We start from the raw sequence: 139,620 nt of genomic DNA, 5'->3' as shown, positions 1-139,620 counted from the left end.
GGGACCACTTTGCGGCGTTCCTTTCAGCCCAGCAGATTGATATGGAGCAGATGGAGTGTTATGTGGAAGGAACCCCGGGGATAGGTCACAGGGGACCCAGCTTCAGGCCCTCTTGAACCCGTGGACAGAACAGGAGGTGGAGGAAGCCATCGGGGCGCTCCACAGGAAGACCTCGCCGGGGCGATGGGCTAAAACTGAGTTTACCAGGCCTTTAAGGAGCAGCTGGTGCCGATCCTGGTGAGGGTATGGGGGGCAGCCCAGTTGGAGGGTTCCTTGCCTAGTTCCTTGACAGAGGCGGCTCTATATCCTATAAGTAAGGGGAAGGACCCGGCGATGCTGGCCAACTGGCGGCCTATAGCACTGCTTAATACGGATCGAAAATCTTTGCGCGAATGCTATTCCAGAGAATGAGGCAGGTGTCTGGGGATTTGCTAGCAGCCTCGCAAGCATGTGGGGTTAAAGGGAGAGGGGTCTTGGAAGCTGCAGCGTGGGTGCGGGAGGGGTAGAACGCAGTAGAGTGGGAGGGCATGGTAGGCTGTGTAACACTCGACCAGGAAAAAGCGTTGATAGAGTGCAGTGGGGTGTCCTATGGAGCATTCTGGAGCGCTATGGGTTTCCGAAGGGTTGGATAGAGCAATTACAGCTACTCTATCGGCATGCGGGGTGTTTTCCCCTGGTTAACGGGGGAGAGGGCAGGGGTTTGAGGTAGGGGCAGGGGTCCGACAGGGGTGCCCACTCACCCGCTGTTGTATGCATACGCCATCGACCCTTTTATAAGACGGCTGGAGAAGGGGGGGGCGGAGGGGCTGGAAGGGTGGAGGTGGGGGACAATAACCAGTTAAGGGTCGTGGCGTATGCAGATGACGTACAGTGTGGGTAGCGGACCAGAGGAGGGGGTAGATTGCAGACCTGATCCAGGAATACTCGCAGGCAACAGCGTCGCAGGTCAATTTTCAAAAGTCCAATAGCCTGGGTGGGGATCGGGGCTGCAATTTGAGTTGGGAGGTAGGTTTCCTACAGCTGTGGAACGTATACGGGTTTGGGAATATACTTCGAGAAGGGGGATTATAGGCTCTACAACTGGGATAGGTTGTCTCCAAGAAGTGAAGGGGAGGGTGGATAGATGGAAGGGGTGGAAAAGACCATGGGGGAGCGGGTACAGCTCATCAAGGCACACTTAGTTCCTTTGTTTCTGTTCGTCAGTTACATCTGCCTGCTGCCGGAGAGCCGGTACACGGCCTTGTATGGGGTGTTCCCGGCTGCTCTGGGGCAACAGGACGAATCCGGTAAAACGGAATGTTACCTATCTGCCTAGGAGGGGGGGGGGGTGGGCATGATAAACCCAGTCCTGTTTTTCAGCGCTTTGTTCCTGCAGTTCAATCTGGGGAGGGCGGTAGGGCGGGAGCCACCGGGGTGGGCTAGGAGTGTCCTGCAGTTTGGCCGAGATATTGGGACCTATGGCGGGAGGGGGGGAGGGTAGTGGCACTGCGAAGGGGGGCTCCGGGGGGGGTGAGTTATTGCAAGACCCTAGTGAAATTGGTGAGGGTGTGGGGGCTGACGGTGGGGGAGGTATAACTTGTCTGGAATGTTGTTACGTTTGGGGAGCGTGCCAGGTGCCCTTGACCTGGATTGGCCACTGTCGGTGACAGGATGCTGGGCTAGATGGACCTTTGGTCTTTCCCAGTATGGCACTACTTATGTACTTATGTACTTATGTACTTATAACGGGGGGTCTGGATGGACAGAGTACGGGCGCAGGTGTTCTCAGCTCTTCTGGCGCTGAGGGACGCGCCGGCCCCACGGATGCAGCAGGGGTTACGGTTTGATTGCTTCGAACCGCATCCCGGTGAAGTATAAAGACCTGGCGTGGCTGTCCTTTCACGGTAGACTGTACGTCCGAGGAAATTTGAAATATCGCAATGTGCGGGATAGAGGGTGCCCACGGGAGGAATGCTGGAACTGAAGAGACGATGGAGCATTTCCTGGTGAGGTGCCCATTTACAGTCCAGGTCTCTGAACGGGTTTCCTCGTTGCTGCAGATCCCCAGTTTCCGCAACTACAGCTATGCGGACTGGGTGTATGGCCCAGAGGGTGGAGAGGGACGCGGGGATCCGGTAAACGCTTTCTGATTTCGGTGATATTGCGGTACTGCTCTGGATGGCGCGCTGCAGGGTGTCCCTGTACCAGGAGGTCCGGCCGGCGGAGGTAGTCAGCTGGGATGTGGTAAGGGCGGTGCAGGAAGCGGCGAAGTGGGAAAGGTGGAAAAAGGGGTGGGGGTGGCTTCGAGGTGGTGGAGACACGTGAGGCTTAAGCCGCCATGAGGGGACATGCTTCCCAGGGGATTGTGTGCCAGTCTGAAGGGGTTGTGGGGGGTCGGGGGGGGGGGGGGGTTGATCCATTGTATTATTGAGGAGGGGGTGTACTAGATAAGCAGACCATGTCTAGCTAGGAGCCTGGGGTTTGATTTGCATGTCCGGTTTTTTTCTTTGGTCTTTCTAATAAACAGTTTCACTGTACTATTGAGGAGGGGAGGGGGTGTACATAGATAGGAGGACCGTGTATAGCTAGGGGCTTGGTTTTGATTGTATGTTATTTGTTTTAGTTTTTTCCAATAAAAAGAGTTTTCCAGTCTGCCAATAGCCTCTAACCTCCATGTTTGCTCTGAACATCGGCGCCTCAGGGTGATGGAGGAGTGGCCTAGTGGTTAGGGTGGTGGACTTTGGTCCTGGGGAACTGAGTTCGATTCCCACTTCAGGCACAGGCAGCTCCTTGTGACTCTGGGCAAGTCACTTAACCCTCCATTGCCCCATGTAAGCCGCATTGAACCTGCCATGAGTGGGAAAGCGCGGGGTACAAATGTAACAAAAAAAAAATAGATACTATTGGAGATTCTACATGGAATGTTGCTACTATTGGAGATTCTACATGGAATGTTGCTATTCCACTAGCAACATTCCATGTAGAAGGCTGCGCAGGCTTCTGTTTCTGTGAGTCTGACGTCCTGCGCGGCCACATTGGTGATCTGCAAGGGCCGACTTCTAGTGGAATAGCAACATTCCATGTAGAATCTCAAATAGTAGCAACAGTGGAGGAGTGGCCTAGTGGTTAGAGTGGTGGACTTTGGTCCTGAGGAACTGAGTTCGATTCCCGGCACAGGCAGCTCCTTGTGACTCTGGGCAAGTCACTTAACCCTCCATTGCCCCATGTAAGCCGCATTGAGCCTGCCATGAGTGGGAAAGCGCAGGGTACAAATGTAACAAAAATATATAGCAAATAAGTGTTACATTTAAATCTAGATGGGACATAACGAAGGTTTACATCCAAGTCAGTGAGATGTTTCACTCATGCACAGAAGGGATAGTTGTTATTAGCTAGAGCTAAGAAAATTAAATTGCCTTTGTAAACTTACCCATAGTAAAACACTAAGTGGCCCTTTTACTAAGCTGCGTCTATGCACGACCAATGCGCTCCAAAATAAAGTTACCACCCGGCTACCATGTGGCTCTTGCGATAATTTCATTTTTGGTGCACGTCAAAAAATCATTTTTATTTTCGGATGCACGCCGTGGCATTTGACGTGGGTAGGTCATTACCGCCCGGTTACCGCGTGAGTCTTTACCATTAGGTCAATGGCTGGCAGTAAGGTCTCAGAACCAAAACGGACACGTGGCAATTTTCATTTTGCTACATGTCCATTTTCGGCAAAAATGTTAAAAAGGCCTTTATTACAGGCGCGCTGAAGGTAAAATTATGTATAATCATACCTGATAATTTTCTTTCCATTAATCATAGCTGATCAATCCATAGACTGGTGGGTTGTGTCCATCTACCAGCAGGTGGAGATAGAGAGCAAACTTTTGCCTCCCTATATGTGGTCATGTGCTGCCGGAAACTCCTCAGTATGTCGATATCAAAGCTCCATCCGCAGGACTCAGCACTTAGAGAATTACACCCACGAAGGGACACTCTGCCCAGCTCACCACCGCCGAAACGGGGGAGGGGAATTAACCCAGCTCATCCCCACACAAGTGGGGGAGGGGAATCCGTCCAGCTCATCCCCGCGGAGCGGGGGAGGGACACCACACCCGCCGAGCGGGGGGATCTGGCTTATCCTGCAACCGCAACCGCGGGAGGAGCTGACTGACCCTAACACCGCCAAAGCGGGAAGGGTACAAAGCTTCCCTACAGCCGCACGAAGCGGGAGGGAGTGCCGGCAGAATTTATGTCTCAATCCAGCCCCGTAAAACGGAGGGGAGAGGAATGCAGCAGCTCACTGTAACACAAACTCGTCTTAACTCTTGAAGAATCCAAGTGAAAAAACTGAACACGAAGTCTTTCTGAAGTAACTGAAGACTAAACTTGAACCTGAAATGCAACCAGAACAAAAACAGTACAGATATCTGGGAGGGGCTATGGATTGATCAGCTATGATTAATGGAAAGAAAATTATCAGGTATGATTATACTAATTTTACCTTCCATATCATCAAGCTGATCAATCCATAGACTGGTGGGATGTACCGAAGCAGTACTCACCCAGGGCGGGACATTGAAATCCCTGACCTCAACACTGAAGCTCCAAACCGGGCCTCCGCCCGTGCAGCCACAGTCAAACGGTAATGCTTGGAGAATGTATGAGCCGAAGCCCAAGTTGCCGCCTTGCATATCTCTTCCAAGGAGACGGATCCGGCCTCTGCCATCGAGGCCGCCTGAGCTCTTGTGGAGTGAGCCTTCAGCTGGATAGGCGGCACCTTCCCCGCGGCCACATAAGCCGCTGCAATGGCTTCCTTGACCCATCTTGCCACTGTAGGCTTAGCAGCCTGCAGACCCTTACGAGGACCTGCACACAGGACAAACAGATGATCCGACTTCCGGAAATCATTGGTCACTTCCAAGTATCTGATGATGACTCGTCTCACATCCAGATATTTAAGAGCAGAGTACTCCTCTGGGTAGTCCTCCCTACGAAAGGAAGGGAGACAGAGCTGCTGATTCACATGGAATCGAGAAACAATCTTGGGCAGGAAGGAAGGCACTGTGCGAATAGTCACTCCTGCCTCAGTGAACTGCAGAAAAGGCTCTCGACAAGAGAGCGCCTGGAGCTCGGAAACTCTTCTGGCTGAAGTGATAGCCACCAAAAAGACTGCTTTCAACGTCAGGTCTTTCAGAGATGCCCTCGACAAGGGTTCAAAAGGCGGCTTCTGCAATGCTCTTAGCACCAGGTTGAGATTCCACGCAGGTACCACTGAGTGCAGAGGAGGGCGCAGGTGATTAACTCCCTTGAGAAAGCGCACCACATCTGGCTGCGAAGCCAGGGAAACACCCTTCAGGCGGCCCCTGAAGCAAGCCAGAGCCGCTACCTGGACTTTAAGGGAACTGAGCGACAGGCCTTTCTCTAGACCTTCTTGCAGGAACGCCAACACTGAAGAAATTGGAGCAGTGAAGGGAGAAAGTGAGCCTGCTTCACACCACCTGCAAAGATACGCCAAACCCTGGCGTAAGAGTAGAAGTAGAGCGCTTCCTCGCTCTCAGCATAGTGGCGATGACCTTGTCTGAGAAGCCCTTCTTCCTCAGACGCTGCCGCTCAATAGCCAGGCCGTAAGACCAAAGGGGGAGGGATCCTCCATCACCACGGGACCCTGATGCAACAGGCCCTGCTCCACTGGCAGTCGCAGAGGATCGTCGACTGAGAGCCTGATCAAGTCCGCATACCAGGGGCGTCTGGGCCAATCCGGACCCACCAGGATTACCCTGCCGGGATGCTTTGCCATCCGGTCTAGCACCCTGCCCAACATGGGCCAGGGCGGGAACACATAGAGAAGCTCTTGTGTCGGCCACTGTTGGAGAAGAGCATCTACTCCCAGGGATCGAGGGTCCCGTCCTCTGCTGAAGAAGCGCGGCACTTGGCAATTGGCCGATGACGCCATCAGATCTAGGCTCGGCTGGCCCCAGCGCTTCGTGATGTCCAAGAACGCCTGAGCAGATAGCTGCCACTCTCCGGGCTCCAAGGTATGGCGACTGAGAAAGTCCGCCTTGACATTCATGACTCCGGCAATGTGGGCCGCTGAAAGCTGCTCCAGGTTCGCTTCCGCCCACTGGCATAGATTCATAGCCTCCTTGGCTAGAGGGGCGCTCTTGGTACCTCCCTGGCGGTTGACATAGGCCACAGCCGTGGCATTGTCCGACAGAACCCGTACCGGTTTCAACGCCAGTACCGGGATGAACTCCAAAAGCGCCAACCGAATGGCTCTGAGTTCCAGGAGGTTGATAGACCACTTTGCCTCTGCAGGAGACCAGAGTCCCTGCGCTGTCCTTCCCAAACAGTGGGCCCCAGCCCGACAAGGAAGCGTCCGTCGTGACGACAATCCACTCTGGGGTCACCAGAGGCATTCCTGCAGACAACTTGTCCATCTGCGTCCACCAGCTCAGCGCCTTGCGCACTGGGGCCCAAGGGAAGGCGCACAGCATAATCCTCCGACACCGGAGTCCAGCGCTGCAGCAGAGAGTGTTGAAGTGGTCTCATATGAGCCCTGGCCCAGGGCACTACTTCCATCGTGGCCGTCATAGAGCCCAACAGCTGCACATAGTCCCAAGCCCGAAGAAGAGAGGCTACTAGGAACTGGTTCACCTGAGCCTGAAGCTTGACAATCCGATTGTCTGGCAGGAACACTCTGCCCACTTGGGTGTCGAATCGAACTCCCAGATACTCCAGGGACTGAGTGGGGCGCAGCTGGCTTTTCTCCCAGTTGATGATCCATCCCAGGGAGCTCAAAAGAGCAACCACCCGGTTCACAGCTTTGCCGCACTCTGCATAAGAGGGGGCTCGGATCAACCAGTCGTCCAGATAAGGATGGACTTGTACTCCTTCCTTCCTCAGGAAGGCCGCGATGACCACCATTACTTTGGAGAAGGTCCGCGGAGCAGTAGCCAACCCGAACGGGAGGGCTCTGAACTGGAAGTGTCGGCCCAGTACTGCAAAACACAGGAAGCGTTGATGAGGAGGCCAGATGGGAATATGCAGTACGCTTCCTTGATGTCCAAGGATGCCAGGTACCCCTGCCTTCACTTGCCGCTATAACAGAGCGGAGAGTCTCCATGCGAAAGTGCCGAACTTTCAAGGCTCCGATTGACCCCCTTGAGGTCGAGGATAGGCCGGACAGAACCTCCTTTCTTTGGTACCACAAGTAAATGGAGTAACGTCCCTTGCCCAAGCTGATTTTCTGGCACCGGAAAGACCGCCCCCAGGCGGATGAGATTGTCCAAGGTCTGCTGCACTGCCACAGCTTTGACCCGGAGACTTGCAGGGAGAGAGTACAAACCCGTCTCTTAAGGGTCGGCAGAACTCTAGCTTGTAGCCGTCTCTGATGACTTCCAGCACCCAAGCGTCTGAAGTTATTGTGGTCCACTCGCCAGAAACGAGGACAGCCGTCCTCCAATCTGCACTGGGTGCGTGGACCAATACCCCCGTCATTGGGTACGAGACCCTGGGGGAGGACCGGAGGGAGCACCTCCGGGACGGCGGTCTCTGCGAAAGGAACGCTGCTTGGGGGAGAAGGTCCTCTTAAAGGAAGAGGAGGCAGAAGAGCCCGACCTGCCCGGGCGGTACCGACGGGCTTCCTGAAACCGTCCTCTGGAGGTACCGGGGCGAGCACTAGCTCGAGCCCTGACCTCTGGTAACTTCTTGCCCTTAGAGACGTGCCGAGATCGGTCACGATTTTGTCCAGCTCGACCCCAAAGAGCAGCTTGCCTTTAAAAGGCAATCTAGCCAGGCGGGATTTAGAGGCGTGGTCAGCAGACCAATGCTTCAGCCAAAGCCACCGCCGCGCAGAGATTGTCTGAGCCATGCCTTTAGCTGAGGCTCTCAAGACATCATACAGCAAGTCTGCCAAATAGGCCAAGCCCGATTCCAGGGCCGGCCAATCATCCCTCAAGGAAGAATCCGAGGGGGAAGCCCGCCGCACCATAGTCAGGCACGCCCTGGCCACATAGGAACCGCAAACTGAGGCCTGCAAACTTTAAGCAGTCCGCCTCGTAAGGACGACCTTAAGGCCGCCTCCATCTTCTGTCTTGGGCGTCCTTTAGGGCCAGTGCCACCTTCCCGGCAACTGCCGTTTTCTTAGTCACCGCAGTGATTAAAAGAATCCACGGTAGGCCACAGATAGGCCTCACGTTCACTCACAGCCAAAGGATAGAGGCGGGACATAGCCCTAGCCACTTTAAGGCTCGCTTCTGGGACATCCCATTGAGCCGAAATTAAGGTGTGCATGGCATCATGCACGTGGAAGGTTCTAGGCGGGCGCTTCGTCCCCAGCATAATGGCAGAGCCAACAGGGCTGAGGGAGAGACGTCCTCCGGAGAGGATATCTTCAAAGTGTCCAATGGCCTGTAAGCAACAGGTTTGGGCAAATCCTCTGGGCTAAAAAGCCGCGCTGCAGAGGGGTCAATCCGCTCCAATCCGAGCGGGGATCCGTCTCCTCCAAGGAATCCGCAAAGGACCGTTGGGAGACCTCAGACACGCTGCCCTCATCTACATCGGAGGAGACAAATTCCTCCAAGGCCTGGGAATCAACCCGAGGGCGTTTACCTCTGGGAACCTCAACCTCTTTACCAGACGAGGGAGCAGGGGCAGCGTTGTGCATGAGGAAGGCCTGATGCAGTAGCAAAACAAACTCGGGGGAGAAACCCCCCCGACTGTGCACTTCCGCAGCCTGGGCAACAGCCCTAGACGCACCCTCAACCGGCGCTCGCAAGAGCGGGGAGAGACATGCTGCGCATCCAAGATGGCGTCCGGCGCGACACTCCGCGAAGGAGCCGCGCGGGAAGAACGGCTCTTAACTTTAGCCGCTTTTGTGCCGTCGCCCAAATTAAGGGCGTTCATGGCATTAATGTCTCCAACCTCAAGGGGGCCCAAGAAGAAGCCGTCCGAGCCGCGTGGCCGGCCAAGATGGCGGAGGCGAGGAGCGGGGGATGGGCGTTTATGGCGGGAAAAACCGCCACGCCGGAGGAAGGACCGGGACATACATCGGTCACGAAACTGGTCACCCAACAAGGGCGAATCAGGCTTGAAGACCCCCGCATCCCCTCTAGAAGCGCTCCAGCGATCCGGGGAGCGACCCTTTGCGCCCTCGCCCTCCGACGCCATATGCCACGAGGAGAAGAATCGGGGAACCCCTCTGCCCGCTATAAAAAAGGTAAAATTACCTGCTGTCCGCTCCGAGCTTGTAACGACCTGGGTCCCAGTGAGTACTGAATGCATAGACGCTTAAATAAACGTCGAAATAAACGCCTTAAGGACGTTCAAAATTTTTTTTTTTTTTTTTTTTTTTAACGGAGCCAGCGGGAGGGGGGAGAAAAGGAGGGACCTGGCACCACCAGGTTTGCACTTGCTCAAAAGAGCCCTCAACCCCAGGCACTCAACAAAACCTAAAAATTAGGCTTGGGGCCTAGCCAGAGCTGCTGCTGTGTGTGACCACCACCTGCTGAGATAGAGAACATACTGAGGAGTTTCCGGCAGCACATGACCACATATAGGGAGGCAAAAGTTTGCTCTCTATCTCCACCTGCTGGTAGATGGACACAACCCACCAGTCTATGGATTGATCAGCTTGATGATATGGAAACATGGATTGCCGCGCGCCCAAAACCCGCGCCTACACTGCCGCAAGACATTTTTCAACGCAACCTTAATAAAAGGACCCCTAAACATCTTAATCCCAGAAATTTATATACATAATGGGTCGACGGACAATGCGTTCCCACATGGACCTGTCAATATGTGATGATGATACCCCTCGGGAAACCCAGGCGCTCAGTTCGGGAACAATACATAAATAAGCGAAACAAAACTGTCTCTCTGATCTTTCCTTTATAACTTGTTCTTAATTATGAGGATCCATTTCCTCAATAGTTTTGAGCTTTAACCCTCAAGCTCACAGGTTTCCAATCTAGGACCCCAGTGGGGTATACAGAGAACCAATCCTTTTCCCTTTTTAAGACTGGGGGAGTCCGCTCAGAAGGCAACAACAGGTAATAGTTACTCTCAGGGCCGTGCCTAGGGTCTCCGGCCCCCCCCGAAAACGATCGCTACACTACCCGCCCTCTTCTCCCCAGATCCTTTTCCTTTTTTTTTTTGTTTAAATTTACCTCTGTCCGGTGGCAGCATAGCGTTAGTGAGAAGGAGGCGGCGCTCCCCCGCCCCGACGTGTCAGTCTTCCCTTCGCTCAGTGTCCCGCCTTCTTCTGACATCAGAAATGACGTCAGAAGAAGGCGGGACACTGAGCGAAGGGAAGACTGACATGTCGGGGCGGGGGAGTGCCGCCTCCTTCTCACTAACGCTACGCTGCCGCCAGACAGAGGTAAATTTAAACAAAAAAAAGGAAAAGGATCTGGGGAGAAGAGGGCGAGTTAAGCATGGTGCGGCAGGGCGCCCCCCCAGAGGATGGCGCCCTCCTGCCATGCTTACCTCGCTTACCGTGTTGGCATGGCCCTGGTTACTCTCGTTTAACCCCATAATAAATATTCCCTCGACTTCCAGGAGCAGGAGTCATCTCACAACAGAAGGAAAGAAAGAATGAATGTACTTACATTAGTTGTGCATGCGTCCTGCCTCTGGCCTTTGTTACCAGGTTTATTCTGCGGGTCCTGTTCTTCTTTCGTTATAGGCGTTATTCCTGCAGGTGTTAGAAGGTTTATCTTGATGCTGTGTGGGGGTGTGCAGAGGCTCCCGTTTATTCCATTATTCTGGTTTCTCAGTGGCCCAGTGTCTCTACCTTTCGGCTGATGGCTCTGCCTATTCAGACTGAAGTCTCCTTTGATTCTCCATATATTTACTTATTTATTAGGATGTATTTACCGCCTTTTTGAAGGAATTTACTCAAAGGCGGTGTACAGTAAGAATAGATCAAACATGAGCAATAGGCAATTACAGAAGTAAACTATTCAAAAACAATACAAAGTATGGCATGGTATACTACTTACAATGTCAACACAATATGTAATAGAACATTTTAATTGATAGTGAAGGGTAAAGCCAAGATGGAACATATAGATAGGTAAACGTAAGACAAGTTAGAAAGTAAGGTGACTAATTTAAAGAAAGTGGCACATGAGGTCAGAGAGATGGTTAAATATTATCTCAGCTAGGATAGGAGTGGATAAACATGTCCCGCTGCAGTATTTGCAGCCCGAGTTTTTCTCTTGAACGTTTCATTTTCCAAAAAAGATCCAAAAGAAAAACACACTGACCACAACATGTGTAGGAAAAGGCGATTTTTGAACAAAAAAAAAAGATAAGACTTTTTCAGGTCGGAAAATAGCTGTTCACAACTCAGTTTTTGGAGGTTTTAGCAAAATGTCCAAAATCAGACAGTTTATTAAAAATGTCCTTTATCATGTCCCGCAAGACTACCACAGGAAGTCTCGGCCACCATTTTGAAAACATGGCGGCGCCGGCAGGTGGGGGAATAACGGCACTGCAGCGGGCAGGAAAGAACATGCCCCCCCCCCCCCCCCGCAGAGGCCACCAGACTACCAGGAACCCTCAGGTAGGACCAGGGCAACGAGGGTAGCGGCCGGACACGGGGCCCAGACCACCAATGACATGCAAAATTCTCAATCATTCCATCGTAATAACCACCATAAGACAAGGTATGTTGAGTCTGATGTTGGTCTGTCAGAATTTGCTGCGACTGCTCTTCCCTACTACTTGCAAAGGGCCAAAGAGAAATATCTTGAAACCCTGATCGTAGAAGTGAGCATCAACTCTTTCTCACAGGTCCTCTGAATGTGGTAAGATATGTTCCTACAAACATCTAGGGTGAAGACCATTCTGTAAACCTTTTGGACTTTTACATGGCATAGAACGCCCAAAATGTCTTGCAAATTTACTCAAAGCAAAGGAAACAGTGGATCCAAAAAAGTCCTCTCACAAGTGGTGTCTCCTTAAACAAGTTCTTTATTTCAAATCAATAAAACAACGACCCGAAATCGTGTTTCGGCCGTAAAGGCCTGCGTCAGGGGTCTATTCACTTCCAATATAGAAATACTCATGTGGATTAATTAACAACCAGTTACTTTCTATGCAAGCTAAAAGGATCTGTCTCAAACCAGTATCCACGTTGTCGGGTCAGTGTTTTATTGATTTGAAATAAGAACTTGTTTAAGGAGACACCACTTGTGAGAGGACTTTTTGGATCCCCGTTTCCTTTGCTTCGTTGTTTTTCTGTGGAGGAGAACACCTTCTGTGTGTGGTTGGCTTGCAAATTTACTCTGCAGGTGGTTTACTTCTTAACATATTTAAGCTCTTGCGTATAATTAGCCTATATGGCCCTTATTTTAGAAGTTCTATTTGGTGGTTCGGATGTTTGAAACCTGGCATTTAGACTTTCATATTGCATTGAAGTCCAAAATCCCGTTTTTATAATAAAGTCAATGCGTTCACATGGGTAAGGGGGCACGGTCTGGGTGTGTTTTGGGCAGGACTAGGCAGGGGCCAAACTATGGGACACCCAACTCTGATTTCAGAAGGGGGAAAGGACATCTATGGCCAAAAAGATGAACTTGGTATTTAGACCTGGTATCTGGCATGCCCAGGTTACAGAAAGGAGCTCCGATTGAGCAGTTCTCCATTGGAGGGAGTAAGGGAAATCAAAGTAGCTATTTTTCTGGCCTGGGAGGGCCCACAATTTTAAAAAGAAAAATTAAAAAGAGCTACAGTGGGATGTGAACCAGCATTGTCTGGTTCTTTGTAGGCTGCTCTAATTATAGGCTACTCCTCTGCATACAGCAGAGGCGGACTGACCATTCGGGCAAACCGGGCAGTGGTCGAGGGCCCAGAGGCTCTGCCCGGTGCGCCGCTGGTGATCTAGTGGCCCAGCAGGAGGGGAGGGAACATGTTCTTTCCTGCCTGGCCCGCTGGGGCTACTGCTATTCCCCCTGCCCGGCACCACTGTATTTAAAAAATGGTCCCCTCCGAAGGGACACCACCTTGTAAGTGGTGGAGGGGCTCCGTTGTTTCAATGACTCGAGGGCTATGCTGAAGGGTTACCCATATCAGAAGGCCTCTGAGGAGAAACCAGACAAAGAGTGTCCCAAATTAGGGAGAGAGGAAAAGATGGTGACCTGAAGCTCGTACACTCAACGGCCCAGCTGTCCTCTGAAGTTCAGTTTTTGTTCACTTTGAAATTTCCTCTCTGCATTGCAGTTGCCTTAACAGAGGAAGGGGACAATGGGGGTCAGCCGCCGATGACCAGCGTTTTGTCCCCTGTGCAGCAAGTGTGGGACCGCTGTGTGACGAGCTGCCCATAGATGACTGGGTTGATGAGTCCTTTGATTAGCGCCGACGAAGGAGCGTCGATGCTCTTGGCCTAGAAACAACTACTCATCGCTCAAAAATCATTTAAACCACCATGCCAAAGGAGTGGAGGAGTTGAGTCAGGAGTGTATGCTGAAACGGAAGTCGTTTGCAGCTGAACCCGTGGCGGCGGTGCTACTCCTAAACCTTAGAGTTATCAGCTTGGAGTTTTTGGGCTCCCGTGGAGGTTGCATTGAATGTCATCTGGAGGGTGCTCCAGGACCTGACGGTGGTAGAGAATGACTTTGCTTCAGATATAGTCTTGTAATGAGCCACATGGATAATCTAATCGAATCCTTTGAGAATATACAGCAAATGAAGTTCTACTGAAGTAGGAACGGTTAGATTTGAAAATGATAAAAGACCAGAAAAATTTGAACAAAATGAATATTGTTATAGATGATTAATATCGAGATTGTTGTTTTCCCAGAGTTCCGGGTATGACTCCTAATGTTTTTTTTCCTCTGAAATGATTCCTCTTAATATATTAATTCAAAGGAGTGAAGCCTGTGAAACTGGGATTACTTTAATCAGCGGGAATTGGATTGGAGATTCAAGGGTTTGTATTGTTAAACAATTTCTGGTTTTTAAAAGGGAAAAAAAAATGAAATCAGGTGTATACTTTCACTAATATTGGACAATAAGTATGTTTCCAATGAAATTGATGGACTATGCACCGTTATGGTCTTGAAGAAACCAACCAGATGATCAATGTGGAATAATGATTTAGATAATAATAACGGGGGCTAATCGGGTTAATACCACGTTTTCTTTGTTTGCTGTTGCTTAAATTGATCTCCTTGTCTTTGTTTCACTCTCCCTATTTATTTGTGGTCTAAGAAAGAGAAAGATTGTATAAAATCCATTTATCTTGTTGAGATTGTTTTTTTTCTTCTAATATTGTTTTAATGTACAATCATCTCTGTTTTACTGTTTTGCAAGTGATCCTTGTAAAATGAAAAAATTATAAATAAATGATTAAAAAAAAAAAAAAAAAAAAAAAATGGTGGCCCTTTTGAACTGTTAATAACCCATGCTAGAATATAGGGGAATAAGTACTTTTTGGAATTAGAATGTTTTTGTTGCACGCTTTGATGTACACTAGAGTTCGCTATCTCGAAGATCAAAATGGTAACTTACCATAGAGGAGGGGGGTGGGGGGGAAAAACAAAAAAAGGACAAAGCAATAGCAAAAGGTTGATGGTGTGAACAATTAGTGTGGCTTCTGTATTATTGTCTAATGTTGCCATCATGACTGTATGTTTGAAATGTTTTGTTAATAAAAAAGATTTAAAAAAAAAATGGTGGCCAAGACTCCCTGCGGAAGTCTTGCGAGACTGTCGCGACCCACAAGACTTACCGCCGGAAGTCTCGGCCACTATTTTGAAATCATGGCGCCGGTGCCGGCAAGCGGGGGAAGTGCGGTAGTGCTGTGGCAGGAAAGAACACGCCCCCCCCCAGAGGCCACCCGACTACCAGAACAGGACCCCTCAGGTAGGACCAGGGCAGCCGCGGGTAGCGGCAGCGGGGTGTCAGGCAGCAGCAGCGGACAGAGGGCTCAGACCACCCTCAGTCCACCCCTGTATACAGGTCTATATGGCCATTTTATAATATGGATGTCCCTATGCTGACCCAAAGACGTCTGTGTTCCTTGTTTTGCCCCATTCATAGTTTGGTCATTTCAGTTTGTAAAACGGACAATAGCCAGCACTTGGACATCCATTTCTCATGTATTCTAGAATTCGTTTGTACCTTGCCGGATAGGACGGCGTCCTTTCTAGAACAGCATTCCACAAGGGGTTCCTTTAACTACATCTCACACACCGATTCATTGTTCCTACTTTGCACAAGAAAAAAGACTTGATATCAATGAACAAGATTATTTTTTTAATTTTTATTTCATCTATTGCATTTATATTCTGTTCTAATGTCCCAGAAAGAGTACAGTGCAAACCTTATAAATAAATGACAGCTCATCAACCAACAGTAACCAAAAAAAGAATCAGGATAAAACGTGTAATTCTTATGTTATACTTCTGTAAATCTACCCTCGAGTTCTATATATAGTGCCCAAAATTGTGTGCAAATGTGGCCACCCCACCCAATTTGCACGACAATTTGAGTAACGAACCAATTAGTGCTGATCGGTGCTAATTGGCAGTCATTTGAATTTACGCACGTGGCGACGTAAATTCTCGTGCGTGGATCTGAAATGGGGGAGTGGCCTGGAAGGACATTCCATGAATTTGCATGCAGTGTTACAGAATATGGCAGATCTGCACTGGGGGACGACGACACACGACGATCTTACATCAGATTCCAGTAGGTATAAAACTTCACGCTTCAAAGTTTTACATGGATCCCGATGCAAGGTGTTATTCTATAAACAGCACCCAACTCAGAGCATCGTTTATAGAACAGTGCTTAGCCCTCATGTTTTTCGGCACCATATATAGACTTTAGGCCCCAACATCCCAGAAAGAGTACAGTCCATTCCTTTATAAATAAATGACAGATCATCAACCAACAAGAACAAATAAATTCTTTTTAAGAGATCAGTGGTGCACAATGAGTGGGAATATTTTTCGGTATCATTCTGCCACATTTGTTGTTCTCCGATTTGCATTTTTGGGAGACCCGAGAGTGTTCTTTCTCCATAGCTTGTACAGAATTATTTGCTCGATACTGACACATCTATTCATATTGCTGCTCTGCTTTTTATTTTACTATAATTGTGCAGTTTTCTTACTTCAAATTCTTAATGGGTGAGAATGAGAAAGTCCCAGGTGATCAAAACTTCTTTATTCGCCACACTTGTGTCAAGTTTGTGGTCCTGGTGTTCCGGTGAAGGAGATAAGCTACCTTCGAGGGGAATTTTGAAAAGTCATCTAAGTCCGATTTAGCACGTTCTGCTCATTACAAAAAACAAGAAAAAGTCCATCGTAGAGCATTTTCGAACAGGAAAAACGTCTGGGTTTCCTTTCTCAACTAAAAAGAAGAGCCATTCTTGACGCTGAAACGTCCAACTTTTGGATGCCACAAAAGAAAGCACAAAAACTGCAGGGTAGACGGGCAGTGGTCAGTACAAAGGCACCCAGGTACACTTCCCACCATAACTCCTGTGAGCCCTCCAGGAACACAACGAAACCTACTGTCTCCCACGTTTAGGTACAGTAGATATCTGGTTGTTTCTTGAGGGCTCATAATCTCCACCATAATGAACCAGGTAGAATGAGATATGGACCTGGGTCCCCCCCGTGCACATTCTACTGAACTGACCCCTAGGCTACTCCAGGAACCTGCTTGCTACGCTGTTGAGTATGACCATAACACCTGCAGCTGTCAAGACATCCTGGTATCCACAGTCTGTTTCACTTCTTAGGGGGTCAAGGGGAGGTTAGTGACCAATGGGAGATTAAAAAAGGGTTATGCCTTAATCCCTCCAGTGGTCAGCTGGTCAATCTGAGCATCTTTTTGTAACTTGGACATGATTGAAACAGGTCTAGTAGCGCTTTAGTAATGATAAGTAGTAGTAGTAGTAGTCTAGACAAAAACGTCCCTTTTTTTTTTGCCTCTTGGACATTTCTTGCTTTCCATGATAGCTGAAAGACGTCCAACTTCTTGGGCCCGCCCTAGTCCTATCCTTGTCACACCTCCACCACGCCCCTTTACTATTTGGACAAACTGAAGTGAAAAAAACGTTTTAATTCTGCAGTTCGAAAATGGCGATTTAGATGTTTTCGGTAGGTGGACTTTTGTTTTGGCCATTTTGAAACATCTATGTGCTTTGAAAATGAGCACCTTATTGTGCCTTTCTGTAGATGAGTCTTCTACACCGTGTCACAATTAGCAGTGAGATGAGAACAGTTTTTAGTCCTGTGCTACACAAACTGAATTTGTCTGTTTTACCATTTTTCTATACTAGTTGTGAACCATCTTGTCCATAGTCCACTAGTCGGTGTTACAATTATAATATTTAAAAAAACGGACAAAAGTGAGGAGATGAAGACACTTTATGGAACCAGCAGACTTTATTCCATTCCATCCAGCAAAATACAACCCGACACGGCCGTGTTTCAGCAACACAGTTGCACTGTGTCAGAGGTCTGAGCACAAATGGCTGGCAATAACAGACCGTATACACTTATGCACAGTGATCCGATAAACAGTCCTTTCCAATATGCAAAAGACAAATCAAAATGAAACCATGGTGAGTTTCTTGTTGTCGCACAAATGACAGCATAATGATCGGATCACTGTGCATAAGTGTATATTGTCTGTTATTGCCAGCCATTTGTGCTCAGACCCCTGATGCAGGCAACTGCGTTGTTGAAACACGGCCGTGTCGGGTCATATTTTGCTGGAGGGAATAAAGTCTGCTGATTCCATAAAGTGTCATCATCTCCTCACTTTGTCCATTTTTCCTGTCCTCTTCGTGGGGATTTCTGGTCCTTCTCTTTTGTTTCTGCAATTATAAGTATCTCACCTTTAGATTTAAGTTCATCTTTCATGAATCATTCCTGCCATCTATTTGAGGTTTATGAAGTAGTTTCTACTGCATCCAGATAGATCTTCACTCGTTCCTTCTCAACGGAAAGCTTGTTCAGGTTTATGCATGGAGACCGACTGTAGGCAGTCTCTAGTACTTTGAGGATTTGCATTGATTGAGGCTGTGAAGTTTGACTGGAGGCCTGCGATAGTCGCTCCTCTGTGTAATCTTTTCTTGGGATGTACAACTTCACACACACTTATTCATTTAGATTACCTAGTAGGAATGGAGTTGTTTGTTTCTTCTAACCTGAATTTTTTAAGGTTCTTATGGGCCCAATCTAGCTTTATGAAAGTAGGGGGATTGCAAGCTAGTTGATAACCTGTATCTTTTTCTGTGCTGTTAAAGCACTTTTCAATATTAGTTCTAGTATTCTGTAATATTCTTTGCTGATTTTTTTTCTCTCGGTAATTTGTACTCAATTGTTGGACCTTGTTCTCCCAGGGGTGTACCAAGACCTGCCATTTCGGGTGGGCCCTGCCCACCCCCACACAAATACACATTTGTTTTTACCTTTCCCTCCATCCCTGCCCCACGTATCATCATTTTTCTCTCCCTCCCCTCCCCACCCCCCCCCCCTTCCTGGCATCTGCTCGTCTCTCTCTGAAAACTCTCCTTCCCCGGCCTACTTCCAAGCAGTCGCCGGCAGCGATTACTGTAGTCAACCTGCTCCAGCCCTATAGGCCTCCCTCTACTGTGTCCCCGCCGTGCCAGTGAAAAACCAGGAAGTGACATCATCAAGGGCGGGATGCGGTTGTCTACAGGAACTGCTGTAGGCAACTGCTTGAAGGTAGATGGGGGGGGGGGGGGGGGGTTGAGACAGAGAGAGGCAGATGTTGTGCCACCAGCAGTGGACAGAAAGAAAGCGCGAGAGAGAGAGACAGAGAGGAGTGAGACACTGCCAATGAGGTGTTTTGGGGGACCACTAGACTGGGTGGGCCTAGGCAAGAGGCCCACCCAAGCTCACCCACAGCTATGCCACTATGTTCTACACCCTGATAATTATATTTGTCTGCCTGTTCAAGTTCTTTCACATTGAAGCCATCTGCCCCTACCACTTGTCTCCGTCAGAGAGGTTTTCGGTTTTCCTTACTTACCATTAGAGCATTAAGGAGTGTTGCCTTTGAACATTTGATCAGGCCAAAAGTCATTCTGATGTCATCTAATAAACTGGCCATTACTCACAGATAGTGTGGTCTCTGTCTTCTCTTTTTACATCAACCCTCAAATGTTTTAATATATGTTATCACTTACATACTTATTTGCTTTGATTTTTGTAATTAGACATCGTAAACAGGCATCAGTTTAATAGCATGCCCCTTTCTCCTACTTTTTTTTAGCATGCTCCATTTGTGGCATGTTGTCGATTGAAACGAAGGGTTTGTAGCAGAGCAACAGCAGTACATCTCTTTTTGATTTTCAGGAGTTCACTTAACTATAATTCATTCTTTTAGGGGCCTAGTGGTTAGTGCAGTGGACTTTGATCCTGGGGAACCGATTCCCACTGCAGCTCCTTGTGACCCTGGGGAAGTCACTTAACCCTCCATTGCCCCTGGTACAAAATAAGTACCTGAATATATGTAAACCGCTTTGAATGTAGTTGCAAAAACCTCAGAAAGGCAGTAGATCAAGTGCGACGTCAGACTCCATCCAACTGGATCTAAAGATGCATGCAGCTTTCACAGCGCGCTGCACGATGAGGATGAAAAAGTTAAAGATCGCGGCTGGGCTGGTGGGGGGTTGGGGTCCCCCGCCAGCTGAAGCAATATTTTAAAAAGCCGGACCTCGGGGCAGGGGGAGGGAGGGAGTGTTAACAGCGGTAGGGGGGGGTTGACGGCGGTTGGGGGGGGGGGTTGACGGCGGTAGGGGGGGCTATAATGTGCCCCCTCACTCTAGCCCCTGCCCCCCCTACCGCCGAACCTCAGATACGCCCCTGCTCCGCTCTCAAGACAAATCCCTCCTTTCAGTACCCTTCTCCATCACCGCCAACTCTAGGCTTCGCCCTTTCTGCCTCGCCTCACCCCATGCTTGGAACAAACTCCCTGAGCCCATACGCCAGGCCCCCTCCCTACCCATCTTCAAATCATTGCTCAAAGCCCACCTCTTCAATGTCACCTTCGGCACCTAATCACAACACCTCTAACTCAGGAAATCTAGACTACCCCAACTTGACATTTCGTCCTTTAGATTGTAAGCTCTTCTGAGCAGGGACCGTCCTTATTCGTTAATTTGTACAGCGCTGCGTAACCCTAGTAGCGCTCTAGAAATGTTAAGTAGTAGTAGTAGTAGTATGTTAACAAGCAATTATCAGCACTAGAGAATGACATAAGGATGTGGTCCCGCGGTAACCGCAGGAGTGGGGACAGATCCAACAGGGACGGGGCAGGGATGGGGACAAATTTTGTCACCGTGTCATTTTCTACTTTGAAGCCTTTTAATGAACTGGACTGTTATTTAGGTTTGGGTGACGCAGACAACAATATTTTGATTTTTTTGGAAAAACAAGCATACATGCTGGCCACAATTAGCAAAATTTGCATGGGGGAACCTACGCAAAATCATAACAGTGTTTCATAGGACGTATTTCTTCCCCACTAGGGCATACAGAACAGGTTTTAGCTTGTACCCCTGGACATTTTAACAGGGTGGATTAGGATTCCTTGAGGTTGTAGTAATTAGCTATGATGGGGTTATTATAGTTGTCCACTTTTATTATTGTTTTCTATTTGTGATTTATAAACAACAGCTTCACAGCATATTGCTCCTTTTTATACTTTAATAAAAAGATTTAAATATAAAATTGTAAGTGTTAGAGGCATCTGCAGCTGAAGACAGAGCCCACGGGGATGTGGCGGGGACGGACAGAACCTGGGGCGACAGGATGGGGATGGAAACAGGGCCCGCAGGGACAGGACGGGGACGGAGACAGAACCTGCGGGGACGGGGTGGGGGAAACTTTGTCCCCGTGTAATTCTCTAATCAGCACTAATTGGCATTAATTACAATTTATGCATACTCGTTAAGCGTAGTCTGTAACGTGGTGCAAATTCCAAGTCACAGAGTTGAAAAGGGGGTGTGGGTATGGGCATTTCTAAAATCTATGCGTATTATTATAGAATACGCCCGCTCTGAACCTAATATAGGCGTCGGGATTTACGCCAAGTAAAACATGGCCTAAATGGATGAGACCAAATTTGGTCGAGTGCAGAGGCGCTGGGCATTATTCTATATCCCGTGCGGAAATTTAAGCCTATTCTATAAAATTTAGGTATACTTTAGAGAATACACCTAGGCGTATTTTTTTACCGCGCAGAATTTTCAGGTGCCATATATAGAATTTATCCCATAACCCTCCACTGCCCCAGGTACAAAAAAAAACAAGCAAAAACAAAATTGTGAGTCCACTAGGAACACAGAAAGTACCTGCAAATAATATACGTAAACCACTTTGCAGTACCACAGAAAGGCAGTATATCAAATCCATGACCCTTTACCCTAACATTTTAAAGCTGTTTCTTATAGAATCTATAGATGTTTGTTGTGTCAGTTTTATCTATACTTACTGTAAACCTTCTCATCCTTTATCCACTGTCCTGGGCTGCAACTATCAAGTTGCTCATCCCATTCACGTGTCTGGGTTTGATTAACAAATGGTTCCTGGAGCAATGCTTTGTATTTCCTACTGTATTTACACATTTGTCACTTGGTTTTCATCATTTGTTGATCTAAATTCTTGGAAGAGTTTCTTTCCCATTTGGATTAATGAATTTTCAAATCAGATAAAATAATTGGAAGCCTTAATACACTCAATGCATGTAAACTTTTCCATGTGGATCACTCAATGCCTTCTTAGGTACAAATAAATGTACGTGAAAGGTTCCTCTCAGGGGCAATATCTCCAAATGGGTGTTTGTGCATTACCATAACAATAAGGAACCTCACACTGCCAAACCAAGGTTCGTGGAACATGATTTTAGTCTCTCACTCGCTATATAGTACTTGTATTATGTCAAACACAACTTCCTTATAGAGTTCATAAGATGTAATATGGATAATAATCTACATAGGTGTCCTTGAAAATTCGTCATCAAGGTTATGGCCCCCAAAATGTTGGGAAAAATTTCTCTTCTATATGGATGCTTTGATGAAGTCTTAAATCTGATAGATCAGTGAATGCTTTATTACACTCAATGCATGTAAAATTATTCTTTTCTGTGTGGATCATTTGATGTCTTGTTAAGTATGATAAAAAAAGGAACCGTTTACCGCACTCAGTACACACATACGGTTTCTCCCCCGTATGTATCCGCTGGTGACTTTTTAGATATGATAGATAACTAAAACATTTTTTACATTCAATGCAAGTAAAAGGTTTCTTTCCTGTGTGGATCCATTGGTGCTTTCTTAAAGACGATAAAGAAATGAAACTTTTATCGCACTCGGTGCATGTGAAAGGTTTCTCTCCTGTGTGGATCCTTTGATGAATTTTCAGATTTTCTAGATGAGCAAAACATTTATTGCACTCAATGCACGGAAAGGATTTGATTCCTGTGTGGCTGATTTGATGCTTTTTTAGAGAGCCTAATGACAAGAAACCCTTATCACAGTCAGTACATGTGAAAGGTTTATTCCCTGTATGCATTATTCTGTGTCTTTGTAGAGATGCTAAGGAAATGAACTTTTTATCACACTCATCACATGTAAAAGATTTTTCTGTGAAGTGACTTTTTTGATGAATTTTCAGATATGATAGTTGAGTGAAACATTTATTACACAGAGTACATGTGAAAGGTTTCTCTCCTGTATGGATCCTTTCATGAATTTTCAAATTTGACAGACGATTGAACCCCTTGTTACACTCGATGCATGTAAAAGGCTTTTTTCCTGTATGAATCATTTGATGCCTTCTTAAATGTGACAAATAAGGAAAGCTTTTATCACACTCAGTACATGGGAAGGGTTTCACTCCTGTGTGGATCATTTGATGAATTTTCAGTGTTGACAGACAAGTGAAACCTTTCTTGCATTCAGTGCATGCAAATGGTTTCTCTTCCATGTGACCCATTTGATGCCTTCTTAGAGATCGTAAAGAAGTTAAGCATTTATCACACTCAGTACACATAAATCCTTTTTTTCCTGATCCTTTTAATTTGCGCTTAATTTGATTTTTCTTCTCACGAGTTCTTTTCTCAAGTTCAGAACGTAACGATTTTCTCTTTTCTGTGTTTGTTCTTTGGGTGTTTCTTAAGAAATGCTTACAGTTACGAGATCTGACACAGTCAACACTATCTAAAGGTCTTTTTTCAGCGTCTGTTCTTTGGCGTGTAATTAATGCTTCCTTATGACAGAAACAGTTGCTACATTCAGTGCACAGAAATGGTTTCACTTCAGAATGCATTTTCTGGTGTAATTTCAGATTTAACTTCGGTCTGAAACACTTCCTACACTGAGAGCATGAAAAGGATTTCTCTCTAGTGTTGGCTCTCTGGTCAAATGATAAATTATATTTCTTACCAAAGCTTTTTTGGCAATTGTCCCACAGACAGGGTTTCTTCCCTTTCCGCTCTTCCTGATGGAGTTCAGAAGTCACTTGATCACCGTTATTATTTTGGAAGGGTCTCTCGGCTCTCAGGATTCTCTGGTGCTCAGGGATGTTTATGAGTTCCCCATCACTTATCTCACACTCAATGACTCCATCCAGAGAGTCTCCCGAAAGGTCTCTCTGCTTCTTCTCCAATTCCTCCTCATGATTCCTTGCGTTTTTCCTCTCGGTCCCTTGGGAAATATTCTCACAGACATTCATCGATTGTCTTGGGATTTCTTCAATTTCTACAAGATATTCTTTCATATTCTCCTTATTTTCCTCTCTCTTTATGACTTCCTTATCTGTTAAATATACAGAAGAGACATTAACTATGTATTAGTTACTAAGGACCTTATTAATAATTAAGGAAAGAAATTTTCTGATGCTAGGCAAAGACAGCATGGATTTCCTTTTTTTCCCCCCAATATTTTTATTGAGAAATTTTTAACAAACATCAATAAAGCATTTTGCATAGCTATGTTACAACATCACAACCCTCAACTCTCCCTTCCCCCCTCTATTCCCACCCCCTCCCTTATTACGCAGGATAAGATGCGCATGGCCACCGATAGCCCAAGTCCATTATTCACTTAAATGGGATCCAACAAGCATAGACACCACTTATAGCATCGGGACCAGCAGCCGTGAGGCGTCCAAGTCAATCCCCGATCGGGCTCTCCACTCTCTATATTTGTCCCAGAGTTTATAAAACTGAATCACCTGTCCATTTCGAATAGCTGCAAGTTTTGACATCTGGTATAAATAGTCCATTTATGAACCACCTTTAACACTGGCGGCGCATGTGGACCTTTTCATGATGAGGCCAGTGTTATCTTGCCCACTCAGGGCCGGTCTTAGGCAGAGGCGACCGAGGCGGCCGCATAGGGCCACGCACCTAAGGGGGCCCCGCGCGGCGCGCCTCGCCTCTGCCTCTCCGACCACGCTCGCCTGCCCTCCACCCATGTCCCGCGACGCGAGTCTCCTCATTCCCCTGCAGCTCCCCCTCCCTCCAGCCACCTGAGACCCCTCCCATCTGAGCCCCCCCTCCCCAACAAACGACCCTCTTCTGCCGCCCGCACCTCACCTCACCTGACCCAGCATTTTAAAAAACCTCCAAGCGGCGGTGCCGGTGCCTCGCGTCTGAGAGAAGAAAACTCGCTTCGTCGTTGGCCGGCCTTCCCTCAAGTCCTGCCCTCTGATGTAACTTCCGCAAGGGCGGGACTTGAGGGAAAGCCGGCCAACGACGAAGCGAGTTTTCTTCTCTCAGACGCGAGGCACCGGCACCACCGCTTGGAGGTTTTTTTTAAATGCTGAGTCGGGTCAGGTGAGGTGCGGGCGGCAGAAGAGGGTCGTTTGTCGGGTCGGGGAGGGGGGGGCTCAGACGGGAGGGGTCTCAGGTGGCTGGAGGAAGGGGGAGCAGCAGGGGAACGAGGAGACTCGCGTCGCGGGACATGGGTGGAGGGCAGGGGGGACGGGGGGGGGTTACTGGACATAGGTGGAAGGCAGTTGGCAAGGGGGACAGGAGGGTCACTGGACATGGGGTGGATGGAGGGGAGGGGGCTTCTGGACATAGGTGGAGGGCAGGGGCACAGGAGGGTTGCTGGACATGGGTGGATGGCAGGGGAGGGCATGGGGACAGGGGGGGTTGCTGGACATGGATGGCAAGGGGGACAGGAGGGTCACTGGACATGGGTGGATGGCAGGGGAGGGGGGTTCTGGACATAGGTGGATGGCAGGGGAGGGCAGGGGGCACAGGAGGGTCGCTGGACATGGGTGGATGGCAGGGGAGGGCATAGGGGACAGGGGGGTTGCTGGACATGGATGGCAGGGGGGACAGGAGGGTCGCTGGACATGGATGGATGGCAGGGGAGGGGGTTTCTGGACAAAGGTGGATGGCAGGGGCGGGCAGGGAGGACAGGACGGGCGCTGGACATGGGTGGATGGCAGGGGAGGGGGGGTTCTGGACATAGGTGGATGGCAGGGGAGGGCAGGGGGGACAGGAGGGTCACTGGACATGGGTGGATGGCAGGGGAGGGGGGTTCTGGACATAGGTGGAGGGCAGGGGGCACAGGAGGGTCGCTGGACATGGGTGGTTGGAGGGGAGGGGGTCTCTGGACATAGGTGGATGGCAGGGGAGGGCAGAGGGGACGGGGGGGTTGCTGGACATAGATGGATGGCAGGGGGGACAGGAAGGTCGCTGGACATGGGTGGATGGAGGAGAGAGAAGAAATGCTGGACGTGGATGGAGGCGAGGGAAGAGTGAGGAAGGAGATGAGGTGAGGGAAAAAGGAAGAGAGGAGAAAAAGTGCACATGGATATAGAAAATAGGCAGAAGCTGGATCCACTGGACAGTCAAGTCTGCGGAGGACCCAGCTTTTACTTACGGACGTAGGGCAAGAAATGAAGAAGAAAGGCGGAAAGTAAAGAAATAAATGGAAAGGAAGCCCTGGAAACGGAGTTAAGAGGACAGAAAGCGGCACAATCGGATACTGAGCCAGCATGATCAGAAAAGCAAAGTCACCAGACAACAAAGGTAGAAAAAACTATTTTATTCAGGATTTATTAATTGGAATGTGTCAGTTTTTGGAAATGTGCATCTGTGATATTTTTCATGTAAGTTTCAATTTTTGTAGTATTGCTGCATGCTGAGTCTGACTTCTTGAGGTAACTTTCCAGTTCAGTATTTTGCATTCATGTGTTTTTCAGGTGTGATCAAGGAAGGTGCAGTATCCTGCTAGCGTATAGTTTGAATCCCTTTTTGTTTGTTTTTTTTCACTAGGTTGTGCACTGGTGTTTTTATGGAAAACATTTTTTATTGATGATAAACATATATTGTCACAACAATAGCCCAGGATACACACAGTGTCACCCCAAGACTTCCATTCGCATAATAACATAACAGCATTCATCATCAACTTTTTGTTTAACATTTCCTCCCTTGTCCCCTCCCCGCCTTCCCTTATATCTCCCAACCGAATCTTGTGTTCTTATAGATTCGTTGGAATCTTTCCTGTTTTTTCCACAGGTAAAGCTAGTGTTGTAGAGTCCCCCCATCCCTACTTCTTCACCCATCCCACCCTTTCCCTTCCCTTTACTTTACACAGAGTCTGACACCTTTCTTATTCATCTAACTTATATCAAAAAGGAGCAAGTTTAAGCGACACCACCTAGGCCGTTATCTCTCTCAAGCTAATGTGTGTGCATCCAATTATGTCCCCTTATCACTTCAAGAATGTGATGGTTTCTCAGTCATACGTGTTTATCGAAATCCCTCATTATCAATCTGGTGACTTGTTTAAAAGGTGGAATATTTATCTTCAGCCTCATTGAGTAGGGTGTCATATTAATCCCTTAGTCAAACCACTCTTCCCCAAGATCATGTGTATAGCCTAAGATACTAGCGATTTCAGAAGTTTAATAAATAACTTCTCCCTCGGGGTGTTAGGGTCTCCCACAATGGTTCCCATTGCGCCCTGAACCTCTGGCCCGGTAGACTATCTATCTCTCGTATTCCGCATCGGTCAACTCGCATTTGTTTAAGCATTTGACCCCGCCACACTTGCAGGGGGGGCTCCTCCATCCCCCTCCAAAATTGCAAAATTGTGTTAATGCAATAGTACATTCCAATGCATAAGAACGCCTTGAGCCCCTCCGGAGGTATTGTTGTGTACCTAAAGTTGTTGAATAATATTTGTGGATCTTGAATGAATGTGCAACTCCAAATCCGATCTATCTCTTGCCCTACCCGTTGCCAAAATTTTTGTACATACTTACAACCCCAAAACATATGTCCTAATGTAGCCATTTCAGAATTACATTTCGGACAGTTCCCATTTTCTGCAAATCCAGCTTTAAATGCTCTACTCGGAGATATATGAGTTCTAAGGAGCCACTTGTATAACCTCTCTCTCTGCGGAATTGACAGCCTTTGTCTGTATAAGGAGTTTAGGTACGTTTTACAGGTCTCAGGGGAAATTGTACAGTCTAAATCCTGTGACCACCCTCGCGCCAACCTCTTGTAATCTAGCTCTGTGCACTGGTGTTTTAGAGCCAGGTGTAATTACAGTTGCCTTTCCACGCCACGCATAAGGTTGTAGCTCGTTCTGTCCTTGGAATTAGTGCTGTTTATGGTTTGTTAAGGTTATGAGTGTGTTTTTGCACACGTTTGTGTATAGTGTTTTGCAGTGGAGAGATTGTGTGTTGGCCTTACTAAGGTGGCACCAAACATCAGAAAGGGTGTAGAGCCTAAATCATGACACACTACCTCTAAAAGGGTGTTTTGTGGCGCTGCATGAGAATTGTGGTATTATGATCCCTTGCTAGCTTCATATTGTTGACGGTCTGCATTTTCCGTATGGCTGGTATATTGGTGTATAAGGTATTAATTGTGACTTTTTTTTTTTTTACTTATTTTTTTCTGTGTGTTGTCAGACAATTATGGATGACAGAGTCGGAGTCTTCTTGAGTCAGAGAGCTGTGGTATATATTTTAAAACAATTTTAATACCTTGGTGGTCTATATGTTTTTATATTGTACATTATATTTTACATATCACTTAATTTTATTGTATATCTTTTCATTTCATTTTTATTTTATTGCATATATGGGTTACAGAGTAATAGGGGAATTTGAAAGTACTGAATCTTTTCTTAATATTTTTCCTTTATTCTCCTTTGTTATGAGAATTGGAACTACTAATTGTAGTGGACCTGAACTGAATAATTTCTGGGGAGGGGAGGTTTCATGATACTACTACTACTACTATTTAGCATTTCTATAGCGCTACAAGGCATACGCAGCGCTGCACAAACATAGAAGAAAGACAGTCCCTGCTCAAAGAGCTTACAATCTAATAGACAAAAAATAAATAAAGTAAGCAAATCAAATCAATTAATGTGAACGGGAAGGAAGAGAGGAGGGTAGGTGGAGGCGAGTGGTTACGAGTCAAAAGCAATGATAGCATTGTGCTTATTATTTCAATCAGTTTTTTGTACAAGTTTAGCTTCATTTGTCTTTATTTGAAATTTCATAAAAAATGTTCTAAAAATGGAATAATCTTATCAATGGGGTGGAGCTAGGGTGGGGGCGGGGCTACGGTGAGGCAGGGCTATGGTGGGGTGGGGCTAGGATGGGGCCCCTCCAAATTGGTCTGCATAGGGCCCCGCACTTGCTAAGACCGGCCCTGTGCCCGCTACTAGGAAAGTCGAGGCTAGACGATGGACAGCTTGGATTTCTGATGTTTAGAAAAATCCAGCACAAGGGTCCATATCCCGCCCCCCCCCCCTCCCCCAAACTTTTCACATGAAGAGTCACATTTCTAAATCACTGAGAGGGATGTTAGCTGAAATCTAATGAGAAAAATTCACAGCTCAGAAACCCTGTGTAACTGTACATACTGTTTTTAAAACCCATTTAAAGGAAGTCTCTGCACTTAATTGCCCACTGCATTATTATATGCAGGGATAAGCGTCACTTTACCTATGTCTCCAGTACCTGGAGTTGGGTGGATTGAATTTACCGAGAATTGAATTCCCTCACTACAGTCACTACACTGCTTCGCTTATGTCCAACCTAAAGGCTTTACACCTTAAAAACACATGGCTCTTATATTTACAAATACCAAGATATTTAAGGAGTCTTTATACCTTAATAAATATCTATATTATTATACATCTTCTCAGCCTTTGGAATCCTTGGTCGTCCTCTCACTTTTATCTCATTGCATACATATGGCTCACATCCACAAAAAAAAAAATTATACAAACTTCTAGAGCTCTCTAAAAAATCTTTTTACCATGCTGGGCTTTATCTGATATTGCCCACGTGTGAGGGCTTATATAATGCTGACCACAGAGAGCACCCGTTACAGGAAAATAACGTCACTTTATTTAACTGTAGTCTTTAATACATTCTCTTACTTTGTACAACGTCATTCCATGTCAAGTGGTCTGGTGGTCCCTGCGCGAAGGCTGCAGTATGGGGTCAAAGAAATGACTATATCTCAGCAAGTATTGCCTCAGCGAACGTAAAACTTTACCAATGTTCATTGGGGACATGTATGAATGTTCACAGAAAATGTCATCGAAATCCATGATAGTCGCGCAGGGACCACCAGCTCTTATTACGCTGAATAGTATTTAATCTCACTTGTGTTCTATAATTCCTTTTATCTGTAAAACATTATCGCTCAACTGTGCTCTTTTCCTCTTCTTACTCTGTATAGCATTTTAACTCATCTGTATCCTGTACCTACTACCTCTTACACTACATGATATGTATCGATCATCTTTACCCTATAATACTTATTGTTCACCTGTACTCTGTAACATATTCCCTTAATCTGAACAGCTTTACTCTGTCATTTCTCCTTTTACCGATTTATGGGGCCTTTTTACAAAGACGTGCTGAAAAATGGCCTGCAGTAGTGCAGATGTGCGTTTTGGGCACACGCAGAATCATTTTTCGATGCTCCTGTAAAAAAAAAATGCCTTTTTTTTTTTGCCGAAAATGGACGTGTGGCAAAATGAAAATTGCCGCGCATCCATTTTGGGTCCGAGATCTTACCGCCAGCCATTGATCTAGCGGTAAATTCTCACGCAAACGATAATGACCTATGCGCTTTAAATGCATCCAATACGCACGTCCGAAAAGAAAAATTATTTTTCCGACGTGCGCCAGAAATGAAATTACCGCGAGAGCTATGCGATAGCCGGGCGGTAACTCCATTTTGGCGCGCGTAGACACTTACTCAGCTTAGTTATTTGTTATTCACCTGTACTCCACTACCTCTTATTATTTTGTTCAACAACTATTTACTTATCTACCCTCTATTGCCTTCTCCTACTCTGTAAATTATTACTGCTCAACTTTATTCTGTAATTCCTCCTAACACTTTTCTTCTATGCTTATATATAGCTCCTCTTACTCTCCGTGGAGGGGCATAATCGAACGAAAACGTCTATCTCCATGGGCGTTTATCTCCGAGAACGGGTCCGTGAAGGGGCGGACCGAACCATAGTTTCGCAAAAAATAGACGTCCATGTTTTATTCGACAATTTGTGAGCTGGGCGTTTTTGTTTTTCAGCGATAATGGAAAATGAAAGCGCCCAGCTCAAAAACGAATAACTCCAAGTCATTTATTTGTGGGAGGGGCCAGGATTCGTAGTGCACTGGTCCCCCTCACATGCCAGGACACCAACCGGGCACCCTAGGGGGCACTTTCACAAAAACAAAAAAAAAGGTAAAACAGCTCCCAGGTGCATAGCACCCTTCCCTTGTGTGTTGAGCCCCCCAAATCCCCCTCAAAACCCACTGCCCACAAGTCTACACCATTACTATAGCCCTAAGGGGTGAAGGGGGGCACCTACATGTGGGTACAGTGGGTTTGGGGGGTGGTTTGGAGGGCTCCCATTTACCAGCACAAGTGTAACATGTGGGGGGGGGGGGGGATGGGCCTGGGTCCACCTGCCTGAAGTCCACTGCACCCCCTAATAACTGCTCCAGTGACCTGCATACTGCTGCCAGGGAGGTGGGTATGACATTTGAGGGTGAAAATAAAAAGTTGTGAAACGGCATATTTTGTGGTGGGAGGGGGTTTGTGACCACTGGAGGAGTCAGGGGAGGTCATCCCCGACTCCCTCCAGTGGTCATCTGGTCATTTAGGGCACTTTTTGGGGCCTTATTCGTGGAAAAACAAGGTCCAGGAAAAGTGCCCTGAATTCTCGCTAAACACGCATATTTTTTTTTCCATTATCGGCGAAAGGCGCCTATCTCTGATCGGCCGATAACCATGCCCCAGTTCCGCCTTTGACACGCCCCCATCAACTTTGTCCGCATCCGCGACGGAGTGCAGTTGAAAACGTCCAAATTCGGCTTTCGATTATACCGCTTTATTCGTTTTTGTGAGATAAACGTCTATCTCCCGATTTGGGTCACAATATAGGCGTTTTACTATTTCGATTATAAGCTGGATAGTATGATTACTCACCGGAGTATGACTGAGTAACTTCCGACTCCTGTGGATCCAAGACATACAGATCTTCCTCTTGTTTAATTCTCGAGATTATATCAGGATTGACCTTTTCATAGCCTGTGTCCAGGAATAAAATTGGGTTATATTTCTAATTATATTCACAGATAAATGCACAGCAGTAGTTATCAGGGAACAGTATACGACGGTGGCAGGGATGGAGGATCCACTACTGCCATCCATTATAAAAGCAGATGGATCTATGGGTTATTATACTTCAACGAGCAAACAAATCCTCACTGAAGAAAATAACGTGGAGAAATCAGAAGGAGGAAAAGGCCTCAACCATTCAAAATGTGGTCACTTCAAGGCTTAGCTGCAGTCAGAGGCATAAAAATCCTCCTGTGCCCATCAAATGAATAGCATTTTTAAAAATTTGATATATTTCATTTAGAAACATTTAGGGGCCCTTATACTAAGCCACCTAGGTGCGCCCAACACGGGCCAATTTGGAACTACCACCCGGCTACCATGTGGCCTGGGCGGTGAGTTCATTTTGTATGTGCGCCCAGTAGGCGCATGCTAACCGGGCGGCAATCAGCATTGTACGCGCGCAGACAATTACCGACTGGTTAACATGCGAGACCTTACCGCTAAGCCAATGGGTGGTGGTATGGCCTCAGGCACAAAATGGACACACGCCAATTTTCATTTTACCACGTGTCCATTTTCAGCCCAAACATTTTGTTAAAAAAAAAAAGGCCTTTTTTGCAGGTGCGCTGAAAAATGAACCTGCGTGCATCCAATACACGCGTTGACACCAGTGCAGGCCACTTTTCAGCGCACCTTAGTAAAAGGACCCTTTAACTTCTATGGCGATGCCCAGCTTCCAAGCAGTACTTAAGCCAACCATCTGGTAGAATAATGGAAAAGTGACATCCCAGGAAAGCGATATGGCACCCTAGGGGGAACTGCAGTGGACTTCGTAAAATGCTCCCAGGTACACATCTGATCACTGCTCCCTTACCTTGTCTGCTAAGCCCCCCTAGTGGTTAGGGTGGTGGACTCTGGTCCTGGGGAACTGAGTTCGATTCCCACTTCAGGCACAGGCAGCTCCTTGCGACTCTGGGCAAGTCACTTAACCCTCCATTGCCCCATGGAAGCCGCATTGAGCCTGCCATGAGCGGGAAAGCGCGGGGTACAAATGTAACAAAAGTAAAATAGATACTATTGGAGATTCTGCATGGAATGTTGCTACTATTGGAGATTCTGCATGGAATGTTGCTATTCCATTAGGCCGCGCAGGCTTCTGTTTCTGTGAGTCTGACGTCCTGCACGTATGTGCAGGACGTCAGACTCACAGAAGCAGAAGCCTGCGCGGCCACATTGGTGATCTGCAAGGGCCGACTTCTACATGGAATGTTGCTACTATTGGAGATTCTACATGGAATGTTGCTACTATTGGAGATTCTACATGGAATGTTGCTACTATTGGAGATTCTGCATGGAATGTTGCTATTATTGGAGATTCTACATGGAATGTTGCTATTCCATTAGGCCGTGCAGGCTTCTGTTTCTGTGAGTCTGACGTCCTGCACGTATGTGCAGGACGTCAGACTCACAGAAGCAGAAGCCTGCGCGGCCACATTGGTGATCTGCAAGGGCCGACTTCTACATGGAATGTTGCTACTATTGGAGATTCTACATGGAATGTTGCTACTATTGGAGATTCTACATGGAATGTTGCTATTCCATTAGGCCGCGCAGGCTTCTGCTTCTGTGAGTCTGACGTCCTGCACGTACGTGCAGGACGTCAGACTCACAGAAGCAGAAGCCTGTGCGGCCACATTGGTGATCTGCAAGGGCCGACTTCTACATGGAATGTTGCTACTATTGGAGATTCTGCATGGAATGTTGCTACTATTGGAGATTCTGCATGGAATGTTGCTACTATTGGAGATTCTACATGGAATGTTGCTATTCCATTAGGCCGCGCAGGCTTCTGTTTCTGTGAGTCTGACGTCCTGCACGTACGTGCAGGACGTCAGACTCACAGAAGCAGAAGCCTGCGCGGCCACATTGGTGATCTGCAAGGGCCGACTTCTACATGGAATGTTGCTACTATTGGAGATTCTACATGGAATGTTGCTACTATTGGAGATTCTACATGGAATGTTGCTATTCCACTAGCAACATTCCATGTAGAAGGCTGCGCAGGCTTCTGTTTCTGTGAGTCTGACGTCCTGCACGTACATGCAGGACATCAGACTCACAGAAGCAGAAGCCTGTGCGGCCACATTGGTGATCTGCAAGGGCCGACTTCTAGTGGAATAGCAACATTCCATGTAGGATCTGAAATAGTAGCAACAGTGGAGGAGTGGCCTAGTGGTTAGGGTGGTGGACTTTGGTCCTGAGGAACTGAGTTCGATTCCCACCAGGCACAGGCAGCTCCTTGTGACTCTGGGCAAATCACTTAACCCTCCATTGCCCCATGTAAGCCGCATTGAGCCTGCCATGAGTGGGAAAGCGCGGGGTACAAATGTAACAAAAAACTACTCTCAACTGTACACCACTACCATAGCCTTTACGGGTGAAAGGGATACCAATATGTTGGGAGCAGTGGGTTTCTGGTGAGGTTTGGAGGGCTCACAGTTTCCTCCACAAGTGTAACAGGTAGGGGGAGGTAGGAGCCTGGGTCCACCTGTCTGCAATGCTTTTAACTTTTGCCACACGTTCATTTTTTTTTTCCAGGCGTGCTGAAAAATGAACCTGCGTGCATCCAATACACGCGTTGACACCAGTGCAGGCCACTTTTCAGCGCACCTTAGTAAAAGCACCCTTTAACTTCTATGGCGATGCCCAGCTTCCAAGCAGTACTTGTTAAGCCAACCATCCGGTAGAATAATGGAAAAGTGACATCCCAGGAAAGCGATATGGCACCCTAGGAGGAACTGCAGTGGACTTCGTAAAATGCTCCCAGGTACACATCTGATCACTGCTCCCTTACCTTGTCTGCTAAGCCCCCCTAGTGGTTAGGGTGGTGGACTCTGGTCCTGGGGAACTGAGTTCGATTCCCACTTCAGGCACAGGCAGCTCCTTGTGACTCTGGGCAAGTCACTTAACCCTCCATTGCCCCATGGAAGCCGCATTGAGCCTGCCATGAGCGGGAAAGCGCGGGGTACAAATGTAACAAAAGTAAAATAGATACTATTGGAGATTCTACATGGAATGTTGCTACTATTGGAGATTCTACATGGAATGTTGCTATTCCATTAGGCCGCGCAGGCTTCTGTTTCTGTGAGTCTGACGTCCTGCACGTACGTGCAGGACGTCAGACTCACAGAAGCAGAAGCCTGCGCGGCCACATTGGTGATCTGCAAGGGCCGACTTCTACATGGAATGTTGCTACTATTGGAGATTCTACATGGAATGTTGCTACTATTGGAGATTCTGCATGGAATGTTGCTACTATTGGAGATTCTGCATGGAATGTTGCTACTATTGGAGATTCTACATGGAATGTTGCTATTCCATTAGGCCGCGCAGGCTTCTGTTTCTGTGAGTCTGACGTCCTGCACGTACGTGCAGGACGTCAGACTCACAGAAGCAGAAGCCTGCGCGGCCACATTGGTGATCTGCAAGGGCCGACTTCTACATGGAATGTTGCTACTATTGGAGATTCTACATGGAATGTTGCTACTATTGGAGATTCTGCATGGAATGTTGCTACTATTGGAGATTCTGCATGGAATGTTGCTACTATTGGAGATTCTACATGGAATGTTGCTATTCCACTAGCAACATTCCATGTAGAATCTGAAATAGTAGCAACAGTGGAGGAGTGGCCTAGTGGTTAGGGTGGTGGACTCTGGTCCTGGGGAACTGAGTTCGATTCCCACTTCAGGCACAGGCAGCTCCTTGTGTCTCTGGGCAAGTCACTTAACCCTCCATTGCCCCATGTAAGCCACATTGAGCCTGCCATGAGTGGGAAAGCGCGGGGTACAAATGTAACAAAAGTAAAATAGATACTATTGGAGATTCTACATGGAACGTTGCTACTATTGAAGATTCTACATGGAATGTTGCTACTATTGGAGATTCTACATGGAATGTTGCTACTATTGGAGATTCTACATGGAATGTTGCTATTCCACTAGCAACATTCCATGTAGAATCTGAAATAGTAGCAACAGTGGAGGAGTGGCCTAGTGGTTAGGGTGGTGGACTTTGGTCCTGGGGAACTGAGTTTGATTCCCACTTCAGGCACAGGCAGCTCCTTGTGACTCTGGGCAAGTCACTTAACCCTCCATTGCCCCATGTAAGCCGCATTGAGCCTGCCATGAGTGGGAAAGCGCGGGGTACAAATGTAACAAAAGTAAAATAGATACTATTGGAGATTCTACATGGAACGTTGCTACTATTGAAGATTCTACATGGAATGTTGCTATTCCACTAGCAACATTCCATGTAGAAGGCTGCGCAGGCTTCTGTTTCTGTGAGTCTGACGTCCTGCGCGGCCACATTGGTGATCTGCAAGGGCCGACTTCTAGTGGAATAGCAACATTCCATGTAGAATCTCAAATAGTAGCAACAGTGGAGGAGTGGCCTAGTGGTTAGGGTGGTGGACTTTGGTCCTGAGGAACTGAGTTCGATTCCCACTTCAGGCACAGGCAGCTCCTTGTGTCTCTGGGCAAGTCACTTAACCCTCCATTGCCCCATGTAAGCCGCATTGAGCCTGCCATGAGTGGGAAAGCGCGGGGTACAAATGTAACAAAAAACTACTCTCAACTGTACATCACTACCATAGCCTTTACGGGTGAAAGGGATACCAATATGTTGGGAACAGTGGGTTTCTGGTGAGGTTTGGAGGGCTCACAGTTTCCTCCACAAGTGTAACAGGTAGGGGGAGGTAGGAGCCTGGGTCCACCTGTCTGCAATGCTTTTAACTTTTGCCACACGTTCATTTTTTTTTTCCAGGCGTGCTGCAAAATGGACCTGTGCGCGTCCAAAACACACACCTATACCAGCGTAGGCCATTTTTCAGTCCCCCTTAGTGCCTCCTATATAAGAGGCAGTAAGGGCTCTGCATTTATTTTGTTCAGTGGTTGTGTGCTAATGCTATCATCAGTGCACAGCCAGAAAATGAAATAATTGAAAAAGGCCAAATTTGCAGCCGTGCTACAAATGGGCTTAGTGTGCAATAAACCCATTTAGTAGCGTGGTTCAGTAAAAGGGTTTCTAAGTTAATATCTGAAGCAATGGAGGGTTAAGCAACTGGTCCAAGATCTCAAGCAGCTGCAGCTGGATTTTAGCCTTGGCCTCCCTGGTTCTCAGTTTACTACTTTAACTGCTAGGTTAAACTAATGCAGATAAACTTGTACGGACTATGTATTATTAACTCAACAATAAATTAAAATCCAGCAGATCTGAAGTCTGGTGGCCATTTGTCAACGTACCAAAAAACAAACAAAAAAAATACCTTCTAATGCAGACTAGGTGGGTTTAGGGATTGGGAGGGGTTATGAGGAGGGTTGGTTGTTCCTTCAGTGGGATGGAGGGGAGGGGGTTGGGAAGGGAGAGAGGATGTTCTTATTGGGTGTTTTGTCAAGCTATGGGGGGGGGAGGGGTACTTTGTATGTTTTGTATTTCTCTAAGCCACATTGAGCCTGCAAATAGGTGGGAAAATGTGGGATATAAATGCAACAAATAAATAAAATAAACAATAAAAATGTATTGATACAAAAAAAAAAAAAACAAAGAAAAACAAAAAACAGGCAAATCATTTCATAGTTGCCAGTAACCACAGGATTTCTGTTACAGTGCTGCTGAACAAAGCAGTACACAAAAGTAGAAGAAGCCAATCACAAGCTCCAAGCTGATCAATAAAACGCGTTTATTATCCAAACTCAACATACACTGACAATTGAAACCCAACGCAGGCCGTGTTTCAGCACTCAAGGCCTTCTTCAGGGGTTCTTTACAATTAAAAGATATAAAAATTAAAAATTAAGTATATGCATTCAATAATAAAATGACAATAAATGGTACAAAAGGACAGAAACAATCAACACTGATCAATACCTAAAGTTTTAAATACTGAACCACTATGTTATCCAAGGCTGTCTCTTCCTATAATACTATTCTCTCCTCTGCTCTGGACACTCTCGCTCCTCCCATTCCCAATTCTGTAAAACGTACCAAACCCCAGCCTTGGCTGACCTCTAGAATCCACTACCTACGTTCCTGTGCCCGCTCTGCCGAACGCCTTTGGCTGAAATCCCGTGCCCATGCTAACTTCATACATTTCAAATTCTTGCTGACCTCCTTCCAGTCTGCTCTTTTACTTGCCAAACAGGACTATTACATCCAGTTGACAAATTCTCTTGGCTCAAACCCTCGATGTCTCTTTGCCACACTGAACTCTCGCCTCAAAGTGCCTTCACCTCCAACCCCCCCCCCCCCCTTCACTTTCCCCCCAGACTCTGGCTGAGTACTTTCATGATAAGGTTCACAAGATTAAACTTGAATTCTCAATCAGGTCACCTCCACCTCTCCTTCCCTTAGTCCATTCTCTCAACCCTCCAACCCCTGCCTCCTTTTCTTCCATTTCTGAAATCACTGAAGAGGAAACTACACATCTTCTTTCCTCCTCGAAACTAACTACCTGTTCCTCTGATCCTATTCCCACCCATCTACTTAACACTATCTCTCCTACTGTCATCCCGTTTATCTGTCATATCCTCAATCTTTCATTGTCCACTGCAACTGTTCCTGATGCCTTCAAATATGCCGTAGTCACACCACTCCAAAACCTTCATTGGACCCTACCTGTCCTTCCAACTATCGCCCTATCTCCCTCCTCCCTTTCCTATCCAAGATACTTGAACGTACCCGTTCACCGCCATTGCCTTGAATTTCTTTCATCTCAAGCTATTCTTGATCCACTTCAATCTGGCTTTCGCTCCCTTCATTCAACTGAAACAGCGCTTGCTAAAGTCTCCAATGATCTGTTCCTAGCTAGATCCAAAGGTCTCTATTCTATCCTCATCCTTCTCGATCTATCTGCTGCTTTTGACACTGTTGATCACAGCCTACTCCTTGATACGCTGTCCTCACTTGGATTTCAGGGCTCTGTTCTTTCCTGGTTTTCTTCTTATCTCTCCCAGCGTACCTTTAGTGATACTCTAGTGGATCCTCTTCTACTTCTATCCCACTGTCAGTTGGTGTACCTCAGGGATCTGTCCTGGGACCTCTTCTCTTCTCCATCTATACTTCTTCCCTTGGTACTCTGATCTCATCCCATGGTTTTCAGTATCATCTTTAGGCTGATGACTCCCAGATCTACCTCGCCACACCAGAAATCTCAGCCGAAATCCAGGCCAAAGTATCAGCCTGCCTGTTTGACATTGCTGCCTGGATGTCTCAGCGCCATCTGAAACTAAACATGACCAAGACTCAGCTTCTTATCTTTCCCCCTAAACCAACCTCTCCTCCTCCCCCATTCTCTATTTCTGTGCATAACACTCTCATCCTTCCTGTCTCATCAGTTCGTAACCTTGGGGTCATCTTCGACTCCTCCCTCTCCTCTGCACATATTCAACAGACTGCTAAAACCTGTCGTTTCTTTCTCTATAATATCAGCAAAATTCGCCCTTTCCTTTCTGAGCACACTACCAGAACCCTCATCCATGCTCTTATCACCTCTCGCTTAGCCATCTCTCTCCTCTTCAATCTGTTCAAAATTCTGCTGCACGACTAATATTCCGCCAGGGTCGTTATGCTCATATTAGCCCTCTCCTCAAGTCACTTCACTGGCTTCCTATCCATTTCCGCATACAGTTCAAACTCCTCTTATTGACCTATAAGTGCATTCACTCTGCAGCTCCTCAGTACCTCTCCACTCTCATCTCTCTCTACATTCCTCCCCGGGAACTCCGTTCACTGGGTAAATCTCTCTTATCTGCACCCTTCTCCTCCACTGCTAACTCCAGACTCCGTTCCTTTTATCTTGCTGCACCATATGCCTGGAATAGACTTCCTGAGCCGGTACGTCAAGCTCCATCTCTGACTGTCTTCAAATCTAAGCTAAAAGCCCACCTTTTTGATGCTGCTTTTAACTCCTAACCGTTGTTCACTTGTTCAGAACCCTTATTTTATCATCCTCACTTTACTATTCCCTTATCACTTGTTTGTCTGTCCTAATTAGATTGTAAGCTCTGTCGAGCAGGGACTGTCTCTTCATGTTCAAATGTACAGCGCTGTGTACATCTAGTAGCGCTATAGAAATGATAAGTAGTAGTAGTCTTTGGGATTCCAGAATCTTGCTACTCTTTGTCCTTATCCCTTATTTGTCCCTCTTCTCCAACATGGCTGATCTGCAAGGGCAGGCTTCTGTTTCTGTGAGTCTGACGTCCTGCACATATGTGCAGGACGTCAGACTCACAGAAACAGAAGCCTGCCCTTGCAAGCCCACCTTTTTGATGCTGCTTTTAACTCCTAACCCTTATTCACTTGTTCAGAACCCTTATTTTATCATCTTCACTTTAATATTCCCTTATCTCGTTTGTTCTGTCTGTCTGTCCTAATTAGATTGTAAGCTCTGTCGAGCAGGGACTGTCTCTTCATGTTCAAGTGTACAGCGCTGCAGAAATGATAAGTAGTAGTAGTAGTAAGTAGTACATAAAGAATAGCAATATACATTTAATTATTAGTTAATGTTTAAAAATATTCATAACATGCATAAACATCTTTCATTGATCAAGTTAGAGCTTCTGGAGTGGAGGAGGTACAGAAAAACGTCTCATATTACTTCAAATTCATTAGATGCTTTGTCTCCTAAAAATTCAGTTCATGCAATCCTTACCTAGGGAGATCAGAGTCTCATAATTCTCCTTCATCACCTCCCTGTAAAGCTCCTTCTGTCCTTCATCTAAATACTCCCACTCCTCCTGGGAGAAAGAGATAGTGATGTCTTCGAATGTCACCTGCATCTGAAACACAAACCAGAAAACACTCTCAGGGAGACGCAGAATGCTCAGAATGTCTAAGGGTCGTACATGTACCGTAAGATAGCACAGTGTGTGGTCAACCCCCCCCCCCCCCAAACAAACTCTATTTTAGCATAGGGTCTCATTGCATAAAATGGGACCTGTACTAAAGTAGCATGAGCTGTGGTAAAGTAACCTGTTTTAATGGTAGCCCACGTTGATTAACTTCCCTGAGTTTGTTCACCTAAGGTTCAAAAGGATAGACAAATCTAGTATTACACACAATACCTTGACGATCTTTTAAGTGGGAGAGATACACTCGAGTTTGGTGGTACGGCAGCTGTTGAATTCTGAACCACAAAGCTAGTTTTGTTAAGTTAAAAGATGTCCCCTGAGTCTAACGCTCCACTAGATCAATGCAATTTTGAGTTTATCAAAAGACTGGGAAAGTACGTCCAGTACAAGTATCATCATTAAAATATCGACTACGTAAGAAAAAAGTTGCATTCCTTGCTACTACTACTACTACTATTTAGCATTTCTATAGCGCTACAAGGCATACGCAGCGCTGTACAAACATAGAAGAAAGACAGTCCCTGCTCAAAGAGCTTACAATCTAATAGACAAAAAATAAATAAAGTAAGCAAATCAAATCAATTAATGTGAACGGGAAGGAAGAGAGGAGGGTAGGTGGAGGCGAGTGGTTACAAGTGGTTACGAGTCAAAAGCAATGTTAAAGAGGTGGGTTTTCAGTCTAGATTTAAAGGTGGCCAAGGATGGGGCAAGACGTAGGGGCTCAGGAAGTTTATTCCAGGCGTAGGGTGCAGCGAGATAGAAGGCGCGAAGTCTGGAGTTGGCAGTAGTGGAGAAGGGAACAGATAAGAAGGATTTATCCATGGAGCGGAGTGCACGGGAAGGGGTGTAGGGAAGGACGAGTGTGGAGAGATACTGGGGAGCAGCAGAGTGAATACATTTATAGGTTAGTAGAAGAAGTTTGAACAGGATGCGAAAACGGATAGGGAGCCAGTGAAGGGTCTTGAGGAGAGGGGTAGTATGAGTAAAGCGACCCTGGCGGAAGATGAGACGGGCAGCAGAGTTTTGAACCGACTGGAGAGGGGAGAGGTGACTAAGTGGGAGGCCAGGAAGAAGCAGATTGCAGTAGTCTAAACGAGAGGTGACAAGGGTGTGGATGAGGGTTTTGGTAGAGTGCTCGGAAAGAAAGGGGCGGATTTTACGGATGTTGTAAAGAAAGAAACGACAGGTCTTGGCGGTCTGCTGGATATGAGCAGAGAAGGAGAGAGAAGAGTCAAAGATGACCCCAAGGTTTCGAGCTGAGGAGACAGGGAGAATGAGAGAGCCATCAACAGAAATAGAAAACGGGGGGAGCGGGGAGGTGGGTTTGGGGGGGAAAATGAGAAGCTCGGTTTTGGTCATATTTAATTTCAGGTGGCGTTGAGACATCCAGGCAGCAATGTCAGACAAGCACGCTGAAACTTTGGTTTGGATGCAAGGTGAGATATCAGGGGTAGAAAGGTAGATTTGGGAGTCATCAGCATAGAGGTGGTAGGAAAAGCCATGGGATGAGATTAATGAACCAAGGGAAGAAGTGTAGATAGAAAAGAGGAGGGGACCAAGAACAGAACCCTGAGGTACACCGACAGGCAGAGGGATAGAAGTAGAAGAGGATCCACCAGAGTGAACACTAAAGGTGCGGAGGGAGAGGTAGGAAGAGAACCAGGAAAGGACAGAGCCCTGGAATCCAAGTGAGGACAGGGTATCGAGAAGTATGCTGTGATCGACAGTGTCAAAAGCAGCGGAAAGATCAAGAAGAATGAGGATGGAATATTGACCTCTGGATTTAGCCAGTAATAGGTCATTGGAGACTTTAGTAAGCGCAGTTTCAGTTGAGTGGAGAGGGCGAAAACCAGATTGTAATGGGTCAAGAATAGCATGTGAGGAGAGAAAATCAAGGCAGCGGCGGTGAACAGCACGCTCAAGTAATTTGGAGAGAAAAGGAAGGAGGGAGATGGGTCGGTAATTAGAGGGACAAGTAGGGTCAAGTGAAGGCTTCTTAAGGAGAGGTGTGACCACAGCATGTTTAAAGGAAGCAGGGACAGTCGCAGTGGAAAGTGAGAGGTTGAGAATGTGACAGATAAAAGGAATAAGAGTAGGAGAGATGGCATTAAGAAGGTGGGTGGGAATGGGATCAGAGGAACAGGTGGTACATTTTGAGGAAGAAAGGAGAAGTGTAGTTTCCTCAATAGTAACGTCAGGAAAGGAGGAAAGGGAATGAGGGGAAGGAGAGAGAGGGGAACGGACTAGTGGAGGGAGAGCTGGTGAGGTAGAGAAAGCAAGGTTTATCTTTTGAACCTTGTTGTGAAAGTAACAGGATAGATCATAAGGAATGCCAAGCCAAATGCAAAGCGGAGATAAGGAGGGCAAAAAAGGACTTTGAGAAGAAATTAGCGTTGGAAGCAAAAATACATAGTAAAAACTTTTTTAGATACATTAAAAGCAGGAAACCGGCCAAAGAGTCGGTTGGGCCGCTGGACGAAAATGGTGTTAAAGGGGCGATCAAGGAGGACAAAGCCGTAGCGGAGAAATTAAATGAATTCTTTGCTTCGGTCTTCACCGAGGAGGATTTGGGGGGGACACCGGTGCCGGAAAGAATATTTGAAGCGGGGGAGTCAGAGAAACTAAACAAATTCTCTGTAACCTTGGAGGATGTAATGGGTCAGTTCAGCAAGCTGAAGAGTAGTAAATCACCGGGACCTGATGGTATTCATCCCAGAGTATTAATAGAACTAAAAAATGAACTTGCGGAGCTACTGTTAGAAATATGCAATCTGTCCCTAAAATCGAGTGTAATACCGGAAGACTGGAGGGTAGCCAATGTTACTCCGATTTTTAAGAAAGGTTCCAGAGGAGATCCGGGAAATTATAGACCGGTGAGTCTGACGTCGGTGCCGGGCAAGATGGTGGAGGCTATTATTAAGAATAAAATTGCAGAGCATATACAAAAACATGGACTGATGAGACAAAGTCAGCACGGATTTAGTGAAGGGAAGTCTTGCCTCACCAATCTAATGCATTTTTTTGAGGGGGGTAAGCAAACATGTGGACAATGGGGAGCCGGTTGATATTGTATATCTGGATTTTCAGAAGGCGTTTGACAAAGTGCCGCACGAAAGACTCCTGAAGAAATTGCAGAGTCATGGAATCGGAGGTAGGGTATTATTATGGATTAAGAACTGGTTGAAAGATAGGAAGCAGAGAGTAGGATTGCGTGGCCAGTATTCTCTGTGGAGGAGGGTAGTTAGTGGGGTCCCGCAGGGGTCTGTGCTGGGTCCGTTGCTTTTTAATGTATTTATAAATGACCTAGAGATGGGAATAACTAGTGAGGTAATTAAATTCGCCGATGACACAAAATTATTCAGGGTCGTCAAGTCGCAGGAGGAATGTGAACGATTACAGGAGGACCTTGCGAGACTGGGAGAATGGGCGTGCAAGTGGCAGATGAAGTTCAATGTTGACAAGTGCAAAGTGATGCATGTGGGTAAGAGGAACCCGAATTATAGCTACGTCTTGCAAGGTTCCGCGTTAGGAGTTACGGATCAAGAAAGGGATCTGGGTGTCGTCGTCGATGATACGCTGAAACCTTCTGCTCAGTGTGCTGCTGCGGCTAGGAAAGCGAATAGAATGTTGGGTGTTATTAGGAAGGGTATGGAGTCCAGGTGTGCGGATGTTATAATGCCGTTGTATCGCTCCATGGTGCGACCGCAGCTGGAGTATTGTGTTCAGTACTGGTCTCCGTATCTCAAAAAAGATATAGTAGAATTGGAAAAGGTACAGCGAAGGGCGACGAAAATGATAGTGGGGATGGGACGACTTTCCTATGAAGAGAGGCTGAGAAGGCTAGGGCTTTTCAGCTTGGAGAAGAGACGGCTGAGGGGAGATATGATAGAAGTGTATAAAATAATGAGTGGAATGGATCGGGTGGATGTGAAGCGACTGTTCACGCTATCCAAAAATACTAGGACTAGAGGGCATGAGTTGAAGCTACAGTGTGGTAAATTTAAAACGAATCGGAGAAAATTTTTCTTCACCCAACGTGTAATTAGACTCTGGAATTCATTGCCGGAGAACGTGGTACGGGCGGTTAGCTTGACGGAGTTTAAAAAGGGGTTAGATAGATTCCTAAAGGACAAGTCCATAGACCGCTATTAAATGGACTGGAAAAATTCCTCATTTTTAGGTATAACTTGTCTGGAATGTTTTTACGTTTGGGGAGCGTGCCAGGTGCCCTTGACCTGGATTGGCCACTGTCGGTGACAGGATGCTGGGCTAGATGGACCTTTGGTCTTTCCCAGTATGGCACTACTTATGTACTTATGTACTTATGAATTCAGCAAGGGTCTGAGGAGATAATGAAGGGGGAGTTGGGGGAGGGGGCACCTTGAGGAGAGAGTTCAATGTGGTGAAGAGAAGTCGAGGATTAGAGCCAAGAGAGTTGGTCAGTTGGATATAATAATCCTGTTTGGCACGTAAAAGAGCAGATTGGAAGGAGGTCAGCATGAACTTAAAGTGTAAGAAATCAGCAAGGGCCCGAGATTTCCGCCAGAGGCGTTCGGCGGAGCGGGTACAGGAACGTAGGTAGCGGATATTAGAAGTCAGCCAAGGTTGGGGTTTTGTACGCCTTACAGGGCGGGTCATCAAAGGTGCAAGAGTGTCTAAGGCAGAGGATAGAGTATTGTTGTAAGAAGAAACAGCCTCGTTGACAGACGTGGATGGTGCCACAGTAGAGAGGAGGTTTGAAACATGGGAGGATAGAGATGAAGGGTCAATGTCGTGAAGATTCCTAGATAAATTAGATAGGATAGGACAGGACTGGGAGGGAGGAGATTTAAGTGTGAAAGTTATAAGATGGTGATCAGAGAGGGGAAGATCGGAGGCAAGGAAACTAGAGGGTGAACAGTTGGAGGAGAAGATGAGATCAAGACAGTGACCATTTTGATGAGTGGGGGAGGTGGAGCATAGTTGGAGATTAAAGGACGACGTTAAAGCGAGTAACTTGGAAATATAAGAGTTGGAAGGATCATTAGCAGGAATATTAAAGTCACCAAGGATGAGAGAGGGGGAGGAAGGATCATGGAAGAAGGCAAGCCAGGCATCAAAGTCACTGAGAAAGGATGAAAGGGACTTATCAGGGGGACGATAAATGACCGCTATTCGAAGAGGCAGAGGAGAGAAAAGGCGGATAGAGTGGACTTCAAAGGAGGAAAAACAGTGAGATTGAGGTGGAAGAAGGGGTTGAAATCTGGAGGAGGGAGAGAGAAGTAGTCCAACACCGCCCCCACGGCCAGCAGAGCGAGGAGTATGTGAAAATAGATAACCGCCATGGCACAGGGCTGCGACTGAAGCAGAGTCATCAGGGCAGAGCCAGGTTTCTGTTATGGCGAGCAGATGCTCAGACATGATAAAGCCCAGTGAGCGCAAAGAAATGTTAAACAGCAATGGGGAAAGTGGCGACACTTGAGACCAAAAAAACCCAAAAAAGCCGAAGTACCCCCTTTGCAAAAACCAACCAAGGAGATACAGGGAAATACCAGAGAAGTACCAACCAAGAAATATTAATTAAAAGTCATAAAAAGTCAGTCCATAGAGATCTATAAAATCTATTAAAAAAAGTAATATCAAGACTCTATGCAGTCCTGCGTTTCGGCATGCAGTGCGCCTGCCTCAGGAGTCTCAACTTCAACTGGACTTGTAAATCTCTTGCATTGTTTAGAAACAGATATAAACGCAACACCATCAAACAACCAACCACAATATGGGCTGTGACGATGCCACTGTGTAAGACTCTGGTGAGACCTCATTTAGAATACTGGAGACCTCACCTTCAAAAAGATAAACACAGGATGGAGTCAATCCAGAAGGTGCCTATTAAAATGGTAAGTGCTCTTCATCATAAAGTGTACGGAGGCAGGCTTAAAGATCTCAGTATGTCTAGTTTGGAAGAAAGGAGACATTTAAACACCTACAGGATGTGAGTCTCAATTGAAAGGAAGCTTTGGAGTGAGGGGCCATAGGATGAAGGGGAAAGGGGAACTGCCTCCTGGTGGAAGTAGTTGAAACAAAAACTGTATATGAATTAAAGAAAGCTTGGGACAAGTATATAGGATGTGAAAAAACAGTGGGTTTTAAGCCTGTAAATACATGAATTATTTCTCAAAGTGTATTTCCCCAAGTCCATTTAGTAGTGGTTTATGGACTTGTCCTTTAGGAAACCGTCTAGCCCCTTTTTAAACTCTGGTAAGCTAACCGCCTCCACCACATTCTCCGGCAACGAATTCCAGAGTTTAATTATGCGTTGGGTGAAGAAATATTTTCTCCAATTTGTTTTAAATTTACTACACTGTAGTTTCATCGCATGCCCCCTAGTCCTAGTATTTTTGGAAAGCGTGAACAGACGCTTCACATCCACCTGTTCCACTCCACTCATTATTTTATATATCTCTATCATGTCTCCCCTCAGCCGTCTCTTCTCCAAACTGAAAAGCCCTAGCTTCCTTAGTCTTTCTTCATAGGGAAGTCGTCCCATTCCCGCTATCATTTTAGTCACCCTTCGCTGCACCTTTTCCAATTCTACTATATCTTTCTTGAGATGCAGCGACCAGAATTGAACACAATACTCAAGGTGCGGTCGCACCATGGAGCGATACAACGGCATTATAACATCCTCACACCTGTTTTCCATACCTTTCCTAATAATACCCAACATTCTATTCGCTTTCTTAGCCGCAGCAGCACACTGAGCAGAAGGTTTCAGTGTGTTATCGACGACGACACCCAGATCCCTTTCTTGGTCCGTAACTCCTAACGTGGAACCTTGCATGACGTAGCTATAATTCGGGTTCTTTTTTCCCACATGCATCACCTTGCACTCGCTCACATTAAACGTCATCTGCCAGTTAGCCGCCCAGTCTCCCAGTCTCGTAAGGTCCTTCTGTAATTTTTCACAATCCTGTCACGAGGATAACTTTGGGTCATCAGCAAATTTAATTACCTCGCTAGTTACTCCCATCTCTAAATCATTTATAAATATATTGATCTGACCCAGTATGGCTATTCTTATGATTACTATGATTTTATTGTGTTTTTAAGTGATTATTTATGTTTTGACCTCTTCCCCCCCCCCCCCCCCCCCCCCGCATTCTTCGGAGCAGTTTACTGTGATTCCTTTTAACTACCAGGTTTAATGTGTGTCCCGACTTGACTCAGTCCACAATGCTGAAATACACAGATATTCAAAACAGATAATTGGACTCCTGAGGGAGACATCTTTGTTGCTGAAACATGGTCTGTGTCGAGTCCACGGTATCTGGCTTTTTAATAAATTTCCTACAGTCAAACTCCAGAGACTCTTTGTGTTTGGTTGGCCTACATCCCTTCCCTACTCGACCTTGACCCCTTTTATGTGATATCTGATTATGTTCTATTTTATAGTATTTTAGGCCCCTGATGCGGCCCAGAAGGGCGAAGCTTAGCAGTTTTCACCCCTCCACTGCTGCTGTAAAATAAAATTGTTTTCTTTGGACTAGGTTTTTCTTTTTGTTCTTTACCTCGCCATACACACTCCCATATTGATTTCTTTTTAACCTCAAATTTATTAGATGCAAAAATATTACCTATTACTGGGTCTGATCACGCTCCCATTGAACTGAAATTAGAACTTTCCTCCACAGGCAAAAGTCGATCACAATGGCGGACTCAACCCTATCCTCTTAAATAAGGATGGTTTCCAAGGTTTAATTAAAAATGCTATACAAGATTATTTCATAATAAAATTGGAGATACCTGCCTCTCTGTCTGGTGGGATGCTTTCAAAGGTTTCAATTTGTGGATCCATTATTAGCTTCTGTATAGGATGGCAAAGAAAACAACTTGCTGCCTTATCCAATTTAGATTTGGAAATGAAAGCCCTGGAATCTCAATATCCTCATAAAAGTAGTTATGCCACTTTCAGCAGATCATATGCGATTGGCAAAGAATATAATTCAATATGTGCAAAACAAGCTGGACAACCTAATGCTTCCTCGTTATTATACTGAGTAAAATAAAACAAGGCACTTTTAGGCCTCATCTTAAAGGTACCAAACGTAGAGCAACTTCGCTGAAAGACCCTTTACAAGGTGTAGTCACCAATGATGATGATACTGTCAATCTCTTCAAAAAATGTTATCAGTTTTTATATTCATCAGAGACTAATGCTTCCGATAAAGACGTTGATCCCCTTCTTTTCACAGTTTTCCCATTCAACTTTAATGGAGTCTTAAATTAAATCACCTGACTCTACAAGAAAATCAAGACAGCCATTAAGGGGGAGATTCTATATATGGTGCCTAAAAAAAATCCTATCTAATAATTTGCAGCTCTGCACATCCGTCTGGATGCCTGGGTTCGTAACACAGTTCCCACTGGTCCGCTCTGGGGATGCATACCATGATAGAAATGAACCTCACTTCGAATCCAGGGTATGTGGCATATTTATTTAGGTCATTTATACCCCGCCTTTTGCCGCAGTTTAGCAGCCCCAAAGTGGATCTCAACCTCTCAAATTTAATGCTAAGGTTTGCCATAGAACCTGCATCATTCCCTTTGGAGTTTGTAAGATACAACACGTACAGGCACCTATCCAAGTGGGCTTTGAAATTCTTTTTGATCAAGCCTTTAGCGGCCAAAACGATGGGAAATATTTCTGTATCTCCGTGTAGTGTGCTATCCATCACTATAAATAAAAGGTTTTAATAAAAAAAAAATAAAAAACCTTGCTCTCACCCCTCTACTCCCAAACTGCTGATATTCTCTCTTTCAAATCCCCCTGGCTGATCCTCCTCTGAAGTCAGACTCCTCTTGGAAACTTCCCCACCCAACTGCTCACCTCCACCATTTCCCTGATGGTAAGGGGGGGGGGGGAGATTAGAGGAGAGCAGAGCTGTGGAGTTGGTACACAGTAAGTGACAGCAGATAAAGACTTGACTTGTCCATCTAGTCTGCCTGTCACACTCATTATCAATCCATGATTAAATAAACAATGAATGTGATGCAAAATACTTAGTCACAGTGGGGGGTTTTGGCATTTCTGGGACAGACAGTAAAAGTTCACCCTGCCCTGTCCTTACTAAAGTTGCTGTTGAAGCCCTTTCCAATCTGTCCTAAACCAGTTTGCCATATACGGGACACAGACTGTACAAGTCTGCTCCGGCACTGGCTCTAGTTCATCACAGCCGGAGTTGCCATCTAAGTGCCACCGCACACATGCAGCCATTTAAGTTTTGGGTTTTTTTTTTTTAATACCATCTATTTCTAATTAGAGATCACTAAACCTTCAACTCCCACTACTCTATTTTTCTACTGTCCGACTCCAACTGATATTAGGCTTTACATTTTTCCGGATCTAAAGTACTGGTAAATATAACTTACTAGTAAAAAAGGCCCGTTTCTGTAGGCAAGGAAACGGGCCTTAGGCAGGCAATTCCCCCCCCCCCCCCCGTGCTACGGCCCCCTCGAACCCCCCCTTCCGTGAACCTGTCGTTCCCCCCCCCCCCCCCGTGCGAGCGAAAACTGCCGCCACCGTGTTCTTCCCTTCCCGTAGGTTCTTCAATCATCTTTGTCTGGAAGTTCCTCTGTGTGCGTCTGACGTCAGACGCACGGAGTTAAACTTTCTGAGAAGATGATTGAGGGACCCACCCGAAGGTAGTGCACAACAGCGGCGGGAGGGGGGGGGTGCGGTTTTCGGCGTTCCGGGGGGGGATCGACAGGTTCACGGGAGGGGGTGGGTTTCGAGGGGGCCGTAGCGTGGGGGGGGGGGGGTGACAGCTGATTCCAAGGCAGTAGGAGGAGTAGGGAAACACGCGCACTCCTCCCCTTGCCTTGGAATCAGCTGTGTTGACGTCAGTGATGTCCGTGCGTGTCTGCCTTGCAGACCACTTGCAGCCAGGGAGCCACGGTCCCAAGCATAGAACGTTGGAGGTGAGAATTATTACATAGGATATCTGTCAGTACTTTAGATCCAGGACATAGAGAGAGCTCTGACTTAAGAGAAAGATAAATGGATAATTTTACCATATATTATAAATGTTGTAAGTTGCTATTTTGAAGCTGGAGTCGGAGTTGGTACATTTTTAACCGACTCTGACTCCACAGCCCTGGAGGAGAGCAGACTGTCCTCTGTTTTCTGGCACAGCACAAAAGCAACAGTAATACCCTTAACAACTGTACTCCACTGGTTGTTTGCAAAATATCTTATTATCTATTTTAATCTGTTTAATTATCAAAACATCTCCATGCTATAGACTAAAACCCACTTCAGGTTTTGCAAAAAAATCACATTTACCACGAAAGCAGCCAGAGAGAGAGAGAAGAGGGAACACGGAAGTGAGAACAGGAAGTAACTTCAATTCTACAGCAGAACAGGCAAAATTGGCCTTTGTCTCGCTGCTAAATGTGTCTCACAGGCAACATCTTAAACAAAGACAAGGGAGAGGCTGTTAGGGGAGGGGAACAAACAAAAAAAGAAGCAGAACTTTCTTTTCTGGAGCCCCAGGACTGGATTGAGCAAGTGCCAGGCTCATTTCTTCTGCTGCTTGTGGATCAGAGGCTGCCTGGCATTGCATCCCACCTCCTGCCACTCTCCTACCTGCTGAGTTCAAAGCCCTGCAGCCATTCTGCCCTGGCTCCCTCTTTGCTGGCTCAGGAGCAGCAGCCCTGTGAAGGGAGGGGAACCAGGAAGAAGAACTTTCTTTTCTGGAGCCCCAGGACTGCATTGAGCAAGTGCCAGGCTCATTTCTTCTGCTGCTTGTGGATCAGAGATTGCCTGGCATTGCATCCCACCTCCTGCCACTCTCCTACCTGCTGAGTTCAAAGCCCTGCAGCCATTCTGCCCTGGCTCCCTCTTTGCTGGCTCAGGAGCAGCAGCCCTGTGAAGGGAGGGGAACCAGGAAGAAGAACTTTCTTTTCTGGAGCCCCAGGACTGCATTGAGCAAATGCCAGGCTCATTTCTTCTGCTGCTTGTGGATCAGAGGCTGCCTGGCATTGCATCCCACCTCCTGCCACTCTCCTACCTGCTGAGCACAAAGCCCTGCAGCCATTCTCCTGCCCTTCTCCACTGCACCAGCTCTGCTTCTGACTGATGATTTCCTCCTTCCCTTGCGTCAGGAGACACTTGGAGAGGAAGAAGATGGAGCTCAAACTCCTCCTCTTCCCGCACCTAGAAGCATTCTGACCAATCAGTGACAAGGGAGTTAAAACTCCTCCTCCCCCGGGAAAATGCTGACCAATCGGGATGCTTCTGTTCCCCTTCCGCCCCCAAGGCATCTTAACCTCCTTGACTCTGCCCAGTCAGCGCTGAAGGAGTACAAGCCAAGGAGGTTGAATAGACAGGAGACCGAGTGACGTCAAAACGCTGACACCAATTAGGACACTCTCGGTTTCCCCTTCCCCCCGCGCAGCCGTCATCGCCGTACTCTCAAAACAAAGCAAGCAAACCTATGAGCTACTGCATCCCCGTTGTCGCTCTTTATTGTTGGTTTGTATTTTATTTGTATTTTAATCTCACTTATATTTTCAAACATGCCGGCTTGTGCAGCATACACGGCCCATCTCTTCTCCCTTGCTTTTGGTGCCTAACTACCTTCCCATTCCTGATACCTACACTGACTACATAGTTTTTACCTTTAGATTAGAGGAGTGTGGTAGGCCACTCTTAAAGTTATCAATAGAAATCAAACAAAATAAAACATGGAAAAGAAAATAAGATGATACCTTTTTTATTGGACATAACTTAATACATTTCTTGATTAGCTTTCGAAGGTTGCCCTTCTTCCTCAGATCGGAAATAAGCAAATGTGCTAGCTGACAGTGTATATAAGTGAAAACATTCAAGCATTACTATGACAGTAAAATAGATACCATTGGAGATTCTACATGGAATGTTGCTACTATTGGAGATTCTACATGGAATGTTGCTATTCCACTAGCAACATTCCATGTAGAAGGCTGCGCAGGCTTCTGTTTCTGTGAGTCTGACGTCCTGCACGTATGTGCAGGACGTCAGACTCACAGAAGCAGACGCCTGCGCGGCCACATTGGTGATCTGCAAGGGCCGACTTCTACATGGAATGCTGCTAGTGGAATAGCAACATTCCATGTAGAATCTATAGAAATCAAACAAAATAAAACATGGAAAAGAAAATAAGATGATACCTTTTTTATTGGACATAACAGCTTTCGAAGGTTGCCCTTCTTCGTCAGATCGGAAATAAGCAAATGTGCTAGCTGACAGTGTATATAAGTGAAAACATTCAAGCATTACTATGACAGTCTGACAGGGTGGGAGGATGGGGGTGGGTAGGAAGTATGCATGGGGACATCAAAGCATATCATTGATATTCTAACAGGATTCTAACTTTAAAACCATACAAGATCTTTGAAGTCAGAATGATTGAATATTTTAACACCCAACAGAAAGGACTTAACAAGGACCTGGGGTTCCTAGCCCATTATAAACCATAAAGCTGTATGTCTCTGTTGATCACCCTCCCCTCACCTATCCACACCCATCCTGTTAGAATATCAATGATATGCTTTGATGTCCCCATGCATACCTCCTACCCACCCCCATCCTCCCACCCTGTCAGACTGTCATAGTAATGCTTGAATGTTTTCACTTATATACACTGTCAGCTAGCACATTTGCTTATTTCCGATCTGAGGAAGAAGGGCAACCTTCGAAAGCTAATCAAGAAATGTATTAAGTTATGTCCAATAAAAAAGGTATCATCTTATTTTCTTTTCCATGTTTTATTTTGTTTGATTTCTATAGATTCTACATGGAATGTTGCTATTCCACTAGCAACATTCCATGTAGAAGTCGGCCCTTGTAGATCACCAATTTGGCCGCGCAGGCTTCTGCTTCTGTGAGTCTGACGTCCTGCACATACGTGCAGGACGTCAGACTCACAGAAACAGAAGCCTGCGCAGCCTTCTACATGGAATGTTGCTAGTGGAATAGCAACATTCCATGTAGAATCTCCAATAGTAGCAACATTCCATGTAGAATCTCCAATAGTATCTATTTTACTGTCATAGTAATGCTTGAATGTTTTCACTTATATACACTGTCAGCTAGCACATTTGCTTATTTCCGATCTGAGGAAGAAGGGCAACCTTCGAAAGCTAATCAAGAAATGTATTAAGTTATGTCCAATAAAAAAGGTATCATCTTATTTTCTTTTCCATGTTTTATTTTGTTTGATTTCTATAGATTCTACATGGAATGTTGCTATTCCACTAGCAACATTCCATGTAGAAGTCGGCCCTTGTAGATCACCAATTTGGCCGCGCAGGCTTCTGCTTCTGTGAGTCTGACGTCCTGCACGTACTCATAGAAACAGAAGCCTGCGCAGCCTTCTACATGGAATGTTGCTACTGGAATAGCAACATTCCATGTAGAATGTCCAATAGTAGCAACATTCCACGTAGAATCTCCAATGGTATCTATTTTACTGTCATAGTAATGCTTGAATGTTTTCACTTATATACACTGTCAGCTAGCACATTTGCTTATTTCCGATCTGAGGAAGAAGGGCAACCTTCAAAAGCTAATCAAGAAATGTATTAAGTTATGTCCAATAAAAAAGGTATCATCTTATTTTCTTTTCCATGTTTTATTTTGTTTGATTTCTATTGATTACCTTTAGATTGTAAGCTCTCTTGAGCAGGGACTGTCCTTCTCCATGTTTAAACTTGTACAGCGCTGCGTAACCCTGGCAGCGCTATAGAAATGCTAAGTAGTAGTAGTAGTATAATAACGGAATAACTTTTCATAGTAATTTGTTATAAATCGTAATCATTGTGTCTTTGGAGGGGCTAGTTATAGGGACACCCTAGCACGTGTTATATTCGTGCAGAGATTTTTTTTTCTCCTGATAAAACATCATCATGTTATGAGAATCAGGTGCTCAACATTCAGAGTTTCTATCTATTTATTTATGACATTTATTATACCCCACATTAAACATGAATTACTATTGAAACCTGGGAGCATTTTAAATCTTTTTTTTTTTTTTTTTCTGTGCCTAGATCAGAAGAAAAAGATGGTATGTGGGAACTGGCTCCTCTTGTAGATTGGAGGAGTAGCCTAGTGGTTAATGCAGCGGACTCTGATCCTGGGGAACTGGGTTTGATTCCCACTACAGCTCCTTGTGACTCTGGCAAGTCACTTAACCCTCCATTGTTCCATTCCCTATCTCTATTAATACTTTATTAAGTGTATTTTTATAATATAGAGACAGGGAATGGAACAATGGAGGGTTAAGTGACTTGCCCCCCAGAGTCACACAGCGCTACAGTGGGAACAGTGGCATAGCCACAGGTGGGCCTGGGTGGGCTCAGGCCCACCTAACAGTAGCACATGTTTAGGTAGCTGGTGGGGATCCCAAGCTCCACCAGCTGAAAACTTCCCCCTGATGCTAACAAAAATGCTGCTCTCCATGATACTGGCAACTGCATATGCTCAGTTTTCAGCACATGCCTACTGCAGACTGCCAAGGTGGAGAGAAGCATTTTCCCACCAGCTGAGATATTTTTTGGGTGGGAGGGGGAGAACACTTGGTGCCCACCCACGTCTTGCCTAGGTCCACCCAAAATCTACTGTCTGGCTACGCCCCTGATGTGGGAATCAAATAAATAAATAAATCTTTATAACACCAGTTTTCCCAAGGCAGATTACAACAGTTAAGATGAACCCATCTGGAAACAGGATATCCTCGCTGAAATCTGGCCATCTGTATTGTATAGAAGAACGGTGAAGAAAAATGAGCACAAACTACAAAGTTTATAATTGCTGTTTCTACCAGTTACAATAACTTTTGAAGCTGTTTTAGTGATATTCAATTGCTATTTCTTTCCTCCTCCACCTTTTAAGGCACAGCCTATCCAACTGAAACAGTTTTAGCCTTGTTACAGATAGACTAGCGCTATAGAAATGATTTATAGTAGTAGTAACGGGGATGCAGCAGCTCATAGGTTTGCTTGCTTTGTTTTGAGTGAATGGCAATGACGGCTGCGCGGGGGAGTGGAAACAGAGATTAACCAAATTGGCTTCCTTGTTTACAGTGGACTAGATAGGCTCATTTCCACTCCTGTCTACTACAAGCAAGTTCCTGTGTCTCTCAGCAAGCTCAGGTGACCCAAACAGGTCGGCTCCTCTATGACGTCATCAGTCTGTGCCCAACAGGAGGTGGAGTCTTTTTTTTCTTTTTCTTTCATCCATCCTTTTATTTGCATATCAACCAGAAATCTCCAGCCACAGATCTCAGCTTTTATTCTTCTTTCACCTCCCCCCAGCACTGTACAGGACAGAATCTCAGATACTTCCCTGCAGCCAGAATAAGAGTCTCTAATTCATTTCTAACCCTGTAAACAACAAAAGCCAAGAAGAAAATGCCTGCTGGAGCTTCTGCTCAGGTAGGGGATTGCCCCCAACTTCCTGCTCTCTGCAAACACTGTTGTAGCTTTATAATCTGGGATTCTGTAGAGTTAGGATTTTTCCCAGGCGGACATGCAGTTCAGGAATAGAACTTTGGGATCCTCCTGAGGGGAAAGAGAGAGAGTATGTGTGAGGTGTCATGTGGGGATACAGAATATAGAAAGCAGAAGGTTGTTTAGAGCAGTGGTTCCCGAACTTTCATCCTGGAGGCACCCCGGCCAGTCAGGTTTTCAGGATATCCGCAATTAATATTCATGAGAGAGATCTGCATGCACTGCCTCCACTGCATGCAAATCTATCTCATGAATATTCGTTATGGATATCCTGAAAACCTGACTGGCCGGGGTGCCTCCAGGATGAAAGTTCGGGAACCACTCTTCACCTGTATCTTCATTTCTTTCTACGTTGTAGGTTCTCTTTAAACTCACTCCCTCTCCCCTATCCAGGTGTGTCCTCACGTTCTTCAGCCAGGAACTGACTTAAACTGTGGCCGCTGCTCTTCTGTGCTGGGGGTAGGCCATTTCTTTCCTTGCCACAGGGCTTGGGATCCCTGCAGCACACTGAGCACATAGCAGTAATCGCCATCATAAAAGGGCCATTTCTTCCTACCATCCTACATGCATGCAGTGCTTTCCACTGTGGATATGCAAAGCATTTGAGGGGAGAGGGCTATCCTATAAAGCAGTGCTTCTGAACCCAGGTTTTCAGGATATATTCATAATGAATATGGATGAAATAGATTTGCATGCACTGTCTCCTTGATATTGTATTGTTATTATTTATTATTAGGATGTATTTACCACCTTTTCGAAGGAATTAACTCAAGGCGGTGTACAGTAAGAATGGATCACACATGAGCAATAGACAATTACAGCAGTAAAAAATATTCAAAAAACAATACAAAGTATGACGTGGAGGGGCATAATCGAACGAAAACGTCTATCTCCATGGGCGTTTATCTCCGAGAACGGGTCCGTGAAGGGGCGGACCGAACCGTATTTTCGAAAAAAATAGACATCCATGTTTTATTCGACAATTTGTGAGCTGGGCGTTTTTGTTTTTCAGCGATAATGGAAAATGAAAGCGCCCAGCTCAAAAACGAATAAATCCAAGGCATTTGTTCGTGGGAGGGGCCAGGAGTCGTAGTGCACTGGTCCCCCTCACATGCCAGGACACCAACCGGGCACCCTAGGGGGCACTTTTACAAAAACAAAAAAAAAGGTAAAAGAGCTCCCAGGTGCATAGCACCCTTCCCTTGTGTGTTGAGCCCCCCAAATTCCCCTCAAAACCCACTGCCCACAAGTCTACACCATTACTATAGCCCTAAGGGGTGAAGGGGGGCACCTACATGTGGGTACAGTGGGTTTGGGACGACTAATAAGCATTAAGCAGCACAATTGTAACAGGTAGGGGGGGATGGGCCTGGGTCCACCTGCCTGAAGTCCACTGCACCCCCTAACAACTGCTCCAGGGACCTGCATACTGCTGCCAGGGAGGTGGGTATGACATTTGATGGTGAAAATAAAAAGTTGTGAAACATCATTTTTTTTGTGGTGGGAGGGGGTTAGTGACCACTGGGGGAGTCAGGGGAGGTCATCCCCGATTCCCTCTGGTGGTAATCTGGTCATTTAGGGCACTTTTTGGGGCCTTATTCGTGAAAAAACAGGGTCCAGGAAAAGTGCCCTAAATTCTAGCTACAAACGCATACTTTTTTTCCATTATCGGCGAAAGGCGCCCATCTCTGTTCGGGTGATAACCATGCCCCAGTCCCGCCTTCACCACGCCTCCGACACGCCCCCGTCAACTTTGTACGCTTCCGCGACGGAGTGCAGTTGAAAACGTCCAAGTTCGGCTTTCGATTATACCGCGTTATTCGTTTTTGTGAGATAAACGTCCATCTCCCGATTTAGGTCGGAACTTGGGCGTTTTTTCTCGTTCGATTATAAGCAGGATAGTATACTACTTGCAATGTCAACACAATACGTAATAGAACATTTGAATTGAAAGTGAAGAGTAAAGCAAAGATGGAACATATAGATGGGTAAGAGAGTAAGAAGAGTTCGAAAGTAAGGAGACTGATTTAAAGAAAGTTGCACATGAGGTAAGAGAGATGGTTAAATATGATCTCAGCTAGGGTAGGAGTGGATAAACATTGAATAAGTTAACATTCAGATCCAAGGACAGCAATCTTCTTCTTTACTACTACCACTTATCATTTCTATAGCGCTACTAGACGTACGCAGCGCTGTCCGCCTCAGCGTTCAGTATCAAAGAAACACTCGGGGGTCTTTTACTAAGCCACAATTATTTAGGATTTGATATATAACTCTATCTCGTGCATATTCATTGTGGATATCCTGAAAACCTGATAGGACAAGGTGTACTTCGAGGACTGGGTTGAGAAGCACTGCTTTGAAGGACCATAGGTGATAGTGTTCCTTTTACAGTGCTAGGCAATGTGCCTAAGATTTAGGGACAATCACTTATGTCAGTTATAGAACTGATGTAAATGTTAGTGTAGCAGGAATACGCATAACTTACAGAATTTACCCTAAAGTTATGCGCTAGGATGCTGCACCTTAAGCACGAATTCTGTGCATAATTGCTGTTACAGAATGCTAGTGTAAATCGGCATTTATATGCTAACATTTAAGCATGGCCCCTTAATCCACGTCAATGGTCGGTGTAAATTTTCACGACTAAATTTGTGCGTGTAACCGACACGATTGCTAGAAGCTTAGCTTGTAAATGTTTGGTCACCACATCTCAAAAAAGATATAACAGAATTAGAAAAGGTACAGTGAAGGGCGACCAAAATGATAGGAGGGGATGGGACAACTTCCCTATGAGGAAAGGCTAAAGCAGCTGGGGCTCTTCAGCTTGGAGGAGAGACGGCTGAGGGGAGATATAAAATACTGTGTGGAGTGGAACGGGTAGACATGAATCGATTGTTTACTCTTTCCAAAAGTACTAGGACTAGGGGGCATGCAATGAAGTTACTAAGTAGTAAATTTAAAACAAATCAGAGAGAATGTTTCTTCACTCATAAGTACATAAGTATTGCCATACCGGGAAAGACCAAAGGTCCATCGAGCCCAGCATCCTGTTTCCAACAGTGGCCAATCCAGGTCACAAATACCCGGCAAGATCCCCAAAAAGTACAAAACATTTTATACTGCTTATCCCAGAAATAGTGGATTTTCCCCAAGTCCATTTAATAACGGTCTATGGACTTTTCCTTTAGGAAGCTGTCCAAACCTTTTTTAAACTCTGCTAAGCTAACCGCCTTTACCACATTCTCTGGCATTTATATTATGTATGTAGTGCCTGTATTCCTTTTTTTTTTTTTTTTTTTAAATGAAGGTCTTTATTTTTAAGTTAAACAGTCAAATGTTGCAGAACAACTCAGAGCTGCAAAAGTACAATCAACAAGCAATGATTTACACCTTAGAAAGATATCATATGAAGCAGTGCTCTACAATTAAACAATAAATACTCTATATTTACCTTAGCAATATGAACCTTCAGTTTTAATGTTTTACAATACAAGTTTTAAAGTGTTCCCCTCCACCTTAACAAATGCTAACCTCTTCCCCCCCCCCCTAAGTATAATTCCAATGTTCTATATCTGAAGCACAATGCACTGTTAAAATGAACAGGAGGAAATATTTTTGTACTCAGCGAATAATTAAGCTCTGGAACTTGTTGCCGGAGGATGTGGTAACAGTGGTTAGTGTATCCGGGTTTAAAAGAAGTTTGGACAAGTTCCTGGAGGAAAAGTCCATGGTCTGTTATTGAAATGAACATAGGGAAAGCCACTGCTTGCCCTGGGATTGGTAACGTGGAATGGTGCTATTAATTGTGCTTCTTCAACTGGGCAACCAAGACTAAATATCTCATACAAATTAACTAGTTACAGGTAATCAATGTATTAATTATTAATTTCACACAAAAAAAACATTTTTATTTTTGTATATATTTAATATTTGTCTATAGAATACCAAGGTTAGAACAGAGGCATCAGGAAGTATTTTTTCACGGAGAGGGTGGTGGATGCTTGGAATGCCCTCCCGCGGGAGGTGGTGGAGATGAAAACGGTAACGGAATTCAAACATGCGTGGGATGTGCATAAAGGAATCCTGTGCAGCAGGAATGGATCCTCAGAAGCTTAGCCGAAATTGGGTGGCGGAGCAGGTGGGGGGAAGAGGGGTTGGTGGTTGGGAGACTAGGATAGGGGAGGGCAGACTTATACGATCTGTACCAGAGCCGGTGATGGGAGACGGGACTGGTGGTTGGGAGGCGGGAAATACTGCTGGGCAGACTTATACGGTCTGTGCCCTGAAAAGGACAGGTACAAATTCAAGATATGAGTTTATCTTGGGCAGACTAGATGGACCATGCAGGTCTTTTTCTGCCGTCATCTACTATGTTACTATGTAACTGTTGCATAGGCTGTGAGATCTCTTATGACGCACAGCCATTCCAGATCTGCAGCTCTCTTAAACTTCTTAATCATTTGTCTCTGATACTAACACCTGTCATTACATTAAAAAAAACAACAACCTTTAATATACTTAGAGGCATATTTTCAAAGCACTTTGGGAGGCTAAGTTCCATAGGTTTCTATGGAACTTTGGGAGGCTAAGTGCTTTGAAAATATGCCTCTTAATATACCAACAGGACCCCAGTACTTAACTGACATAGAAAGTCACAGCACTGAAAACACTTGAGCCTCTATTAAAGGGGTTTTTTGTTTGTTTGTTTTTATTTTTTTTTATGTGTTTTTTGGTTTGTGTTTCAGGTGCGGGTAACATTTGAGGACATCACTGTCTCTTTCTCCCAGGAGGAGTGGGAGTATTTAGATGAAGGGCAGAAGGAGCTTTACAGGGAGGTGATGAAGGAGAATTATCAGACTCTGATCTCGCTAGGTAAGGATTGCATTATGTGTATATTTAGCAGACAAAGCATCTGATTTATTAAAAGTAACCGGGAATATTTTTTTCTGGACCACCACTACCACACCAGAAACTTCCAGCTATGAACAGGAAACTCTCTCAGCCCCGATCTCTATCTTAAGATGACAGTGAGAAGGTCAGGGATGAAGAAACGTAAGACCACCCTGTGTGTCCTACGTGTTGCTGCCCCTTTAAATCAGAGGCAAATCCTTTTCTAGTTCTGGCAACAGGGCTGCAAACCAGTGAGAGAGCAGCGGAAATGCTCAGGATCTGGTTGCACGGAGCGCCCTGTTTGCTTTTCGTTTTCTTTTCGCTGACTACAAACATTATTTCAAGTGGACATTCAGTGCAATTTAAGAGCCTCCTGAGGCAGGCCTCATTGGCCAAAACACAGCTGTGTCGAGTCTCCTTTGCTTTACAGTAAACATTTTGAGCACCTGGAGCATCGTCTGCTGATTTTGGAGTCATCTTCGCTGTTGTGTCCGCCATTTGAAGCTGTATTAGGTGCGCTTAGTCTGTAATGCGGCTTAGTAAAAAGACCTCAATGTGCACTAGGCATTATTCTACAAGGTACTGCCTAACTACAAAGGGGGCCGTGGATGGGTCTCCCAGTTCCACAAGCACTTCATAGACTATTATAAATTAGGCCTCGCCACTTGGCTGACATGGCATAGGAACACACACCTAAACATGGGCGAACCAATGGCAACTTACACTAGTATTCTATGTCAGAATCTGTCTGGCGAGTAGGGTGTTATACAGTGGGGGAAATAAGTATTTGATCCCTTGCTGATTTTGTAAGTTTGCCCACTGACAAAGACATGAGCAGCCCATAATTGAAGGGTAGGTTATTGGTAACAGTGAGAGATAGCACATCACAAATTAAATCCGGAAAATCACATTGTGGAAAGTATATGAATTTATTTGCATTCTGCAGAGGGAAATAAGTATTTGATCCCCCACCAACCAGTAAGAGATCTGGCCCCTACAGACCAGGTAGATGCTCCAAATCAACTCGTTACCTGCATGACAGACAGCTGTCGGCAATGGTCACCTGTATGAAAGACACCTGTCCACAGACTCAGTGAATCAGTCAGACTCTAACCTCTACAAAATGGCCAAGAGCAAGGAGCTGTCTAAGGATGTCAGGGACAAGATCATACACCTGCACAAGGCTGGAATGGGCTACAAACCATCAGTAAGACGCTGGGCGAGAAGGAGACAACTGTTGGTGCCATAGTAAGAAAATGGAAGAAGTACAAAATGACTGTCAATCGACAAAGATCTGGGGCTCCACGCAAAATCTCACCTCGTGGGGTATCCTTGATCATGAGGAAGGTTAGAAACCCAGCCTACAACTACAAGGGGGGAACTTGTCAATGATCTCAAGGCAGCTGGGACCACTGTCACCACGAAAACCATTGGTAACACATTACGACATAATGGATTGCAATCCTGCAGTGCCCGCAAGGTCCCCCTGCTCCGGAAGGCACATGTGACGGCCCGTCTGAAGTTTGCCAGTGAACACCTGGATGATGCCGAGAGTGATTGGGAGAAGGTGCTGTGGTCAGATGAGACAAAAATTGAGCTCTTTGGCATGAACTCAACTCGCCGTGTTTGGAGGAAGAGAAATGCTGCCTATGACCCAAAGAACACCGTCCCCACTGTCAAGCATGAAGGTGGAAATGTTATGTTTTGGGGGTGTTTCTCTGCTAAGGGCACAGGACTACTTCACCGCATCAATGGGAGAATGGATGGGGCCATGTACCGTACAATTCTGAGTGACAACCTCCTTCCCTCCGCCAGGGCCTTAAAAATGGGTCGTGGCTGGGTCTTCCAGCACGACAATGACCCAAAACATACAGCCAAGGCAACAAAGGAGTGGCTCAGGAAGAAGCACATTAGGGTCATGGAGTGGCCTAGCCAGTCACCAGACCTTAATCCCATTGAAAACTTATGGAGGGAGCTGAAGCTGCGAGTTGCCAAGCGACAGCCCAGAACTCTTAATGATTTAGAGATGATCTGCAAAGAGGAGTGGACCAAAATTCCTCCTGACATGTGTGCAAACCTCATCATCAACTACAGAAGACGTCTGACCGCTGTGCTTGCCAACAAGGGTTTTGCCACCAAGTATTAGGTCTTGTTTGCCAGAGGGATTAAATACTTATTTCCCTCTGCAGAATGCAAATAAATTCATATACTTTCCACAATGTGATTTTCCGGATTTAATTTGTGATGTGCTATCTCTCACTGTTACCAATAACCTACCCTTCAATTATGGGCTGCTCATGTCTTTGTCAGTGGGCAAACTTACAAAATCAGCAAGGGATCAAATACTTATTTCCCCCACTGTATATATACTAATGGAACCATGGCCGTTTCCTCAACAATGACACGGGCCATAGGAAAGCTGTCATGTAAGCTTTTTTTCTCTCTCTCCCCTGCCCTCCCCTCCATGTCCAGCGGTTTTCCTCTTCCCTGCCCTTCCATCCGTGTCCCGCGATTCTCTCCTCTACTGTCCTCCCATCCCATCCATGTCCATCAATTCTCCTCTGCCCTGCCCTCCTCTTCCTCCCTCCCTCTCCTCGATGTCCTGCGATTCTCTCTACTGCCCCCTCCCTCCCTCTCTCCCTCCCCTCGTAATTCTCTCCTGAATGCTCTCTGGCTGGCTGGTGCTGGCTTCTCTTCCCTCTCACTGTTCCGCCCTCTGACATCATTACGTTTTGACGCGAGGGCGGGGCAATCAGTGGTTATGGATGTTACAAACCCAGGCATCCAGACATAGAACGTTGGGAGTGCAAATTATTATATAGGATATATATATATATATATATATATATATATATATATATATGGAATGTTGCTATTCCACTAGCAACATTCCATGTAGAAGGCTGCACAGGCTTCTGTTTCTGTGAGTCTGACGTCCTGCACATATGTGCAGGACGTCAGACTCACAGAAGCAGAAGCCTGCGCGGCCACATTGGTGATCTGCAAGGGCCGACTTCTAGTGGAATAGCAACATTCCATGTAGAATCTCAAATAGTAGCCACAGTGGAGGAGTGGCCTAGTGGTTAGGGTGGTGGACTTTGGTCCTGAGGAACTGAGTTCGATTCCCACTTCAGGCACAGGCAGCTCCTTGTGACTCTGGGCAAGTCACTTAACCCTCCATTGCCCCATGTAAGCCGCATTGAGCCTGCCATGAGTGGGAAAGCGCGGGGTACAAATGTAACAATCAGTGTTATATGCTGCTCCCCTAAAAGTGGATGTGCTTTCTGTGAATGTAAGAGAAGGTTAGCTGAATTTGCATTTCTTCATGGAAACAGGTTATGAAAAGATCAATCCTGAAATATTATCAAATATTAAACAAGAGGAAGAGTCATATGTCCAGGATCCCCAGGAGTCAGGAGAGAGAGAAGTTACTCACTTATACCCAAGTAAGTAATATTACGTACTGTACAGAGAAATAGGAGATGTTAGACAGTACCTGTGGGTAATAAATATTGCACGCACACACACAGTGGATCCAAAAAAGTCCTCTCACAGATGGTGTTTTCCTAAACAAGGTCTTTATTTCAAATTAATAGGACTGACCCGACACGAGTCGTGTTTCGGCCGTAAAGGCCTGCGTCAGGGGTCTACAAATCTCCAATAAAGAAATAATCTTGCAGAATGAATAAAACCCAGTTAGCCTTCTGCTAACTGAGAAATCGCATCAAAGTGCTGCTAGGCAACCTATTCCGTAAACATCGGGTCTCCTGTGGAGAGATCACCGTCTGTTGGTGTTGGCTTCGTGGGTAATAAATATTGAACAGAGTAAGGGGAATATTTAGAATGTTGAAAAGAAAGAATGCTGTACAGTATAAGAAGAGATGGTACATAATACAGCTGAGTAAAGTCAAGTTTACTTACCTGTAACAGTTGTTCTCTGTGGATAGCAGAATATAAATCCTTACAAGTGGGTCATGCCATTCAGTGGAGCTCAGTACATTAAAAGGTTTGTAGAGCGGGAACGAGAGATATTGGAAAACATATGGGAAACCTTGGAGGGAGGGAGGAAGGGTATATCCAGACTCTATAGGTATATTAGGGGAGATAATATGAAGAAATTACCCTATATGTCTGTGTGGGAGCGAGATCTAAATATTGAAATGAGTGTGAAGGAATGGGAAAGGGTGTGTATGGAGGTGAAAAAAGCATCTATCTGTGTATTAATTAAAGAAAATGCCTACAAAGTTTTAAGTAGATGGTATTACACGCCGGACAGGTTAAAACGAATATACCCCATGGTATCCAATCAATGCTGGCGGTGTAATGCTGGGACAGGTAGTTTTTTGCATGTATGGTGGGAATGTCCTTCTATCCAGACCTTCTGGGTGGATGTTACCATGCATTTAACACGCATTCTGGACACACAATTCCCAGCAGAGCCAAAATGGTGCTTATTAGGATGGGGAAATAAACGGGGCCAGAAATGGCAAAGGCGGCTTAAAAGACTCTGGGGTTAGCAGCCGCAAAGTTGGAAATTGCGGCACACTGGAAACAGAGAATTGGCCCCACTATTGCAACCTGGAAGATGAGAATCGGGAGCATTGTGGGCCTGGAGCAACTGACTGATAGGAGAATGGGCAGATACAAACCTGATGCTAAAGAGTGGACACATTTGGAGAGACTATGGATTAATGCATTGCCAGAACAGGGGATCTAACCATGCAGTGGAATGTAATGAGTAGGGGGGGGGGGTAGGAGTGGGAGGGGGGAGGGTCGGGAGAAAACCATTAAAACTTATGGTTGTAGATTGAGATGTAACTCAACTGTTTGATGTATTTCAGAAGTCTGAAGGCTGCATTGCCTTCTACTGTATTCTTTAAGTTGTGTTTAATAAAAATTTTCAAATAAAAAAAAAAAAAAAAAGGTTTGTAGAGCGTTTGGGGAGATGCAGACTGTATGCATGCAGCATTTCTTCATGCCACCTGGTAACGTCGAATCAGTTTATTTCCTCGTATTGTAGAAGCCAACAAGAGATAGAAGTAAAACCCCTGACGCAGCATTAGCGAAACGGGGGCTCCCTGTCGGGTTGAGGAGCGGAGAGCACCGAAATGAGCAGAACACTACAGCGTTTTGATGAAGCTAAGTGATTTCTAGCGGTGTCCCCCATTTTATCTCATACAATAGAACTTTATAATTGTATCGGGAGTATATAAGTAACTGACCTACAGAATTGTGGAGACACACACAATTGTTAGTTAATAAGAAGAGTTGAAATAAATCATCTGAGTGGATTGAATTAATAGTAATTGATGGAGTTTTTTTTTGAAGCTATATGATGGCACGCCGAGCCTACGCCTTATAGCCTGCTGTGTTGGGCTGGCTGGGTGGCGACACTGAAGCTTTTTTCTCCATCTAATAAAACTCATTAGACTAATTAGATTTCCTATAGGTGGGTGTGTCCTACATGATATTTACACAGCCGGTGTGAGGTTGTGTTGTGATTTTCAATTAAATTTTAACTGCCAGACCCTCGACCATTCTTCTAACGTTCGGAGATCCCTTCTCACCATTTCTACTCCCTCCAGGGTATCCACTCTATTAGCTATTTTCTTGTCATCCGCAAAAAGGCACACCTTTCCTTCCAACCCTTCAGCAATATCTCCCACAAATGTATTAAACAGAATAGGCCCCAGCACCGACCCATGAGGAACTCCAGTGCTCACCTTCCTTTCCTCTGAGCGGATTCCATTTACCACCACCCTCTGCCACCTGTCGGTCAACCAGCTTCTTATCCAGTTCACCACTTTCGGTCCTAAGTTCAACCCTTTCAACATTGTATGGCTTCTGGCTTATTCCAAACCTCCGTGGCCGCAGTTGGTGGAATGAGGCCTGCCACTGTGTCCTGATGTCTCCGCCAGGTAAGGAATTACATATGATTTCCTAACACATGTGGCACTGAGTGAACGCTTTCAAAAGAGCTGGCCTACCACATGTGATGGGAGCAATTGATTACACACGTGCAGTGCTTATCTCTCACCAAGTGACAGAGAAGACCTCTGTCAGAACCCTAAGCACTTCCGTTCCATTCCCAGAATGCACTGGTGATCTGTGATGCAGATATGCAAATTCTGAGCGTGGTAGCCAGGTTCCCAAGCATCACTCAGCCATCTTCTAGCACTTTGAAGAGGCAGGTATGACCCTGGCTGGCTTCTAGGTAGGTACATGTCCCCTCAATATCACACACACGTGTATACTTCTCCATTGTATTTGGGATGTGTGATGGAGCTCTCGCTGTCAGTGAACAGACGTGTGTTTTTATATATGCAAGAATGGCAACAATCTGTTTTGAACCGCGGTGTGTCACTCATGGCAGACACACACTGGAGCTGTTATTGCTGTCTCATTTTGCACCCAGTGCAGCCGTGCAAATGTTTAACTCTCAAACACCTTTGCACTGCTAAGAAATTCCCCCCCCCCCACCTCACATCACAATAACTTTAGTCTGCCATCATTCCTAGATGGCTCAGGATATGGCTGTCACAGATGGCTGCTCACTCCTGTGCATCACCTGATGACACCTGTAGAGAGGTGGTACAATAAGGGAACTGGGACTTGATTTACCACCTTTCTGCGATTTTTGCAACTACATTCAAAGTGGTTTACATAGTTTATACAGGTACTTATTTGTGCCTGGGGCAATAAAGTTCATGCATCTACTCGCTATGACATCAAACGCATCATTGATATTCTAAAACATCATTTCAGGTGTCTGGATAAGACAAATGGTGCCTTACAACGTAACCCCGAGACTATTGCTGAGATAGTGCCTGCCAGGGGCGTAGCCAGACTTTGGCGGGAGGGGGGGTCCAGAGCCCGAGGTGAGGAGCACATTTTGGCCCCCAGCCCGGCGCCGCTACCACCACCAACTTTGACCCCCCCCCCCCCCCCAATGCCGACAACCCTCTCGACTCCCGCCGTCACCGTCGCCTACCTTTGATGATGGGAGACCCCAACCCCCGCCAGCCGAGGTCCTCTGGCTTCGTTCTGTTCCTGTGAGTCTGATGTCCTGCACGTACAACATGCGGGACATCAGACTCACAGAAACAGAACGAAGCCTTGCAGATCAGCCAGCAGCCGAGTTGCCCAACCCCCGCCAGCCGAGGTCCTCTTCTTCCGACGCAAGGTTTCGTTCTGTTTCTGTGAGTCTGACGTCCTGTATGTTGTACGTGCAGGACGTCAGACTCACAGGAACAGAACGAAGCCAGAGGACCTCGGCTGGCGGGGGTTGGGGTCCCCCACCAGCAAAGTTAGGCGGTGGCAGGTTGGCGGCAGGAGGGGGGGGTCAAGAGGGTCCAGGGCCAAATCTACCCCACTGGTGCTTGCCTATTGCATACACCATAATATTGCTGTCGGGCATCATATCCCAATGGATATTAATCCAGATCGAGAAGAAGATCCTCCCTGTGCCCCTGCGGGTGTCTGGGAAAACACTACGAGTGGGATCCAGGTGTGCCGACAGGTGACAGATCATTTCACACGTAAGTTTTGCAGCGTTGGTTCCACTGGTCAATGGGGCCATGAGCCACTTGTGCACAAATGATGGTCCTTCAGTAAGCATTTCTTTTCTGACAGAATACTGGAACTCCTGCCACCCCCTGCACACCTGTGACCCCTGTATATCTGGAACATCCACCTTCCAGGTGAGAAAGCCTAAGGAAGAATTTGTAGTCACGCAAGCACTTGGTCTGTGGTTAATGCATCTAAGACATGGGTGTGTCGATCGATGGGGAATTGAATATGCATACCCGTTTTCAAGCAGCATCCACTGTTAGGTGTAGCATCAGGCTAAGAACATACGAACATAAGAGTAGCCATACTGGGTCAGACCAGTAGTCCATCTAGCCCAGTATCCTGTTTTCCCAACAGTGGCCAAGCCAGGTCACAAGTACCTGGCAGAAACCCAGAAGCCTGCAAATAGGTGGGATAATGTGGGATACAAATGAAATAAATATTGGTGGCAACATTCCAGAACCCCAAAGGGAAACAAGATTCCGGAATCATAACGAATAGCAAGATTCCATGAAGAATCTCAGAGTAGCAAGATTCTGGAACCCTAAAGAGTAGCAACATTCCATGCTACCAATCCCAGGACAAGCAGTTGCTTCCTATGTATGTCTCAACAGCAGACTACGGACTTTTCCTCCAGGAATTTGTCCAAACCTTTTTTAAACCCAGATACGCTAACCACTGTTCCCACATCCTCCTGCGATGAGTTCCAGAGCTTAACTATTCGTTGAGTGAAAAAGTATTTCCTCCTATTTGTTTTAAAAGTATTTCCTGTTAGCCAGCAGTGTTCCTCTTGCTTTGTGTGTCAGGACTGTGTCAGTTGGGAGAGTAAGTCTCTTGCTGCCAGATTCTCTATATGGTGCCCAGATGTGCATGCAGTTTTAACAAGCAATAATTGTCCACTAGTAACCATTTATTGAAGTTAATTGGCACCAATTAGGATCTGTGCATTCGCATCTGGCTGTGCACTGTTCTATGATGCATGGCGCCCAAATCCAACAGCATGCAACTCAAAAGGGGGTGTGGCCATGGGAGGGGCTTGGGCATATCAGGGGCATTCCAAAAGGTTGGGCGCGTTGTTTCAGAATAACGGGTCAGTGCATCCAAGTTGGGCACCAGCGTTTACACCAGGTTTCAGCAGGCATAATAATAATAATAAAGATAATAATAATAAAATTGTATTTCCATATCATCATGCTGATCAATCCATAGACTGGTGGGTTGTGTCCATCTACCAGCAGGTGGAGATAGAGAGCAATCCTTTTGCCTCCCTATATGTGGTCATGTGCTGCCGGAAACTCCTCAGTATGTTCTCTATCTCAGCAGGTGGTGGTCACACACAGCAGCAGCTCTGGCTAGGTCTCCAAGCCTAATTCTTAGGTTTTGTTGAGTACCTGGGGTTGAGGGCTCTTCTTGAGCAAGTGCAAACCTGGTGGTGCCAGGTCCCTCCTTTTCTCCCCCCTCCCGCTGGCTCCGTTTAAAAAAAAAAAAAAATTTGGACGTCCTTAAGGGCGTTTATTTCAACGTTTATATCAGCGTTTATTGCAGCTGCTCACTGGGACACCAGTTCGTTACAGCTCGGAGCGAGAAGCAGGTAATTTTTACCTTTTTATAGCGGGCAGGGGGTTCCCCGATCGATCTCCACGTGGACTATGGCGTCGGAGGGCGGGGGCGCGAAGAATCGCTCCCCTGACCGCTTGTGCGCTCCTAGCGGGGATGCGGGGGTATTAAAGTCTGATTCGCCCTTGTTGGGTGTCAGTTCGGAGGCCGGTCAGTGTCCCGGGTCTTCCTCCGGTGCGGCGGTTTTTCCTGCCATAAACGCCCATCCCCCGCTGCTCGCCTCCGCCATCTTGGCCGGCCACTCTGCTCGAACGGCTTCTTCTTGGGCCGCCCTTGAGCTGGGAGACGTTCATGCCATGGCCGCCCTTGATTTGGGCGACGGCATAAAAGCGGCTAAAGTTAAGCGCCGTTCTTCCCGCGTGGCTCCTTCGCGGAGTGTCGCGCCGGACGCCATCTTGGATGCGCAGCATGTTTCTCCCCCGCTCTTACGAGCGCCGGTTGAGGGTGCGTCTAGGGCTGTGGCCCAGGCTGCTGAAGTGCACAGTCTGGGGGGTTTCTCCCCCGAGTTTGTTTTGCTGCTGCATCAGGCCTTCCTTATGCAGAACGCTGCCCCTTCTCCCTTGTCCGATAAAGGGGTTGAGGCCCCCGGAAGTAAACGCCCTCGGGTGGATTCCAAGGCCTTAGAGGACGCTGTTTCCTCTGATGTAGATGAGGGCAGCGTATCTGAGTTCTCCCAGCGGTCCTTTGGGGATTCCTTGGAGGAGACGGATCCCCGCTCGGATGGAGCGGATGACCACTCTGCAGCACGGATCTTTCGCTCAGAGGATTTGCCCAACCTGTTAATGCAGGCCATGAGCATTTTAAAGATTTCCTCTCCGGAGGACGTCTCTCCCTCAGCCCCTGTTGGCTCCGCCATTATGCTGGGGACGAAGCGCCCGCCTAGAACCTTCCACGTGCATGATGCCATGCACACCTTAATTTCGGCTCAATGGGATGTCCCGGAAGCGAGCCTCAAAGTGGCTAGGGCTATGTCCCGCCTCTATCCTTTGCCTGAAAGTGAACGTGAGGCCTTTCTTTGGCCTACCGTGGATTCTTTAATCACTGCGGTGACTAAGAAAACGGCATTGCCGGTGGAAGGTGGCACGGCCCTAAAGGACGCCCAAGACAGAAGATTGGAGGCGGCCTTAAGGTCGTCCTTCGAGGCGGCTGCCTTAAGTGTGCAGGCCTCAGTTTGTGGCTCCTACGTGGCCAGGGCGTGCCTGACGATTGTGCAGCGGGCTTCCCCCTCGGATCCTTCATTGAGGGCTGATTGGCCGGCCCTGGAGTCGGGCTTGGCTTATTTGGCAGACTTGCTGTATGATGTCTTGAGAGCCTCGGCTAAAGGTATGGCTCAGACAGTCTCTGCGCGGCGGTGGCTTTGACTGAAACATTGGTCTGCGGACCACGCCTCTAAGTCCCGCCTGGCTAAGTTGCCTTTTAAAGGCAAGCTGCTCTTTGGGGTCGAGCTGGACAAAATTGTGACCAATCTCGGCACGTCTAGGGGCAAGAGGTTACCAGAGGACAGGGCTCGGGCCAGTGCTCGCCCCGGTATCTCCAGAGGACGGTTTCAGGAAGCCCGTCGGTACCGCCCGGGCAAGTCGGGCTCCTCTGCCCCCTCTTCCTTCAAGAGGAACTTCTCCCCTAAGCAGCATTCCTTTCGCGGAGACCGCCGTCCCGGAGGTGCGCCCTCCGGTCCTCCCCCAGGGTCTCGTACCCAATGACGGGGTCATGGTCCATGGCCCAGTGCAAATTGGAGGACGCCTGTCCTCGTTTCTGGGCGAGTGGACCAGGGTAACTTCAGACGCTTGGGTGCTGGAAGTCATCAGAGACGGCTACAAGCTAGAGTTCTGCCGACCCTTAAGAGACGGGTTTGTACTCTCTCCCTGCAAGTCTCCGGTCAAAGCTGTGGCAGTGCAGCAGACCTTGGACAACCTGATACGCCTGGGTGCGGTCGTTCCGGTGCCAGAAAATCAGATTGGCAAGGGACGTTACTCCATTTACTTTGTGGTACCAAAGAAAGGAGGTTCTGTCCGGCCTATCCTCGACCTCAAAGGGGTCAATCGGGCCTTGAAAGTGCGGCACTTTCGCATGGAGACTCTCCGCTCTGTTATAGCGGCAGTGAAGGCAGGAGAGTTCTTGGCTTCCTTGGACATCAAGGAAGCGTACCTGCATATTCCCATCTGGCCTCCTCATCAACGCTTTCTGCGTTTTGCAGTCCTGGGCCGACACTTCCAGTTCAGAGCCCTCCCTTTCGGGTTGGCTACTGCTCCGCGGACCTTCTCCAAAGTAATGGTGGTCATCGCGGCCTTCCTGCGAAAGGAAGGAGTACAAGTCCATCCTTATCTGGACGACTGGTTGATCCGAGCCCCCTCTTATGCAGAGTGCGGCAAAGCTGTGAACCGGGTGGTTGCTCTTTTGAGCTCCCTGGGGTGGATCATCAACTGGGAGAAGAGCCAGCTGCGCCTGACTCAGTCCCTGGAGTATCTGGGAGTTCGATTCGACACCCAAGTGGGCAGAGTGTTCCTGCCAGACAATCGGATTGTCAAACTTCAGGCTCAGGTGGACCAGTTCCGAGTAGCCTCTCCTCTTCGGGCTTGGGACTATGTGCAGCTGTTGGGCTCTATGACGGCCACGATGGAAGTAGTGCCCTGGGCCAGGGCTCATATGAGACCACTACAACTCTCTCTGCTGCAGCGCTGGACTCCGATGTCGGAGGATTATGCTGTGCGCCTTCCCTTGGACCCAGCAGTGCGCAAGGCGCTGAGCTGGTGGCTGCAGACAGACAAGTTGTCTGCAGGAATGCCTCTGGTGACCCCGGAGTGGATTGTCGTCACGATGGACGCCTCTTTGTTGGGCTGGGGAGCCCACTGCTTGGGAAGGACAGCGCAGGGGCTCTGGTCTCCTGCAGAGGCAAAGTGGTCTATCAACCTCCTGGAACTCAGAGCCATTCGGTTGGCGCTTTTGGAGTTCATCCCGGTACTGGCGTTGAAGCCAGTACGGGTCCTGTCGGACAATGCCACGGCTGTGGCCTATGTCAACCGCCAGGGAGGTACCAAGAGCGCCCCTCTAGCCAAGGAGGCCATGAATCTATGCCAGTGGGCGGAAGCGAACCTGGAACAGCTGTCAGCGGCCCACATTGCTGGAGTCATGAATGTCAAGGCGGACTTTCTCAGTCGCCATACCTTGGATCCCGGAGAGTGGCAGCTATCTGCTCAGGCGTTCTTGGACATCACGAAGCGCTGGGGCCAGCCGAGCCTAGATCTGATGGCGTCATCGGCCAATTGCCAAGTGCCGCGCTTTTTCAGCAGAGGACGGGACCCTCGATCCCTGGGAGTAGATGCTCTTCTCCAACAGTGGCCGACACAGGAGCTTCTCTATGTGTTCCTGCCCTGGCCCATGTTGGGCAGGGTGCTAGACCGGGTGGCAAAGCATCCGGGCCGGATAATCCTGGTGGGTCCGGACTGGCCCAGACGTCCCTGGTATGCGGACTTGATCAGGCTCTCAGTGGACGATCCTCTGCGGCTGCCAGTGGAGCAGGGCCTGTTGCATCAGGGTCCCGTGGTGATGGAGGATCCCTCCCCCTTTGGTCTTATGGCCTGGCTATTGAGCGGCAGCGTCTGAGAAAGAAGGGTTTCTCAGACAAGGTCATCACCACTATGCTAAGAGCGAGGAAGCGCTCTACTTCTACTGCTTACGCCAGGGTTTGGCGTACCTTTGCAGCATGGTATGAAGCAGGCTCACTTTCTCCCTTCACTGCTCCAATTTCTTCAGTGTTGGCGTTCCTGCAAGAAGGTCTGGAGAAAGGCCTGTCGCTCAGTTCCCTTAAAGTCCAGGTAGCGGCTCTGGCTTGCTTCAGGGGCCGCCTGAAGGGTGCTTCCCTGGCTTCGCAGCCAGATGTGGTGCGCTTTGTCAAGGGAGTTAATCACCTGCGCCCTCCTCTGCACTCAGTGGTGCCTGCGTGGAATCTCAACCTGGTGCTAAGAGCCTTGCAGAAGCCGCCTTTTGAACCCTTGTCAAGGGCATCTCTGAAAGACCTGACGTTGAAAGCAGTCTTTTTGGTGGCTATCACTTCAGCCAGAAGAGTTTCCGAGCTCCAGGCACTCTCATGTCGAGAGCCTTTTCTGCAGTTCACTGAGGCAGGAGTGACTATTCGCACAGTGCCTTCCTTCCTGCCCAAGATTGTTTCTCGCTTCCATGTGAATCAGCAGCTCTGTCTCCCTTCCTTTCGTAGGGAGGACTACCCAGAGGAATACTCTGCTCTCAAATATCTGGATGTGAGACGAGTCATCATCAGATACTTGGAAGTGACCAATGATTTCCGGAAATCGGATCATCTGTTTGTCCTGTTTGCAGGTCCTCGTAAGGGTCTGCAGGCTTCTAAGCCTACAGTGGCAAGATGGGTCAAGGAAGCCATTGCAGCGGCTTATGTGGCCGCGGGGAAGGTGCCGCCTATCCAGCTGAAGGCTCACTCCACTAGAGCTCAGGCGGCCTCGATGGCAGAGGCCGGGTCCGTCTCCTTGGAAGAGATTTGCAAGGCGGCAACTTGGGCATCGGCCCATACCTTCTCCAGGCATTACCGCTTGGCTGTGGCTGCTCGGGCGGAGGCCCGGTTTGGAGCTTCAGTGTTGCGGTCAGGGATTTCAATGTCCCGCCCTGGGTGAGTACTGCTTCGGTACATCCCACCAGTCTATGGATTGATCAGCATGATGATATGGAAGGTAAAATTATGTATCATACCTGATAATTTTCTTTCCATTAATCATAGCTGATCAATCCATAGCCCCTCCCAGATATCTGTACTGTTTTTATTCTGGTTGCATTTCAGGTTCAAGTTTAGTCTTCAGTTACTTCAGAAAGACTTCGTGTTCAAGTTTTTTCACTTGGATTCTTCAAGAGTTGAGACGAGTTTGTGTTACAGTGAGCTGCTGCATTCCTCTCCCCTCCGTTTTACGGGGCTGGATTGAGACTTAAAATTCTGCCGGCACTCCCTCCCGCTTCGTGCGGTTGTAGGGCAGCTTTGTACCCCTCCCGCTTCGGCGGTGTTAGGGTCAGTCAGCTCCTCCCGCGGTTGCGGTTGCAGGATAAGCCAGATCCCCCCGCATCGGCGGGTGTGGTGTCCCTCCCCCGCTCCGTGGGGATGAGCTGGACGGATTCCCCTCCCCCACTTGTGTGGGGATGAGCTGGGTTAATTCCCCTCCCCCGTTTCGGCGGTGGTGAGCTGGGCAGAGTGTCCCTTCGTGGGTGTAATTCTCTAAGTGCTGAGTCCTGCGGATGGAGCTTTGATATCGACATACTGAGGAGTTTCCGGCAGCACATGACCACATATAGGGAGGCAAAAGTTTGCTCTCTATCTCCACCTGCTGGTAGATGGACACAACCCACCAGTCTATGGATTGATCAGCTATGATTAATGGAAAGAAAATGATCAGGTATGATACATAATTTTACCTTCTAGCCCACTGTATGTGAATTATTCTAAGCAGGGAACAAAAATGACAATGCAAGACAAAAAATACATAATATAAAACTAATACAAACCATATCTAATTACAGCTTTAAAATACACAATACAGTATTAGACTAATGATCCATATGCTTGGATGAACATGTGGGTTTGTATGTTTCAACGATTTTATTGAAGACAAAATAACATAAAGTCTGTACATAGGAAGCACAGGATACAACTAAAACACATAACTAGCAGTCAACCCCTCAGCGCTGAAGTGTACTTGACATCATCTTCAAACGTTTAATTTTTACCCCCCCCCCCCCCCCCCCCCCCCCCCCCCCGGTTAAGCTTAAATCCTCTAATCGTGCCCTTCCCCTTCCCTTATCTACCCTCTTCCCCCCCTCCCCTTGCGGGTAACACTGTGTAAACTACAAGACTCAAACACTCATTACTACTTTGACCAATCATAGCTTATTAAGTACAAGGCTTCTACCATGGTGTGTGAGGTTATCTATAAATGATAACATGTAGGTTTTTAATTCTCTCGTAAACTGAACAATACTCTGCAATGACCGAATTTCAACAGGCAAGCAGTTCCATAATATAGGGCCTTTGATATAAAGTATAGAAGATCTGTACTGTTCTGAATGAAACCTCGTGCCCAAAATTAGGGTGTGGGAATTGGTCCTAAGCAAGATTCTATAAGTGGCATGTGCGCTTAGCGACAATCTTTTCTGGAGCCATCTATAGAATCCGGCCCTTGGCGCAGTTAAGTATGTGCTACCAAAGATATCTTGCTAGCTGGTAATGGCCTTGTACCTATGGATGTGGAAGAGTAGCTAAATGGTTAGAGCACCAGGCTTGACATCCTCATAGCATCTCCCCCTCTTTCCCACTCTCCTCTTCTCCCCCATTAGTCAGCATCTCCCCACTCTTTCCCACTTCATATCTAGAATCCTGCTGCCTGTTCCCTCCGTTTGTCTCCATTATGCCCGCTCCTTGTCTGGAATGTTTTTACGTTTGGGGAGCGTGCCAGGTGCCCTTGACCTGGATTGGCCACTGTCGGTGACAGGATGCTGGGCTAGATGGACCTTTGGTCTTTCCCAGTATGGCACTACTTATGTACTTATGTACTTATGTACTCCTTTTCTAACATTTCTCCCCCTCCCCCAGTGGTCCAATCTTTCTCCTTCCACTCATTCTCTTCATGAATATACATCTTTCCAGATCTGTCTTACCTTTGGCCCTTGAGGATCCCCCACTGTGGTGATCTTGGACGAGTTACTTAACCCTCCATTGCTTCAGGTACAAGTTTAGATTGTAAGCCTCCCAGGACAGAAAAGTACCTACTGTAGCTGAATGCAACTTACCTTGAGCTACTACTGCAAAATCATTAATCATCAGATTTACTCTTTTTCCCCCTTTGTGAGAGTTTTAAGGGTGTCTTTAGATTCTACAGGTTCTCTGGAGCTTCAAGTTAGTAAGGTTCTTCAGAAAACATTGGAGTTTTTTTCTCATGCGCAAATTACGTTGTATTCGTAAATATCTTCAGAACCATCGATTTCGGTTGCTGGTCCAGGCTCTGTTGCTGAGTTCTGTAGATTATTGTAATGTCATCTATTTAAGTTGTTCTCAAGCATTACTGCGAAGGTTGCGGACAATTCAGAATGCCGTGCTGAGATTGATTTTTTTTTTTTTTTAACGTTCTGATCAGTCATTCTATTATTCCAAAGTTCATTGGTTGCCAGTAGCTTCAAGGGTCCAATTTAAACTATCGCATTTAATGTACCAGGTTTGTTATTTATTTATTTTTGTTACATTTGTACCCCGCGCTTTCCTACTCATGGCAGGCTCAATGCGGCTTACATGGGGCAATGGAGGGTTAAGTGACTTGCCCAGAACCACAAGGAGCTGCCTGTGCCGGGAATCAAACTCAGTTCCTCAGTTCCCCAGGACCAAAGTCCACCACCCTAACCACTAGGCCACTCCTCCACTGTTGCTACTATTTGAGATTCTACATGGAATGTTGCTATTCCACTAGAAGTTGGCCCTTGCAGATCACCAATGTGGCCGCGCAGGCTTCTGCTTCTGTGAGTCTGACGTCCTGCACAGGACGTCAGACTCACAGAAACAGAAGCCTGCGCAGCCTTCTACATGGAATGTTGCTAGTGGAATAGCAACATTCCATGTAGAATCTCCAATAGTATCAATGCAGCTTACATGGGGCAATGGAGGGTTAAGTGACTTGCCCAGAGTCACAAGGAGCTGCCTGTGCCTGAAGTGGGAATCGAACTCAGTTCCTCAGTTCCCCAGGACCAAAGTCCACCACCCTAACCACTAGGCCACTCCTCCACTGTTGCTACTATTTGAGATTCTACATGGAATGTTGCTATTCCGCTAGAAGTCGGCCCTTGCAGGTCACCAATGTGGCCGCGCAGGCTTCTGTTTCTGTGAGTCTGACGTCCTGCACATACGAACCACTAGGCCACTCCTCCATTTGTTTTTACTTGTTGAGATGTTTTACTCTGTCAAAAATAGTATGAGCTTCTCAATCATTACATTTGTTTCCCTTTCCATCGATGAAGGACAGAGTAAGAAAGAAACATATAGATTCTTTGCTTTTCCTATCAAGCTGCCAAATTAGGCAAAGAAGTTTCCTCTTTGATAGTCCAGGCATTGAGTTATGTAAATTTCAGACGTCCGCTTGAGACATATTTGTTTCAGAATTATGGAAGGAAACGACTGTATTGGTTCTAACCAATTATTATGGTTATTATTGTATTTCCTGATTTGTCCAGCTTCTTTGTATGTAACTTGCATTGAACTGTGAGGTATTGCAGGCTATAAAAACAAAAGATGTTATGTTAAAAATACATAACGACCCCCCCCCCCCCCCCCCCCGTAACTGTCAGTATGGAACAGAATACAGCACACATAACAGTCAATGACTTTTTCCTACATCATTGGGGGATATAGTAACACCTTTATTGAAAATCCCATCTGGTAGTGAGGAGGGATCATAGTAATTATAGACCTGCAGCTAATAATTCCAATTTTTGTAAAGTTCTTGGACTCTATAGTAGCAACGCAATTGACTGATCATATGAAACATAGAAACATGATGGCAGATAAAGACCAAATGGGTCATCCAGTGTTCCCATCCTCCGTAATCACTTCATTTTCCAAAGGGATCCCACGTGCTTGTCCCACGCTTTCTTAAATTCTGACACAGCCCTCGTCTCCATGGCCTTCACCAGGAGGCCATTCCATGCTTCCACCACCCTTTCCATGATCGAATACTTTCTTAGATTCCTCCTAAGCCTTTTTCCTCTTAACTTCATCGTTTACCCCCTCATTCCAGAGTTCCTTCAGTTGAAAAAGGTTCACTTTCTGTATATTAATGCCCTTGAGATATTTGAGATATATCTCCCACCTTACCTTCCTCTCTATCACCTGTCTCTACCTACCCATCCATCCTATTATTATGTTATACTTAATTTCCTACTTTACATAACAAAATTCTGTGTTACCTATTACTATGTAAGCCGCATTGAGCCTGCTTTTAGTGGGAAAGTGCGGGATACAAATATAATAAATAAATTAATTAATTAAATGTCTCAATCCCGCCTCCTTTCCAGCATATACATGTTGAGGTTCATAAGGCTGTCCCTATATGTTTTATGTCGAAGACCGCTTACCAATTTTGTAGCCGCCCTCTGGACTGACTCCATTCTGTTTATATCTTTCCATAGGTACAGTCTCCAGAATTACATGCAGTACTCCAAATAGAGCCTCACCAGAGACTTATATAAGGGCATGATCACCTCTTTGTTCCAGCTGGATATCCCTCTCCTTACGCACCCGAGCATCCTTCTGGCTATGACCGTCACGGTTTCTACCTGTTTGGAAACTTTAAGGTCATCATTCACAATAACCCCCAAGTCCCTCTCTTCCTTTGTACACAGAAGCACCTCACCCCTTATATTGCACTGTTCCCTCGGATTCTTGTGACCCAAGTGCACGGCCCTGAACTATTTAGCATTAAATCTTAGCAGCAGCGTCTAACTGGGATGCGAGTTTGTATCTGTCGCATACACAGCAATCGCAAAATTGGTTGCCTGTTTATTGGAAGTCCCCGATGGAGCCATTTTGGGCACATTAGCGTTTAATGCGTGTCAACCATTAACGCACGTTAAAAACGCTAACGTGCCTGTAGCATGCCTTAGTAACATACTCTTTATTTTTGAGCAAAATATTGAAGTGATATTGAAGAGAGAAAAATTAAAATGGACCAGAGGTTTTTGGCCTTGTGCCATGGATGTCAGGACATTGGAAGGTTGATTACTATCTAAAAGTGGTAGAACAATGGGGCGCTCTCTCTCTCTGCATATTATTTTCCACTTAAGTTGTCGCTTACAACAGCAGACAGTCTTGTAGTAGATGTCAAGGATAATCCGTTTGCATTGTTTGTAACTGTATTGATAATGGACATTGTTTGAGCACGTTTGAAAATAAATACTAAAAAAAAAAAAAAGAACCTTAGGAAGCCCTTCTCAATGCTGAACTTACTTATTCATCTGAACTCGAGAGGCTGCAAACATGAATAGTTTGACTCCACACACCGAAAGAGGCGTAATGAGACTCTGCATATGACAGTGCACTGGCTCTTTAAAAATCCATTTAAAGGAAATGCACACTCCGGTAATGGAATTCAAACGTGCGTGGGGTAAACACAAAGGAATCCTGTTTAGAAGGAATGGATCCACGGAATCTTAGCGGAGATTGGGTGGCGACACTGGTAATTGGGAACCAAAACCAGTGCTGGGCAGACTTCTATGGTCTACGCCCTGATCGTGACTGAATAGATAGGAATGGGCTGGAGTGTAAATTTTAAGGGGCTTCGACATTAGCTTCAGAACTTAGTAGAAGAACAGTGCTGGGTAGATTTCTAAGGTCTGTGCCCTGAGAAGGGCAAGGACAAATCGAACTCGGGTATAAAGTATCACATACCATGTAAAATGAGTTTATCTTGTTGGGCAGACTGGATGGACCGTGTGCTGGAGCCGGCTCTCACCGGCTCGCGAGAGTCGGTTGTTATTTTTTTCAGAATTTTGGGAGCCGGTTGTTAAAGTAGCCTCTTTAACAACCGGCTCTCAAAATTTGGGCTCTGGTCGCCACCTGGCAGTGTCGACGGGCGCGTCTCCTGTGGTTTTCTTGAGCATCTTGTCACACGCGGCACTTCTTCTCGTTTCTCCTCCTCCCCCACCCGGCCCCAACCTCTCTTCTTAGCGTTGCGCGAACCCGAGCTTAACACTGCTTTAAAAAAAAAAAAAAACAGGTCAGCAGGAACAGGCTGCTTCAGCCAATCCCAGGGGCCTTCCTTCAGCATGTTCCGCCTCCGAGGGCTGAAGGAAGGCCCCTGGGATTGGCTGAAGCAGCCTGTTCCTGCTGACGTGTTAACTGCTTAAAAAAAATTAAATGGAGAAGGCATTGCAATGGGGCGGGCAAGAGGCAAGGTACTGGGATGCGAGTTTGTATCTGTCGCATAGACAGCAATCGCAAAATTGGTTGCCTGTTTATTGGAAGTCCCCGATGGAGCCATTTTGGGCACATTAGCGTTTAATGCGTGTCAACCATTAACGCACGTTAAAAACGCTAACTCTGTTTCGTCTCTTCCCTTCATTCCTTCATGGTCTGACATCTATTTCCCTTTTCTCCCCGTGCCCCGACGCTGCAGTCCTCTGAGCTTCCTTCTGCCCCAAGCCAAACTATCACAAAAATCCTCAAGTTTTCCTGTCTGTCTGGGATGTATCTGGGTTCAAACCTTCACAGATCAGGCTGGACATCCAAGGTACTTTAATAGAATGCATGCATGCCTACGAAAATAGATGCTTTCGAGACTTATAGCTATAAATACACTTGCTTTGCCAACTGGAACAGAAAAAAAAAAACCTCTAGATCTTCCCTGGTGTGCATTTCAAAGACACTTATTTCCCTCAGTTAAGCTGGGCTGAAGGGGCAACAACTCTCCAAGTTTACGGCATAGCTGGCCATGAAGTATGGCATCTCCCTTCTTCTTTTCAGTAGCACCTGAGCCCATTAGAGCTCAGCAGCACTCTTAACCAGGCACTGGTACAAAGTCCCAATTCTCATTAGGGAGGGATCTTAATAATTTTCATAGAAAAAAAATAAGTACAGGGAACATTCAGTCTGTGTGACAGACATTTTAGCTCATCTGTAATGGAGTGTAAAGGAAATTGCTGGTCCACCTTAACACACTCCCTCACAGAGTCATCTTAAGAACCTAGCCCTAGAGTGCTTAGGGGGAGGGTGTGGGTTCAGTCAGGACAGATAAAGCCAGTGTTGCATATCAAGGTAACCTGGCCTCCTGCCAGCACCTGAAGTCTTCGCTCTGCACAACTTTCTGTCCCCATATAGGTGGGATGATGCAGAGGGAAAACTTCCGGGGCTGGCAGGAGGCGAGGCTGCCTGGATCTGCGATGCCAGATCAGGTCAGAGGACTGTAGCACTGGGGGTAGGGCACTGCTGTGCTGCTGAATATTAAGCCACAGAGAATAGTTTTTAGCCCATTTAAAGGGAATATTGAGGTGATTCTACTCTTCCTTTTTTACTTATGGATAATAGATTGCTCCACTTTTTCTGCCTAGTGAAAGAAGAAAGATGTATTAGAATCAGATAAATGCTTCATTCCTTCATGTTCTTCTTGAGATCTAAGAGGATTTTTATTATTATTATTATTATTATAATTATTATTTTATATATACATTTACTCACACAATCCATTCACTTAGAAGGGGGAAAGGAGAGAGATCTATTTGTTAGAGTAGTGGGGAGTAAGAACTACAAATACAACACAATAATTCTTGGATATCAGAAACTCACCTAAGCTAATATTTCATTATAATGACCAAAACATTATAGTTTGCAACACCTTAGACATAGACTTGCACCACAGAAAGATTGAAGAGGGTCGCTGGACATAGGTGGATGGAGGAGAGGGAAGGGAGAGAAGAAATGCTGGACATGGATGGAGGGGAGGGAAGAGTGAGGAAGGAGATGAGATGAGGGAAAAGGAAGAGAAGAGAAACACTGCACATGGATGCAGAAAATAGGCAGAAGCTGGATCCACTGGACAGTCAAGTCTGCGGAGGACCCAGCTTTTACTTACGGATGTAGGACAAGAAACGAAGAAGAAAGGAGGAAAGTAAAGAAATAAATGGAAAGGAAGCCCTGGAAACGGAGTTAAGAGGACAGATAGCAGCAGAATAAGATACTGGGCCAGCATTATCAGAAAAACAAAGTCACCAGACAACAAAGGTAGAAAAGATCATTTTATTTTCATTATAGTGTTTGGAATATGTCCACTTTGAGAATCAGGTGCTCAATATTAAAAGTTTATATTTATTTACTTATTTATGGCATTTTATCCCACAGTAAACATGAATTGGATTGGAACCTGGGATCATTAATTTTTTTTTTCCTGGAGTAATGCATTGTCCCGTCCCCCCCCCCCCCCCCCCCCCCCGGCTCTCTCCCTGGCTATAGCCAGCTCTGCAATTTGGGGGGGCGCAGAGGTGGACGGGGGGGGGGGGGGGGGCGCAGAGGTGGACCGGGGAGAGAGCCTGTTGTTAAACATTTACCAGCACACCACTGACCGTACAGGTCTTTATCTGACATCATTTACTATGTCACTGTGTCAGCCTCTGAGTTCTGCTTTTTCTGATGAGATTTCTGCTAACACCTGTAATTTTGTAACCATCACAGATCCTACGTTGTCACTGTGCGACCCCACAAAACGCTTTTCCTTGTTCATTAGTAGCTTTCCATAGTCACTAAGACATGATTAATGTTTTGTGTTTCTACCCAGCAGATAACGAGGCCGTGCAGGAACAGAAGAAGGAAGAAAATAAAGCAGAATCTCCTGTAGAAATGGAACAAATCCCAAGACAATTGAGGAGTATCTGTGAAAATATTTTGCAGACAAATGAGAAGAGAAACGAAAGGAACCATCAGCAACAATCGGAGAAGAAACAGAGAGACGGTGCAGGACACTCAACTGATAGAGTCACTGAGTGTGGGAAAAATGACAAGGAGCTCACAAACATCCCTGAGAACCAGAGAAACATGTTATCAGAGAAACCCTTCCAAAATAACACTAATCACATTTCATTTATTCTCCACCAGAGAGAAGAGAAAAGGACTAAATCTTTTCTGTATGATACATGTGCAAAAGGCTTTGATAAGAAATATCATTTATTATTGCACCAGAGATCCCACAGTGAGGAAAGACACTCTTCATGTTCTCAGTGTGGAAAATGTTTCAAATCAAAGTTAAATTTGAAATTACACCACAGATTTCATGCTGGAGTGAAAACATTCCCATGGACTCATTGTAGCAAACGTTTCTGTGTAAAGGAAGCATTAATTACACAGCAAAGAACTTACACGGGGAAAAGACCTTTTGGAAATATTGAATGTGGGAAAGCTCATAAGTACAAGAGTTTCTTAGCAAAGAACCAAAAAACAGTCAAAGACAGGAGAAAATTGTCATCTGAATTTGAGAAAAGCATTCAGAAGAAAAATATAATAATACACCGATTAACATGTGCAGAAGAAAATCTGTTTACATGCACAGAGTGTGATAAAAGCTTCATTTCTTTTTCATCTCTGAGAAGGCATGAAATGATCCACACTGGACAGAAACCTTTCACATGTACTGAATGTGACAAAAGTTTCATTTATTTATCATCTCTAAGGAGACATCAAATGATCAAAACTGGAGAGAAACCATTTACATGCACCGAGTGTAATAAAAGTTTTATTTATCTGTCATACCTGAAAAGGCACCAAATGAGTCACATGAAAAAAAAAGCTATTAAATGTACTGAGTGTGATAAAGTTTCAATAATTTGTCAGAACTGACAATTCACCAAAGGTTCCATACTGGAGGGAATCTATTTACGTGTACTCGATGTGATAAAACTTTCATTTCCTTATCATCTCTAAGAAGACACCAAATGATCCACACAGGAATGAAACCTTTTACTTGCATTGAGTGTGATAAAGGTTTCATACGTCTTTCAAATCTGAAAATTCATGAAAGGATCCACACAGGAGAGAAACCTTTTACATGTTCTGAATGTAATAAGAGCTTCATTAATTTATCAAATCTGAAAATCCATCAAAGGATCCACACAGGTCAGAAACCTTTTACATGTTCTGAGTGTAATAAATGCTTCAATCATCTATCAAATCTGAAAATGCATCAAAGAAGCCACATGGTACAGAAGCCTTTTTCATGTTCCGAGTGTAACAAAGGTTTCATTCGCCTTTCACATTTGAAAATTCATCAAAGAATCCACACTGGTGATAAGCCATTTACATGTTCTGAGTGTGATAAAAGCTTCACTTCTTTATCATCTCTAAAAAGACATCAAAGTAACCACATGGGAGAAAGAGGGATCGGTGACGATGGACTGAATTTCATCAGCGGAGCTGGAGAATACCTGTGTATTCCCTAAGGGGAGAGGTAAAGTTCTCACCCCAAGTCTTGCTGAGTAACTTCAGATGGTGATCTCACTGCCTAAAACCTATGTGAATCTGAGCAAGGTGACTTCTACGATTTTAGTATGTCAGGAAGGAAAAGTAAAAATGTATACTGGCCGCATGGCACACAGGATAAAATGTACCAGGGCTAAAGATGATGTCAGATACTTCAGGTAAAGGTAATTCACCTGCTGCAGCTATGGGCTATGATGACTCTATTTATGGACCTAATGGAATAGGAGCAAATCACAGAAACTAATGAAAATCTGACAGGACTAACTGGTTAAGTGGACTCCCTAACGATAAAAAAGAGATAATGTACTGCCTCTATTATGCTGCAAACCCTGTATTCCAAAGACAGGGTAAAAAAAAAACCATAACAATTGTCATGCAGGGTGCAGACCACAGGCCAATCTAGCTTAGTATCCTGTTTCTCACAGAGGCCAAGCTACTTCACAGGTACCTGGCTGCATCCAAAAAAGTAGAAAGGTTCCATTTGGCTTTCCCCTGGTGAAATACCTGCAATAATGAGCAAACAAATCTTCTTTTCAAAGACAGGGCAGCTATGGAACTAGAGAACACAAAGTGAAATTGCAAGGAGGTCAGCTTATAAGCAACCTCAAGAAACACTTTTTCACCAAAAGGGTGATAGATACTTGGAATGCCCTGCCGGGGGAGGTGGTTAAGACAAAAGCAGAGATAGAATTCAAAAAGGCATGGGATAAATACAGAGGGATCCCTATCTAGCAAGAGGTGGGGATTAAAGAAAAACAAATACATACATAGTAACATAGTAGATGACGGCAGAAAAAGACCTGCATGGTCCATCCAGTCTGCCCAACAAGATAAACTCATATGTGTATACCTTACCTTGATTTGTACCTGCCTTTTTCAGGGCACAGAACGTACAAGTCTGCCCAGCAGTATTTCCCGTCTCCCAACCACCAGTCCCGCCTCCCATCACTGGCTCTGGCACAGACCGTATAAGTCTGCCCTCCACTATCCTCGCCTCCCAACCACCAACCTCTCTTCCCCCACCTGCTCTGCCACCCAATTTTGGCTAAGCTTCTGAGGATCCATTCCTACTGCACAGGATTCCTTTATGCATATCCCTCGCATGTTTGAATTCCGTTACCGTTTTCATCGCCACCACCTCCCGCGGGAGGGCATTCCAAGCATCCACCACCCTCTCCGTGAAAAAATACTTCCTGACATCTTTTTTGAGTCTGCCCCCCTTCAATCTCATTTCATGTCCTCTCGTTTTACCGCCTTCCCATCTCCGGAAAAGATTTGTTTGCGGATTAATACCTTTCAGGTATTTGAACGTCTGTATCATATCACCCCTGTTCCTCCAGGGTATACATGTTCAGGTCAGCAAGTCTCTGCTCATACGTCTTGGAACTCAAATCCCATACCATTCTCGTAGCTTTTCTTTGCACCGCTTCCATTTTTTTAACATCCTTCGCAAGGTACGGCCTTCAAAACTGAACACAATACTCCAGGTGGGGCCTCACCAACGACTTGTACAGGGCATCAACAAATGACAGAGGGGAATGTAACTCGCACAGAGCGGAAGCTACAGTCTTAAAGGTATAAGGGGTCATTTTACTAAGGTGCTCTGAAAAATGGCCTGCGATAGTGTAAACGTGTGTTTTGAGCGCACGCAGAATAATTTTTCAGCGCACCTACAAAAAATGCTTTTTTTTTTGTCGAAAACGGACGTGTGGCAAAATCAAAATTGCCGCGTGTCTATTTTGGGTCTGAGACCTTACCGCCAGCCATTGACCTAGCGGTAAAGAATCCAGGTGGTAATGACCTATACACGCCAAATGCCACTTGGCGCACGTCCGTAAATAAAGAATATTTTTCAGACGCGAGTATTGGATGTGCGGCAAAAATGAAATTACCACAAGAGGCACGTGGTAGTCAGGCTGTAACTCCATTTTGGCGTGCGTTGGCCGCACGTAGACACTTACGCGGCTTAGTAAAAGGGCCCCTAAGGGAGGTGACCTGCATGTTTTGCACAGAGTGGCAGGCATGCTGGCCACCTTGTTAAGCAAATAAGATGAACTACATTGGCTACTTTTTATCACACCCTTTGTCAGAGTTTTAAAAAGGTTTGGGCAAGTTCCTGGAAGAAAAGTCTTTAAACCATTATTAAGGTAGACTTGGAGAAAATCCGCTGCTTATACCTGTGATAAGCAGTGTGAAATCTTTTTAGGGACACTGCCGGTCACTTGTGTCCTGGATTAACCACTATTGGAAACATGATAGTGGGCTTGATGGACCTTGGGTCTGTCCCAGTAGGACAATGCTTGAGTTCCAAAGCTGCCTGGTTAAATCGCTCTGAATTTCCACCCCTGTATATGTCGAATTCATTAACAGCTCTTTAACACAGGCATTTTTACCGCTGTCATTGGAAAGAGCCAGTGTTAAAACTGATCTTGAGATTCTCAGCGAACACAGACCTTCTTTGGACCACATTCAACAGTTTTTAGATAACCATATGATTCCGGACGAGTATCAGTTTGCTTTCCTTGCAGTTTACAGCTTGAAGGCTGTTTTCATATTTACACGTGATGTTTGTTTTTCTGAGCTAGGGCAGAAGAATTCAGTTATGGCAGCCGTTCTTGATATATCTGCTGCTTTTGATTCCATTCTGCACCCAGTCTTGCTAGTGCATCGATTCCATTCTGTACTCAATCACACTAAACCCTCCCCACCCTCCAATCCAGTTCCCAGCCGTGCCTGGCATCCTTAGTATCTAGGGGGGATCAGGAGCAATGCCCACTGTTTCCTGCTCCTGGGTTCCTGGAATTCAAAATAGCCACTGCAACTCCTGTTGGTAATCTTGCAGCATTAATGCTAGGAGTCACTTGCCAAATACATGCTGTTTGCCCTTATTTGGCTAATATACACTGACAGCAAGTCCCAGGCACAAACTATTTTTCAAAACGTAGAACGACAGACAGGCAAAATACTACTGAATAGGAATGATACCTTTCTAATACAAATTATTAACCTTTTTTTGTAGTGATAGACTCTGTTGTTGAAATTACTGGGATAATTAGAATTTAGCCCAACAGTTCTGCTTGTTGAACTCGTCATTGGGCAGCAAAGTGCAATTTGTCTATAATTTTTTAGATATAAAGTTCTACTTCAGGTATGCTGCACTATTTCCCATCCCCCATCTTTCTTTACTATCAGCCACATGCAGGATTTTCTAGCTGGTCACAAGCGCTGATGGGGTCTCCCATTGCTAGGGCAACTCAGCTACCTGGTATAACTTGTTACAAATGTAATTTACTGAGAAGAGGTATAGCAAGGACACCAATTGCAAGCCTCCAGCACATATGAAAGACCCAATTACAAGTCTCCAGCACAAATGCCGCACCTATGATTGGTCCAGGGTAGAGGAGAGGTGGATGCTCACCACAGCCTATAAAACCACGCTGCAGACAAAGAAACTCTGAAAAACTAGGCATGCTTGGAAAGAGAGTTTCAGATCCGTCCAATGGCCTATTTTTTCCCGAAGGGGGTGCTCTCCCCCCTTCGTAGAAACTAATTCTCTATATCTAAGAATCTTTCTTCCTTTCTTTCTCTTTTTTTCTCTCTGTTCTGTGACCTTTGTATGAGGAATAAACTTTTCTTCCTCCTTTTTCTCTTCTTTATATAATTAGTCTGATTACTTATAATTACCAGAGGTACTGATGTTAGATTTGGTAAGTTTGTTACAACTTACGCAACTGATGTCTGATGCTGTGCTGGTGGGTGAGTAATAAAAAGACTTTTAATTCTCTGATTCCTGTCCAATTTTTCTATAATATTTTGTAATATTTCATAAGCTGTTTAGAGAATAGCAAACCAAATGCGCAGCCTAGTACAAATTCCTCATGTAGTGGGCTTTATATATATATAAAAACAGAAGCCTGCGCAGCCTTCTACATGGAATGTTGCTAGTGGAATAGCAACATTCCATGTAGAATCTCAAATAGTAGCAACATTCCACGTAGAATCTCCAATAGTAGCAACATTCCATGTAGAAGTCGGCCCTTGCAGATCACCAATGTGGCCGCGCAGGCTTCTGCTTCTGTGAGTCTGACGTCCTGCAGGACATCAGACTCACAGAAACAGAAGCCTGCGCAGCCTTCTACATGGAATGTTGCTAGTGGAATAGCAACATTCCATGTAGAATCTCCAATAGTAGCAACATTCCATGTAGAATCTCCAATAGTATCTATTTTATTTTTGTTACATTTGTACCCTGCGCTTTCCCACTCATGGCAGGCTCAATGCGGCTTACATGGGGCAATGGAGGGTAAAGTGACTTGCCTAGAGTCACAAGGAGCTGCCTGTACCACATATTTTCATCTACCACAGACTCTGTATCAAGCTGCCAATTATGTTGAAGGGCAGTATTGAAGTTGTGTGTTGTGTTAATAAAAATTTTATAAATAGATGAAGCTGTGTGCCCAGCTAATACTTTTTAAAAAATTGAAACCTGGCAGAAGCCTGCGCGGCCACATTGGTGATCTGCAAGGGCCGACTTCTAGTGGAATAGCAACATTCCATGTAGAATCTGAACTAGTAGCAACAGTGGAGGAGTGGCCTAGTGGTTAGGGTGGTGGACTTTGGTCCTGGGGAACTGAGGAACTGAGTTCGATTCCCACTTCAGGCACAGGCAGCTCCTTGTGACTCTGGGCAAGTCACTTAACCCTCCATTGCCCCATGTAAGCTGCATTGAGCCTGCCATGAGTGGGAAAGCGCGGGGTACAAATGTAACAAAAATAAAATAGATACTATTGGAGATTCTACATGGAATGTTGCTACTATTGGAGATTCTACATGGAATGTTGCTATTCCACTAGCAACATTCCATGTAGAAGGCTGCGCAGGCTTCTGTTTCTGTAAGTCTGATGTCCTGCACGTACGTGCAGGACGTCAGACTCACAGAAGCAGAAGCCTGCGCGGCCACATAGGTGATCTGCAAGGGCCGACTTCTAGTGGAATAGCAACATTCCATGTAGAATCTCAAATAGTAGCAACAGTGGAGGAGTGGCCTAGTGGTTAGGGTGGTGGACTTTGGTCCTGAGGAACTGAGTTCGATTCCCACTTCAGGCACAGGCAGCTCCTTGTGACTCTGGGCAAGTCACTTAACCCTCCATTGCCCCATGTAAGCTGCATTGAGCCTGCCATGAGTGGGAAAGTGCAGGGTACAAATACAAAAAAAAAAAGAAGGTACTAGGGTTACCTTGGTCACATCTAATAATTGATTATGCTGTATATCAGCTGCAAGTGTTTATATGTTCTCTACTGCTCTATTGATAATTTCTTTTTCATGTTTCCTGGTACTTGGATCTAAGTATGTGGACAAAGTTAATAGATATTTTTCTCTAAGTAAATTTAAATTTTCCTGTCAGTTAATGTAGGATATTGCCTAAACATTTATGTTAATTATATAAATGTAAAATAAAAATATATGGAATATAAAAGTATTTCCATGTAACTTCCTCGAGTGTCCCCTAGTCTTTGTGCTTTTGGAATGAGTAAAAAAGCGATTTACTTCTACTCGTTCTACACCACTCAGGCTTTTATAGACCTCAATCATATCTCCCCTCATCTTTCTTTTTCCAAGCTGAAGAGCCCTAACCTCTTTAGCCTTTCCTGATATGAGAGGAGGTCCATCCCCTTTATCATTTTGGTTGCTCTTCTTTGAAGCTTTTCTAATTCTGCTATATCTGGGGGTTCAAAGACGTCCGACATGCATGTTTCGCTGTTAAACTGTATCAAGAACATCCCCCTTATGCCGTTTTAGCGCCAGCTTCGCTACATTACTTCCGGGATTCCCCCTGCCAAGGGGGAAGCCTAGATGCTTAACAGCGAAACATGCATGTCGGACGTCTTTGAACCCCCAGTCTGAATATCTACACAGATAAGTGTTTAAATAATACAAAAAAATAATATAAAGCCGATGAAGAAATGGGGTGCTCAAGATATTGCCACAGAAATAATAACTGGGCAGTAAGCACCACTGAGGCAAGTTGAAAAATAACTGAAAAAGCATAGTGAAGGTGGTGGAGGAAAATATTTATCTAGGACTGAGTAATTTGGTGTAAAAGTTTGTAAAGATGTGTGAAAGAATTGTATGATTGAAATGGCTAAATGGGTAATTACAGCACACAAATTCTCTACCTCACTGGGAAAGCACCAGTATCGAGACCTATGGGGAAGAGCGCTTTCCTTGTTCTCACTGCAAAGTCTTGACTCGGAGATTCCAGGATGAAGTAAGATATAGGTAATAAGCAACAAGGGGGAGGTTGGGGGGGGAAGGGGGGAACTTCAAGGGGGTACGGGAGTTAATGGTAAAAGATATGAAGGTCAGTGTCATTATGTTCTTTGTCATATCTAAACATGGTTGTATCGTTACTGAAAACACATTGTTTTGCAAATACTGTATGAGATTTGTATCTGACTTCATGCACCAATAAAGAGATTTAAACAAAAAAGTTTTTAAAAGGCATTTTTTTTTTTTTGCAGGTGCGCTGAAAAGTGATTCTGCGCGCACCCAAAACACGCGCCTACACTACTGCAGGTCATTTTTCAGCACATCTTTGTAAAAGGACCCCTTAGCAATTGTCCATATTAAGGAGTCCTTTTACTGAGGTGCGCTGAAAAATGACCTGCTGTAGTGTAGGCACGTATTTCAGACACGCGTATCGGACGCACGCCAAAAATGAAGTTGCCGTAACAGCCACGCAGTAGCTGGGCAGTAACTCCATTTTGGCACACGTTGGGCCCACGTAGACGCTTATGCGGCTTAGTAAAAGGGCCCCTAAATTTCATCTACCATTTGTATGCCCAGTCTTGCAAGATCCTTCCTGTATTGTCCCCGAGGTCTGTTGAGATTGATTGATTTAAAAAAGTTTCTATACCACCTATAACTAAGTGGTTTACAAGGTAACATTCACATTATTCAACAAAAACAACTCCATCCATATACCACATAATCAATCCTAAATTAGTTCAGCCAAAGAGAAGCAAGTGAAATCTACAGCAAAGAAAATGTTCCACTGAATGTGGAAACTCAACGCATGAAACCATTCTTCCCGAGGGAAACATTTCGCAGCTTGATACAATCAATGGTACTAAGTCATGTAGACTACTGCAACGGAATTTATGCGGGATGCAAAGAACAAATTATAAAGAAACTTCAGACCGCTCAAAACACGGCAGCCAGGCTTATATTTTGAGAGACGCGATTCGAAAGCGCCAAACCCCTCTGAGAAAAACTGCACAGGCTCCCAATCAAAGAACGTATTGCTTTCAAAATCTGCACCCTGGTTCATAAAATTATCTACGGCGAAGCCCCGGGATACATGACAGACCTCATAGACCTACCAACCAGAAACACAACAAGATCAAGATCAACAAGATCAATCTCCATTACCCAAGCTGCAAAGGACTCAAATACAATCAACTTATGCATCCAGCTTTTCCTACATAAGCACACAACTATGGAACGCATTAACAAAAGCCGTGAAAACAACTTATGATCACCTAAACTTCCGGAAATCATTAAAAACTAACCTGTTCAAAAAGGCATACCCTACCGACCCAACTTAAATGCCTGCACCCTGCAACACAACGAAACCAAAGCTTGTAATGGACATATAATAACTCTTCCTCTCTACGATTCCCTAATGTGTCTGTACACACGAACCTTATTCTACCACAACATTACTGTTTTGTTCATACCAGAATTGGCGAACGCCTTTACGGTACTATGTAAGCCACACTGAGCCTGCAAATAGGTGGGAAAATGTGGGATACAAATGTAACAAAAAAATAAAGCTGTCCAGACAGTGCATTCCACAATTGACAGAAGCTTGAACAAAAACTGAGACTTGAGTGTCCACATCGTGGAATTGTCTAATCACATCAGTTGAAAGAAGCAGAGCAGTTTCAGACCTCGGTGTACGCCGTGGGCAATAAATCTGTAGTGCTTGTTTCAAATAAATTGGAGGCGTAGAGAAAAGAACCTCAGTCTCAAAGGCAATTGCCTGTATCTTTAGTGAGCAGTGTGTTTGGGGAACAAACTACATATCAGGTCCAAACATCGGGATTCTTTACCTCTTAATATTAGATCACAGACTGATCTTCTCAATGCTCAAAAGGGAAATGGGACTTGATATACCGCCTTTCTGAGGTTTTTTGCAACTACATTCAAAAAGGTGAACATAACGGTGTAGCTACAGTTGGGCCTGGGTGGGCTGTGGCCCATCCAATTTGGACTCAGGCCCACCCAAAATTGTGGCACTCCCCAAACCCCACCAGCTAAAGATTTCCTCCTCAGGCAGCCAATGCTCTTCCAAACGGCAGCCGGCAACACATACCGGCCCCTCTGCACATGCTCAGTTTTCACCCATGCGAAAGCACTGAGCGCGTAGGAACTACTGGCAGTGGAGTCGGCTCAAGTGCTGCCGGAGGAGGAGGAGGAAATCTTCAGCTGGTGCAGTTTGGGGATCCCCACCAGCTCAGGTATTTAATATTTTGTGTTTGAGGGTAGGGGGCGAGGCAGAGAGCAGGAGTGCCAGAAGGAGCTGAGTTCCATGTCCATCCATTTTGGTCCCACCTAAAACTGGCTGGAACATAAAAACTTAGAACTTGTCATACTGGATCAGACCGAAGGTCCATCAAGCTAAGTATCCTGTTTCATCAGTGGCCAGTCGAGGTGACAAGTGCCTGGCAGAATCCCAAAAAGCAGCAGCGTAGCCAGCCCTTCTATTTTGAGAGGACCCAGAGTTAAATTGTATAGGCCCTTCCAACCCCCACCTTTAGCTCAGCATTTTCTTTTTTTTTCTTTATCGTTATTAATATTTTTTTATAATATATCACAAAACAATGTGAATATGCAATCGGCACATTTTACAGGTAAAATAGAACTAAAATACATTAGAAAAAAAATATATACGGCCTTTCCGTCCACAATTTAAGAGAAAAATGATTCCAAGATTTCAAGTATCTATAACCATTAAGGAAAATATATTAAAAAAAAAAAACACAGTTGCTACCTCTGTTTCAGACCCCAGCCTGCAAATTAGGGAGGGCATACAACATTCACATCAACTCTAGCATCTAGAAATTCTTTAAGCTGTTTGGGTTCCACAAATTGAAATTGTTTACCCTCCAACATTACATTACAAATACAAGGAAAACGTAACACAAAATTTGCTCCCAATGCCATAACTCTGGGTCGCAGTTCTAAAAATGCCCTGCGTCGCATCTGTGTAGGCTTTGAGAGATCAGGAAAAATCCGGACCTTTGAGCCCAAAAACAGCTTTTCTAAGTGTCTTAGGGAAAGTCTTAATACAGCATTCCGATCTGGCTCCAGCACAAAAGTAACCAGCATAGTTGACCTCTGAGTAATGATTTCCAATGAACTTTCCAGGATAGAAGTAAGGTTCATTCCTTCCCCCATCACAGGGGGGGGGGAATCCCTTCCGTCCCCTTAAAATTCCAGATATAATAGGCTCGTGTGATGGGAGGTAATGTATCTTTGTCCATTCCTAGAATTTCAGTCATATATTGTTTCACCATTTCCAAAGGGGAAATTAGTGGTGACTTGGGAAAATTGAGAAACCTAAGGTTAAGTCTTCTAACCTGGTTCTCCAGGTATTCCAACCGTTTATGTAAGAAATTGTTATCTTTAACCAAAGCATTTTCCAGAGTCCCGATGTCTTGAATCTTATTATCCACATTTTCCATTTTTAAGGATTGCTATGCAGTTACTTGCGCTTGAATCAGAGCAGCCTCAGAAAGAGTTTTAATATTACTGGTATTTTCTTTCAAAGTATTTTGCAAAGAGGATTGAATTTTGTAAACCATGTCCCAGAGTGACTCAAGCGTCACAATAGCTGGTCTAACCACACCACTAGCTGGTAAAGAGGAGTGAGATTGGACCTCAGTACGGGAAAGTTTGGAAACAATGTCTTGCGGTAATACCTTTAAAGCTGCTTGTATTTGTGTTTCGCGCTCCTGGGATCCACTCTCTCCTGCTACAGTCCTCCCCTCAAACAGGTCGGGTTGCACCCCTTCGGTTTCCGTCTCTGTTCGGGCTGCTACACGGAACTCTCTCCCAGGCTGAGGCGGAGCTATGTGTTCCACGGGGCTCAGGGAAGCCCCGTTACCGCTCTCTGTCGACGTCAATGCATCGGCAGTGGCAGAGGGGGTCGAAGTACCCAGAGGACCCGGTTGTTTCCTAGAAAATTGAAGGGTCGTTTGCCTCATCGATGACACGGTTTCAGGAGCCGAGGGGTACTCCTTTACCTTTCCCCTCCGCTTCCCCATTAGCAGCGACGAAGCGAAGGCACCAGAAAAAGCTAGAGACCAAGGCAACTTCCAGGAGCAAACTCAGGTGCGTGTGTTCAGAGCGCCATCTTGGAATCGTTTTTCTAGCTCAGCATTTTCTGTGTCCTCCCCCGCCCCCAAAGACCAGCATCTGTCCCCTCGAATCTCCTCAGTGTGCTTCAGTGGCAACCCGGCAGCCTCAGCGATTCATCTTCGCACACAGACTTCCCTCTGCCTTGTCCCACCAGTGAGGAAACAGGAAGTGACATCAGCGAGGGAGGGACACGGCAGAGGGAAGGCTGCAAAAATGAATCACCGTGGCCGCAAGGATACCTCTGAGGTACACTGGGGAGATTCAGGGGGGGGGGGGGGCAGATACTAGGCCGTTGGCGGAGAAGAGGAAGAGACGGGAGTGAGACACTGCTGTTGGATGGGCCTGAGATAAGAATGGGTGGACCTGTGCCCACCCGTAGCTACACCACCACCAAAAAGTAGATAATTTCCATGCTATTTATTCCCAGGGCTGGTCAAACCCGGTAAGCGGGGTAAGCGCCACAGGGGGGCGCCTGCCTTCAAGGGTGCCGTGCCACCATGGTGCGCCGCCCTTGGTGCTTTAAATCTTTAATTTACCTCCGTTCCAGCAGCCGCTTCATTTGAAAGCCCTGCCCCGTCTCTAGCCTCCCCTCCCTTTGTAAGTTTGTTCCGCAGTCCCGCCTTCTGACGTCATTTCCTCGAGGGCGGGACTGCAGAACGAACTCATGAAGGGAGGGAAGGCTAGAGAAGGGGCAGTGGCGTACCTAGGGTAGTTGACACCCGGGGCCGGTCATTTTTTAACACCCCCCCCCCCCCCCCCCAAATCCAGTACTAGGCATACCGAGAATACAAAACACTCAGGACCTATAGAGCAATTCTACCATACCATAAGCAGTCATTTCTACGAGTCACACAAGGAAAAGGAAAGCATCTTAAACACTACAGTGAGCACTAGAACATCAATTCACCTATTGTAAAACGAAAACAGACAGATAGTACAGATAGTCAATCCTGCACAGTCAATGCCAACTGAAAGCCATGTCTTTTTCACAAACACAGATACACCCTAATCCACTATAGAATAAGTAATCATAAACTTTCTATTTAGACAAAAATTAAACTGAACCCCCAATGCCAGACTCTGCATACAATGCAACACCACAGAAACAGAAAATGTCCCCTAGTACTGTGCTAAATATAAAGACAGCAGATGTAAATTTGAAAAAACTAACAAATACCAATCACCACTTTACAAATTAACAAATAGAAATAAAACAAATACAGAAAATAAAATAATACCATTTTACTGGACTAATACATTTAGCTTCCAGAGGCCAAAATCTCCTTCCTCAGGTCAGTACTACTACTTAACATTTCTAGAGTGCTACTAGGGTTACGCAGCGCTGTACAATTTAACAAAGAGAGACAGTCCCTGCTCAAAGAGCTTACAATCTAATAGACAAGTGAACGGTCGGTCCGATAGGGGCAGTCTGGATTCACTGAACGGTAAGGGTTAGGTGCCGAACGCAGCATTGAAGAGGTGGGCTTTAAGCAAAGACTTGAAGACGGGCAGGGAGGGGGCTTGGCGTAAGGGTTCAGGAAGGTTGTTCCAAGCATAGGGTGGTGAGGCGAGGCAGAATGAGCGGAGCCTGGAGTTGGCGGTGGTGGAGAAGGGTACTGAGAGGAGGGATTTATCCTGTGAACGGAGGTTACGGGCGGGAACGTAAGGGGAGATGAGGGTAGAAAGATAGTGAGGGGCAGCAGACTGAGTGCATTTGCATGAGAGGAGTACAGTATAGTGCTGTTACAGTATCTTATCCTGACCTGAGGAAGGGGGTTTTGTTCTCTGAAAGTTAAGTCAAAATGTATTAAAATTAGTCCAATAAAAAGATTACCTTATTTACATGTTCTATTTATAAACAACACAGCTACAATACTATATCCTAAAGCAAAATAATAAAAATATATATTTACAGTTTGTTGTCTCTGGTTTCTGCTTTCCTCGTCTTCTTTTCACTGTCTTCCTTCCATCCAGGATCTGTCATTGCTCTCTCTCTCTGCCATCCAGTGTCTGCCCTCTCTAATGTCCCTTCCATCCACTGTCTGCCCTCTCTCTCCCTTCCATCCACCATTTGCCCCAGTCTGCCCTCTTTCTCTCTCCCCCTTCCACCCACCATCTGACCTTTCTCTCTGCCCCTTCAATCCGTCTGCCCTCCCTCTCCCATCCATCCAGGGTCTGCCCTCCCTCATGCTCCCCACTTCCTTCCAGGGTCTGTTGTCCCCTCTCTCTCTGCCCCCCCTTTTCAGCCCCCAGTTCCACCTGCCCCTAGTTCCAGCCCCAGCCCACATCTCCCACCGGCCCCCCTTTTCAGCCCCACTATCCCACCAGTCCCCAGCCCTTTTCTCTCACCAGTCCTGAGCTTCAGGCCCAGCCAGTTCTCCCTGTCCCCTTTAAAGCCCCCAGTTTCAGCCCCTGCCCCGTTTCAGCCCACAGTTCCAGCACTAGCCCCCTTATCCCAAATACCCTCCTTTTCAGCCCCCAGTTCCAGCCCCCTTCATCCACCACATGCTTTGCAACCCCCCTTTTCAGCCCCAGACCCATTCTCCCACCTGCCCCAGGCATGGACCCATTCTCCCTCCTGCCCCCTTGTCGGACCCCAGTTCCAGCTTCAGACCCCTTCTCCCCTGTGAGCACCCCTCTCAGCTCCCCCACCCCTCCCCAGTTCCCTTCTCCCCAGTTCCCTTCTCCCCTCTGAGAACCCCTCTGAGCTCCCCCACCCCTCCCCAGTTCCCTTGTCCCTTCTGCGAACCCCTCTGAGCTGCCCCCACCCCTCCCCAGTTCCCTTCTCCCTTCTGCGAACCCCTCTGAGTTCCCCCACCCCTCCCCAATTCCCCTCTGCGAACCCCTCTGAGCTCCCCTCACCCCTCCCCAATTCCCTTCTCCCCTCTGAGCTCCCCCACCTCCTTCTCCCATCTGAGCCCCCCCCTCCCCTCCGTGGAGAGCGACAGAGCCCTCTTCTCCTGCCACCATCCTGCGTTTTTTTTTAATCCATGCAGCGACGCAGGCAGCGCCTCGTGTCTGCCCTGCTGTGTGCTGTCAAAAAAGAAAATCGCTTTGCCGGCGTCGGGCCTTCTCTCGCTATGTCCCGCCCTCGAGGAAATAGGAAGTTACCTCAAAAGTGGGCGGGACATAGCGAGAGAAGGCCTGACGCCGGCGAAGCGATTTTCTTTTTTGACAGCACAGCAGGGCAGACACGAGGCGCTGCCTGCGTCGCTCGCTGAGTGGATTAAAAAAAAACGCAGGGTGGTGGCAGGAGACGACGTAGCACCCCCCCCACCCGCCGACACCCGGGACGGACCGCCCCCCCCCTTGGTATACCACTGAGAAGGGGCAAGGCTTTCAAATGACGCGGCTGCTGGAACGGAGGTAAATTAAAGATTTAAAGCACCAAGGGCGGCGGGGGATGGGGCGAAGGAGAATCGCTGGACAGGGGCAGGGTAGAAGAGAGAAAGGAGATGCTGGGGGGAGGGGCGCAGGCACCAACTCATAGTCTGCAGGGGGGGGGGCGTAATGCACTGGTCCCCCTCACATGCCAGGACACCAACCGGGCACCCTAGGGGGCACTGCAGTGGACTTCACAAATCGCTCCCATACCTTGGGTGCTGAGCCCCCCAAAACCCACTCCCCACAACTGTACACCGCTACCATAGCCCTAAGAGGTGAAGGGGGCACCTACATGTGGGTACATTGGGTTTCGGGTGGGTTTTGAAGGGCTCACATTTACCAGCACAAGTGTAACAGGTAGGGGGGGATGGGCCTGGGTCCACCTGGCTGAAGTGCACTGCACCCACTAAAACTGCTCCAGGGACCTGCATACTGCTGTCAGGGAGCTGGGTATGACATTTGAGGCTGGCAAAAAAATTAAAATTTTTTTTTTGTTTTAGGGTGGGAGGGGGTTGGTGACCACTGAGGGAGTAAGGGGAGGTCATCCCCGATTCCCTCCTGTGGTCATCTGGTCAGTTCGGGCACCTTTTTGAGGCTTGGTCGTGAAAAGAAAATGGACAAAGTAAAGTCAGTCAAATGCTTGTCAGGGACGGCCTTCTTTTTTCCATCTCTTAATCACGCCCCAATCCCGCCTTCCCTACGCCTCCAACATGCCCCATGAACCTTGGTCGTCCCCACAACGGACTGCAGTTGAGGCCGCCCAAAATTGGCTTTCGATTATGCCGATTTGGGCGACCCTGAGAAAAGGACACCCATCTCCTGATTTGTGTCGAAAGATGGGTGCCCTTCTCTTTCGACTATGCCCCTTCTAGTGCGCTGTCATTTATTCATTTTTGTAGCACCGTAGTAGGGTTACCATTCGTCCGGATTTCCCCGGACATGTCCTCTTTTTGAGGGCGCCGTGGGGAGTCCGGGCGGATTTCCTGATTTGTTGGCTTTGTCCGGGTTTCTCCTCCTCCTGACTCGACTCCTCCCGTTGTCTGACTCGACTCCTCCCGTCATCCGACGCCGACGTGCAGCGTCCGTGCGTGTGCGCTAGCCAGCCCAGCCCGCCCGCCCCAGTCAGCTGATTAAAATGATCCGCCCTCCGTCCGTCCTCCTGCACGAGCACACAGGCAGGCGCGCAGTGCAGCGCTTCAGTTCTAGTGCCTGCCGCCTGCACAGCCGCTGCCATATCGACGACGATGAGGTCAATTTTTTTAATCCTGATTCCGACTTGTCTCTCCTCCAAGGGCGGCCTCCCTGTCTGAGTCCGGGGTCAGAGCCACTTTCTTTCGGATGGTACTGGTCTGGAGCTGGTAGGTAACTTGGTAGGCTGCCATGTGGCCCATGCATGCTGCCTTGTGCAACACACGGATGTACACAGATGGAAGTATAAATAACGGAATAACTTTTCATAGGTATTGTAGGAATTTGTTATAAATCATAAACGGTGTGTTATTTGGAGGGGCTGGTTATAAGGACACCTTAGCATGTGTTATATTCATGCACTGCAGAGATTTTTGTTTCTCCTGGTAAAGACATCAAGGTATAAAAATCAGGTGGTCAACATTCAGAGTTTCTTTCTAATTATTTATTTACATATTTATGGCAGTTATATCCCACATTAAACAAGAATTAGGGTTGGGTTTTTTTTGTTGTGCCTAGATCTAATGCAAACTCATAGTAAAGCATCACAAATACATGCATTTGTGATTATATACTTATTAAAAGTCTCCTGTCCTAATAACAGCATCAAAGCGGGGTTCAAAATGAAAATTTCCTTACATCGACAGTTTTAAAAACACTCAATACATTTTTATATGGACAGCAAAGGCTGTACTGGAGATTTGTAAACTAGTCTAGGTGGGGGAAGGAAGGGGGGGAGAAGTAGAAGAAAACTGGGGCCGGCCTGGGGGAAGGGAAGGGAACCTAGAAGCGTGTAAGGGGGGGCGGGGGGGGGGGGAGAGAGCTGGCAAAAGGTAGCTGGCAAAAAGGTGGATGGTGAATGTACGCTAATACGATTGAAGCGGCAGCTTCCCGAGACTTCCATTGAAGTCTTGTATAGGGGGCGGGGCAAGGGGTGGGGCATGGGTGGGACAGGGGTGGAGAAGAGGTGTGTCAGGGGGCGGGGCACGTGTCCTCTTTTTTCTTAGGGCAAATATGGTAACCCTACACCGTAGTGTACCCGGCACTAATTGGGAAGTGCCGTGCACTGCCTGGTTACCGCCGGGTTAACATGGGAGCCCTTACTGCCACCTCAATGGGTGGTGGTAAGGGCTCCTCTCCCCAAAATGGCCGCACGGCCATTTCCTGCAGGAAGGCGGGACTTCCCTTTTAGCAGCTGTAGTAAAAGGGGCCCCACGTGGGCAACAGGAGTCACTTCTGGCTCTGGGGCACACCTGGATCTTGAACCCAAAGATAACACTATTTCTTCATCTATAGAGGTCTACTTAATTGCTGTTAATCCTATTAATCTTTTCATTAACTTATATGTATCACAATAGGTGGGTTATACATTCAAGAAAATGACATGAAAGGTCAGTGGTTCCACGAACAAGCTCACCCTGGTCTGTATCGCAGCAGGGTGGATGTCTTCATCTGAGGTGTCTGTACCATCGCTACTGTGTAAGTTATGGTGGGCGACTTCTTCTCCTGGGTGACACGCGGTTAGTATATAATTCCTCCTGTTCTTTCCAGCATCCTGCAATTGGACTGTCACTTTGCTGAGACTTAGGATAGACTGAATACAGTGTAAAGTGACATAGCAAGACTTGGGAAGACTAACTCATTCTCTTCTCTTCAGAGACGCCCAGCAAATTCAGCATTGCTGCTGCTGAAACGTTTTCATTTTTATTTCTAATCCAATTCACGTTTCAGTCAAGAAACCACTCAAACAATAAAAAAAAGAGGCAACCCCCCCCCTCAACAAACAATATGTAAGCCTCCCTTGTTGTATAGGTACCCAGGCAAGCGCCTAGGCAGCCTGGAAGGTGGGAGAAGGGGCACATAAAGAATTTATTTGGTGGGACCTGGGCCGGAGCCAACCTTAAGACTGTAGGGCTGAGCAAGCAAGGCATCAGACTGTCCATCCACACAAAAATCCAGACCACACCATGAGGTAACTTAAAACAAACAGGGACTTTACTGCAGCACAGATGAAAAAACCCACAGTTAATTCAAACGTCAACTTATATACAGTGGATATCCTTCTCTCCTATTCACACTTCTTAAATGTTAAGGCTACTCAGGGTAGGCTGATGATAATCGGAGAGTTATTAGCACGGTTCAGTAAGATGTCTCCCTCGAACAAGCTGATGGTCACACACGTTAACAGATACCTTTGCTGCTGCAGCCAGGTACAGTAAAAGATGTTACTCTTATTTTGTTAAATTTTGCTCCACTCTGCCGTAGATGTTGTATCCCGTCGAAAAGGGTGGATGGGCTGCCTGGATGGTAAGGCCGAATGTCCCGAGACAATTCTTACTCCTTCCAAAGAGACTATATGGGGTGAGAAGGGTCCCCGCAGCTCCTCGCTATACTAGCCAGGGCTGGGATTTGGAGGTAATAAAGCTGTTCCCAGTTGGGGAGGGGGAGTCCTGAGTCAGGAATCTTCAATACCACTCTCAAATATCTCCCAAAAAATACAGAGGTCTCGACAGAGCAATTTTAAGAAAATGCATCACCCTCTGAGACATTTAATGACTTCTTCAGCTAATAATGGATCATCAATTTATCCTACCTAAACTGTAACGCAGCTTTTCAAATTTTTGAAACAATACCACTGTATTTGAATCTTGAGCCTGTTGTTTATATGTACACCCAAAGTCCAATTAGCTAATAAACAAAGGTCAATGTACATCAGCCATTCAGTTCCAAATTGAGCTCGACGTTATAACCAGGAGTCTTACCACAGAAATAGAATTTCTCAGTGAAGGTACAGTCCCCATTACCTCTAGGAGAAACTTTCCTTTCTGCCCGCTTGCTGGCTCTCAGGTCCTTGCTTCACTTCCTCGTCTTCTTAAACTGCATTGTTTCCAACTCTCATGGCATTAGGCACAACTGCATCCTCCACAAACCTGAACTGGCATAATCTCCTCACCCTCCCAGGGAAACTCACTTGATCCTGAGATAAACCAAGAGGCTTAGGAGGAAACGAGTGATCAATGAATCACACTCCATTCAGTCGCCCACTCCCTGGCTAACAATGAAGATCATACCTGATGCTATATAATTAGCAGCAGTGGCATAGCTATGGGGGCCTGGGCCCCCGTAGATTTGGCCCTGGACCCCCCTGCCGACGATCCCCTCGACCTCCCTCCCGCCGCCAACCCTCCCCCACCGCCGCCGTCACCGTCCCCAACCCCCGTAGCCGAGGTCCTCTTCTGTTTCTGTGAGTCTGATACACGTGCAGGACGTCAGACTCACAGAAACAGAATGAAGCCTTACAGATCAGCCAGCGGCTGCATTGTTGGCTGATCTGCAAGGCATCGTTCTGTTTCTGTGAGTCTGACGTCCTGCACATACAACGTGCAGGACGTCAGACTCACAGCAACAGAACGAAGCCTTGCACCAGAAGAAGAGGACCTTGGCTGGCGGGGGTTGGAGTCCCCCACCAGCAAAGGTAGGCGACGGCGGGGGAGGATTGGTGGCGGGAGGGGGGGTTGAGAGGGTCGTCAGCAGGGGGGGGGGGGAAAGTTGGTGGTGGTGGCATCGGGGGGGGGGGGGGTTGGTGGCACCGGGGGGGGGGCTAAAATGTGCCCCCTCACCTCGGGCTCTGGACCCCCCTCCCGCCGAAGTCTGGCTAAGCCCCTGATTAGCAGCTAAAAGCAGTTAAGATACAAAGGCATCCTCACTGTACAAAAAAAACCCAAAAAAAGACAAAACCTGCAAATAAGAAAAAAAGAGTAGACCTCTCAATTCAGCATCTCACCAGCAGATGCCATCTTAGGCCTTTTGCTGATGAATTTGACCCATGTGGCTCATTTGGTGCCTTTTTAGATGTGATAACTTAATGAAGCCTTTATTACACTCAGAACATGTATAAGGTTTTTCTCCTGTGTGACTCCTTTGATGAATTTTAAACTCTGATAGACATACAAAGTTTTTCGGACATTCTCTACAAGTAAATGGTTTACCTCCTGTATGAATCATTTGATGTCTTTTCAGACCTGACAGTTGAATGAACTTTTTATCACAGTCTGAACATGCAAAGGGTTTCTCTCCTGTGTGAATCCTTTGATGAATTTTCAGATGTGATGGATGAATGAAACTTTTATTACACTCATTACAAGTAAATGGCTTGTTTCCCATGTGACTCTTTTGATGCATTTTCAGAATTGACTGATTAATGAAGCTTTTATCACACTGAGAACATGGAAAAGGTTTTTCTCCTGCGTGGATCTTTTGATGAATTTTCAGATGTGACAAATGAGTGAAACTTTTATGACATTCGTTACATGGAAATGATTTGTTTCCTGCATGACTCATTTGGTGTCTCTTTAGATTTGACACATTACTGAAGCTTTTATCACACTCAGTACATATAAAAGGCTTTTCTCCAGTGTGGATTCTTAGGTGAATTTTCCGTTCCGATGGATAGGTGAAGCATTTATTACAATGAGTACATGTAAATGTTTTTTCTCCCTTGTGGTTCTTTTCATGCCTTTTTAGACTTGACAGTTGAATGAAACTTTTATCACACTCAGAGCAAGTAAATGGTTTCTCTCCTGTGTGGAGTCTTTGATGTGTTTTTAAATATGATAGGGAACTGAAGTTTTTTTTGCACTCCATGCATCTAAACGGTTTACTTCCCATGTGGCTTATCTGATGCCTTTTCAGACTTGATATATTATGGAAGCTTTTATTACACACAGTACATATAAAAGGTTTTTCTCCTGTGTGTATCCTTTGATGAGTTCTCATGTGTGAAAGATAAGTGAAACTTTTTTTGCACTCAATACATGTAAATGGTTTGTTTCCTATGTGGCTTTTTATATGAGTTTTCAGAATTGACCGTTTAATGAAACTTTTATCACAGTTGGAACATTTAAAAGATTTTACTTTCAGGTGGACCTTTTGATGAATCTTCAGCTCTGACAGAGAAATAAAATTTTTCTTACACTCGGTGCAAGCAAATGGTTTATTTTGTATGTGAATTATTTGGTGCCTTTTCAGACTTGACAGATGAATGAAGCTTTTATCACACTGAGAACACGTAAATGGCTTCTCTCCCACATGGATCTTTTGGTGGTTTTTTAAATTTGACAAAATATTGAAGCTTTTATCACACTCAGAGCATTTAAATGGTTTCTCTCCTGTGTGGATCCTTTCATGAATTTTCAAATATGAAAGCCAAATAAAGCTTTTCTTACACTCAGTACAAGTATATGGTTTATTTCCCATGTGGATCATTCGATGCCTTTTCAGACTTGACAGTCGAAGGAAGCTTTTATCACATTCAGAACATGTAAATACATCCCCTCCTGTGTGGATTATTTGATGTCTTCTTAGAGATGATAAAGAAGTGAAACTTTCATCACACTCTGTACATGTAAACAGATTTGCTCCTGTAGATGTCACTTGGGGAATTATTAGATTTTTCTTGTCAAAATCATAACATAATTTTCTCTTGGTTAAGGATATATTTTGGTTCTTTATTAAATGCTTCCAGTTATCACATTTCACGAATTCAGTCCGTTCAAAAGATCTTTTTTCAATCTGTGTTCTTTGGAGTGTAATTAATGGTTCCTTATGACAGAAACCTTTGCTGTCGTCAGTATATGAAAACGGTTTCACTTCGGTGTGAATTCTCTGGTGTAATTTCAAATTTAACTGCTGTTTGAAACATTTTCCACACTGAGTGCATGGAAAAGGTCTCTCCCCAGTGTGGGTTCTCAGGTGCAACAAGAATTTATATTTCATATCAAAGATTTTCCCACAGATGTCACACAGAAAGGATTTCTTCCCTTTCTTCGTCATTTGATCACAGTTATTTTGGAAGGGTCTCTCTGCTCTTGGGAGTCTCTGGTGCTCAGGGATGTCTATGAGCTCCTTGTCACTTGTCTCACACTCAGTGACTCCATCTGCTGAGTCTCCCTGCTCTACTTCCTGTTGATAATTCCTTATATTTCTCCACTCGGTTCCCTGGGAAATAGTCTCCCCAATATTTTCTGATTGTCTTGAAGTTTGTTCCATTTGTACAGGATATTCTTCTCGATTCTCCTCCCTCTTGTGTTGCTGCTTGATCTTACCATCTGTTGGATATAAAGATAAGATATTAGTCCTATGTTAGAAACTATGGATATCTATTAATCGTCAAGAAACAGGTCAATATTCAGCAGCACACATCTGGATGGTAGCACCGCTATCTGGATAAGGGCCACAGACCAGAATATTCAGTGGCACCAGGGTAAGAGAGTCATGCTCACACCTTTCTCAGTAGTTCAAGGTGAGTTACATTCAGGCAAAGCAGGGTTTATAACTTAAGGGGTCATTTTACTAAGCTGCGCTAAAACGTGGCGCATGGAAGCTTGTGCACTGAGGACACTTTTAGTGTGGAGCTTTCCCACGCACTGAGGTCACTTTCAGTGCGGAATTTTCCCATGCACTGATGCCACTTTTAGTGCAAAGCTTTCCCATGCGCTGAGGCCGCTTTTAATGCGGACCTTTCCCTTGAGCTGAGGCCATTTTCAGTGTGGAGCTCTCCCGTGCATTGAGGCCACTTTTAGTGCGGAGCTTTCGCACGTGCTGAGGCCACTTTTAGTGTGAAGCTTTTTCGGGCACTGAGGCCACGTTTAGTGCGGAGCTTTCCCGCACACTGAGACCACTTTTAGTGTGGAGCATTCCCGCATACTGAGGCCACTTTTACTGCAGAGCTTTCCCTTGTGCTGAGGCCATTTTCAGTGCAGTGCTTTCCTGTCTGCTGAGGCCACTTTTAGTGTGGAGATTTCCCGCACACTGAGGCCACTTTTAGTGCATTACTTTCTCGCAAGCTGAGGCCACTTTTAGTGCGGAATTATCCCGCGCACTGAGGCCATTTTTAGTGCGGAGATTTTCAGGCACTGAGGCCACTTTTAGTGCGTTGCTTTCCCCCATGCTGAGGCCACTTTTAGTGCGTTGCTTTTGCTTTCCTACACGCTGAGACCACTTTTAGTGCAGAGCTTTCCCGCATGCTGAGGCTACTTTTAGTGCAGCGCTTGACTGCACACTGAGGCCACTTTTAGTGTAGAGATTTCCCACACGCTGAGGCCACTTTTAGTGCGGAGCTTTCCCACACGCCGAGGACACTTTTAGTACGGAGCTTTCCTACACGCTGAGGCCACTTTTAGTGCGGAGCTTTCCTGCATGTTGAGGCAACTTTTAGTGCGGAGCTTTCCTACACGCTGAGACCACTTTTAGTGTAGAGCTTTCCCGCATACTGAGGCTACTTTTAGTGTGGAGCTTGCCTGTACACTGAGGCCACTTTTAGTGCAGAGTTTTCCCGCACACTGAGGCCACTTTTAGTGCGGAGCTTTCCCGCATGCTGAGGCCACTTTTAATGCGGAGCTTTCCTGCATGCTGAGGCTACTTTTAGTGTGGAGCTTTCCCGAATGCTGAGGCCACTTTTAGTGCGGAGCATTCCCGCATGCTGAGGCCACTTTCAGTGTGGAGCTTTCCCGCGTGCTTAGGCCACTTTTATTGCGAAGCTTTCCCGCATGCTGAGGCCACTTTCAGTGTGGAGCTTTCCCGCGTGCTTAGGCCACTTTTATTGCGGAGCTTTCCCGCATGCTGAGGCTACTTTTAGTGCGGAGCTTTCCCGCACACTGAGGCCACTTTCAATGTGGAGCTTTCCCGCATGCTTAGGCCACTTTTAGTGCGGAGCTTTCCCACACGCCGAGGCCACTTTTAGTGCGGAGCTTTCCTGCATGTTGAGGCTACTTTTAGTGCAGAGCTTTCCTACATGCTGAGACCACTTTTCATGCAGAGCTTTCCCGCACGCTGAGGCTACTTTTAGCGTGGAGCTTGCCTGCACCCTAAGGCCACTTTTAGTGCAGAGTTTTCCCGCACACTGAGGCAAATTTTAGTGCGGAGCTTTCCCGCACGCTGAGGCTACTTTTAGGGTGGCGCTTTCCCACACGCTGAGGCCACTTTTAGTGCGGAGCTTTCCCGCATGCTGAAGCTACTTTTAGTGCTGAGCTTTCCCACATGCTGAGGCCACTTTTATTGTTTCCCGCAAGCTAAGGCCACTTTTACTGCAGAGCTTTCCCGTGCGCTGAGGCCACTTTTATTGTTTCCCGCAAGCTAAGGCCACTTTTACTGCAGAGCTTTCCCGTGCGCTGAGGCCACTTTTAGTGCAGAGCTTTCCTGTTAAATGAGACCACTTCTAGTGCGGAGAGTTGACATCCGGGATTCCGGACTGCTACCCTTATGAAGAAACCAAACTCTGGCCACGTTGGCAGCAGATCCAGCTTCATTATTGATGGTTTTGAGCAGAGTGCTGAATAGCATTTCAAGATAAGTACTCTTAAAAATTGTTTATGCTAGCTGAAGTTATTTAAATTGTCAGAAAAAGATGTTTTTATATAAAAATTACAAGAGGTGAGAAAAGGCATTTCTAGTGTAGGAGCAAGGCAAGCGCTAGCACTGTTTTGAGCACTATGCCCAGCCATCCATGTGACCATATCGAAACATATATGGTCTCCTACATTCATGGCACAATTCAGCATTAAGAACCTGATTGTAATATGTAAACTTAGACATTTCCTCTATAAAGACTCTAAGACACTGTGGACACATCAAGTCTAACACAAGAATAATAACTCTTGTCTACTTTACAAAAGTTGCTGAAAAAGGTCAGTGTTATCAGCAATGACGCAGGTTGTTATCAGAACTGACGTCAATGCAGGACTCTGGGAGCCACACAGTCTGGTCAACATGTATTTGTTTATGTTCTCCAATGACAAAACGCATGTCAGCAGTATAGATAAGGCTCTTGATTTCTCTATAAAAGGGAGCTCTTATCAGACCAAGAGAGCTGTACCAACATCATCCCTGAGAAGCAGCCCTGCGTTGGACTCACTGGACCATCTCAGGGACACGCTGATATCTGAAGGACTATATCAGGTTGTATGTGAGCCATGTATCCTTGTATCAATGCTCTGAGGGTTAGAGTAACTCTTTGTACTTCAGAGTCTAGCTAGGGATTTACATACTTTTACTCCAAGCTATTTCTGTAATAGGATTGTCTTTATCTTTATCCCTGTTCACTTTACATCATTTGCTGCTATTTATAATAAAAGAAGACTCTTTTTTTATATTTGGGTGTAGAGTTAGTTCCTTTTATTATTTTGGCACAGCAGTGGTCTTGGATCTAAGGATAAGGGATGATACCTTTACTTCTGACCAGTGGCGTACCTAGGTTGGTTGCCCCCTCCCTTGGCACATCACCCCCCTCTCCTCTCTCAGCACATCACTCCCCTCCCCCTAAAGCACATCACTCACCTTCCCCTCTTCCGAAGCGCATCATCCTCACCACTAGGGGGTGCACAGAGCAGCTGCACAGCTGTCGGCTCCACCGGTCCCCTGCTCCGGAACAGGAAGTAATGTCAGAGGGGACAGGGAATCGGCAGAGCCGGCAGCTGTGCAATTGCTCCGTGCACGCCCTTGCGCATGCGCCCGGGGTTGACCACCCCACCCCTGGTACGCTACTGTTTCTGACACTTCCCTAACCAATGCTAGTCTGGTTTGGGACCCATTTTTCCAGAATTTATACCAAGTGTCAGATACCCCAATAACACCCCGAAAGAGTGCATCTGTATTGCGCCTACACTAGCTTAGAGTATTCTGTAATTCTTATGATCCCTAGAAAATTGTTTATGAGAGAGGTTAAGCAACAGTTATTACATGAGGAATATTGCTGGATTATTTGTGCATTGTCAGTGCAATTTGTTGCAGTCAGGTCATAAGCATTCATGTAGCTCAACCCCTCGTTTTCAGCCCTGCTCCAAGAACTGGAGGAGGATCTGTCTCTGATTTAAAAGGGAGGAAATAGAGAGCGGGGCTGAGACAGATCCTGATTACACTTGTAAGATTCTGGAGTGAAGAGGTACTGAAAAATACCACATGTAAATAAACAAATTAGATCCCATGTCTGCTAAAAATACAGACAATGTAGTTCTTACCTAGAGAGATCAGGGTCTCGTAATTCTCCTTCATCACCTGCCTGTAAAGCTCCTTCTGGCCTTCATCTAAATAATCCCACTCCTCCTGGGAGAAAGAGATAGCGATGTCCTCAAATGTCACCTGCACCTGAAACACAAGCCAAAAACATACTCAGAGACAGACAGAGGTGCTCGGAAAGCATTAGATTTCAGCTGGCTTTATTCTCTGAACATGTTATCATTGAAGATGGCACATAGTAACATAACATAATAGATAACGGCAGAAAAAGACCTGCATGGTCCATCCAGTCTGCCCAACAAGATAAACTCATATGTGCTACTTTTTGTGTATACCCTACCTTGATTTGTACCTGTCCTCTTCAAGGCACAGACCATATAAGTCTGCCCAGCACTATCCCCGCCTCCCAACCACCAGCCCCGCCTCCCACCACTGGCTCTGGCACAGACCGTAGAAGTCTGCCCAGCACTATCCCCGCCTCCCAACCACCAGCCCCGCCTCGAAGCTGACGAGTCGGCGAAACAATGAAATTTCTATAAACTTAGAGGATGTAAAGGAGCAATTTGACAAATTGAAGAGTAGCAAATCTCCTAGACCGGACGGTATTCATCCCAGAGAACTGATAGAATTTGAAAAATGAACTGACGGAACTATTGTTAGTAATATGTCAATTATCTTTAAAATTGGGTGTGGTACTGGAAGATTGGAGGGTAGTCCATGTAACACCGATATTTTAAAAAGGTTCCAGAGGGGATCTGGGAAATTATAGACCAGTGAGCCTGACGTCGATGCCGGGCAAAATGGTAGAGACTATTATAAAGAACAAAATTACTGAGCATATTCAAAAGCATGGATTAATGAGACAAAGTCAACATGGATTTAGTGAAGGGAAATCTTGCCTCACCAATCTACTACATTTCTTTGATGGGGTGAACAAACATGTAGATAAAGGGGAGCCGGTTGATTATGAGGCTTATTTTCAAAGCACTTAGCCTCCCAAAGTTCCATAGAAACCTATGGAACTTAGCCTCCCAAAGTGCTTTGAAAATATGCCTCATTGTGTATCTGGATTTTGAAAAAGCATTTGACAAAGTACCTCATGAAAGACTCCAGAGGAAATCGAAGAGTCATGGGATAGGATGTAGTGTCCTATTGCGGATTAAAAACTGGTTAAAGGATAGAAAACAGAGAGTAGGATTATGGTCAGTATTCTCAATGGAGAAGGGTAGATAGTGGGGTATTTGAACAGGATCTCTTTCTGCACACTTCCAAGGTCCTTCTAAGGAGTATCCCTAACCACACCCTCTCCAAAAAACATCATGCGATGTGATACCCGCCAGCGAACCTTCTCTTGCATGTCTTCCTTGAAAGGCTTCCCTTAACACAAGGTGCTTTGTCTAACTCCTGTTACTCTTATCTCTGTTTCACCTTTGCTTACACACTATGCAAGGGGTTCCCAAACTTTTTCGGTTCACAGAACCCCCCCCCCCTCAAGGCCATATGGGTCTCCGCGACACCACCCCCTGGTCACATGAGTCTCCACACACCCCTAGCCACATGGGTCTCCCTTTCCCTGCAGCCCCCTCCTCTCACACCAGCACACCTCTGCCTTCCCTAAATCCAGCTTCGCTCACTGCCTTCCTCCCTGCAGGTCCAGGGTCGTTGCTGCTTCCTTCTCCTTTCCCCGCTGCCGCTGCAGTGCTTGCAACTTACATTTTCGGACTGTCCGCGATTCATACAGGCACTCCGGGGCCTTCCCAGTCTGCCTTGTCCAGCCCTCTCTGATGCAACTTCCTGTTGTGAGGGCCAAATGTGGCAGAGGGAAGTTCCCCGCAGTGCCTGTGTGAATCGCGGACAACCCGAAAATGTAAGCTGCAAGCACTGTATCGGTGGCGGGGGAAGAAGCAGGAAGCAGCAGATGCCGGACCTGTGGGAGGGGAAAGTAGCGAGCGCATCAGGGTGCTGTGGCACACAGTTTGGGAACCTCTGCACTATGCTATTAAAATATTTTACTGCATATTGTGTTAACGTTATAATGTAGCATACTATGCCATACCTTGTATTGTTATTTGAATACAGTGCAATCCGTTTAAGTGCAAGGGTCTGGGACCAAAGAAATACATGCAGTTAACCGGAGCGTGCACTTAACCGTTGTGACCCAAAGAAGCTTGACACCTGATAAACGTATGTACAGTACTGTTTATTATACGTACAGTATACAGTCTCCGTTAACTGACGTTATACAGTCTCCGTTAATTGACGTTAGACTTACTTGAAGTAATCAGTCATAGTCCTCTGTACACTCTTGGGTCTGTTGAGTTCCATAGAGTATGTCTGCCAGATGGTAAAAACTGTCATAGCACTGACATCCAGTGGCCTCCAGATAGGCCTGCACGGTGTTTACAGCGCTCTTGCAAAAGTGACAGGAGGTTGTTGAATTTCGTCAACATGTGCCTTGCTGCTCATTTCATCATCTGTTTCATCACCAGCCGTTGCCTGCGTTTAGGCGCATGTCTCGACATCAGTGCTGTTGTCAGCTGTTTGTAGATTGTAATCAGTAACACTGGCTGGGATGTCAATAGCCTGTTCATCTGACATGTTTGCAACAGCTGCATGTGTTTCGTCCCTCTCCACATCCCTAACAAAGCTTGCCTGCTTGTAGCAGTTCACAATGGTTGCCTGTGTAACATGATTCCAGGCTTCTTTCTGCATATGTAGGGAATTCAATAGTGATAGATTACGATCCAGTTCAACAGCACGTTTATCCTTGCCAGTCTGGTCATCCATAACACTCATCAGACAACACAGCACAAGAGTCCGATAATGTTGTTTGAAATTGGCTATTATGATCTGATCCATAGGTTGGATCAGAGAGGTAGTGTTTGGTGGCAGGAAGACCACCTTGACGTTAGACAGCCTGACATCATCACTGTGTGCAGCACAATTACCACAAAGCAACAAAATTTGATGTCTAACTTCTTTAGCCACTGCTTCCAAATTTCCCCAGTCATCCGTGAATTTGCGTTAGCCTCGTATGACATAGGAAGTCGCTTAACATTCTTGAAGCAACGGGGCTGTTTGCTCTTTCCAATGACAAGTGGTTCCAACTTCACACTCCCATTCATATTGCAACAAAGGAGGATTGCCAGTCGGTCCTTTGACGTTTTACTTCCTGTAGTTTCGGCTTCTTTGAATGCAAGTGTTCCATCAGGAATCGCTCGCCAGTAGAGACCGTTTTCGTCAGCATTGAAAATGTCACAAGGTGCAAACTTCTTCAAGATGGTAAGAAGAACTGAAACAACCCAATTTTCAGCACCAAAGTCATTAGCGTCTTGTTTTTCACCATGCTGTTTCTTGAATTTTATGTTGTTCCTCTCCTTCCATCTTTCCAACCATCCAACAGTGGCTTTGAATTCAGTTAGTACAAGACTTTCAGCTAGCTGATTAGCTTTCTCCATAAGCAGTGGACCACTGACAGGAAACTGTCTGCTCCTGACTTGAGAAAACCACCGAAGATGAGCATCGTCTACTTCCTCAGCTTTTCCCGCCTGTGTACGTTTCCGTTGTGGATTTGAATTGTTTTTGCCAGTCTTCCAGAAGCTGGTCTTTCTGCTTCAAGATATGTGAAATTTGACTGGGATTGACACCATATTCTTTAGCAACAGATGCTTGACTTTCTTTGCTTTCTAATTTTTTTAAGAACTTCTATTCGTTCAGCCAGTGTTAAAGTCTTACAGTTACGCGATGATGACTCCAGTGTACACTGTAACAACATTCTTTCGCTTATTCTGCCTGTAGCAGTTAACCGAGATTTCAAATTTACCTCCCCTTTGTCACGCACCAATCGGCTTCCATATTCCGCGCGTGCGCTTATGCGGAGTCTTTCCTGCAGAGGAGTGGTCTTAAACCATGCATATAAGCGAATCTTGCACTTATCGGTGGTGCGCTAAACTGAAGTTTGCCCCCATAGAAATTGATGGCACCAAAAAACGGGACCGAAGTACGGCATGCAGTTAAACAGAGCATGTGCTTATCCGACGTGCACTTAAATGGAGTGCACTGTATTCTTACCGCTGTAATTGTCTGTTGCCTATGTTTGACTTATTCTTGCAGTACCACCTTAGTTAATTCCTTCAAAAGGGCAGTAAATAAATCCTAATCAATCAAACATATAAATTGCGAGTGACCGTACTCACCCGCAAATGCGCAGTAGAGACCGAACTTTCAAGGAGCAACACTCCAAGCCCCGCCTCCACCAGCAGCTCCTGTTCTGGACGTAATGCAGCCAATAGAGAGGGAAGGAGGGGGCGTGGAAATCGGAGGGGGAGGAGCCATGTACATCGGAGGTGCACAACAAATCTGCAACTACGGAGGAGGGCATGGAACTCGGCAACGGGAGGGACGGTGGAGGAGGGAGGGAGACAAGGGTGATGCAGTACACACACACAGAACAAGTCAGGAACAGAGGACAGTTGGTGGAAATCGGAGGGAGAGGGGCGAAGGAGGGGGCGTGGACATCCCTGGGGGAGGGAGGGAGGGAGGATGGACAAGCACAAGGATAGGAGCAGAGGGAGGAGCCCTGGAAATCGCATGGGGAGCAGCAGTGTAAATCGCTGGGAAATGGCAGGCTCTAGGGAGGGACAGCAGGACCACTACTATTTTCACTCAGACAACAGGAAGGAGGTCTGTTGTTGGACATGGGCATGGAAATCGGAGCAGGAGGCAGGACAGGAGGGGGCATGGACATCACAGGGGTAGGGAGGGGGACACTGGACAAAAACTAGGATAGCAGCAGAGGGAGGAACCGTGGAACAAAGATAACCAATGGCCAGAACCGCTACCATCCGGGGAGGAGCCAATGCGGAGACCTGGCAGACGAGAAACACACCCCCCCCCTGCTTTGCTGCAAGCAAAGGCATACCTGTCATGCCCCTTTGGCTCACTGAACAGCACCAGTCAGCAGAAGGGGCGGAACAACAATAACAACAACAACATGTATGGGGGGGGGGGGGGGGGGGAAAGAGACAAACGAGCCTGCCTTTCAAACTGCTCCAACAACTGCCTACAAGGAGACACTGAACCTCCACTGAGACAGGGAGTACTAACAGCTCACTAGCACTCTCTCTCACTCACTCACACACTGTCTCTCTCTCACTCACTCACTCACACACTCTTTTTAAACATTTTCCTCCAGTTAATCACTAAAGTCAGACAATTGTATGCATGAGAGGAAACGATACTTGCTTATTCAGGGATTCAAAATAAACAGGAGCAATCCCATATACACACTGATGTATTAATACAAGAACCTTAAACATGACTCCAAACAGAACAGGCAGCCAATGTAATTTTTTCAGTACCGTACCGGGATAATATGTTCTGATCTAGTCACTTCAGTGCCTAGCTGCACCTTTTCGGCTGATGTGTCTAGAAACAGAAAGGTTTGAATTTTCATTTTTAATTATGAAAATACCACGGGATCTGACTACCAGGTCAATGCAGTTTCCATAGTATTTCTTACATTTGTACCCCGCACTTTCCCACTCATAGCAGGTTCAATGCGGATTACATATTATATACAGGTACTTATTTGTACCTGGGGCAATGGAGGATTAAGTGACTTGCCCAGAGTCACAAGGAGCTGCCTGTGCCTGAAGTGGGAATCGAACTCAGTTCCTCAGTTCCCCAGGACCAAAGTCCACCACCCTAACCACTAGGCCACTCCTCCACCTCCACTTTAAAACTGAAATTGCCAATTTAATATAGGAAAGACACGCAATCAGACTAACTGTGAGACACTGAGAGAGGGGGTAATAGCGGAGGAGGATAGGGGTTAACCAGGAAAGCAGCATCGGTGGACATACCTCAGAGCAAATGTCTGAATGCAGATTGGAAATAGTGCATCTTTAGCAAAAACTTTCAATTTCGAAAAAGACTATTCAGAACGTAGCAAAGGCGGAATTTGCGTTAGTTGGATTCTAAAAGAATACTTTTACCCAATCCTAGGCTGGCATATTCAGACTCTCTACAAGGCAGTCGTTTTTTACTATCACCTACATAAGTACATAAGTAATGCCACACTGGGAAAAGACCAAGGGTCCATCGAGCCCAGCATCCTGTCCACGACAGCGGCCAATCCAGGCCAAGGGCACCTGGCAAGCTTCCCAAACGTACAAACATTCTATACGTGTTATTCCTGGAATTGTGGATTTTTCCCAAGTCCATTTAGTAGCGGTTTATGGACTTGTCCTTTAGGAAACCGTCCATCCCCTTTTTAAACTCTGCTAAGCTAACCGCCTCCACCACATTTTCCGGCAATGAATTCCAGAGTTTAATTACACGTTGGGTGAATAAAAATTTTCTCCGATTTGTTTTAAATTTACTACACCGTAGTTTAATCGCATGCCCCCTAGTCCTAGTATTTTTGGAAAGCGTGAACAGACGCTTCACATCCACCTGTTCCACTCCACTCATTATTTTATATACCTCTGTCATGTCTCCCGTCAGCCGTCTCTTCTCCAAGCTGAAAAGCCCTAGCCTCCTTAGTCTTTCTTCATAGGGAAGTCGTCCCATCCCCGCTATCATTTTAGTCGCCCTTCGCTGCACCTTTTCCAATTCCACTATATCTTTCCCTAAGATCTACCCCCAAATATACAGGGCGAACACTCATTTACAAAATTTGAAGTCAATACTGAAAGCTCTTTTTTTTTCAACTTGTGTTCGGTTAAGAAGGTGGAGGCGCTCTTGGGGTCAGCTGGCTGGACCTGTAGCACAATGAGCATCTTTTCTTTGGTTTGAACGACTGTGCTAACTAGTGGCGACCCTACCATTAGGCCACCTGAGGCGTCGGGGGCCTGAGGCAGCACTCTGCTGAGGTGGCATCACCCCTCGCCCTTCCTTCCCTGCTCCCCCCTTCCTTGAATTTACCTTTTCTTTTCTTGTTTTTTAAAAGTTGGCGGCGACAGCAGCAGCGATTCTCATAGGCTGTCCTACCGCCAGTCTTGGCCCCTTCTCTCTACTGCAGCCCGCCCCTCTGATGTAACTTCCTGTTTCTTTGGAGGCGGGCCAGCCCATGGCAATTGCTGCCAACGCTGCCTCTGCCTTTTAAAAAAACAAGAAAAGATAAGATAAATTCGCAGAAGGGGGTTGGGGAAGCAAAGGGGGGGGGGTGTAGATGTCAGGTTGTGGCGGGAGCGGCAATGGAGGAGCCGGGGCAGCAGCTCATTCCTCGCTTCAGGTGGCAAATTGTCTTGGACTGTCCCTGGTGTTATCCTTTATTTTTAGTGGTGTTCCTTTCATAATTTTCTTTGTTTTAATTTATTGTACGCCGCTTAGATCCAACAGTCTGGTATATGCATATATCAATAAATTATAAACTATACCTACTAGAAAAAAGAATGCCGACTGCCTGGTAGATTCTAAGTGGGCAAGGCGCGGGGGAGGGAGTACCACACGGTGGGCATCTAGATGTCGTAGTGAATGCATAGGAGTGAAGGAGATTGCTCGTGAGGACAGGTACAAAGGAATCCCTTGATCTGCCTGTCAAATCGGTAATGTATTGTGTTTAAATTTAAGTGCACAAATGAAGGAGAGAAAGAAAGACAACTAAAGAAAAAGCAGGATGCAAAACGTGAGAGCTTCATAAAGCTGGAGCAGAACCAGGAAGAAGAGCCTGAGGGGTTGCAGGGAATAAAGAGCCCCAGGAAGGAATTGAGCAGTGCCAGGCTCGTTTCTTCTTCTGCTTGTGTATCAGAGGCTTCCTGGCATTGCCTGGCACTACATCCCCTGCTGCCCACCTCCTGCCAGTCTCCTACCTGCTGAGCACAAAGCACAAAACCATTCTCCTGCCCTTCTCCACAGCACCATTTCCAGCCCTGTGAAGGGAGGGGAACCAGGAAGAAGAACTTTCTTTTATGTGTATCAGAGGTTGCATGACATTGCCTGGCACTGCATCCCCTGTTGCCCACCTCCTGCCAGTCTCCTACCTGCTCAGCACAAAGCCCTACAGCCATTCTCCTGCCCTTCTCCACAGCACCATTTCCAGCCCCTCTGAAGGGAGGGGAACCAGGAAGAAGAACTTTCTTTTATGTGTATCAGAGGTTGCATGACATTGCCTGGCACTGCATCCCCTGCTGCCCACCTCCTGCCAGTCTCCTACCTGCAGCCATTCTCCTGCCCTTCTCCAAAGCACCATTTCCAGCCCCTGTGAAGGGAGGGGAACCAGGAAGAAGAACTTTCTTTTTCGTCTGCTTGCTCCATGCACCATGTGTGTATCAGAGGTTGCATGACATTGCCTGGCACTGCATCCCCTGCTGCCCACCTCCTGCCAGTCTCCTACCTGCTGAGCACAAAGCCCTGCAGCCATTCTCCTGCCCTTCTCCACAATGCGATTTCCAGCCCTGGCCCCCTTTCTGCACAGCAGCCTGAGGGGCAGTTTTGGGCTTTTCTGAGTGTTCAGCTTCTCTCTGCTGTTGCCACTGCAGGCAGCGCTATCTTGTTGTGTGTACAACAAACCCTTACCCCGCCCCTTCCAGGAGGAGGTGATGTCACAGGGGAGGGGCACCCTGAAGCTGTGACTGGATGCTGGGAAACGTAGTTCTTCCATTCGGTTTTCTTAGGATGAAACTGAAAGGAGATTGGGATTGGTTATAGAAATGCTGTCCAGTAACATATATTTTTTTAATACAAGCCCAAATCTGCTTTGGAGATAAAGAGGGTGTTGGGGGACAATGCATGCAAAAAAAAAAGGGAAGAAGATGCACATTTCCCAGAGAAGATCAAAGAATATGCAGGAAAAACTGTGGAATCCTGGGGAAATGGGAGAAATAGCCACAGAAATGATTTCCTCCCATACCGCACAAAATACAAGGAGATCAGAGACTCATATTTCCCAGAGCTGCGAGAGAAAATCAAAGAATTTGCAGGAGAAACAGCAGCTGCAGCAGCAAAACCTATTATATCCTGTTAGCAGGCAACAAATGTGACCTGACTAGATACAGGCCAGAACCAGAGTTGGACCCAGGGAATTGGCCTAGTTTTTATTTTACTGTTATATCAACCCCAGGATTCCATGTAGCGTGACTTAAGCTGTGTGCGCAAATCCAGTCGTATTCTTAGTTAAGAAGCCAATCAGCAGCCGATAATCAATCAGCAGCCGATAATTGCCACTTAGCAATTATTGGACACTAATTGGCATTAGAATTTTCATGCAGAACTGTCTAAACCAGCGGCAGCGAACTCTCGGGCGCCGCAGCGCATCGCTCCCTACTTTCCCCTCCCGCAGGTCTGGTATCTGCTGCTTCCTGCTTCTTCCCCCGCCCCGCCATGTTGCTACTATTGGAGATTCTACATGGAATGTTGCTGCTATTGGAGATTCTACATGGAATGTTGCTATTCCACTAGCAGAAAACGTATTCACAATATCAATGTCTCTGGTAACATTCAACTACTTGTATACACAAACCAGGACTCTTAGCCACCAACTTCAAGAAAGTGCTAGCTAAACAGTTCACACGCCTTGTTTTGTGGATTGCTTGAACAAAGAAAAGAAGCAACAAAGAAGGAGGAAGATAACATCTATGCAGCCTTAACCCTTGTCCCTGAGGAAAGAGATTGAAACCCCGCGGAGTCGGGCAGTTCCAGGGAAAGGCAACTGATAAATGTTTTAACAAGGCAAGACAGTTCTGCCTGGGAGGCAAGAACTCAAAAGATAAGTGCACAGTTTTCACCTAGTATATACTATTTTAAAAGTTACAAGTGATTTTATAGCACTGTGGTGATTGGGATGCATAAAAAAATGAGCATATGTTGCTCTCCCCAAAAAATTGTCAGAGTTACCCAATGAAAGAAGTGCTATGCCACTTTTTAGCAGCATTATTGACTGCAGTTACAGTGGTTTATATCTGAGGGTACTCTACACATATAAATTATAGATCTGCCACATTATACTGGTGTGAACTGTTTAGCTAGCACTTTCTTGAAGTTGGTGGCTAAGAGTCCTGGTTTGTGTATACAAGCTATTCCACTAGCAACATTCCATGTAGAAGCCCCATTGGTGATCTGCAAGGGCTGACTTCTACATGGAATGTTGCTACCATTGGAGATTCTACATGGAATGTTGCTATTCCACTAGCAACATTCCATGTAGAAGGCTGCGCAGGCTTCTGTTTCTGTGAGTCTGACGTCCTGCACGTACGTGCAGGACGTCCGACTCACAGAAGCAGAAGCCTGCGCAGCCACATTGGTGATCTGCAAGGGCCGACTTCTAGTGGAATAGCAACATTCCATGTAGAATCTCAAATAGTAGCAACAATGGAGGAGTGGCCTAGAGGTTAGGGAGGTGGACTTTGGTCCTGAGGAACTGAGTTCGATTCCCACTTCAGGCACAGGCAGCTCCTTGTAACTCTGGGCAAGTCACTTAACCCTCCATTGCCCCATGTAAGCCGCATTGAGCCTGCCATGAGTGGGAAAGCGCGGGGTACAAATGTAAAAACTAAGAATTGGCAGGCCAGGAGTTGAAGCCTTGAGGATTCATATTTTAAAGGACAGAGTATCGTGAATTTTAAATATCTTCTGAGTGGTGCCCCAAACCGAACGCCAGTACGATTGCAAATTACAACAGGGAAAAAAAAGCAAATGATCTAGTGAACCCACTTCAGATTGACATGACCAACATAGATTTGAGGTACTTGGTTTTACTTTAGCAAGTTTTACAGGCGTCCAGTAGGATTTATGGACGACAGAGTAGGGAGACTGTAGAAGAGCAGCTGAAAAGGAGGAGCGCATAGTTTTTGTCCAAAAAAAGATCCCCCTCCTTACTGGACAGTGAGACGTTTAGCTCATTTTCCCAGGCAGAATTGACAATTGCATGAGTTTATACACTTTAGCTGCAGACTTTGGGTTCATGAGGGATTGACAATAGTTAGCTGAGGATGTCCCAATTCTGACTTACAACATCCTTTCGAAAAAGCCTCTCCATGTCAGCTTTCACGAGATATGCTTCGACGCCCAGCTGGAATATCAACTGTATGGCAGTGGCATAGGAAGGGGGGGTGGGGGGGCGGTCTGCCCCCCGGGTGCACGCCGCTGGGGGGTGTCGGCTCCGCGCTGGTGCACTGCCCTCTCTGCCCCGGAACAGGTTACTTCCTGTTCCGGGACAGAGAGAGCAGTGAACCAGCGCGGAGCCGACACACCCCAGCAACGTGCAGTCGGAGCGGATCGGCCCTCCCACCCATCCCTCGCTGCAGGTATGCGCTCCAGGGGGGGGGAAGGTATGCGCTCCGGGGGGGGGGGTGCGCTCCAGTGGGAGGAGGGTGCGCCGTGCTGCACCCGGGGGAGGGGGGGTGCGCAGCGGCGACCCACCCCGGGTGTCAGCTCCCCTCGCTACGGCTCTGCTGTATGGCATGGTCTAAGAAGCATATTCCCCCAGATTCTATACAGCACGTCTAGAGTTACGCACGGTTATGCATGTAAATCTAGGCGTATTCTATCATTACACATATAGATGAATTGTTTTAACAAGCTGCCTGCGACGCCGCCCGCTTCACAGATGTTTTTTCAGGGCAGGGTGGTGGCAGGAGAAGACGGAGCAGTAGGCAGTGGGTACTGCAGCGCCAGCGGCCTTTTGGGTAGGAGCAGCGGGAGCAGAGCACCCCCCCACACACACACCCACTGACACCCGGGGCGGACCGCCCCCACCACCCTGCCCTTGATACGCCACTGCATATAATAACTCTTCCTCTCTACGATTCCCTAATGTGTCTGTACACACGAACCTTATTCTACCACAATATTACTGTATTTGTTCATACCGGAATTGGCGAACACCTTTACGGTACTATGTAAGCCACATTGAGTCTGCAAATAGGTGGAAAAATGTGGGATACAAATGTAATAAATAAATAATGAGCGTTAACAGCTCTTAACAAGCACTAATGAGCATTAATTGGCAAACATTAGATTTTACACGCATACATTACTAAGCGTATTCTGTAAAGCACTGCGCCTAAATTCTAACACATGCAGGCAAAAAGGGGCGTGCTTAGTGGCATAGAAATGGGCATTTCGTGGGCGTTCCAAAATCTACATGCGTTGTTATCAAATATGGGCCAGTGCGTGTAAATCTGCGTGCAGGGATTCAGGCCAACTTTTCATTGGCGTAAATGGACACACGTAGATGTGGTGGGGCATTTTCGAAAGGGACGTCCAAGTTGCGATTTGGACGTCCTTGCAAAACGTCGAAATCCAGGGGCGGGGAAACCCGTATTTTTGAAACAAGATGGACGTCCATCTTTCGTTTCGAAAATACCGTCAGAGACATCCAAATCCTTAAATTTGGACGTCCCTAGACATGGACATTTCTGACTTTCGGCGATTTTCAAAACCAAAGACGTCCATGTCAAAAACAGCCAAATGCAAGCCATTTAGTCATGGGAGGAGCCAGCATTTGTAGTGCACTGGTCCCCCTGACATCGGGCACCCTAGGGGGCACTGCAGTGGACTTCATAAAATGCTCCCAGGTACATAGCTCCCTTGGGTGCTGAGCCCCCCAAAACCCACAACTGTACACCACTACCATAGCCCTTACGGGTGAAGGGTGGCACCTAGATGTGGGTACAGTAAGTTTGTGGTGGGGTTTAAAGAGCTCGCTGTTCCCTCCACAAATGTAACAGGTGTGTGTGGGGGGTATGGGCCTGTGTCCGCCTGTCTGAAGTGCACTGCAGTACCCACTAAAACTGCTCCAGGGACCTGCATGCGCGGTCATGGACCCAAGTATGACATCTGAGCCTGGCACGACATATTTTTAAAGATGTTTTTTGAGGGTGGGAGGGGATTAGTGACCACTGGGGGAGTAATGGGAGGTCATCCCCAATTCTCTCCAGTGGTCATCTGGTCATTTCGGGCACCTTTTTGTGCCTTAGTCGTAAGAAAAACACGTCCGGGTGAAAACGTCCAATTGTTCATCAGGGACATCCTTGTTTTTTTCGATTATGGGTCAAGGATGTCCAAGTGTTAGGCATGCCCAAGTCCCGCCTTCGCTACATCTCCGACACGCTCCCTTGAACTTTGGACGTCCTTCCGCTAGAAACGTCCAAAATCGAGTTTCGATTATACCGATTTGGACGTCTCTGGGAGAAGGACGTCCATCTTCCAATTTATGTCGAAAGATGGACGTCCTTCTCTTTCAAAAATGAGCCCATTAATCACATGAACTACACCTACATGTGGTATTTAGAATACGCTTAGGCGTAATTCCCTAATGCGCATTCATTTTAGGCACCAAATATAGAATTGGGCTCATTGCGCTGAACAAAGTTGAGGATCAATATAATCATTGATTGATGATCCTTCTGGGTAGGAGAGGTTACAGTATGTAGCAGTCTGAACTTCGCGAGTGATCAAAGTCATGGACAACAATTCACAGAATAGTGAGAAGAAAACAAAACAGCAGTACGGTAGAAGGTGACTTTATTGATGAAATAACTCAAGACCCAACATGGTGGTGTTTCGGAATCTGCCTGTATCAGGAGTACGATGATGTCTGCAACAAATGTAAATATGTTTAAAAAAATGTTTTTCAAAAAAATAATTAAAGGCCTTCTTTACAAAGGCAAGCTAGCGTTGTTAGCGCACATTAACCATGTAGGCGCCCGTAGGAATATTATGGTAATTAGACAGGGCATGCAAATTTTTTAACGCATGTTAAAAACGCTAGCGCACCTTTGCAAACAGGGCCCTGAGCAGGGGCGTAGACACACTTTGGCGGGAAGGGGGTCCAGAGCCAGAGGTGAGGGGCACATTTTAGCCCCCCAGCGCCGCCGACCCCCCCCCCCCCCGCTCCGCCATTTTTAACCCCCTGCCGCCATTTTTGACCCTCCCCTGTCGCCACCACCACCTATAACCCCCCCCCCCCGCCGCCAACCCTTTCGACCCCCTCTTCCCGCCACCACCGCCAACCCTCCCCCACTACTGCTGTTGGGTACCTTTGCTGGCGGGGGTCCCCAACCCCCGCCAGCCGAGGTCCTCTTCTCAGGCGCGGCCGCATTGTTGATGTGCAAGGGCAGGCTTCTGTTTCTGTGAATCTGACATTCTGATTTTGGGGTTCTGGAATGTTGCCACAATTTGGGTTTCTGCCAGGTACTTCTGACCTGGCTTGGCCACTGTTTGGAAAACAGGATATGGGCTAGATAAGTAAGTACATAAGTAATGCCACACTGGGGAAAGACCAAGGGTCCATCGAGCCCAGCATCCTGTCCACGGCAGTGGCCAATCCAGGCCAAGGGCACCTGGCAAACTTCCCAAACGTACAAACATTCTATACATGTTATTCCTGGAATTGTGGATTTTTCCCAAGTCCATTTAGTAGTGGTTTATGGACTTGTCCTTTAGGAAACCGTCTAACCCCTTTTTAAACTCTGTCAAGCTAACCGCCTATTGGTTAGCTTGACCATTGGTCTGACCCAGTATGGCTACTCTTATGTTCTTATATATGTTAGCATTGATATTTAGACCCGCATATGTGAGGCTGAATCTTATACATTGCTTCAATTTGCTAACATTTCCTAGTCCTAAGGGTGTGAGTTACTCAAATTATTTCAGTGTTCCTTTATCAAGCCGCAACCCTCTGGTCATCGATTCTGGATAGTGTTAGATAGAAACATAGAACATGACGGCAGATAAGGGCCAAATGGCCCATCCTCAGTAACCAGTAACCCTTCCTTTCCTACTACTACTACTACTTAACATTTCTAGAGCGCTACTAGGGTTACGCAGCGCTGTACAAATTAACAAAGAAGGCTGATCCCTGCTCAAAGGAGCTTACAATCTAAAAGACGAAATGTCAAGTTGGAGTAGTCTAGCTTTCCTGAGTAGAGGTGTAGTGGTTATGTGCCGAAGGCGACATTGAAGAGGTGGGCTTTGAGCAATGATTTGAAGATGGGTAGGGAGGGGGCCTGGTGTATGGGCTCAGGGAGTTTGTTCCAAGCATGGGGTGAGGCGAGGCAGAAAGGGCGGAGCCTGGAGTTGGTGGTGGTGGTGAAGGGTACTGAAAGGAGGGATTTGTCTTGAGAGCGGAGGTTACGGGTAGAAACGTAAGGGGAAATGAGGGTAGAGAGGTAAGGAGAGGCTGCAGATCGAGTGCATTTGTAGGTTAGTAGGAGAAGCTTGAACAGTATGCGGTACCTGATCGGAAGCCAGTGATGTGACTTGAGGAGAGGGGTGATATGAGTATATCGGTCCAGGCGGAAGATAAGACGTGCAGCCGAGTTCTGAATGGACTGAAGGGGGGATAGATGGCTAAGTGGGAGGCCAGTGAGGAGTAGGTTGCAGTAGTCAAGGCGAGAGGTAATGAGAGAGTGGATGAGAGTTTGGGTGGTGTGCTTTCCTAAGGGATCCCACATGCCTGTCCCACGGTTTCTTAAATCGTGACAGTCCTCATCTCCACATCTTCCACCAGGAGGCCATTCCACGCATCTACCACCCTTTCGGTAAGAGATTCCTCCTAAGTCTATTTCCTCTTAACTTCATCCTATGCCCCCTCATTCCATCTCTACCTAGTTTTGATTGTTTTAGGAAAGCGATCAAAACTCAGCTATTCCAGAAGTACATTTTGGGTACTGTTAATTAACTAAATATTTTGGATAATTTGGGATTTAAGATCTAGTACTCTCTATGTAATCCATTTAGAACTATATCTGGTAACAGCGGAATATAAAAATTGAAACTGTATTATCAGACACTGTTGAACGGCCCCAACATTCTGTTGGTCAGGTTGCTGACGCGGTTCCTGTCTGAACTCCTTTGTTTCATTTTGCTCAGCTGTATTGATTTATTCATTTTGTTACATTTGTACCCCGCACGTGCTTTCCCACTCATAGCAGTACATATCCCTTAGCCTTCTTCGTGGCCTTTGATGGTTTGGTTGTCTTAAGAACTCTACAGCCAACAGTTGAGTTTCATTAGTGTGTGTTTTGGATGATCTGTTAGCTGGAGGAATACCCTGCAAGCAAGCTGCTTGCAAATATTATTTATTTATTTAGATTTTTGCTCACACCTTTTTCAGTAGTAGCTCAAGTGATTTACATTCAGGTACACTGGATAGTTCTCTGTCCCAGGAAGGCTCACAATCTAAGTTTGTACCTGAGGCAATGGAGGGTTAAGTGACTTGCCCAAGATCACAAGGAGCAGCAGTGGGATTTGAACCAGCCACCTCTGGATTGCAAGACCAGTGCTCTAACCACTAGGCCACTCCTCCACTATAGCAACATTCCATGTAGAATCACCAATAATAGCAACATTCCGTGTAGAATCTCAAATAGTAGCAACATTCCATGTTCCACTGAACTAACCACTAGGCTACTCCTCCACTAGCAACATTCCATAGAGAAGCCTTGCAGATCAGCAATGCGGCCGCGCAGGCTTCTACATGGAATGTCGCTAGTGGAATAGCAACATTAACATTCCATGTAGAATCTCAAATAGTAGCAACATTCCATGTGGAATCTTCAATAATAGCAACATTCCATGTAGAATCACCAATAATAGCAACATTCCACGTAGAATCTTCAATATTTGCTCACACCTTTTTCAGTAGTAGCTTAAGGTGAGTTACATTCAGGTACTCTGGATATTTCTCTGTCCCAGGAGGGCTCACAATCTAAGTCTGTACCTGAGGCAATGGAGGGTTAAGTGACTTGCCCAAGATCACAAGGAGCGGCAGTGGGATTTGAACCGGCCACCTCTGGATTGCGAGACCGGTGCTCTAACCACTAGGCCACTCCTCCACAAGTCAAAGGATAAAAGATATTAGATAGCATCGGTATGTAATAAGAGCTACCACACATGACCCATAAAGATAGTTCAGAGTTTATTAAAAACTCGATATACCACCTGCCGTCATCGGATCAAGGCAGTTTAATAAAAAACAAAGTTTTGTAGAAAGGAACTCCATTATTATAAGTAGAACAGACCTAACACATACACTCTTACATAAATGGTTAAAGAAGAGAGGAAAAAAACAACATATTGTATTGCATTCTCTTTCTCTATCGAAATACATTTTTCTCTCCTTCAAGCTGGACATCAAAAGCTAACAAGAAGAAATGAGTCTCTAATAAGATTTTACATTTCTTTAAACACATTTCTCCATGTAATGATCTTGGAAGACTATTCCAGAGAACAGGAGCCAGCCAATAAAAAAAAGCACGGGAATGTGTGGATTCTCAACGAGCCTTGGAGATATGGGGGCACCATTCTGTAATCTTGAAGAGATCAAGAGTCCTTATGGGAGTGTATGGAACAGCTAAACTACTTAGGTACGATGGAACCCGCTCATAATAAGCTTTATAAACCAAAGTTAAAATTTTAAATGAAATATGAAACTCAATCGGTACTTAATGATATTTTTTAAACAGAGGAGTAATGTGGTCATATCCTATATAATAAAACGCACCTCCAACATTCTGAAGCTGACTGCATGGCTGAGGCATTCCTGCTCTCTGTATCCATCTCCTGAATTGACATCACAAGCAGAAGTGACCAACCACATGAGGTTTCTCGGCTTCAGAATGTTGGAGGTGCATTCTATTAAATAGGATTGGTCAGTTCCTTGAAACACAGCCAGAGCTCAGCGTCCTGCACAGTAATGCTCAGACACCAGAGAGAGGGAGGGAGAGGGAGGGAGGGAGGGAGGGGGGGGGCCTGACACCAGAGAGGGGGGGGGGAGGTATCTCTGTCACACACACACTCTCTCACAGTCAATGTCTTTCTCTCTCTCTCTCACACACTGTCTCTCACACACTATGTCTCACACTTTATCACATTCACTCTCTGTGTCACACAGTCACTCACACACTCTCTTGGTCTCATACACTCAGTCTCACAAAGAGTCTGTGTCTCACACACACTCTCTCTCTCGCACACACTGTATCTGTGTGAAACACACTCTCTCTCTCTCACACTGTGTCTCACAAACGCACTTGCACACACTCTCATTCTCACACACACACTCTCTCACAGACACATTCGCACCCAGACTCACTCTCTCTCTCTCTCACACACACGCACTCGCACATTCACTCTCTCTCTCACACACAGTCACTCTCACATACACTCTCTCAAACATACACACTCTGAGGAAAACCTTGCTAGCGCCCGTTTAATTTGTGTCGGAAATGGGCTTTTTAACTAGTTTTGTGAATATTTCCCAAGATCTGCAACCATTTCATGTTATTTCACATTATTCCTGCATATACCATGTTATAGACGAGTTGAGATATGAGCAAAGTACGTATTAGGATATGTAATGTTGCCTCATTAAAACAATATCTCACTGCCCGCAATTGGCATAGAACAAAAACCCCAAGCCTCCCCCCCCCCCCCCCCCCCCATTTTTGTCTGACGCTCTTAAATTGTGATGGAAATGTACTGTACCTGAAAACCAAATGAAAAATGCATTAAATATAATGTTTAATAGAAAACCCATGTGTTTCAAGAACCTGCAAAGGCCCAGACAATATGCACTGTGAGAGTAAACCATAACAACTGCCATCCAAAACATGGCCCCCACACGGTATGACCACTCCAAGATGGCAGCTTTCTATATTTCCATCTTCACAAAGGATGAAGCACCACTTTGCCAACCCTAAGATGGCTGCCAAACTAAAGCATAATAACCATGGTGGTCACTGCACCTCCAGAGTCATTTGCAAGATGGCTGCTGTGGAGATATATAGCAGCCAAAATGGCCACCACACTATGGTAACCAACCAAAAGATGGCTGCCACAATGAAGGACTCAAAGATGAGCACCTCTATAATGCTAAGTTGAGGAAAACTCTGCCTTGCTATTTGGCCAAAATTCATTAAATCTTACAGCAGTCAACACCAAAGCAGGTAGGGAAAACCAAGCATCCCTAAAACACTGGAGCCTGATACTGAGCCACTGGGGCAGCAGGAACACAGATCATATTAAGGATGAGCTCCATACCAAATTTCCAGGGTCGTAGTCATGAGTGAGTTCTAAAGGCTATGCTCCATCCCAAGATCACATTTCCCCCGGCTACCAGCACATATGCACCAAGTGCCTGGAAACCGGGATGCATATCCACCCGAGTCAAAGGTGTGCTCCATCCCAAGCATTATCCAGATCCCTCTGAAGCAAACACAAGTTGTTTTTTAACTAACCTTATACTATTCACCATAACAAAGACACTTTGAAAGGACCAGGAGCACACAGAAGGCAAACCCAAAGAAGTGGAAAAAGCTATCCAAAATGTCCAGGATGACCAAAGTTTATTCTTCAAAAGAATTGCTGATAAAACAACCCAACACGGGCCGTGTTTCGACAAACACAGTCTTTGTTTTTATTAAGATACCCCTGATGAAGAACGTGTTTGTCGAAACACGGCCCGTGTTGGGTTGTTTTATCAGCAATTCTTTTGAAGAATAAATTTTGGTCATCCTGGACATTTTGGTTGGCTTTTTCCACTTCTTTGGGTTTGTGAGACGGCGTGGAACTCATCAGCGCCCCTTGGTATCTTACACACAGAAGGCAAACATCAAAGGAAAAACAGCAGACCACTTGTCCAGACTACTGCAACAGCTGGCACGAGCAAAGTGTTGGTTTCCCGTTGAAAGAGGAAACAGTCACCACGAAGGTAGCCGAAGCTTGGCAAGGTAGAGAAATGGCAAGGCGTTGCTGCTTTGCCATTTATTTCCAACCTGCCCCCCTGTATTCCCCTAAAATCCCTACCCTCCATGACCGCCCCTACCTAAAAGAACCTCCCCCTCTCTATACCATCCCTCACTAATAACCAGTGCATTTTGTCTAGCAAATAAGGTGCCAGTGCTCAAATGCCAGGCCACCCTTCAGAGATGGAGTAATCATTGAGGGACCCACCCTACAATAGCCAGGACCCCTGCAACCAGTCACAGAATCTATGACAAGGCAGAATTTGTATGGAGAACCTGAGCTCTTTCATTCAAATACGAGAACCATGGGTCAAGTTTAGCAGACAGTGGAAAAGGTGCCGGTACTCAGTACCCCCAAGTACCCCCTCAAAAAAAGCCCTGCTAATATCTTAACCCTTTGTGAGCCAGAGTCACTGTCCATTTGAATCTAACCACCCTATGCAGCCATGGTCAGTTATACACATAGGGCCGGATATTTAGCCTTAAACCCGAAAATTCAATGCCGGGTTGTGGGAGCCAGCTAACACATAGGTGGTTAAGTGTGACATTCAGCACTTAACCGGCTATGATTTATTGTGTAAAGATAGGCCTGACATATGTGGTTAACCTGGATGAATATCAGCACTTAACCAGCCAAGTGTCGACTCCACCCACAGTGGCACTAACCGGTTAAGTGCCACTGAAAATGAACAGTTAGGACCAAACAGGCAATTGAACCGGCCAGGAGTTGTTTCTGGTTTGTTAAATCGATACCCCATAGAGAGTAAGCCCACAAAACTGGCAGCTATTCAGCATCTACTTTTCTTTCTAGAATACTAGCGTATTCGAATATATATGCATACAAGCCGTAAAGCCCGTTAAAACGGGCAAGATTTTTTTTTCTGTAATGTAAAGAGAGAATGAGAGTGTGTATATATATGTGTGTGTGTGAGAGAGTGCGTGTGTGAGAGACAGAGAAAGTGTGTGTGTGTGTGTGTGTGTGTGTGTGTGTGAGAGTAAGTGTGTGAGAGAGACAGAAAGTGTGTGTGTGTGTGTGTGTGCGTGTGTGAGAGTAAGTGTGTGAGAGAGACAGAAAGTGTGTGTGTGTGTGTGTGTGTGCGTGTGTGAAAGAGAGAGACCGTGAGAGTGAGTTAAGAGAGTGAGAGTGTGTATATGTATGTGTGTCTGTGTGTGTGAGAGACAGAGAAAGTGTGTGTGCGCTTGTCTGTGTGAAACAGTGTGAGTTGAGAGACAGAGTGTGAGTGTGTATGTGTGACAGAGACAGAGAAAGTGTGTGAGAGTTAGTTGAGAGACAGAGTGTGTGTGTGTGTGTGTGTGTGTGTGTGTGTGTGTGTGTGTGTGAGAGAGAGAGAGAGAGAGAGACAGAGAGTGTGTGTGAGAGAGAGAGATGGAATAGGATAAAGTGTTGTGATATCAGTACTGTAATTAATGGGTGTTGTTGCCACTTTCTGTGTTAGTGCGGAGAGGGAGCCCAGTATTGCACTTACTCTAAGGAGTACTGGGTCCCTGTCCCCAGGAGCTGAGCCGCAACTCCCCTGCTAATCACTCACCATTGTGACTGTCATAGCCCCTTCTCCTCTCCCTCCCATGTCCAGCAGCTCTGTCCTTTCCCTCCAGTCCCTTCTTCCTCTTCCTCCCTTGTCCAGAAGATCTCTAGCCCCTTCCTCCTCTCCCTCCCATGTCCAGAAGGTCTCCAGCCCCTTCCTCCTCTCCCTCCCACGTCCCCTTCCCTCCAGTCCCTTCCTCCTCACCCTCCCATGTCCAGCTCTCCAGCCCCTTCCTCCTCTCCCTCCCATGTCCAGCAGATCTGTCCCTTCCCTCCAGTCCCTTCCTCCTCACCCTCCCATGTCCAGAAGCTCTCCAGCCCCTTCCTCCTCTCCCTCCCATGTCCAGCAGATCTGTCCCTTCCCTCCAGTCCCTTCCTCCTCACCCTCCCATGTCCAGAAGCTCTCCAGCCCCTTCCTCTTCTCCCTCCCATCATGTCCAGCAGCTGTCAGCCACTTTCCCTCCAGGTCTGCCCATCCAACGTCCTTCGCTGCTGTCGCTGCCTTTTCTCTTGCGGCTCCGCCGGGTACGGCCGTCCGGGAGGCAGCGTTGCCTGCGTGCCTGCCTTTAAAATAATTATTCTCCCCAGGCTCCGCTGCATTCTCTTTTTCACCCGTCGCAAAGCGCTGCCGTTCACACAGGCAGTTCTGCTCCCCTTTGCCGCGTCCATCTGGCCCTACGTGAACAGGAAGTGCAAAGAGGGCTGAACGCTGCCTCCTGGACGGCCGTACCTGGCGGAGCCACGGGAGAAAAGGCAGCGACAGCAGCGAAGGATGTTGGATGGGCGGGCCTGGAGGGCACTCGTGGCTATGCCCTTTCCCTTTGAAGGCTCTTGTGCTCGCTCGTGTTCTCTCCGCTACCCAGGCATTGTGGAATTCTGTAGTGGCGCTGGTCCTGCCTCTAATCACGTCGGGACTGGTTGGGAGAGACCTGTGACATGTTGGTCACTCTTCATTTATATAGTAGGATATTTGCCTAGGCATAAGCACAGCCCTAGAGCTGGTGTAAATGCTTGTGCCTAGATTCACAGAAACAATGAAACATGACGGTAGATAAGAGCCAAATGCCCATCCGCTCTGCCCATCCCCAGCAACCACTATCTCCTCCTTTCTTTACGAGATCCCACGTGCCTGTCCCACCATCTCCACCGGGAGGTGATTCCACGCATCTTCCACCCTTTCTGTAAAAAAGTATTTCCTTAGATTCCTCCTAAGCCTATTTTCTCTTAACTTCATCCTACGCCCTCTCATTCCAGAGTTTTCCTTCATTCCTGTACATTAACGCCTCTGAGGTATTTAAACTTCTCTATCATATCCCCTCTCTCCTGCCTTTTTTCTAAAATATACATCTTGAGAGTCTTAAGCCTGTCCCCATACGCTTTAGGAAAGAGACCGCTGACCAATTTTGTATCTTTTCGTAGGTGCGGCCTCCAGAATTGCTCCCATTCAGAAGATATGTACGTAACCGACAGTATTTTTACACGCATTAAGGGCTTGATTCGGTAAAAGATACTCAAATTTGGACGCCAGAAAAAAATCAGTGCCCAGCACTATGCCATAAAGGGCGTTCTGGGATTTATTTATTTATTTGTTACATTTATATCCCACATTTTCCCACCTATTTGTAGGCTCAATGTGGCTTACATAGTACCGGAGAGGCTTTTGCAGGCTCCAGTGTAAACAAATACAAAGTGATGTTGTGGTAAGATAAAGTCCATGTGGCCCAGCCACACTAGGGAATCGTACAACGGAAGAGTTGAGTTATGTCCATTACGTTCTTTAGTCTTGTTGTGTTGCAGAGATCAGGCATTTATGTTGGATCGGTAGGGTATGCCTTTTTAAACAGGTTAGTTTTTAGTGTTTTCCGGAAGTTTAGGTGGTCGTTTGTAGTTTTCAAGGCTTTTGGTAATGCGTTCCACAGTTGTGTGCTTATGTAGGAAAAACTGGATGCGTAAGTTGATTTGTATTTGAGTCCTTTGCAGCTTGGGTAGTGCAAATTTAGGTACGTTCGTGTTGATTCGGATGTGTTTCTAGTTGGTAGGTCGATCGAGTCTGTCATGTATCCCGGTGCTTCACCGTAGATAATTTTGTGAACCAGAGTGCAGATTTTGAAAGCAATGCGTTCTCTGATTGGGAGCCAGTGTAGTTTTTCGCTGAGGGGTTTTGCGCTTTCAAATCGCGTTTTTCCAAAGATAAGCCTAGCTGCCGTGTTTTGAGTGGTCTGAAGTTTCTTTAAGGTTTGTTCTCTGCATCCCGCATAAATTCCATTGCAGTAGTCTACCTGGCTTAGTACCATTGATTGATGAGCGCTCTTTACAGAATAGTGATGCCGAATTCCACACCCAAAACTTACACCAGCTGAAATCTGGTACGCACCCACAGTATTTTACAAAACTGCGTGCAATTTTCCAGAGGAAAGACTTCTGCCCTTGACCCAGGCTCGGTTTTGCACTCAGAACAATTAATGTAGACGAATGTTCCAAGGAATTCGAAGGCTTCTACTGGGGGCTGTCTTCAGGCGCTTGAGGGGCTTACGGAGGGTTGGTAGCTGGGCAAAACCGAGAGAAGAAATTTCTGACTAAAGATCTGAAGACGGGACCTCCTGGAGTGGGGGCAGGGGTGCTTCCTAGGGCTCCCTTAGTTAAACTGGCCAATGTCACCTTGGACTAGATCTGGGATGTTGTGGCTCATCTGGAATAGTTTTTTTTTTTAATTAATAAAAGTGATATAGATATTTCCCTACAAGACGGTATGTCTCGCCTGGTTACTCAGGAAGCAAAATGTTTTCAGATGGAAAGGAAATTAGAGAGCATCCAGCACGATCTACAGGATATTCAGGCGAAGGGAGTAATATTTGTCCGAGAAGTTATCAGCTTGACTAATAGGATGGAAAATTATGCTAGAAGAATTAATTTGCATTTTGTTAACTTTCCCGAATCAGAGGATATTGGGTCAGTAGAACTGTTATCTGCTTCATCAGTAGAATTGTTTCAAAAATATCTGCTTGATATCCTGGGAGTTATGAAGGAGGTTTTACCACCCCCGGACGGGATCCACCCCAGGATATTGAGGGAGCTCAGAGAGGTTCTGGCGGGTCCTCTTAAAGACTTGTTTAATAAATCCTTGGAGACGGGAGAGGTTCCAAGGGATTGGAGAACGGCAGAGGTGGTCCCTCTTCACAAAAGTGGTGATAGGGAAGAGGCTGGAAACTACAGGCCGGTAAGCCTCACTTCGGTTATTGGTAAAGTAATGGAAGCGATGCTGAAGGAAAGGATAGTGAATTTCCTGGAAGCCAATAAGTTGCAAGATCCGAGACAACATGGTTTTACCAAAGGGAAATCGTGCCAAACGAATCTCATTGAATTCTTTGATTGGGTGACAGGAGAATTGAATCAGGGACGAGCTATAGACGTAATCTACTTAGATTTCAGCAAAGCTTTTGACACAGTTCCGCACAGGAGGCTCTTAAATAAACTGAATGGGCTGAAGATAGGACCCGAAGTGGTGAACTGAATTAGGAACTGGGTGACGGACAGAAGCCAGAGGGTGGTGGTGAATGGAATTCGCTCGGAGGAGGGAAAGGTGAGTAGTGGTGTGCCTCAAGGATCGGTGCTGGGGCCGATTCTGTTCAATATATTTGTGAGTGACATTGCCGAAGGGTTAGAAGGTAAAGTTTGCCTATTTGCAGATGATACTAAGATTTGCAACAGAGTGGACACCCCGGAGGGTGTGGAAAACATGAAAAAAGATCTGAGGAAGCTAGAAGAATGGTCTAAGGTTTGGCAATTAAAATTCAATGCGAAGAAATGCAAAGTGATGCACTTAGGGAGTAGAAATCCAAGGGAGGCGTATGTGTTAGGTGGGGAGAGTCTGATTGGCACGGACGGGGAGAGGGATCTTGGGGTGATAGTATCCGAGGACCTGAAGGCGACGAAACAGTGTGACAAGGCGGTGGCCGTAGCTAGAAGATTGCTAGGCTGTATAGGGAGAGGTGTGACCAGCAGAAGAAGGGAGGTTTTAATGCCCCTGTATAAGACATTGGTGAGGCCCCACCTGGAGTATTGTGTTCAGTTTTGGAGGCCGTATCTTGCGAAGGATGTTAAAAAAATGGAAGCGGTGCAAAGAAAAGCTACGAGGATGGTATGGGATTTACGTTCCAAGACGTATGAAGAGAGGCTTGCTGACCTGAACATGTACACCCTGGAGGAAAGGAGGAACAGGGGTGATATGATACAGATGTTCAAATATTTGAAAGGTATTAATCCGCAAACAAATCTTTTCCGGAGATGGGAAGGCGGTAGAACGAGAGGACATGAAATGAGATTGAAGGGGGGCAGACTCAAGAAAAATGTCAGGAAGTATTTTTTCACGGAGAGGGTGGTGGATGCTTGGAATGCCCTCCCGCGGGAGGTGGTGGCGATGAAAACAGTAACGGAATTCAAACATGCGTGGGATGTGCATAAAGGAATCCTGTGCAGAAGGAAGGGATCCTCAGGAGCTTAGCCTAGAATGGCTGGCAGAGCAGGTGGGGGGAAGAGGGGTTGGTGGTTGGAAGGCAAGGATAGGGGAGGGCAGACTTTTATACGGTCTGTGCCAGAGCCGGTGATGGAAGGCGGGACAGGTGGTTGGGAGGCAGGAAAAACTGCTGGGCAGACTTATACGGTCTGTGCCCTGAGAAAGACAGGTACAAATCAAGGTAAGGTATACACATGAGTTTATCTTGGGCAGACTGGATGGACCGTGCAGGTCTTTTTCTGCCGTCGTCTACTATGTTACTATGTTACATGTAGGAGTATATTATTTCAAATAATTTTTAAAAATAATACTAAATCTGCTCCTTAGATAGCTCGGGCGGACCTCCCCACCCCCACTCTTTTTGACTGTTGGGCTACTTTTGGTGCTCACTTCAAAAAACAATTTGCATGCAGCAGGTCGCTCCTTAGAGGGAACACTGCTCTGGAGTCCTACTTGATTGGTTGACCTACGTCCCTTCCCTACTTCATTGGAGGAGTAGCCTAGAGGTTAGTGCAGCGGACTTTGATCCTGGGAAACCGAGTTCGATTGCAGCTCCTTGTGACTCTGAGCAAGTCACTTAACCCTCCATTGCCCCTGGTACAAAATAAGTACCTGAATATATGTAAACCGCTTTGAATGTAGTTGCAAAAACCACAGAAAGGCGGTAAATCAAGTCCCCTTTCTCTATTCTATACCTCATTTACATGTAGGTGGAATTGTGATATACCTGCATATTTTACATAGTAAATGCGTAGAATATATGCACCCATTTTCATAAGCTCTATAGCAGTGTAAACGTTTGCATTGGCAATTGTGTGCTACAGGGGCAGATTCTGGGAGCCTCTGTTATAAAGTCACATAGACGTCTTAGTTACTTTTAAAAATAAGATTAACATAAGCACCTTTCTCAACTTTACAGATAGGCCACCTGTTTATAACAAGCCCATGATGTCTTTCTATATCAAAATTCACTCTTGGGGGTAGTGTCTCCACATGGGTTAAGTTGGTGCACACCATGATAGCATGAACCTCACTCGTAAGCCAGGATATGAACTTTAGTCTGTCCAAAATGGACCTTTTACTGACTTTGTACACTTGTCGGATAAGTGAAAACGTTATTAGAATTCTCTGTCCTTTGTGGACCACTTAGTGAATTTTCCGATCTCAAAGAGTCACGATGTTTCTTTCTGCTGTGGATTGTTTGGTGAGTTTTCAGAGTTGATGACTGACTGAAACTTTTATTGCATTCAGTACACGTAAATGGTTTCTCTCCAGTATGAACTCTCTGATGAATTTTCAAATGTGACAACTGAATATAACTTTTATTACATTCAGGACATGGAAAGGGTCTCTCTTTTAGGTGGATCCGCTGATGAATTTTCAGATTTGATAAACAAATGAAGTTTTTATTACATTCCACGCACGTAAATTGTTTTTTAAATATGTGGACCCTTCGGTGCTTCTTTAGATCTGACAGCTCAATAAAACATTCTTTACAATCAGTACACGTAAACGTTTTCTTTTCTATGTGAATCATTTGGTGTCTATTCAATTGAGCCAGCTGACTGAAATTTTTATTACACTCAGCGCATGTAAAGGGCTTCTCTCCGGTGTGGATCCGTTGGTGAATTTTCAGTCTTGACAGACAGATGAAGTTTTTATTACACTCGGTGCATGTAAAGGGCTTCTTTCCCGTGTGTTTCATTTGATGCCTGTTCAAATGTGAGAGCTGAATGAAACTGCTATTACACTCAGTACATCTATAGGGTCTCTGTCCTGTATGGTTCCTTTGATGAATTTTCAGTTGTGACAACTGAAAAAAACATTTATTACATTCAGGGCACGTAAATGGTTTCTCTCCTGTGTGATTTCTTTGATGAAGTTTTAGTTTCGACAACTGAATGAAACTTTTATTACACTCTGGACATGTGAAAATTTTCTCTCCCGTGTGGATGCGTTGATGAATGTTTAGCTCTGTTAGAGAAGTGAAGTACTTATTACATTTTATACATATAAAGGGTTTCTCTCCCGTGTGGCTCATTTCATGCCTTCTTAACCACGATAAATAAACAAAACTTTTATCACACTCAAAGCACGTAAAAGGTTTCTCTCCCAAGTGGATCTTTTCATGAATTTTCAATTCTAATAGCCAGGAGAAACATTTGTTACACTCGGTACACTGAAAAGGTTTCACTTCATTGTGAATTTTCTGGTGCACTTTCAGCTTCGACTTCTCTCTGAAACATTTTCCACACTGAGAGCATGGAAAAGGTCTTTCTCCCGTGTGCGTTCGCTGATGCAATAATAAATTATATTTCTTATGAAAGCACTGCCCACAGGTGTCACACAGAAAAAATTTCTTCCCTTTCCCCTCTCCCTGGTGGAGTTCAGGAGTCACTTTCTCACCGTTATTCTTTTGGTATGATCCTTCTGGTCTCCAGGGTCTATAGTACTCAGAGATATTTCTCAGTTCCCTCTCACGCTCGGTGACGCCTTCCAGTGAGTCTCCAGCAGGGTCTGTCTGCTCTGGTTCCTGCTGTTGATGCCTCTCAGTCTCCTGGGAAATATTCTCACAAACATTTGCTGATTGACTTGGGATTTCTTCCACTTCTTCAGGAGGTTTTTCTCGATGTATCTCCTTCTGCTCCAGTACACCCTCACTATCTGCTGGAAATAAGCAGAAGACATTAAGCATGAATTAGTGACTATGAAAAGCTTTTGATGATAAGAACATAAGAATAGCCGTACTGGTTAAGACCAATGGTCCATCTAGCCCAGCATCTTAACTTCCAGCAGTGGCAGAAACCCAAATAGTAGCAACAATCTCTGCTACCAGCCCAGGGCAAGCAGTGGCTTCCCCCAGGTCCATCTCAATAACAGACTGTGAGGGGGATTATAGAACGCAGACCCCTCACCCTTAAGAAAAGTCCCTCTCTAATTAGCCTGGGCCACTGATCCCACCCTACTACTACTACTCAACATTTCTAAAGCGCTACTAGGGTTACGCAGCGCTGTACAATTTAACATAGAGGGACGGTCCCTGCTCAAGGAGCTTACAATCTAAGAGACAAGTGAACGGACAGTCCGATAGGGGCGGTCAAATTGGGGCAGTCTGGATTTACTGAACAGTAAGAGTTAGGTGCCGAATGCAGCATTGAAGAGGTGGGTTTTAAGCAAAGACTTGAAGACGGGCAGGGAGGGGGCTTGGCGTAAGGGCTCAGGAAGGTTGTTCCAAGCATAGGGTGAGGCGAGGCAGAATGAGCAGAGCCTGGAGTTGGCGGTGTTGGAGAAGGGTACAGAGAGGAGGGATTTGTCCTGTGAACGGAGGTTACGGGTGGGAACATAGGGGGAAATGAGGGAGGAGAGGTAGTGAGGGGCAGCAGACCGAATGCATTTGTAGGTAAGAAGGAGAAGCTTGAATTGAATGCGGTATCTGATTGGAAGCCAGTGAAGTGACCTGAGAAGATCCCACCCCAGCACAAAGTGAGCCAGAAGGGGCGGAGTCAATACCAGGGAGTTTAAAAGACAGGGCCAGGCTGAGATTAAAGAGGCCCAAGGAAGGAAGACCTGAAGCCCAAGTCTTTTGCCTTTACTGAAAGCATTTAGCTGCTGTGACCTGTCTAAGGCAAGCCAATTTTGTTCTTTTGTTAAGACCTGCAAGCCTTGCTAAGCTCTGGCTGGGGCCAGACCTGAGTTTCAGACGTCCTGAGAACTTTTACGCTGTGTTCGGGGC

At 46.2% G+C, this 139,620-nt stretch overlaps 4 protein-coding genes across 4 annotated transcripts in view; 1 reads left to right on the top strand and 3 right to left on the bottom strand.

Moving 5' to 3' along the window:
- Positions 1 to 21,343: 21,343 nt before the first annotated feature.
- LOC115460021 (oocyte zinc finger protein XlCOF6-like) lies at positions 21,344 to 51,651 on the bottom strand. Its single transcript, XM_030189880.1, has 4 exons — positions 51,563 to 51,651; positions 40,316 to 40,442; positions 31,471 to 31,572; positions 21,344 to 23,785 (listed from the first exon to the last, which is right to left on the bottom strand). The coding sequence occupies exons 1-4, from the start codon at positions 51,587 to 51,589 to the stop codon at positions 21,993 to 21,995; spliced, it is 2,049 nt and encodes a 682-aa protein (XP_030045740.1). The 5' UTR covers positions 51,590 to 51,651; the 3' UTR covers positions 21,344 to 21,992.
- Positions 51,652 to 55,780: 4,129 nt separating this feature from the next.
- On the top strand, positions 55,781 to 85,864 carry LOC115462146 (gastrula zinc finger protein XlCGF57.1-like). The gene is made up of 5 exons (XM_030192191.1): positions 55,781 to 55,967; positions 60,791 to 60,917; positions 64,271 to 64,381; positions 83,438 to 84,413; positions 84,470 to 85,864. The coding sequence occupies exons 1-5, from the start codon at positions 55,944 to 55,946 to the stop codon at positions 85,089 to 85,091; spliced, it is 1,860 nt and encodes a 619-aa protein (XP_030048051.1). The 5' UTR covers positions 55,781 to 55,943; the 3' UTR covers positions 85,092 to 85,864.
- A 17,945-nt stretch (positions 85,865 to 103,809) lies between these two features.
- On the bottom strand, positions 103,810 to 118,608 carry LOC115462063 (oocyte zinc finger protein XlCOF6-like). Its single transcript, XM_030192128.1, has 3 exons — positions 118,479 to 118,608; positions 110,143 to 110,269; positions 103,810 to 106,236 (listed from the first exon to the last, which is right to left on the bottom strand). The coding sequence occupies exons 1-3, from the start codon at positions 118,503 to 118,505 to the stop codon at positions 103,928 to 103,930; spliced, it is 2,463 nt and encodes an 820-aa protein (XP_030047988.1). The 5' UTR covers positions 118,506 to 118,608; the 3' UTR covers positions 103,810 to 103,927.
- Positions 118,609 to 136,792: 18,184 nt separating this feature from the next.
- The window catches only part of LOC115461972 (zinc finger protein 585B-like), a 42,636-nt gene continuing 39,808 nt past the window's right edge, over positions 136,793 to 139,620 (bottom strand). The window contains exon 6 of the mRNA XM_030192055.1: positions 136,793 to 138,554. Coding sequence (XP_030047915.1) covers positions 136,966 to 138,554 — 1,589 coding nt within the window. The 3' untranslated portion in view covers positions 136,793 to 136,965. The remainder of the gene's footprint in view (positions 138,555 to 139,620) is intronic.

This window comes from Microcaecilia unicolor, chromosome 1 (assembly GCF_901765095.1).
Source record: "Microcaecilia unicolor chromosome 1, aMicUni1.1, whole genome shotgun sequence".
Classification (NCBI taxonomy): Eukaryota; Metazoa; Chordata; class Amphibia; order Gymnophiona; family Siphonopidae; genus Microcaecilia; species Microcaecilia unicolor.
This window is presented reverse-complemented; position numbering and strand designations above follow the sequence as displayed.

Bases quoted from the DNA above. Each gene is read 5' to 3' on its own strand.
- LOC115460021 (XM_030189880.1), bottom strand. From the start codon at position 51,589: ATGGCTGCAGGGCTTTGTGCTCAGCAG. The intron at 31,573-40,315 runs GTAAGGATTGCA...TCCTGGACACAG, and splicing joins TGAGACTCTGATCTCCCTAG to GCTATGAAAAGGTCAATCCT. The intron at 23,786-31,470 runs GTGAGTAATCAT...TATATTTAACAG, and splicing joins AGTTACTCAGTCATACTCCG to ATAAGGAAGTCATAAAGAGA.
- LOC115462063 (XM_030192128.1), bottom strand. From the start codon at position 118,505: ATGGCTGCAGGGCTTTGTGCTCAGCAG. The intron at 110,270-118,478 runs GTAGGAGACTGG...CTTGTGTTTCAG, and splicing joins CAGGGCTTTGTGCTCAGCAG to GTGCAGGTGACATTTGAGGA. The intron at 106,237-110,142 runs GTAAGAACTACA...TATATCCAACAG, and splicing joins CGAGACCCTGATCTCTCTAG to ATGGTAAGATCAAGCAGCAA.
- LOC115462146 (XM_030192191.1), top strand. From the start codon at position 55,944: ATGCCTGCTGGAGCTTCTGCTCAG. The intron at 55,968-60,790 runs GTAGGGGATTGC...TTTGTGTTTCAG, and splicing joins CTGCTGGAGCTTCTGCTCAG to GTGCGGGTAACATTTGAGGA. The intron at 60,918-64,270 runs GTAAGGATTGCA...TCATGGAAACAG, and splicing joins TCAGACTCTGATCTCGCTAG to GTTATGAAAAGATCAATCCT.